Below are 125,666 nucleotides of genomic sequence, written 5' to 3'. Positions count from 1 at the left end.
GAATGATTTTAATGTATTGCAATACTTGATGTGAATGATTTGAATGTATTGTAATACTTGATGTGAATTATTTGAATGTATTGCAATACTTGATATGAATGATTTGAATGTATTGCAATACTTGATGTGAATGATTTGAATGTATTGCAATAATATGAATGATTTGCAGGTATTCCAATGATTTGAACGATTTGAATATATTGCAATACTTGATGTGAATTATTTGAATGTATTGCAATGATGTGAATGATTTGCAGGTATTCTAATGATTTGAATGATTTGAATGTATTGTAATACTTGATTTGAATTATTTGAATGTATTGCATTTATATGAATGATTTGAAACAGTTTGAATGTATTGCATGACATTTTTTATTTGTTAGAATATGATTCATTGAGCTTATAGTGGTCGTTCATCCAGTAGTAGCCTGGCTCAACCTTCATCTTCACGGGCTGCTTTGATAGGTATATCATTTAACTAATTGGATGCTTGATTAGTTGAAATGTGCATTCTGAAAATTTCTAATGTATTTTTTTATAGATGATGTTTCGCCTGTACATGACCCACCTACACCAATTGATCATACAAGTATGGAGTCAACACATGATGCACAGTCTTCTCAGTCTGACACAAGAAGACTCATTCGAATAGTATATATCGATAATCGACCGTAAGTATTTTGTTTTCACTTATTGCATATCTTATAAATATTGTATATTGATATTTACTATGTACCAATTCATGTGTAGCACAAGGTTTGAGTCCCAGGAAATAGTACGTGATATTAGAAATTCACTTCTTCAATATCTACTAGGACCGGTCGCTCAATGGAAAGAGTATCCAAAAGAGGTGATAGACAGATTGTGGTATTCATTCACGGTATACAGTCATCCATTATAGTTAATGTGTTTTATATTTAATTTTTTGTTATAGTCATGTCTACTAACTTTCTGAAAATATATATACGCTTCGAATTGCTTTGCAACTACAATGGAAGAACATGATGCAAGGAAGGTGTGGCAGAAGGTGATTGTCAATCGATTTGCAGACATGCTGCACAATATGAAGACTGCAAAAAAAAAAAACATCTGGCGGAATAGATGATCCACTACAGTGGAAGGGCCATGACCCTATTACTGTCAGGAGAGATTATTGGGAGGGAATGTGCGACAAGTGGGCGGGGGATGCATTTCGAAATCGCTCAGCGAATGATGCACAAAATCGAGCAAAAATGTCCGAAGCCCATCTACACACAGGTGGATCTAGGACTTTTGGGAGCCACCTGAAAAAATGGTAACTCATCTATATATATATTGTCAATTTTATAAGTATTGTTGCAAACCTGTTAACTAAATCTTTTATCATTTCACTTCGTAGGAAGCAAAAAAAGAAGGCATTGTACCATATAAGGATGTGTTTGTTGAAACACATAAACGTAAGACCACGAGAGAGTTCGTATCAGAGAAGGCAAGAACGACGACGGTATGTATTTATTGTATTATTAATCATTGTAATATAGAAGTTATCATAAACATTATAATTCTTAATTATTAATGCGTATTGTAAACATTATTTTGTATGAGGCATATGAACAACAGATGGTAGAGCGATATGACGATGACTCTACTTAGCATCCATCATTTGATACTGCAGCATGGGTGACTGCAGAAGGTAAACCCAAAAAGGGTCGTGTGTTCGGGTTTGAGAGTAATATGAACACCTCACCAGTCGTTGCTTCCTCCAGTCATGGCTCACATACTTCTCCCATCGACATCAGCTCCAAGCATCCTATTTTTTCCGGTGATGATGTACGTCAGACCATTAAGGACACAATGCGTGACTACTTCCATGAAACAATTGTCAACGTTCTCCGAGATGAGTTCAACAGTTTTTTGCAGAATAAGGGAACTTCAATTGCAGGTGCCTCTCATGTATGAAAGTTTCATGTGATATATTGCATGTCGTTAGATTTCATATCACTTTCATTGCCTTAACTTAGGTGTATTGAATATAATTTATTTTAGTATATTTTGTTTATTAATATTGACCTTTTATATAATATTTCAATATAATATTTTTACTGCCTTTGAACACATATGAGCATGATAAAATCACATATACAGTTTTTTTACTGCCTTAGAACACATACGAGCATGATAGAATCACATATACAGTTTTTTAACTGCCTTTGAACACATATGAGCATGATAGAATCACAAAAACAAATTTTTTACTGCCTTTATAATGTATATGAGCATGATTGAATCACATATAAAGTTTTTTAACTGCCTTAGAACACATATGAGCATGGTAGAATCACATATACATTTTTTTGCCTGCCTTAGAACACATATGAGCATGATAGAATCACATATACATTTTTTTACTGCCTTATTGCACATATGAGCATGATAAAGTCACATATACATTTTTTTGTCTGCCTTAGAACACATATGAGCATGATAGAATCACATATAAAGTTTTTTTACGGCCTTAGAGCATATATGAGCATGATAGAATCACATATACAACTTTTTTGACTGCCTTAGAACACATACGAGCATGATATAATCACATGTACAATTTTTTGCCTGCCTTAAAACACATATGAGCATGATAGAATCACATATAAAGTTTTTTGACTGCCTTAGAACATATATGAGCATGGTAGAATCACATATAGAGTTTTTTTGACTGCCTTAGAACACATATGAATATAATATAATCACATATATAGTTTTTTGTGTGCCTTAGAACACATATGAGCATGATAGAATCACATATAAAGTTTTTTGACTGCCTTAGAGCACATATGAGCATGATAGAATCAGATAGACAGTTTTTTTTTCTGCCTTACAAAATATATGAGCATGATATAATCGCATATACAGTTTTTTTTCTGCCTTATAACACATGAGTATGATAGAATCACATATAAAGTTTTTTTACTGCCTTAGAACACATATGAGCATGGTAGAATCACATATGGAGTTTTTTTGACTGCCTTAGAACACATATGAGCATGATATAATCACATATATAGTTTTTTGTCTGCATTAGAACATATATGAGCATGATAGAATCACATATAAAGTTTTTTGACTGCCTTAGAGCACATATGAGCATGATAGAATCACATATACAGTTTTTTTGACTGCCTTAGAGCACATATGAGCATGATTGAATCACATATAAGTTTTTTTTACTGTGTTAAGAACACATATGAGCATAATAGAATCACATATAGAGTTTTTTTACTGCCTTAGAACACATATGAGCATGATTGAATCACATATAAAGTTTTTTTACTGCCTTAGAACACATATGAGTATGGTAGAATCATATATGCAATTTTTTTGACTGCCTTAGAGCATATATTGATTGAATCACATATAAGTTTTTTTTACTGCCTTAAGAGCACATATGAGCATGATAGAATCATATATATAGTTTTTTTACTGTCTTAGAACACATATGAGCATGATAGAATCACATATACAGTTTTTTTACAGCCTTATAACATATATGAGGATGATAGAATCACATATAAAGTATAATTTATTTCAATATATTTTGTTTATCAATACTGACCTTTATTTTCTTGTGTAGGTTGCTGGTGATAATCAGTGTAGTGGAGCTGAAGGGACAGATCAAGACAATGAACAAAAGGATACACAAAATCTTGGCGATGATTAGATTCATGTGCTGAATTTGTTCTACCTTCTTTTTGTTTCAAAAATGTAAATGTCGAATTGTAAATAATTAGAACTTGCAAATTTTAAAGTGGATCAATTAATTGTTTTAGTTTCCTTTTATATGTATTTTGATGTGTACTTTGTTTTTTATTCACAGAAAATATAAATTGTATAGGAAATATAAATTGTATCACGAGAAATTTTTCTCGATATTTAATTTTTAAATACATTTTTAAAATTTTCCTTGTTTGCGATGGATTAGCGACGGATATATCCGTCGCTATTTAATATTACTGTTGAATGTAGTGATGGATTAGCGATGACTATGAATACGTCGTCAAACCAAAGTCGCTGTATAGTAATGACGACCTTGCGACAGATGTTGGCATTCGTTATTCCATTGCAACTTAGCGACATATACAGTCTGTCGCTACTTAGCGACGGAATGAGCGACAAATATATTCCGTCGCTATTTAGTGTCAAAAAAATCATGATGAAAGATATTCGTCGCTAATGCACCGCTAATCTGTCGCTAAGCTGTTTAGCGACGACTTAGCGTCAGATTAAGGACGGATTTAGGTTGTCGCTAATCCACAAGTTTCTTGTAGTGGGTGGAAGCAGACGATGACAAAGGGTGCATATAGAAAGGGAGTTCTTGTTACAACAGATGGTGCAAAAGTTTACTGCTTAGGGCAAAAAATGGAATGTTTGGACTTTGAATAGTTAACATCATTCTCGAACCGTCGTTTCACTTTTCTATATGAAGAATCTCGAACCGTCATTTCTCTTTTTTGAATGAAGTACATTTTTGTCATTTTCTTAAACCGTCGTTTCATGACAGAAATAGCGGGAAAGGGTACTTAATTCTTTGCAATCATACCGGACTCTGATGCTAAGTTATGCCAACACACACAAGAATACATGCCCCCACTTGCTTATATATGTGGCGCTCGGGTTGGGGGAAACATATAACCTGCCTAGGAAACTGTGACCTTACCCATTTAACAGTTGTAAAGGCATCATCAATTGCCGCAGGAAGCGGGTATTTGGGCGCATGGCCATGATCAGGAGCGACAACAACAACTTGAAGGCTAGAGGCAAGACGGAGGCAGAAGTTATGAAAAATGGGCCAGGTCCGAGACCCAAAACAAAATCCTCCACCATGAAAGTAGAAGAAAATCGGTAGCTACTCATGATCTGGCAGGGAAGAGGGTCTGTAGACCCGAAGAATTGGAGGGAGAAAGAGTGATCAAAGGTAAAGTCTTTCCAGGTAACGGAGCCATTATCTTAGATGGGGACTTTGAAACAAGGTTCGGATGAACGAACAACTATGCTTCCATCACTAAAAACTCGAACAATGCCTCTGCAGTTTTCCACTTTAAATGTGGCTTCTCCCATCTCTCTCCCTCTCACTGAAGTTCTTGTTAGCTCTATGGATTGGTGGGGTGCTGCTTTTGTAACAAGTTCTTGCTTGGTTAATCGTACGCTTGTTAAGTTGCTGCTTGGTTAATCTCACGTTTGGCAGGTAACAAGGATGGTATTACGAAGAGCAAGACGAGCGTCCTGTTTTGTTCTCAATTATTTCTTTGTCTGTCCTTGTGTGAAGTTACGTGTGGAACCCATTAGATGCAATTATCAACCGTTTTAAGAGCACGTTTGGGAGCAATAAAAACTCTCATACGAAAAGAAAAAAAATTCAAAAGTTTTGATATGACAAGTTTTTAAAAAGATTTTTTTCCCTGTTTTGTGTAGCATGAGAAAAAAAGGGCTGGAAATAAAGGAGGAAAAATATTGCTTGTTTATTTGTGGGTGGAAAAAATTTCCTTCTAGCTAACAAATGGTAGTTCTTCTCCTAAAATTGCACCTCCATACTGCTCTTTTAACTGAACAACTGAAATAATAATAATAAAGTGTTTAAAGTGAACATGTTGCAGCAAGTGGAAAACATAAAATCCAAGACCCACAATTTTTAGTTAACGAGAACGACCAATAAAACGATACAGATTAAACTCATAATCACCATCAACAAGATCAATCAACAAAGAATAAGGGATCCGATAATAAGAATCCCAAGTGTCAACCGATTCGATGAAATAAAATTCCCAGAAAAATCAGATAAATCACAAAAAATATTTAAATACTAAAAAATTCTCGGACAAACGCAACATAAAATCAAGATCTACAATTTAAATATAGAACCTGCATGTCTGAAAAACGCATCATGCCTTCTCCGACAGCGACTCAACGAAAAACCAAAAGAAAAGAGGAGAGGCATTGGAACCGTTTCCTTCTCGCGGCAGACCCTACACGTCCTCCAGTGGCAGAGCTTCTCGTTCTCCCTCGCCACCCTCCTCTCCTGCACGTTGTCGAGACCCTCAAAGCAGCACGATTGCTCGTCGTCGGCCACGACCGAAGACGGGATGACATCCTTGGTTGCAAACGAAAGTAAGAGGGGGGATGCCTTCCCTGGTTCCAAACGAAAGAGGAGGGGCGAGAGAGGCCACTACTGGAAAAATTAATTTTACTGGCGCAAAATATGCGCCAGTAAATGTCTCGCCGGTATTGCAGTGCAGCAATCAGCGAAAATCAGTTTTACGGGCGCAATTTTTGCGACAGTAAAAAAAAATCACTGGCCCAGATTTGCGTCAGTGAAGATTTTCTACTGACAGAAACGGTTTTCACAGGCGCATTAAATAAGTGCGCCAGTAAAGGCCTTAACAAAAAAAAAATTCAGAGCATCTGGTAATATTACATGTGCAATGACATCCAGAGCAGCTTATGTTTGCATTCATTCGGCTAGCTTTATCACAAAGTAAATGAGGTTGCCTCATTCAATGGCAGTAAGACAAATAAGGAACAGGAAGCTTGAAACAGTATGTAACAAAGAAATAAATCATAAAAATGAAAAGAAGAAGATGTGAAACAAAACCAGTTGGATGCACATTTCTAATCACCAACATGTGCACAATAAAAGAGGGTGCACACTGACAGAACCACATCAATAGAAATATGGTGAGGGGGCATAACAAGAGGTAAAGAAATAGAACTAGAAGCAACAGATATAAATATTCTACTATGAAAATTCCCAACTCCTAGAAGCACTATGAAAAATCTGAAGGCATAAATAATTCGCTATTAATAAAAATAACATGTTAAACCAAAATCTTCACTTCAAATTTCCCATCGTGTTAAATAATACTAAAATAGGCTAAGCACACCCGCTAGCTAGATGCTTGAGACCATTGGCATAATACAGTAAGAACATTTGAAGTAGTTTTTTGAAGAATTGATATGAGTCATAACTTAAAGTTAGCCTCATAAATATGGTTGACACAGGTCAGTAGAACTCAAACTTCCTAGAATAGCATGCAAGCTTGCCAAATTTGTGTGTTTATGCTCGTGTAAGTAGTCTGTTGAGAGAGAGAGAGAGCTGCAGTCTTGATAAAACCGCTGTTTTATGGTGGTTGCACAATAACCGAGAAAATATATATATATATATATATATATGATATGATTTGGGCGCTACTTACTTGCTCGAGTGACACTATTTATGTGAATGTGACAATTGACCGCTATCTTGTAAAACGTTCATAACTCCTTCGTTTTGAAGAGATTTTATGAATGGTTTGCGGCATAAGAAAGCTGACGAAAACTTGCATATTCTGTAAAAAAAAATTAACTCTATTATTTGTTTATGTACATAACAGCGATTATTGTAGCAGCAGGGCAAATCTTGTCTAATCGGGTTTCGAACTGAATATGGGTCGGTTAAGTTATGCGAAGTATAAATTATTGATGCTAATGCATGGATTTGAATGCTAAATTAACATGGAATTGTGACCTGAAATATTGTGTAAATGTGTTTTAAATTTCTAATAAGCATGACATCAAATGATTTGTTATTGCATGTCAATTAATGAATAAATACTACTATTGAATTGCATATGCATGTGCATTATATTGTGACATGTGACTATGTGTGGATGCATGTTTTTAATCATGTTTAATGCATATGAATGAATGAATGAAAAGTGAATGCGTTACAATTTTTATGTGTGGCATGAAAGCATTGTTGACATTAAATCATGTATCAAGTTGCCTAAATTGGAGACATAAAAATTAGTGATAGATTCATTATGTGTGTGCATTGAAAAATAATAGAATTAATGATATTAAAAAAATATGATGTGAACATTAATTCTAATGAAGCTTACAATGAAAAGATAAATGGTATTTTAGGCTCTGTGAAACAAGTTTTTTTTTATCACAAAAGGTTGCTCCTCCCTAAACACGGATATAGGGGGAAGCCTTCACATTACCTGCGGGATAACAGGTTAAGGAACTCATGAGTGAAGTCTGATGCATTAGGATTGAGGTATTAGGAGCACTCTCTCGACTAGGTTGTCCCTCACCCAGGACGGGTAAAAGATGCTTAGTCAGGGTTAAGACACAACTTGTTTAAAATACTCCTCCAGAACCATAGTCATCATCCATGTTAAGCCTCTGTAGTTTCCATAGTGCTATTAAGTAAAACCCCAAGTGTATGTGTATTTCTAATGCCATGACATGCATCATATAAAAAAACTTAATAAAGATAATTAAAATCGCTCATGCATGAAAGATCTCTTGTTTTGCAATAGTAAGTGTATACATTATCCATTTGCTCATGCATAAAGTTGGTATTTGCCTATGAATTGATTTGTGCTATGCAATTGTGATCATGCATCAATTTAGTATTTATTTATGATATGCAATGTGTGTTGAAAGCATGCGTAAAATGATTATTTGCCTAAATGATTGGTTGTAAAACGAATAAAACATGTTCATGCATATTGATTTGGTATACCTGTGTCGATATTCCCTACCACGCTTTCATGAGTTTGACCTATTTTATGGATTTTTAGGTGAGGTATGATGTATAGCTGTGGAGCGGATGTTGGATGTTGGAACAACGTTGAGAGTCTGTCTTTTCTTTTTTTTAGAGATAGTTTTGGAAAAACATTTATTGTTATTTTATACTGAAAATACTTTGGTATAATTTTTAAATTATTGAGATTGAATTAAATTTTAATAGCAAATGATATTAGCATTTTAATTTAGTTTTGACGATTGTTTGTTCTATAACATGCCCAGAATGTTTAACCTCAAGAAAAAGTTGTCTCCGCTTATTTTAAAAGAAAAAAAATATGATTTTTTTCGGGTTAAAATTTTGAGTTATTACAAATTTAATCTCCAAATCTAAAACCGACCTTGACTTACCACTCATGGACTTTGATTCAGCCTTAAACCACATTGGATCCATTTTGGAACTTGACAATAACCTTCACAAACATTCTTGCATGGGACAATTAATGGTCAAATGGTACATAACCACTCATTTCCTTTGACTACAACTTGATTTTGGATAGATTTTACCTTAATAAAATCATGTGTCTTCTGTTGACCAAGACCTTTTGCCCTTGTTTTTCTCGATTGTTTGGGTCGTCAAGCCTCTGTTTAGCTAGCCCAAGCTGATTATTGCTAGTTGTTTGGGCCTTTTAAATGCCCTTTGTAGTAATTTATTGGTAGTTGTTGGGTTGAGGCCTATATAAACCCTAACCCTAACTCATTTTCATCATTACTGACAATAAACTCTTATCTCCTCTCTCCTATTTCACTCTCCCATGAGCTAATGCTCTTTTTCTCTCTTGAGGTCCCTAGTTCACTCTAATCTCTCTCCCTGTATCTCTAGTCCTTCCTCTAGTGAGTTTAGACCTTGACTTAGTCAAGGCTTACCCAAGTCGAGCTCACGGTCCCTACTTAAAGTTGAATATAGGGTCCCTACTCAAACTGAGTCTAGGTTCTAGAATAAGTTAACCTACCTAACTAAAAGTTTTTTTCAAGTTGGTATATGTCGAGCTACTTTGTTTCACGACATTGTTGTATCATTGCAATAAAGCCAAAGCTCAATTGTATTCTAGCAGCGTAGTTGTACGAATAGTCATTGTACCAAGGACTTGATCATGAGTGGGGCATTTATCACTTGAAAGATAGTGTGTATAACGTGTATATACGAGCACACCTAGTTTAAGCTCGGTTGCCTTACCTACTGAGTAAAACAATTTCCCAACAATTTTCCTTTTTTTTCGTGATTTTTTTCTAAGTGGGTAAAGTTGGGTTCAGACTCTACCCAAACCACATCGTACCTAGTGTGCACCAATGTGATATAGGGTACTACCATTAGGGGTGGGCGTCGGGCCAGCCCAACCCAAGCCCATTTAGAGTTTGGGCCATACAGTTTTAAGTGCAGCCCAACCCATTTATTAACGGGCCTTGTTTTGACCCAGTTTGTACCAAGCTCCAGTTTGAAGAGCAGCCCATGACCTAGCCCTTAGGCCCAATGGGCCAATGTTCAATAGGTTGGTTCAACCTGACCCAAACCCATTTTGTAGATTATTTTCTTATGGAGGCCATAAATTAATTATTAGAATACAAAAAACAATGAATTAAATAAAAATTAAAGAACCAAACTAATTAATTTTTTATTTCTCATAAAATCAATGCAACTAATTAGGTAAATAATAATAGTTACCAACTTCTCATGTGCCAAAAAGCCATCGTTACAATTTTCATAAAACCAATTAAACTAATTAGATAAATAATAATAGTTATTAAGTTACTATGTAACCAACTATTAAAAAATTAATTAGGTAGCTCAAGCACCCCCTGTTGCCCACCCCTAACTACCATACATGTATCGTCTGAATACAACATAAATAAGATCCAGATCTGTACCTGAATCCAAACCCATTGTTCGCATATTGAATTGGGTTCTAACATGTTCCAACCAGTATCCGGTTTGTTTGCATTCCCCTATCAGCCAAGACCCAACCCAGATTCGGATCATCAACGTCGGCTCCTTGCATAAAAAAACCCGAGGGTTCTCTCTCTCTATCGTTATCCTCTTTCCCGCCACGCTCTCTCTCCCTCCCAGCGCTCCCCCGCGCCCCTCCCCCCCCCCCCCCCCCCCAAAAAAAAAAAAAACCCTCTACCTCATGCGTAGACGTTATCTTACTTCTGTCCATTGTTATTAGTGAGAGATCCTCACCTCCAAGATTCAATGGCGTTGCCCAAGCCTTCCTTCTTCAACCCTCTCGCCGTGCACCGCCTCAACCCCTTCATCTTCTCCGCCTGCCACCGCCCCTTCCATTCCCGTCTCTTGCCCTTTCCCTTTCTCTTCCGAAAGTCGTTCACCGGTAAGATCCCGTTCCCTTTAGCTATTCGAAACGTTCTCGACGTTTATTTCTCAGCGTCCTTCGCTCAATTCGTTTCGTGTCTTTGTCTTGCTCAGTTGCGGCGTGTGCGGATTCGGATGTGTTCACGTCCCCGTTGACGTCGAAATCCTTCGATTTCGCAGCCGAGGAGCGCATTTATAACTGGTAAAGTACTTTAGGTTTCTCTCGATGTAATGGATGTTTCGTTTGATAGAGTTTCTGGTAAAGTTTCGTGTGATCCACCAAATTCCACGTGCTGATCACTATCTAATGATTTGATAGTTGTACGACATGGGGGATTTGAATTATTTATCTTGAGGCTGGATTTCGTCATAAAATTGTTTGTAAATTAGCATACTGTTTTGCACCGATTTTAGAGTTTTTCAGTTCTGATAGTTGCGCGAGATGGTAGATTTGAATTATTTTTTCTCGCTGTTGCATTTCTTCACGAATTTTTACGTAGTTAACACGCATTCGGCGTTGATCTTAGGGTTTCTTTTGGTTGTAGAGATTTTAACTGTAGTTTGGGCGTTTCAATTTGTGACAACTTTTTAGCGTAAGCTCGTGAGGAATGGTAAGTTGTTTGGTTTACCCGGGTGAGCTTTGGTGTTGAGAAAGCAATCGTGCTTATATTTTGAGTCTGATTTATAACTATTTGAGAGTCGATAGAAGTAGCTTCAAGGTTCTCCCTTTATATTGAAAAGTGACCGAAAACTTCACGCGCTCATGTGAAGTACACACACACAAACATGAAACTTTTGGATCATAGGGATTTTAAGTGATATGTTGCAAACATACACATGCATCCAAAAGCATACAAACGATTTTTTTTTATTCAACAGATCTTTATTATAAATTAATAAGTATAGGAAAACGAGATTCAAAATTGCTATGAAATGAGACAAGCTTAATTCGCATAAGAACCTGTCCACCTTCAATGGGCATAAGAGAGCTACAGAGGAATTCCAGCACCTAAGTGTTCAGATCACGATATAGAAAGCGGAGAAAGAGTACTTATGTGCGTGGGTGCATGCATGCTGAATTGTCGATAAGAGTTAACCTTCATGATGTTGGTTTTTGCTAATCAAAACATCCTTTAAGAAAGTCTTGAGCTATCACCACTGCTTTCTTATGGAACTGTTGTTGATGAATTGACAAATGACAGTTACAGTTTTTATACAAATTCCATTCTGATTAAGTTAATCATTAAATGTATTTTATCACTATAGTCTTTCAACATTATACACCTCTATGCTTTTGTTTTATGCTATTTATTTTTAAATTCGCATGATCATAAAATTGTTGGAAGCTGAATGTTGTTCACAATTGAAAGAGATGAGCCTGTTGTTTTTTTAGTGGGCAAATTGTAGGAATATGTACGTCCACATGTTCATATCCAAGTTGAACATAAACAGTCTTTCTTGTTAATTGTTAATCTAAATAGGCACTTACATGTCAAACTGTGAAAATATGCACTCATAATGACTTGATCCATATTTTATAGAGATCTTAGTTTACTTTTGGCAAGAATTGAGATGGTTCATGGTTGTTTGTTGTTGATAGATGTGGATCTTGTGTGTGTGTGTGTGTGTTTTAAATGTTGTCTTGATTGATGTTTGTTTTTATAATGGTTTTTAGGTGGGAATGTCAGGGTTATTTCAGGCCAAGTCTGGACAATGTAGGAGAACCATTTGTTATTTCAATGCCACCACCTAATGTTACTGGGGCATTGCACATGGGACACGCAATGTTTGTTACCCTCGAGGTAGGTAAAATTAATGGGTGATTAGTTGTCCTCGAATCTTTTTGCTTCTCATTCTGTAAAGGATCATTAATATATAGAAAGTTGCAATCTTTCAGGATTTCCTCCATTAGTTGTTGCATGTTGGTTATGTTACAACTGCCACAAGTGTTTTTTTTTTTCTGTCCATAATATCATAGGATATATTAAAACATTCAAATTTGTTTTAGACACCTATTTGCATCATTACATAGGGAACACTTGCAATATTGATTCGACTAATCTCCCAGTGTGAAGCAATGGTATGCTCATGGATTGGATGCAACTAATTTTGCTTAAAACTTGATGATAAATTCACATGAAGCAATGTAGGACTTTGTTACGCTAACAGATGAATGCCATATCAAATATGCATTTTGGTCACTTGTAAGATAGTTGCGCACAGTAAGCTGTCTACAGGGTGTATGACTGGAAACAGCTCTTTATCAAGGTATATGTTCAATGTAAGCTGCTTTAGAGTATCAACCTTTTGATTGGCTGGGATAGAGACCTTTTTGTAATCAATACTTCACAAAATTCAAGTCCATTCAGACTATGCACTGAGTGCTCTTTTAGTGGACTGAGTAACATCAGCATAATCACCATCTTGTGATATTCCGTCGGATTTCAAACAAAAAAAAGGTTGTACTAGTTAGCTTCTAAACTTGAACGTGAAATTTAAAATTTCATACCAAGCAAGTTTTATTTAAGTCAACTCTTCATTCCGTGACTTTAAAGATAGCAATCAGCAACTCCAATTCTTAATCCAGAACTATTTTCATGGCATTATTCATATTCCCATTACCCCCATAAGCTTAGCAAAGATTGATGTTACAAGGCATGTCCAAGACTTCTAAACTCCTTTGGAAGTCTCTTGTTCATTTAAATTCATAACTTTTTTTGGTAGAGCTTCAAGAGGAAGTATTGTCTAACCTATTTCTCCCATCTGACAAAGTGAACCCCAACTTTGTGCAAAGAGTGTTTTATGTGTAAACCATAATTTCCCAAACTCATGATCCTTCATGTCAAAGTTCATGGTTAAGAAAATAATAAAAATATGATAATCTACCCTGTGGATATGGTATCTCTATACATACACAAACACTTCTTTCCTTGGAGGTGCAAAAAATGCTACTCTTGCATAGGCAAATAAATCAGCTCTAGTAGTTGTAGGATTGCAATGGGTTTCACTATCAGCTAGAGTTTCCTGTATTATCAGTGATTAGAGCTCACGGTGGCATGGGAAAGTCTTCCATTTTCCATTGAAATACCTGCTAATTTAGAAGATGAGGAAAATATTCATTCCCAAGGTCTTCTGACTGTACATTGTATGATCTTCATCTTATTCAGCACCTTTCAACTCTTCCCTATGGAGTTTGTGGCTCTAGATGGAGGTTAGACAAATTACTCTTGTCTCAATCAGTGGGATGATAGTATGATGCCAGCTAACATCCTTTCAATGATTGTGCCCATGCTAGCATAACTTTCAGCTTGTGCCTGTCAATTAGTTGGTGTTCCCCTCTGTTAGATTTAGGATTCCTGATATTTTTGCAGGGAGAGAAAGAAGACAAGAGAGTATTGGGTCTAAATGCACACGATTCCCAAACTGGAAAAATCGTGCCTCTTTCTTTTCTTTTATAACTGAAACTGTAGTAATAAGATACATTCCAAAAATACCCATGGTGACATATGATACAAAGGAATTTTAATAAGGGGTATTTAAGACAAAAGAAATAAATAATAATATACAATTAAAGATAGATCGATCCAGATCCAGATCCATCTATCCACCCGACTCACACTAATAGCCTCCCTCAAGTTGAACATGTTTATCGACCATGGACAACTTGCCTCTCAAATACCAAAATCTTCGCTTCGTGAGGCCCTTGGTAAACAAATCAGCCACTTGTTCTTCAATCTTCACATATCTTGTCTCTATCTCTTGATCTTCAACTTTCTGTCGGATGAAATGCTGATCAATTTCAAAATGTGTTGTTTTTCAATGTTGAATAGGATTTAACGAGATATTGATAGATCCTTGATTGTCACATAATAATAGGGATTTGGGTACGGTTTCTCCCAAATCGTATAACAAATGTCTAATTCAAGTCAATTCAGCAGTAACGACAACCATGGAACGATACTCTGCTTCTCTACTAGATCTCGCTATAGCTTTCTGCTTCTGATAACTCTATGAGAAAGAATTTTCTCAATAAAAATGCAGTATCCCGACACGAATCTTCTCTCATCAGGATCACCAGCCCATTCAACGTCTGAATATGCCATAACCATCATCAAAGCTTTATCTGCAATCATTTTTTCTGTAAATCAAACCATCTCTTGCAGTCCCCTTTAAATATCCTAGGATTCTTTTCATAGCCTCCATGTGTGGCAGCCTAGGCTGGTGCATGAACTGAGATACCTGATTGACAACAAATACAATGTCCGGACGAGTAAATGTGAGATACTGCAACATACCAACTATACTCCTATATTTGGTCGGATCGCAATATAGTTCTCCTTCTCTAATACTCAATCCTTGGTGGATAGGAACAAAGGTGGTAACTGATTTACATTTCTTCATCCCTGTCTTGTCAAGGAGATCCATAGTATATTTATGCCTTAAGAATAAGAGAATCATCTTTTCGGTCCACCTCTATATCATGAAAACACCTCAACAGTCCAAGGTCATTTATCTTAAACTGTTTATTTAAAAAGTCATTCACCTCTTTAATATGCTCATTACAACTGCCGATAACAATTATGTCATCAATGTAAATAAGAAGTAGAGTGACAAAGTTGTTACCTTTGTAGATGAAGAGTGAATGATCTAGCGGAGAACGAAGAAAACCATAACTTTGGATTGCAAGGAAAAAACTGTTAAACCAAGATCTTGAAGCTTGTTTCAACCCATAAATGGTTCTCTTTAACTTGTGAACATAAGCCTTCAGATTATTCACACTATATCCTGGTGGATGCTTCGTATAGACTTCTTCCTTCAGATGCCCATCCAAAAAAGCAATTTTCACATCCAATTGACTCAATTTTCACCCATGACCAACGACTAAGTACAAAATAATACAAATGATACCTATTTTAACCATGAGACTAAAAGTCTCATCATAATCATGTCCATACTCCTACGTGAATCCTTTTGCTACCAACCTCACTTTGTATCTCTCAATAGTACCATTAGGCTTATATTTTATTTTACACACCCATTTGAGCAAGCTACATTCTTATCAGGTGGTCTTTTCACTATCTCTCAAGTTTGACATTCATTTAAAGCCTCAATTTCTTCATTCATGGGCTCTATCCATCTATTGGATTGCATTGTATGCTGAAACGTTGTAGGTTCCTGCTGTCTTTCAATCTAAGTGAGGAATAATTGAAAATCTATGCTGAAGTTCACCCACCTTTCAATTGGGTGTCTTACTTTGCTTGACTTTCTCATCAGCTCGAGTTGATTCCTATGATCTGATTGTGGCTGTTGATCCTTGTTGGGCCTTGTGTAAACACAACCCTCTTTAAATCTGCCTGAGTTTACCTCTTCACTGTCAAAATCAACCTCTATGTTAACTCCGGGTGTTTCATTCTCTAATCCATTGTCATGGACTTGATAAAAAATGGAATTGGGCTGCTACATTTCGTGATTCTGAAAATAAATCATCATCTAGCCAGGGCTGATATACTTCAACATTAGTGTTATCTTGTAAAACATGATTGTTGCACATATCAACAGAAAAATTATACTCATCAAATACAACATTTCTGGAGATTTTGATCTTTCCTGACTTAGGATCGTAGCATCGATAATCCTTATAATCATTGGCATATCCAACAAAGCGACATATTCAAGCCTTATCCTGAAATTTATTTCTTAACTGGCTGTCCACGTGAACATAACATACACAACCAAATACCTTTAACTAATTATAATTTGGATGCTTCCCAAATAACGTGAAGTAAGGGGAGTTATTTTGCAAAGCTTCATGGGCAATATGTTTATGATGTGAACAACTGTATGAAATGCTTCGGTCCACAATTTTATGGAAATCTTACTTGCATGAATCATAGACAATGCACTCTTCACAACATGATAATGCTTTTTTTGGCAATACCATTTTGTTCAGGTGTATGCAGGCACTAAACCCTTCTATTAATCCCATTATTTCGTAAGAAATCAATAAATTCCTTTGATAAGTATTCACCATAATTGTCACACTGAAAATTTAGAATATTCAAGGAAAATTGTGTAGAAACATAGGTACAAAACTTTTGAAACACGCTAAACACTTCAAATTTATGTTTTAAGAAGAATATCCAAGTATAACGAGAATAATCATCAATGAATGAAACATAATATTTACTTCAAGAGAAAAAAATAAGTGGGGATGATCCCCAAACATCAGAGTGAATGATTTCAAATGGTCTCAAAGCTCTTTTATTATATGAATTAAATGGAAGAACATGACTTTTGCATACTTGACAACTAGAACATAAAACATCACTAGACTCTTAATCCAAGACTGATTTAGGCAATATTTTATTAGAAACTAATCTCTCAATAAAGACTTGACCATAATGACCTAACCTAGTATGCCAAACATTTGGCTGACCAGACTCTGAAATACTGAAGACACACGCAGAGGGCTCAGGCTTCGAACGACTATCCAGCTTAAGTCGGGCACTGAAGGGATCTTCTCTGAAGACGTACATGTTGTCACATCTTTCTCCTTCAGTGATTGTCTTCCTCGTTTGAAGATCCTTTACATACACAGAAGATGGGGTAAACTCAATGTAAGAATTGGTATCATCAACAAGTTTAGAAACAATGACTATATTCTTTTCAATGTTAGGATAACACAATACATTGGACAAGTGGATAGGACGGGATTTAGACAGAGAAATAAGGGCATTTCCAGAATGTGTGATGGGGTGACGACTACTATCTATTAAAATTATAATCTCATATGTAAATACCCCATTATATGTAATCTTTATTTTCAGTTTTTTTTATTTTCAGTTTAGTTACAATAGGATAGGATAGTTAGTTTTCAACTTTAGTTTCTTTTTATATATTTCTTTGGACTGCTATTATACCTTTTGCTTTTTGACCAAGTCAAAAAGCAAAGTCTAAAAGAGACGTTGGACACTCCAACGACTCTATTTAGAGCTGTTGGAGAGTCCAACATCTCTCCCTAGCTCTCACTTTATAAGTAGAAATATGGGGTAATGCCGCATTGTATTTTATCTTTTTTGGCTGTGGGTTTTATCCCACATGAATGGAATTTGTTCTTCACTTTTCCTTTTGTGATTTCTCTCTTGAGTGTTTTGTGTGTGAACTGTGAACCCTAGTGGTTCTTGAGTGCTTGCTTTGTGTGTGAACCTTTATGGTTCTTGAGAGAGTTTATTCGTGAAGAAGCATTTGAAGTTTGGTTGTGGATTCCATTTCCTTACATGGTATCAGAGTCGTTGGTTTGATCAATCACGTTCTTTTGGTACATTGGGAGGCATGCCATTGGAGTTTTTTTTGAAGAAGGCTATTTTTCTTTGAGGTTGTGATCGTGTGGAGGCTAGAAGGCTTGGAGGAATACTTGTACTCGCCATTTGTGGTAGAGTATTTTTTTCTCTACCTTCTCTTGTCAATTCTTTCTTCTTCTTCTCATATTGTAAAATGAATGACAATGCTAATGTCACCATTAAGCCCATCAAGCTCAATGATTCTAATTATGTTACATGGGCTTCAATCATGAAGCATTTAATATTGAGAAAAAGCTTATGGGGATTGGTAGATGGTACCGATGTGAAACCTACTTTAATCCTCACTAAAGATGAAGGGGAAAGAGAAATACTCTCACAGAGGTAGAAATAATCAAGGCCATCTCCACTTACGAAAAAAAGTGAAAGGAATGGAGAATGGGTCATGCCAAGATCATGTCTTGGCTTATTACCAGTGTCTACATAAATAAGTGCTCAAGTCTTGCAAAATTTGAGCATGCAAATGATGCATGAGACTACCTTAGGAGAATGTACTCTCTTAAGGATATTGCACATGTGTGCAATTTGCAAATTAAAGTTAGAAATATGGTTTAAGGCGATAAGAGCATCAGGGAGTACTATAATGGCTTGTCGGAACTATGGGAAGAGTTAGCTCTTCTTGAACCAAAGTGGCATTGTCCACAAGATATTGAACTCTGCCAAAACCAAATCAATGCAGAACATTTTTTCCAATTTATTAGTGGATTAAGATCAGAATTTGAATCCACTAAGTTTATTCTTCTTCATCGGGGAAAAGTGCTTTCGATTGAAGACATAATAGAGGAATTAAGTATGGAAGAAAATAGACTCAAAAGAATCTCCAAAAGTGACGACGACTCAGTTCTAGCCGTCTCAAAACCATGAAATTATGGTAGAACCTACAAACCCCCTAACTAGGAAGGGGAAATGATGAAAAACAAGGAAATGATTTTGAGAGAAGAAAAATCATTTGTTACTATTGTTGTGAACCTGAACATGTGAAAACTCATTGTCCAAAATTGAAGAAACCTTATTAGAAAAATGTTGCCTTCGTCGGACCACCACAAGAATCAAGCGAACCTTCCATTGGAAGTATGTCTCTTGCACAATTGGTGAAAGCACTTGGACCTCTACTCAAGAGAGCATCCTCATCTACGAGAGCTGCAGTCTCTTTAGTCAACACCTTAGATCCAGGTAAACCTCTATGGCTTCTTGACTCAGGTGCTTCCTTTCATATGATTTCAAATGCTGAAATATTATCCAAATGTCATAACTGAAACAGGTCTAAAGTTTTTACTATTGATGGAACACCACTAGAAATTGAGGCAATAGGGAATTTTGAAAAGCTTTCTCAAAACTCAAAAGGATTTTATATTCCACAAATCAGGTATATTCCCAAACTAAACCTCAATCTCTTGGCGGTTTCACAGTTATCTAACCATGTATATAACATTTTCTTCTCCTCTCGTGGTTGTCAAGTGCAGGATCACCAGTCAGGGAAGTTGATTGGGGAAGACCATAAAGGAGGAGGCCTATACTACAAGGATTTTTTTGAAATTCCCAAGAATACGTTTTGTTGTAATATTTAGAAAATAGACTTGGATCTATGGTACAAGAGACTTGGTCACCCAAGCATATCCAAGATTCATTTCCTTTCAAATATGGAAAACTTTTGTAATTCTGAGACATTTAAATGTGAAAAATGTATTCTTGGAAAAATGAAGAGATTACCCTTTCAAGAAATAAATTTTGTCTCTTCTCAGCCTCTTGAGTTAATACATTCAGATGTATGGGGTCTTGCACCTATCATATCAGAAGGAGGTTTTTCATACTATGTCATTTTTATAGATGATTTTACAAGGCATACTTGGATTTATTTTCTCAAACATAAATTCAAAGTATTTTTACATTTTCAAATATTTCATAAACTGGTTAAAAATCAATTTAAGAATGAAATCTTTATCTTTCGCACCGATTCAGGGGGAGAGTATCCGTCAAAAGAATTTAATGATTATTTGAATTTACATGGTATTTCACATCAAAGATCATGCCCATATACCACACAACAAAATGGTTTAGCAGAAAGAAAACATAGGCATATTATAGAAACAACAAGAACTTTACTCATTACACATCAAGTGCCAATTTTTTTTGGTCTGAGGCCACCCTAACCGCAATATATCTCATTAATAGAATGCCATTATCTTTGCTAAACAATATTTCACCCGTTGAAAAACTTTTTAAACAAACTCCATATTATTTAAGGTTAAGGGTATTTGGCTGCAAATGTTTTGTTTTCTTAAAAAAAAATGACAAACTCTCACCCCGTGCCATTCCATGTGCATTTCTTGGTTATGCTAGCAACCAAAAAGGTTATAAATGCCTTGATCTTAAAACTAGAAAGCTATATGTATCGCGAAATGTATTCTTTTTAGAAAATAAAAGTTTTTTTGAAATTAAAGACTCTAGAGAAATTGATGAATAATTTTTTTATTGGACTTAGTTTCAGAGATTAATAAAGAAGAAATTGATCAAGAATATCAAAATGATATAATAAGTATTGAATCCCATCCAGATTGCATTCAATACTTCAGACGAGGTAATCTAGAGCAACCTTGTGCTATAGAAAAATATACTAAAATTTAGGATCATACTGAAACAAGAAGATCATCTAGGGTATCAAAAGTGCCCGAAAAGTTTGTATCCTATGAGTCTTTTTCACCAAAGTATCCTATGAGCCTTATTACATTCCTACATAAAACCTTCTAATTATGATACTGCAAAAGAACATTCAGAATGTGTTGAAGCCATGACAACAGAATTGAGTGCCTTAGAAAAGGCAAATACGTGGACTATTCAAGATATTCCACCAGGAAAGAAACCAATAAGATGTCGTTGGGTATATAAGGTTAAAACCAAGAGTGACAACACTCTTGAACGATTTAAAGCTCGACTAGTTGCCAAAGGGTATTCCCAAGAATATGGAATAGAATATGAAGAAACTTTTGCTCTTGTTGCTCGTATGACACCAGTCAGAAACTTAATTGCCTTAACTTCCATAAAGAGGTGGTCCATATTTCAGATGGATGTCAAAAATGCATTTCTAAATGAAAGTCTAGCTGAAGAGGTCTATATGGAACCACCACCTGACATTAAGATTTCTCAAGGAAAAACTCTTCGCTTATATAAGGTTTTGTATGGACTTAAACAAGCTCCAAAGGCTTGGTATGATAAATTCAGTCAAGTTATGTTTGATTTTGGTTTTCAATTTTGTCTTACTCACACAACATTGTTTATTAAGAAATCTAATGTAGGTATTATTATTTTTCTGCTCTATGTGGACGACATGATCATTACTGGAAGTGATAAACAAGGAGTTGACAATATCAAAAAATTTCTCAAAAACAATTTTGAAATGAGTGACTTAGGTTTCTTAAATTTTTTTCTTGGAATCGAAATGGCCTACTCCCTTAAAGGTTATCTACTGACTCAAGCTAAATTTGCCCTTGATATTATTGACAGGTCAAGGATCACAAATGAAAAACGTGTTGACACTCCTGAAGTTGTAAATATCAAAATGAAGATTGATGATCTATGTCACATGGGTGCGGGTGAGAGGATGCGACACTTTAAAAAAACATGGGTGCGGGGGTGCTGCAAAAAAATAAAAATCGAACCCGGGTCGGATTCAGATTTGACCTGGATCCAAACCTGTGCTTATTTAAAGCACGCAGGGAGAAACCCTCCCCCACGCGGAAGCAGATCAGGTCAGGCTGAACATGAGCGTTTTTGCTCATGCACACATCATGGCCGTCTGTTTGCATTTTGGATGAATGCCATGTGGTTTGTTGACTTTTTAGCTTTTTAAAATGTAAATCGGATGGCAAGAGCAAAAATGCTCATGTTCACCTGATCTGCTTCCCCCTCCCCATGCTGCTCACTCTCTCTCCTCTCTCTCTTTCTCCCCCCGCCGCAGGCTCCCTCTCTCCCGTTCGTTTTTCGGCCACCTGACGCCGGCAAGCCCCACGTCTGACAAGCTACCCGATGCCGGTCCTTCCTGTGACGCCGACAAGCCCCTCCGACCCCCTTTTAGGTGAGCTCCCTCTCGCCTCTCTTCTTCTTCTTCAGGCGAGCCTCCCTCGATGTCATTTTTTTTTACATAAATGACCCTGTGTGCGTTGACCACACCCAGGGTCGGGTTGACCGCACCAGGTGCCGCACCCGCATGCACACCCGCATCGCATCGACACAGGTGCGTCACCTGGTTAGCCGAATCCCTGTGACATAGTTGATGATGAAGAACCATTTGAGAACCCAACACCCTATAGACAACTTGCTGGGGCATTGCCTTACCTTTCCATCACAAGACCTGACATTGCACATGATATTCATACTGCAAGTCAATTCCAGCATGCTCTTGCCATTGTTCATATGGGAGTTGTGTTACACATTATTAGATATATTAAAACTTCTATTTTTAGAGGATTGTTTTTGTCTGCTTCTTCCTCATTAGAACTAACTGCTTATAGTGATGCAGATTGGGGAGATGATCCAAATGATCGACACTCAACTACTGGGCTTTGTGTGTTTTTAAGAGAATCATTGGTCTCTTGGAGATGTAAGAAGTAACAAAATGTTTCTTTTTCGTCCACTGAAGTTGAATACAGAGTCTTGCTTACAACCACCATGAAAGTATTCTGGTTGAGGCGACTACTTCAAGATATGGGTGTTGGGAGTACAAGAGCATCACAACTATGTTGTGACAATAAAAGTTCTATTTACATTGCCAACAATCAGGCATTCTACGAACGGACCAAGCATATTGAAATGGATTGTCACTACGTGCGTGAGAAATTTCTACAAGGCACCATTGATCTTCCATATGTCTCTTCAGAATTTCAACTGGCGGATTTCTTTACCAAACCTCTCGTTGATCCTTGCTTCCACTTTCTCTTGGACAAACTTTCGGTTGTTCAACCGTAAGTTTGAGGGGGAGTGTTAAAATTATAATCTCATATGTAAATACCCCATCATATGTAATATTTATTTTCAGTTTAGTTACAATAGGATAGGATGGTTAGTTTTCAACTTTAGTTTCTTTTTATATATTTTTTTGGACTGTTATTAGACCTTAAGCAAAGTCTAAAAGAGACGTTGGACACTGCAACGGCTCTATTTAGAGTTGTTGTAGAGTCCAACGTCTCTCCCTGGCTCTCACATTGTATTTTATCTTTTTTGCTGTGGGTTTTATCCCACATGAATGGAATTTGTTCTTCACTTTTCCTTTTGTGATTTCTCTCTTGAGTGTTTTGTGTGTGAACCCTAGTGGTTCTTGAGTGCTTGCTTTGTGTGTGAACCTTTATGGTTATTGAGAGAGTTTATTCGTGAAGAATAATTTGAAGTTTGGTTGTGGACTCCATTTCCTTACACTATCTCCAGTAATAATATTTACTTCTACCAGAATAAGGAATTAATTTAGAGAATTTACCTGCATCACTTGTAACATGACTTGTAACATTGTTGCATGTGGTGATCAACATTATGATGCTCAAATGCTTCTTCTACCCTTAGGAAAATTGTACTCATCAGGTATTCCATCAGGCTAAGCTTGACACTGAGAAAGGTTAATCTTGTATCCGTTTATGTGGTGTGGGATGTTAACAGTATTTGTTCTTATACACTCTTTACAGAAAAACTAGTTATTTTTTCATTTTTTGATGTTGAATTGCATTTGCTTCTCTGTTGCAAGTGTAATCTTAAAGCATTGCTTATTTATAGACAGTTGATTGGGAGATTACTGAACTTAAATGTTTATTCAAGCTCGGTTTACTAGCAAGAATTTGCATCTTTATCTGACCAGTTTCTTCCCTTTGTTTTATTGCTTTTGAATACTAGGATATTATGGTTAGGTACAATCGAATGAAGGGGAGGCCTACACTTTGGGTTCCTGGCACTGACCATGCTGGTATTGCAACTCAGGTAGCTACTGGCTTCTGATTCATTGTTACACACACAAATCTCTCTCTCCCTCTTTATCTATCTATGTGTGTGTGTGTGTGTGTGTGTGTGTGTGTGTGTGTGTGTGTGTGTGTGTGTGTGTGTGTTGGGAACATGCAAAATGGATCGAATGGGTTTTCCGGCACATTTTTTGCAATCCTGACCCTATAGATGTGTTAGATATGGTCGATTTGCTAGGGATTGACTCCTGGATCATGTTTTCTTGATGGGAAATTGTTTTTTGTGCCTTGAAAATTTATGAAAGTTTTGGGATGTTGATTTTCAAACCCTACAAAAATCCTGCCACATTGGAATCAGATGATCCAAGAACCAATCCCTATGAAATCAAGCCCGTAGACCACATCTGTATGGCCATAATGAAAAAATGACCTTGAAAACCCATTTTGTATATTTTGTTTTGTAGGTTTCTATATATATATACATCCTTTCTACTACATGAATGTTATATGTATGTAACTGTGCATATAACAAAACATTCATAAATACATGCATAACATTTGCATATGCACATACACCACTATCTATTACTAGCTGCATTTGTTTTATCTTTCTATTTCTTTTGTTGGAATTATTTGTAAATCTTGGGCAGAAGTAGCCCGTATCTGATGTTGCAAAGTTTCTGCAAATTGTTAGAGATTTGAAAGAGAAAAGGATATTTTTATTGCTTGAAGTTCCTTTATCTGAGGTAGTAGGGGTCAGGTTTGGTGATACTCATTGTTTTCTCTTTTCTGTATCCAGATAATATGTAGTTGCCGTGGCATTCTGTTCCTTTTCTCATGTTTCTTAGATTTCTTTTGTGTACATAGTAACTTAATCTGTACAATAGTAGATTATTTTGCCATTGTTGCACTTTCGTGAGTTTGCTTTGCATGCAACATGTGCTATACCTCCTATTGAGGCCGATCCATTATTTTTTGCCCCCCTCTTTGAGTTTTTTTTCTTGCTCTTTTTTCTAGTGAAGCTCTCTCTCTCTCTCTCGCACAATATTCTATTTAAAATTTTCTCCCATTTTGACATTTATTCTTAGACGTTCTTACTTTCTGGGAGTTTACAAATGTTCTGCCATTTTTAGGGGTCATTAGAGCTTCTTCTCTTTCATGCATGTTTACAAGAATAAAAAGAGAACAATGGATAGGCACATATTGGTACCTGGTGCATTTCCTCCATTGTTGGTGGGAAAGGTGGAGAGGGTAAAACGAACATGGTTAAAGAAGAAAATGAGAAAAAAACCAAGAAAATAAAAAGAAAAATAAGAAACATGTATTTCCATTGCTAAAAAAAGTAAGAAACAACATGTATTTCCATTGCTACTGGGTAACATTGGCTTCCTCAGTTCCTTGTCTCATACCTTCTTTCATCATGGGATGATACACATACACATATATGCATTATGAATGTTTTCTCTTCACCAAGTATCACGTTTATCACTTGCTATTTGCTTGATAAATTATGGCCTTGTGCAGTCCTCTTCCTTACATCTGGCTTTTCAATATAAAATGATCAAAGTCTTTTCATATCTACCATTTTCCCACTCAGTCTAAAGTTGTGATGTAGGATAACTTCGGTCGCAACCCTTGCTGTTAGAACTTCTAAGTATCTTCGAGGCATCATAAAACAGGGTTTCCAGATTTGTTTATATTTATAGTTAAGACATTGGCATGCTACAATATGTTGGGCTTGTATCTTATATTTATACTGCTGACAATTTCAGTTGGTGGTTGAACGAATGCTGGCATCTGAAGGTATAAAAAGGACAGATCTAAGTAGAGAAGAGTTCACGAACAAGGTTTGGGAGTGGAAGAAAAAGTATGTTCTCTTTTTATGTTGCCAATACATTGTTTTCTTTTGGTCTTTGAAATTCAGGTTCCTGTCTTTGCCTCCTCAAAAAAAAATATTTTTTTTCAAATTCGAAAAAATTTAGCCCGCCCTTGCTATTGTTTCAGATCTTTCCCAAATATGACAACATTTGTATGATATGTTGTTGCAGTGAAACCTAGAAAAATGTGGATTCAATGGGTGATGTATTAGTGCTTCACTTGTTATTGGGTGTTTGATGGTGGTCAATATTGGATTTTCAGTTGCTAATACATACATACATATTCTATGCATAAAAATAGATTGGTAGCAGTTGTAATCTAGTGGAGTGTTATGTGATAAACAAATGGCTGTACGAGGAAAATATATTAGTTCATTACTGCTATAAAACTGGTGCTATTACATGGTGCTGAGTATCAGACAACCAAAAAGCAGTAGGAAGACAAGGTGCATGTTGCTGAAGTGCATAATTTAATATGGATGTTTGGAGTTAAAAGAATGATAATGAATATATGAGAATGTTAGAAGTACAGTGAACAAGTGGAAAAAAACAGAGAATGTCACTTACAATGATTTGGACTTTGGACATGTTTTATGGAGGCCTTTCACAAAGTCAATAAAAGACTGACACAGCATCAAGAAAAGATTAAGAAAATAAGAAAACTGTTGAAGATTTGCAGAGTGGCAGTTAGAGGTGATATGAAAAATTGTAAGGTGACTGAGGTTGCAGCTCTAAATAGGAGAAAATAGAGAAACAAGACTTACAAAACCAGCCTGATGTAGTTGGGAGAAAACTTCAGGATGATGAATGATGATGATATATGCATGCACAAGTGAGGGAGAGATTGGGTTTTCTGACACACATTAGGACTCTGACCTGTACCTATCGCTACTCAAATAAGTTTTGAAGTTGTTCCTTAATGGGATAAGATCATATCTGGGTCTGCCTTTAACCAAACCTTCCTTTCTAATATGTTCTGTGGTGCATTATGCTTGCGGTGCTATTTAATTGATCTCATGTATTATTTATAATTCGTCTCAGTTAATCTACATCTTTTATAGTATATCTTCAGTAGTTGTTTAATATTGTTGTTTCTTTCTTCCTTTATCTATACATGTGTGTGTTCTGTGCACGTGCGTGCGTAAATGTTTGTTTTCATTAGTTTCCTTTCCTGTGATGTTCTCATGTTTTATTATATGGATTCACTTTTCCTATTAATCTCTTACATATTATTGTCCCAGATTTTGTTGGTTTAACTCATGATTTTTCAATATTGATACAGTATCATCTGATATTTATGTACCTTGGATGATGGATTTCTTTTTTACAACATTACACAGCATATCCTTTCAAAGAGCATCACACAGCATATTGAATTCTGTTCTTTGTTGGATCACTATTGGAAAATCAGCATTTAGGAACTATAGATGACAGAGCCACTGAGGTGCCACACAACTAGTATGTGCTTGATTTGGGTACTTGGTTTTGATTTTTGACTGAGAAGTATACTTGCTGAATACTTTCCACTTGTAAGTCAATGGTGCTTCCATTATTCCATCTTCCATAAATGTGCTTTTTCTGGTCTCTTTGATAGGTATGGTGGAGCTATTACAAGTCAGATAAGAAGACTGGGTGCATCGTGTGACTGGACCCGGGAACACTTCACCCTGGATGATCAGCTAAGTCGTAAGACTGTTTTCTAACCAATTTTTTTCTATGAAGAATATTCATAATAGAGATGCCAAGTTTCTAGTCATACATAGATGCATTCGTGCTACTTGATGCCAAGAAAAGGTGGAAGGTTTATGGTGACATGATGAACCAGTGAGCTGCATGTTCTCTTCATGCAGAGAATTTTCTTTTGTTTACTTGTTGCCATGTCAAAATCATCTAATTGTTGAAAAATAATCATCATATTGCCAAGTACCCTGGATTACCTTTTCTTGAGTTTAAGTGGGAGGATCTGTGCTACTTCTAAGCAGCCATTAGACTTAAACAGATGGCTGAGGACGGGAGTATGCATTTGAGAGCACCTTGGCATTCATATCATGTATAACTGTATCTACCTATATGTATGTGGTCTGTCTATATTTTATATATTTAAGATCCATGATAGTTGTATCATGTTTTGAGACTCTTTTTTGATTGTTGCAGGGGCTGTGGTGGATGCATTCATTAGGCTGCACGAAAAGGGCTTAATCTATCAAGGTTGTGCATGTCACTCAGAACTTGAGTAAATCACCTTAGTTAACTTAAAAGTTTTCATTTATACAGGGGGTTTGGCATGATAGCTGCTTAGGTCAAGTCACACTATTTTAACCAGGGTTTTCAAGTCCGAGCTTAACTTGGCTATCAGGATGTAGGGATTGCAGATATGCAACAAAATGGATGCTTGTTACTCAGACGAACTTGTTATTCCAAATATGGTGGAATGCATCATATGATATTGCATTCTCTATATCAGAAAAACCAGTGATACTTTTTTCATTGAGCAAAGCTAGACTGTTTAGGCCGACTATGGCTTATTCGCCCCATATTGGGCTTGTTCTGCACTTTAATTAGGACAATGATGCTTTGACTCACAGTCAAGTCATAGCATTTTTTCAAGTGAAAGTTTCTTTTTGTAGTTAGTGAAGTCATATGTAGGTTTTTGTTGAGTGGGTGCATGGGTTGTTCGCCTATCATTTGAATATCTTCATCAGGTATGGTAAGACTAAAATAATGTTCTTTTTTTCTGTAAATATTTGGAAGTGCCCTTGTTGGTGCCACCGGCTACTACAAGGTACTTTTAGTGAATGTGTAACATGCTGCAAACCATAGGCAGTGACAAACTGTATGAAAACTCCATACAAGTTGTCTGTGTGAACAACATTTAGTGGATGCTAATGGGTTTATATTATTTTTTCCTTACGATTTTTAGAAATACAATGTTGGTCCCTTGTATTAGTTGGCAATGGTAAGGGCATTCAGAAAAATCAGAAGAGTTTATGTCACTTTTACTGATTTGCACTGTACATCACCAGAGACTATTAGAAAAACTTCCCCACATTTTTATGCTTCTTGTTCTCCATTTGGATTTGTTTTGGATAACAATGTCTGATTTGGAAGGACATTTGAGTTATGGTGATCATATAATGTTTCTTAAGTAACTTTTTCAATCACTGTATGCAACAAGTTATGCTGTGCATTTGTAACTCTAATTTTTTCTTTCATTTTAGGGTCATACATGGTCAACTGGTCCCCTAAACTTCAAACGGCTGTCTCTGATTTGGTATGTTTTGTAGTTATATTGATTTCTAATGGTTCGTTATTTGCTCTATTTATGTAACTGAATTTCATAGCTGAACTTCTCTAATAATGCAAATGGTTTTCTACTGAGTACATGTTTGGCCATACACAATGGAGAGCATAATGCTTGTTGATTGACCTCAGTGTTTTCGTGAATGGTGCCTGTGGCTTGCATTTCCTTGCTTTTAGTTCAGTTACATAACTTATGTTTGTGATGATTTGTTTGAAGATTAACAATTTTTGACTTCTCAAATATCAATTTGTATGTTATATTATCAATATATGAGCTTTTAGCATTTTTCTGTTTTCATTTGAAAGCTGTTTACTGATGTTGAGCATAAAGAAAAAGATTGTGGAAATCTTTGAAAATCTCAAATATGGTCCATGTTTCAGCCCCCCCCCTTTTGCTAGTATATAATTATGAGCTAGGGCATCTTTCTTGGAGGATTTTCTTTGTTCTGTTTTAAACATATTAAGTAAATAACATAATATTGATTTCACACTGTCTATTACTTGGAGGCTCTAACGGTTTGCTTTTCAGCTATCCTCTCTTTGTTCTTCTATATATTTTTTCTGTAACTCAGATATCCCTAGGTTCCTATGCTGGGAACTCTACATGATCTTGGGTCATATCATAACAGAGGTCAATTTTCTTTCTTTCTTGGATTTTTTCAATCAATTCATGCATTTCTTCTCAAGCCTCTCTTTTGATGTTCAAAATTTTATCTCAATTCCTATCTTATCCAAATTTCCAATGTCTCAAACCCTTTCAGAGTCTTGTGTGCAGTGCTTGTTTCCTCTAAAAAGTGGAAGCTAGTTGAATCAAGTCATTACTTGAATAATACCACTACGTTCATGTTATTTTGTGAACAATAAATAATGTCATTTCATTACCATTAACATAGTTAATGCATTTTGCAAAAGAAGGGGTGATGAAAAGGCATTGATCTGTGTTTCAAAACTCGTGTGCTTGACTTGGTGACTTGGCCAAATCAGCCTGAATCAGTTGTTTACTGGGTCATCCCAGTGAATGATCCGGAATTCACATGACTCAGCCAAGTTTGGGTATGACTTGGCTGAGTCATACATATATCTGACAGACACACGTGTGTGTACTATATAGATACAGCACATTATATGTACATAAATACATACATACATGCATAATAAATATACAATTATACATACACATTATATATTCTATATATAATTATATATGATATATAATATCATATTCATGTATATAGTATAGTCGCTCATTTTATGTATATTATGTATAAAAGGATGTATACATATATTAATGATTTAATATATAATGAACTATATATTATAATGCAAGTTATTTATAATATATAACAGGCATATTATATACATATGTTTACATATATTATATAAAACATAAAGTTGTCATGACTTGGCCGAGTCACCGAGTTCACCTGGTAAAGTCGTGAGTCATTAGGTTTTAAAACATAATTTGGTCTTCCACGTCTTTGATCAGTACTCTCTTTCCTCCTATACATGTATCCTGTTTTATTAAGGATGGTTCTGTTGTGAGTCATAATGTATGATGTGCTGTTGTACTAGTATTGGTGCTGCCCCCTTTCTGATGTAAATGTATTTATATATAGGGGCATTTATGTACATAGGAAATGGGGCAGAGGTCAAAGATTTTTGCCAACCCTTTATATTGTATCTAGATCTGACATCACTTTTGCAGTTCATGTGGTGAGTCACTTCATGAGTGCTCCTAGGTCTGGATCACCTGATTTCCGCTTGAAGTTTTTCATATCTTCCAAATTTGAAAATGTCGAACGTGGAGTGGACCCGCTAGCACTTGCAGAAGAAGCCCCTTCCATTGTTCTACAAAATGATAAGAATCTAAAAAAAAGAAACCTGTAAATTCGTCAAATAACATATCAGCAAAATATGAATTCAGCTTTTCACAAAATGACACATATATATAAATATATAATATATAATATATTACATAATAAGTAATAGTCTAAACATGCTTTTGGGCTTTTATAGAAAAATTCACAGAAGCAAATAAAAATTCAGAAAGTAATAACTATGCATATATCAACAAAATTAATCAACAAAAATTAACATGCTTTCGGACTGTAAAAGACAAAGAAAATCAACAAAATTAACTATGCATGCTTTCACAGAAAAATAGAATTCAGATTATATTGTAGAATATACATAATTACATATATATAATTGTATATACATATATATTTAATTACTCATAATGTATCAGTATAATCAACAAAATATTAATTCACAAAAACAAATATAATACTAATTCAGCATTTCACAGAAAATATAATACTAAATCAGTACATACTTGTTTAATAATTATAAGTGTGATGAATCTGTATTCTGTAGTCTCTGTCTTTTATACTTAGATACTCGTTACATAACTAGATGTTACTTAGTTGCCACTTAAATGTCAACTCTTTGATATCATAGTAACTGATGCCATTGTAATATTGTATACAAATTTTCTTTTATATATTTTTTCATTTCTATAAATAAATATAAGAAGTTAACAAAACCCAGCCAAGCCACTATGTGATTTCTGATCCTGGGTTGGATTTTCCTTGATGCCTTGTTGTGACCATAATGCCTACCTCATAAAGCTTCAACTGTGAAACTCATGTTTGGAACAAGTACGTACAGGATCCAGTTGACTGAGATGACGATAGCAAGGTCCTAAGTGAGGGTCTTGCATATCCATAAACTCATTTAGGATAACATTTAATGGGTTTTTGGTATTTTTTTGCATGCTTCTTGAGCAACTGGCAAAGGGAATGTTGTGGTCCGTCTTTCTGCTACCAATGGTTGCAGAGATTTTCCAGATCTTTTTTACCGTTTTCAAATCCTCTATTTTATCAACTATCAACAAAACAGTTTCCCTTCCTTTTAGAGATTGTCTTATTGCTTCTCTTTTTTTTGTGGATAGGTAAGATGCAGTAGGCATATCCCTACCAGTACATCAAGAATGCTGTTACAATTCCATTAAATCCAGAAACTACCCAGATGTTTTATCTTTCCAGATGCTAGTCTCCCCCAGGAAACCCAAATGTGGTACATTACAAGCAATCATGTAACAAGAGTGAGGAACCCATTCACCTTTAAATCTGGAAAAGGGTGATACCTTATTGACTGGATCCTGTTTTCCTTCTCCCTTCCAGTGAGCGATTCACAGCCCCAACAATGTCCTGTCTGGAAGGCTGAACGATTATTTGTTGATGATTTTTGAAGTAGGTCCAAAATATCAAATTATATATAAATTACATTACATAATACATGCACAGAATATTATTATATTAACTGAAATACAGTGTATAATATATATATATATATATATATATATATATATATATATATATATATATATATATATATATATATATATATATATAACTGAAACACAGAAAGAAGAATAAAAAAGGAAAAAACAAGAAAAAACAAGAAAAAACAAGAAGAAAAGAAACAAAGGAAGAAAAAACAGGAAAAAAGAAAGAAAAACAGGGAAAAAAGAAAAGAGAAGGAAAAAAGAAAAAACAGAGAGAGCGAGCAAGAGTGAGAGAGAGAGAGTGAGAAACAGGGAGAGAAGGCGAGAGAGAGAGGCGTACCTTTTTTTTCTTTTTCTTCTTATTCTTCTTGCTGCAGCAGAGAGAGAGAGAGAGAGAGAGAGAGAGAGAGAGAGAGAGAGAGAGAGAGAGAGAGAGAGAGAGGCACCGCCTTTCCCTTTTTTATATCACCTTTTTGGGAAAAAGGTTGACCAAGTGGTCAACCAAATTTAAAAAAATTAGTAAAAAAAAGCATTTCCGCCTAGGCGCTAAAAGAGGGCCCCACCACCCAAACCCAAAAGCCCAGGCGGTGACGGTGCACCTAGGTCGCTTAGGCACCGCCTTTGACAACTAAGTGTACTAGTATTGGTGCTGCCCCCCTTTCTAATGTAAATGTATTTATACTTAGGGGCATTTCTATAACATAGAAAATGAGGCAGATGTCAAAGCTTTTTGTCCTTTTATGCTCTTAGGGTTCCCGACCCTCTATGTCACATGAGTGCGGGTGCAGGTGCGGGGGTGCGGCACATTAAAAAAACTTGGGTGCAGGGGTCTGGCAAAAATCTAAATTTTTATATATATATATTATATATATATATATATATGTATAATTTTTTAGTTTTAACAGTCAACAACAGTAACACTAATGAAATAAAAAGCGATTATCATAATATCATCAAATCAATTCATCATGCATGCAATAAATCAAATTAACAATCTACAATTCTATTCTAAATCATAAAAACTAACACCACATTTAATTACCCTAAATATATTATAGAAACAATCAAATAAGTAAAGCAGAAAAGAAGTAAATTATATAGTATACTAACAAAAGAAACAAAAAATGCATAATTACATACCAAAAGTATATCCTACACAATGTATATGACGATGAGGTAATGGATCATAATAATTTTCTGCTTCATCATCAAATGTATCATAAGAAGGAAGACTGAGCTCAGATAAATCCATGTTTGTAATGTTGAAATCATGCCCTCCCTCTAAGTCACACTCTTCTGGGTTTAAATCCCAAAATTTGGATGATCCTTGTCTGCATTATTAAAAATTTTAAACAATTTGAAAATGTTAAATATAAGTATATTTAAATGAAAAAACTAAAAAATAGTCAAATAACTAAGAGAGCAAATTAATACCTGTATTTATCATTGGTTCGCAAAAGTAGTCGAAGATTTGAATAAACATATACTAAATCCTCTGCATGCTTGCTGGTGAGTTTGTTTCTCTTCATGTTGTGTATTTGAGAATATGTGCTCTAATTTCTTTCACAACATGATGAACTAGCAGACTGTGATAGCAATCTCAATGCAAGACGTTGGAGAAGAGGTGTTTCTGATCCAAATGTTGACCACCATATAATAAGATCTATATTATCCTCCTCTCTCACGAGTAATGCAACAACAACAACAACTACACCTTTATCCCAAAACAATTGGGGTCGGCGATATGAACCAAAAAAGAAAATCATTTTGGGTCTTCCACATGAATCCTTCTCCTTCAATCATTTCTATCCAACGCCATGTCCTCTGTGAGGTTCAAAGCATTCATATCCTTTCCTATCATCTCTATCCAAGTCTTCTTAGGCCTACCCCAACCTCTTTTAACTAATATATTTTCCCATTTCTCCATCCTTCTAACTGGAGCATCATTAGACCTTCGCCGAATATGTCTAAACCACCGTAAACGATTCTCTCTCATCTTATTTTCAATGGATGCAATGCCTACCTTCTTACGTATCTCCTCGTTTCAAATCTTATCTTTTATTGTATTTCCACACATCCATCTAAGCATACACATCTCAGCTACACTCATTTTTTGAATATGATGTCTCTTGGCAACCCAACATTCCGTACCATATAGTAAAGCGGGCCTAATTGTCGTCCTATAAAACTTTCCCTTCAACCGCAATGACATTCTACGATCACACAACACTCCAGTTGCACTTTTCCATTTCATCCACCCAACCTTTATCCTATGATTCACATCTCCATCAATTTCTTTATACTTTTGAATGATAGATCCCAAATATTTGAAACAGTCATCCACCAGTATTTCTTGCTCACCAAGCTTCACTAACTCCCATCACTACTTCGTTGCTTACTAAACTGACATTCCATATATTCTGTCTTACTCAATTTAAAACCTCTTGCTTCCAATGTCTGTCTCCATAATTCTAACTTAGTATTAACCCCAGCTCTAGACTCATCAATCAAAACAATATCACCAGCAAACAACATACACCACTACACATTTTCTTGAATTGATCTCGTAAGCTCATCCATCACTATAGCAAATAGGAAAGGGCTTAATGCAGATCCTTGAATTGATCTCTCACGAGTAATGCCTGTCCATATAATCTCGAAGATGCGAATTTTCCAAACTCTTGTGTGACTTGATTTAGATTATGTGATCCTGGATAAAGTCTTGTTATACACATATTTCTATGCCTTGATAGCTCTGGGTCTAAATTTGGAAGAACACGACCAATACCACACTCCTACCACTTTTTTGCATAATATTTTGGATTAAGAGAATGTGCCATGCAATGCAAATGAGTGTTGCTCTTATCTTATCTTTTAACTAAAACAAAATGAATATGGTTAAAAAATTCTGAATCATCCAATGCAGGATTTTTTCTTTCATGCTTAAAAAATATAACTTGTATTTTTTAATCATATTATCCCACATTTTATAAACTTTGTGAAGCATAGGCTCATCTTTATCAACTTCTCTCAATATTTCCCAAATAGGTTACGTAAATTGAAGGAAATATACGACTCTGTCCCAAAACTCATCATCAACATTGAATTTTTTAATTTATTTAGCCTTGACATCATCATCAGCATGATAGAATGTCCAATTTTCATTAGTCACCATGCTAACCAAAGCATTCTTCACTTTCTTAATCCTCTTCACCATCACAATGATGGACGCAAAACGTGTTTCATTGACCTTCAACAATTTTAGGTCAAAATGCCTATTAAATATAACATTAGCATGATGATGGTTGACAACAAAATTCCTTATGCTTTTGACATTTTTTTCTAATTTCTCAATCCATGAACATAGAGCATATGCTGATGAATTTTCTTCTTCTTTGGGGTTGCAGATGCTCTTGAAGGCCATATTCAAGCTTTGTGCTACACATAGAGTCCAAAAAATATGAGGATACTTACTCTCTAAAGTCAATGCTACACTTTTACAAACTAGAGCGTTGTCTGTGATGATTTGTACTACTTTCTAATCACCCATTTTTTTATTACTTCTATAAATAACCCCTTTAAATACTCAACATTTTTATATTCTCCAGATGCATCAACTGCTTTCAAGAATACTAGGTCACTAAGCGAAGAAGTGTTGAAATTGATTAGTGGATGCCTTTGAATATCTGTCCACCCATCAGAAACAATGAAAACTGTATTTTGCTCCCATGAATATTTTTTAATCTCTAGCAATCTCTCAATATTTGCCCTCTCTTCTGCAAGAAGTGTGGTTCGTAGTTTTTCTGAGCTTGGAGGTACATAGCCACTCAAATTATAATTTGCCAAAGAAGTAACTAAATCCTTCCAATAAAGATTTTTAGCTGCATTAAATGAGAATGAACTAGAATAAAAATACCTCCCTACTTTTCTATTCATCTCCTCCCTTTCATATGTATTGAATGCTGCTTGTATTGTTCATGTTCCTCTACCTCCTACATCCACTTTTCTTATTTTTGAGTATCTTCTTGGTGGCTTAAAAATGACACACTAATTGCACAAGAATCACTCATTGTTTTCTTCTTCTCATATTCTTCTTGTATTGTTTTCGCATTGCCTCATCAACTCTTCTGCATTCTGAAATGCCAAGTCCTGGTATCTTCAATAAATGAGCCTTAACTCTTGTGTAAGACCCAACAAAATTTCTTTCACAGAGCTTGCATCAAAATCTCTTGTTTCCACCACCTCCTCCAGTTTTTACAAGCTTATCTACGTGTACCCATAGTGGCCCTCCATCATCACTCCCACTACAACTATCAGCAACACTAGCAGCAGAACTCACATGTGGGGATAAGGATGACACAAGTCCTTTCCCTTTATCTTTCATTTTTGTCCTGAAAACAAAAAAAAATATTAAAATAAATTATGCACACAATCAAGATTTATAATATTGAGTGCGAGGTTAATAACATATATAATAAGTTCTAAAAACTCTAGTAGTAGTACATATAAATAAATACTGAAAGGTACGGGAAACATATATAACAATGACATTAATCATTAATGCAAAATGAACACTTCTAAGCATGGGATTATATATATATATATATATATATATATATATATATATATATATATATATATATATATATATATATAAAGTGTAGAGTCTGCACTCTGGAGACATATTTTTTTACTTAACATGCATTGAATTAGGTATCTTTAGTTTTATGTTTAAATGAGTTTCTAAAGAGATCCAATTAAAATTAAACTTTGTCATGAAAAATCAAAACTCGGGTGGATCTGATATAAAATTTCACAAACTATACTCGGATCTATGTATTAATCTGACCTTTGGGCCTGAAACTCGAGTCTTAACGGGGTCTTCTTACTTATCATCGTACCTGGACCCTTAATACGGGTTAGGTCCAAATAAACCAGACTCGTTGACCCCACCTTGCGCTAGAACCCTAAACCCCAAGGTCACCTGCAGCCTCGACCCCAAGGTCACCTGCAACCTCGACCCCAAGGTCACCGACAACCTCGACCCCAAGGTCACCGACAACCTTGACCCCAAGGTCACCGACAACCTCGTCGTTTGCATCGACCGCACCACCAACCTCGTCAAGTCCCAGTAGGAAAGAGAGACAGAGACAAAGGGAGTGAGATTAAGCGAGAGATGGAGAGATTGAGAGAACGAGTGAGAGTAAGTGAGAGATGGAGAGAGCGAGAGAAGAGAGAGCGATAGTGAGAGACAGAGAGATTGAGAGTGAGAGAGATACAAAGAGCGAGTGAGAGTAAGTGAAAGATGGAGAGAGCGAGAAAAGAGAGCGATAGTGAGAGACAGAGAGATTGAGAGTGAGAGATGGAGAAAAGAGAGACAGAGTGAGTGAGTGAGAGTACCTTAGGAGGAGAGGTCGGGCGGAGAGGTCGTTGTCGGCATCAGGAGGAGAGGTCATCGCCGACGTCGGGGTCGGGTCGCCGTCGGCGTCGACTTCAGGAGGAGAGGAAGGGAGGATTAGGGCAAAAAAAATTGCCCTAATCCTCCTCTCCTCAGCCCATTTCATCGAGCATTTTTTAAGGTCCAAAAATTGAACATAAATGACCCTGGGTGCATTGATCACACCCAGGGTCGGGTTGACCACACCGGGTTCCGCACGCGCACCCACGTTGCATCGACGCGGGTGCGGCACCTGGTTGGCCGAATCCCTATGACATAGCCGACCCTTTATATTGTTCTTCTTTTGTTTTTGCTCTCTAATGAAAGTGAAGTTCCTCTCCATTCTTGCCTCTTCTTATTTGGATTTCCATGTTGCAACTATGATTGAATAAGTTCCATAGGAGTTTCATAGCAACTACTCATTGAAACTGCCCATTAGCATATGGCCTCTGGGTGATAGTGTCCACCTTATTGGATATATCAATTTAACATTGTTTAGAGTGCTTATTCTTGATAAGCATTCTTAAAATAGCACTAATAATGTAAGGTAAGGATAATATAAGGAGAAATGCACATTCCTTATGTTCAACACAAACTCAACATATCTTTGAGTGTCGTCTTGCTCAGCTGTCTCCTCATATCTCGGCATGTATCTAATCCAGAAAGGATGCAACGAACATGTATGCAGGAAAATGGAAGACTGTATGGTAGCCAGTACTCGGTCGTGGACATCTCACCTTTCACTTGCTGGTGGAGTTACTGTATCAAGATATGTCATTACATACGACCTTTCCTGCTTGCCATTTTCAAATCCGTGCAAAGTGGCAAACAAGATTTCAAGACTTACGACAGAGTTCACCTGGAGAGGGAAGCTCAGCCATAAAGGGGGCAATTTGCAGAGTTTGGCATTGGTCACCATCTCATTGAGTGTGGGGGGCTGGGGTTAGAAGCTTGTTGATACATAATACAGTATTATTGGTCAAATGGTGGTGGAAGCATCATTGATAATACAGGCCATGGGCTAGGCTTGTCAGGTCCAAATATGATGTTAGCAGTAAGTGGAAGAGCGACATCTTGGTTTGGATGCACTGGATTTTAGACCTCAAGGAGTTCACAACCATGTTGGACGTAAAGCTGTGACGGCGAACTGATTCAGTTCTGGAATGATGGGCGATGTAGTTGGATTCTATTAGCTGAAATATTTGCTCATCTGCATCGAATGGCTAAGCAACAAAGCATATTGATCTAGGACGGTTGGAATCAGGTGGAGGATTGGTGATGCTGAGTAGACTTGGATCTCGTCCCTACAGAATGACCCAAGAGGTGGACTGAATTTGCACAAATGGAATCGATGATCGGATCCAAGTGGTGGATCCGATCCAGTTCACTAAACCGAGGCACGGAGATGTCCTTTTCGTACCTACCCCGGGCGAGCACGACAGGCACGAGTCAGACGCCTCAGATCCAATAGCAATCAACGTTTGGATTGAGTCCAAGGATTGGACCCGAGACCCAGATCCAACCAGGCATTATTAATACCCTGTCTAGGGTTTTGTGAAAAGGGGACATATTGGAATTTACGCAACCTCTCTTTTCTTTTTGTTGGTTCCCTGTAGCTTTTCTTTCTTTTCAGCAGCCTTTGTCATTCCTTTTCTGTTTTCTTTATTACTTTCCTGTCAGCCTTTTTTTTATTGCTTTAATGATCTGTCAGTTGGGATTGCAACAACCTTTACTTTCTGTTTCTTTTTCTGCACGACTGTCCCTTTGTTCCTGGCATCTAGTCCATTAGTTAACTGTTTGTTTATTATTTACTTTGATTCATTGTGATTTGCGTCAGTCAATTAAATAAATAGCCTTCTTTTCATAAATGTCTTCAGCCGCACAGTCATTGCTGGTGGCTTTGCATTCTTTCTGGCATTTTGGATGTTCCCTGTTACTTTTTCCATTAGTCATTGTTTGATGGTTCTTAGTATTATCAGTCGGTGAATATTCTTAATTCCTTCCGTTCGTTAATTTATTGTTGATTGGTGTCTCGAGGAGGATTCAGAATCAATGTGAAATAAGATAGCGGGTGGTATGAGAAAAGTAGCTAAGGAGGTATTGGGTGAGTCTAAAGGCGGTGCACCACTAGGTAAGGATACATCATGGTGGAACGAGGATGTCAAATTAGCTATTAAGGTTAAAAGAGAGTGTTATAGAAATCTAAGTAAGAGTCGTGATAATGAGAATTTGGAGAAGTATATGATAGCAAAGAAGGAAGCTAAAAAAGTTGTTCGAAACGCGAGGGCTAAGGTATATAAGGAGGTTTATGACAAGTTGGATACCAAAGAAGGCGAGAAGGATATTTATAGGCTTGCAAAGATGAGAGATAGGAAATCGAAGGATTTGGGTATGGTTAGATGTATCAAAGATGAAACGCAAAGGGTTTTAGTCAAAGATGAGGAGATTAAGGAGAGATGGAAAGATTATTTTGATAAGCTATTTAATGATAGTCATGCTCAAGATCTTGGAGACTTCTCCATTCCTTTTCATGAGATAAATCGTGACTTCATGCGCAAGATTCAAAAGAAAGAAATTGCAGAGGCTTTGAAGAAAATGAAATCAAGAAGGGCAGTTGGCCCAGATGGTATACCTATCGAGGCTTGGAAATGCTTGGGAGAGAAAGGTTTAGAATGGTTGACAAATCTTTTTAACTTGATTTGGCGAACAAATAAGATGCCTAATGAGTGGAGGAAGAGTACTTTGGTGCCTTTATATAAGAATAAGGGTGATATACAAGATTGCACAAACTATCGTGGTATAAAACTCATGAGTCATACTATGAAACTTTGGGAGAGGGTGATTGAGTCTAGGTTGAGGAAGGTTGTCATGATATCGGAGAATCAATTTGGTTTTATGCCTGGAAGATCAACTATGGAAGCTATACATCTTCTTAGACAACTTATTGAAAGATATAGAGAGAGGAACAAAGATTTGCATATGGTTTTTATTGATTTAGAGAAGGCATACGATAGAGTACCTAGGGACGTTCTCTGGTGGACAATGATGAAGAAAGGTGTTTCTCTCAAGTACATTAGTATAATTAAAGATATGTATGAAGGAGTAGTAACCAATGTCCGCACTTGTGGAGGGGTGACAACCAATTTTCCGATAACGGTTGGGTTACATCAAGGATCTGCTTTAAGCCCTTTCCTATTTGCGATAGTGATGGATGAGCTTACGAGATCAATTCAAGAAAATGTACCGTGGTGTATGTTGTTTGCTGATGATATTGTTTTGATTGATGAGTCTAGAGCTGGGGTTAATGCTAAGTTAGAATTATGGAGACAGACATTGGAAGCTAGAGGTTTTAAGTTGAGTAAGAGTAAGACTGAATATATGGAATGTCGGTTTAGTAAGCAACGGAGTAGTGATGGGAGTGTAGTGAAGCTTGGTGAGCAAGATATACCGGTGAATGATTATTTCAAATATTTGGGATCCATCATTCAAAAGTATGGAGAAATTGATGGAGATGTAAATCATAGGATAAAGGTTGGGTGGATGAAATGGAAAAGTGCTACTGGAGTGCTGTGTGATCGTAGAATGCCATTGCGGTTGAAGGGAAAGTTTTATAGGACGACTATTAGACCCGCTTTACTATATGGTACGGAATGTTGGGCTGCCAAGAGACATCATATTCAAAAAATGAGTGTAGCTGAGATGCGGATGCTTAGATGGATGTGTGGAAATACAATAAAAGATAAGATTCGGAACGAAGAGATACATAAGAAGGTAGGTGTTGCACCCATTGAAAATAAGATGCGAGGGAATCGTTTACGGTGGTTTGGACATATTCGGCGAAGGCCTAATGATGCTCCAGTTAGAAGGTTGGAGAAATGGGAAAATATATTAGTTAAAAGAGGTCGGGGTAGGCCTAGGAAGACTTGGATGGAGATGATAGGAAAGGATATGAATGCTTTGAACCTCACCGAGGACATGGCGTTGGATAGAAATGATTGGAGGAAAAGGATTCATGTGGAAGACCCAAAATGAATTTCTTTTTTGGTTCATATCGCTGACCCCAATTGTTTTGGGATGAAGGCGTAGTTGTTGTTGTTGTTGTTGTTTGTTGTTGTTGTTTGTTGTTGTTGTTGTATGGTTCTATCGAACTGAGTGTGTGCTGATTCAACGTGGCCATTGGGATTCTGTGTATTGCATCGCTGCACATTACAAGTGGCAACCCGCGACAGACCGTTAACAGAACAACCCTGACACTTCATCGTATTGATGACCCTCACGTTGATCCTCATCGACGTCAAAACTACGGTTCTCGCTGCATCAAATGGTATCAGAGCTCAGCCCCTCCTCCTTCGTCAACGGCATAACGCAAGGGGCGAGGGACGGTCCTACGAACGGAAAGGCGCGAGAGGAGATCATGAAGCAGATGCTCGACATGGTGACGGAGATGCAAGAAGATATGCTACACCTAGAAAATGAGGTAGCTGGTCTGTCGAAGCGTATGGATGGAGTCGAAGATCGACTTGCTGTCCTAGAATCGACGGTGGAGACGCACCCAATGTCCACGTTGAAAGCAAGTGGTGGATTGGGCATCGATGTGGTTGGCCACCCGAGTGCGGTGACAGTCGACCCATGCCCATTGAACCTCCAACTGTCGAGCGTGCCATCAGAGTTCATCGAAGCGAGCCTGCACAGGGATGCCATATGCACGATGCTCCAGCAAGAGGCATATGCAATGTTTGATAACCAGTTTGAGAGTCGCCTTTTGCATCAGAAATTGTTTCAACCATTCAGTGAACAACAACAACGACCATTGCAAGAGGACAATGAGCCATTTCATCATGCAAGTAGTCAACAACCACAATTGTCCTTTTTGTTTTCCTTATGCCAAAAGCCTCTGTCTGCATATTCAAGTGATCCTGCGATGACTGAGGGCCATGTTGACATGTTCGTCATGCAATTTACTACTTCTGGGTTCCAGAATCCTATGCTAAGTGGTTATGGTTGTCTTGTAGACTCACCAGGAATTCTCCAAAATTCGAGACTTGACCCACCTGACCAAACATTTATGAAGGTTTACAAATCTGGCTGTGTTGGTGATCACTAGACATTGCTCGGTTTAGCAACTACCATGAGCTTTTGACTCCGTTTGGGATTGCTTTTGGGAACAAGATCCTGGATGGGTATTCCTCTATGAACGGTGAGCAGAGCTACTATGCATCCGGGGCAGATATAGTGAAGTTTTCAGAAAGTGGTCCGGTTTTTGGTAAACATGCTTGTATTGTTGGTATTCTAGCCAAACCCTTAAGACTGCGTGCTGGAGGGACAAAAATTCAGCCTGTGCCTCCATGGGGTGACATAGCAGATGACACAGACGGTCAATTTCAAAACAAATCTACAGGCTTTGATTTGGAGTCGTCCAGGAATATAGATACATGTTGCCTATCATCAATGTGTCTGATTTATATGCATATCGTGGTGACAAGTCGTCATAGCCGACTTCTTCTCAACCAGGGGAGAATGATGCAGAGCAGACTCGGGTCCCGTCCCTACAGAATGACCTAAGAGGTGGACTGGATTTGCACAAATGGAATCGATGATCGGATCCAAGTGGTGGATCAGATCCAAGTGGTGGATCCGATCCAGTTCACAGAGATGTCCTTTTCGTACCTACCCCAGACGAGCACGAAGGGCACGAGTCTGACGCCCCAGATCCAGTAGCAATCAACGTTTGGATCGAGTCCAAGGATTGGACCCGAGACCCAGATCCAACCAGGCATTATTAATACCCTGTCTAGGGTTTCGTGGAAATGGGACAAATTGGAATTTACGCAACCTCTCTTTTCTTTTTGTTGGTTCCCTGTAGCTTTTCTTTCTTTTTAGCAGCCTTTGTCATTCCTTTTCTGTTTTCTTTATTACTTTCCTGTCAGCCTTTTTTTTTATTGCTTTAATGATCTGTCAGTTGAGATTGCAACAACTTTTACTTTCTGTTTCCTTTTCTGCATGACTGTCTCTTTGTTCCTGGCATCTAGTCCATTAGTTAACTGTTTGTTTATTATTTACTTTGATTCATTGTGATTTGCGTCAGTCAATTAAATAAATAGCCTTCTTTTCATAAATGTCTTCAGCCGCACAGTCATTGCTGGTGGCTTTGCATTCTTTCTGGCATTTTGGATGTTCCCTGTTACTTTTTCCATTAGTCATTGTTTGATGGTTCTTAGTATTATCAGTCGGTGAATATTCTTAATTCCTTCAGTTCGTTAATTTATTGTTGCTTGGTTCTATTGAACTGAGTGTGTGCTGATTCAACGTGGCCATTGGGATTCTGTGTATTGCATCGCTGCACATTACAAGTGGCAGCCCACGACAGACCGTTAACAGAACAACCCTGACCCTTCATCGTATTGACGGCCCTCACGTTGATCCTCATCGACGTCGAAACTACGGTTCTCGCTGCATCAATTGGGCTATTCAATTTGGGAGAGATTTTAAAGATTCTGATGTGGAAGACTGGTTTAACATGATGGAGCTACTTTCCAAATGGAAGCTGAATGAGGATTTGGATTTGATGGTATGAAGGGGCAGCTCTTCAAGATGCTTCTCGCCTGCCTCATTTTACCAACCTTTTATTAGGGGCTGGGGTGGGGTATTTCCTAAGCAAGCTATTTGGGGATTTGATCCTTCATCTAGAGCTATGTTATTTGCTTGGTTGGTATCTCTGGACAAAGCAAATACATAGATTCTGGCAAGCCTTTTCTTTTGTGTAAATCGGAGGAGGAATCATGGCCCACCTATGGCTCTGTCCTTTCTTTCAAGAACTGCTTACAACCGTATGGAAAATTTATCCATAGGCCTGGTTGCTGCTAGCTGCATTAGAGATCTTATATTAGGCCTGACAATCCTAAAAAAAGAATAAAAGATTGCAACTCATTTGAACATGGTCGCTGTTTTCTGTGTGGTTGTTTGTTTGGTTAGAAAAGAATCATAGGATTTTTAAAGGAAGCTGCTCTAAATTTTCTTATAAAAATTACTTAACTCAAGGGATGTAAGGTCATGTAATTTAGCTAAATGGCAAAAAACGTGACATTTTATGGATTGGTTGGAATAGGATTGTGCCTGACCCATAAGTTCTCTCTCGGGTCATAGGGCTGCACGATGTAGGTGACTACTCATCATGTCTTCCTTTTGCTAATAGAATTTTTGTTCTTCTTCTTCTTAAAAAATTCAAGTAAAGAGTGCTTGTTCTTAATAACATCATCCAATGTAAAGTTTAATATATATTCATTCTATTTTGTTGTCATCTTAATATCTAAGCTTCATTTTAATTATATTTCATGCGTCTTTTTTAAAAATTCTGATTTGGATTTTGTATATTCATGCACACATCTTTCTCATGCTTTATAATGTCATAGCTTGTAGAATATTGGAAAATATAACAAAGTTTGCATTATCCAGGAAGTAGAGTATTCAGAAGAAGTTGGCGCTCTATATTATATCAGGTATCGTGTTGCTGGTGGCACAAGGTATATGATTGTTAACCTTTGCCTGTTACATATATTTGTTCTAATAGTAACTGCCTTTGAAGCTATATTCCCCTTTTACCCCCACCCTGCCGGTTTCAATAACACCTGCTTGTTATTTTCATGTCTGTTACTGAAAATATATTGTAGCTAATACACCTGCCTGTCAGCCATTACTATCTTCAAAGTTCAAACACGGTGATATCAACACTGATATTTGCACTCCTTGGAATTTCCAATAAATGGTGGTTATTAGAGTTGGAAAGGATAATTGCTGCTTCCATGATATGTGTTGAGATTAAGAGGTTTTAAGTTTAAGTTTTCTTAAACTGTAGGTTATTTGATATTTCTTGTTTAATGAGGGACTTGTATGTAAAATTTTTACATTGGCCTCTCTCTATTTAACATAGAGATTAGCCCTAATCAAAATGAACGAGTTCTCCCTCTCTCTCTCTCTATCCTCTCCTCTCGTCTGCCTCGACTCTGGTGCTCCTTATTCAAGTCGCCACATGGTATCCGAGCAGTGGATCTCGGGAGCCTGAAAACGTGATCGTTCTACACCAAATCGTAAACATGTGTGGTTATTTTTTTTATCTAATTGCATAGATCTGATCACAGATCTGATGTGATGTCTGACTAACGTCATGACACAGATCTGTAATCTGGTCTATAGATCGATTGCAGCTGGGAGTTATGGAAGAGCAGGCGTGATTTTCTGTTTCGTGGAAGGGTTTTTTTTCCAGGCGTGATTTCTGTGCCATGGAAGCAACCTGTTAATCAGTTTTTTGTTGATTTCTGTGTAGTGGAAACAACAATCGTGATTCCTGTTTTCGTGGAAGTTTTTTTTTTCAGCAGGCGTAACCTGTGTGCCGTGGAAGCAACATGCTAATATTATTTTTTTTGTCGTGGAAGCAGCAGGCGTGATTCCCTATTTTGTGGATTTTTTTTGGCTGTCGTGGGATTTATGTGTTGAGTGCAGGTGCTAAAATAAGACCATGAACAAGTTGTCATGATGGATGCTGTTCTGGCTTTCTCAGATCTATATTTCTGAGCTGTTTTTCCTATTGTGTCTGACGAGGGTTAAATAGTTAGGTGCGGTCGTGGTATTGGCTGATGCGTGATTGTGAAACACGCTGCTTTCTATGTCAATCGTAGTCTGTCGTGAATTTATTTTTGGTGTGGCAACCTTTGTGTAGTCGTGGACTTGGCTGACGTGTGATTATAAAACACGCTGTTCAAGTGAGTGAATCTGGATTTTGTTTTGGCAGCTGCAATAGCATCAAATATTCAGCATGGGTGAAACTTCGAAATGTGATTCCAAAAATGAATATATTGGGGAGTATAAGGCTTTTGCAAATCACTTCTCGTATGGTTCTTCTGTGAGATTGAATGAAACTATGCCAGGTGGTCCAGAACTTTTATGATGTCGGTATCTGGACATCGTAGAAAACATATTTTGTTGGAAAATGAACCCAATGAAGAGGTGGGAAAATACGTTACTTGGGACGAAGATAATGACATCGTTATGTCATGGATCATGAATAGTGTCGAACCGCATATTGCAGATGGTCTAATTTACTATAATACAACCAAACAAATGTGGGACAATCTTCGAGATACGTACTCACAAGAGATTAATGTGAGTCGTATCCTGCAAGTCAAACAAGAGATATATAATTTGCATCTGGGAGATCAGACCTTGGCCCAGTACTATGTCTCCGTCAAAGCTGCGTTTGAAAGACTCAATGCTCACAGGCCTCTTTGTTGTTCGAAGCAAAATGATCATCAAGAACAGACTATGGTTGCTCGGTTTCTCAGAGGTTTATCTTCAGAATTCTCTGTTGCAAAAGTCTAAATGTTGACTGGATCAGATATACCTACTCTTGCTGATGCATACAATCGTCTGAGTAGACTTGCGATCTCTCTTCCACAATCTCACCCTGTGTCCCAGTCATTTGCTCTAGCTATCTCATCTGGTTATGGGCGTGTAAATATTCAGAATATCAGAGGACGAGGTCGTGGCAGAGGTATGGGAGGCAGAGAAAAACTTCAATATACATTCTGTGGAAAATCTGGACATTTATAAGATCGTTGCTGGGATAAGCATGGTCGGCCAACCTCTTCTTCATCAAAGTCAAATGCTCTAAAAGCAAATGTTACTACACTAGAGGCAACAAATGCACATGATAATATCTCTGCAAGTGACAGTATTACCCTCAGTCGAGCAGAATATGATGAGCTGATAGCTCTTTGCCTTTCGAGCTCCTCCTCTCCTGTAGCCGGTGTTGCCTACTCAACAGGGAATCATCTTCGTCTGAATGATAGTAAGTGGATTATTGACTCTGGTGCATCCAAACATTTGTGTGGAAATTCGCTTGCCTTTTCAGATCTAAAGGATATTATTGTTCATCGAGGAGTCTCATTAGCCGATGGGAGTTCCTCACCAGTTGTTGGTGAAGGAAATATTTCTATATCTTCCACCTTACAGTTGAAAAATGTTCTTCATGCTCCCAACTTTCCTCAAAGTTTACTCTATGTTAGTTGTCTTACAAAAGAACTAAACTGTAGAGTGATATTTGATCCGCTGGGTTGTCATTTTTAGGATTTGCTGACGGGGAAGAAGATTGGTGGAGGCTATGAAGAAAATGGAGTCTACTACCTACATCATCCAGTGGGTAATGTTTATGCTGCAGTGGAACACCCATCCAGTCCTGTTCAGTGGCGTCGTTGTCTTGGTCATCCTTTATTGTCAAAGCTTCGTTATGTCTTTCCTCAAATTCCTTCTACTACATCATTTCAGTGTGAAGCATGTCAGTTGGGCAAGCATCATCGAAGTTCATTCCCTTCGAGTCAGAGTCAGTCCAGTCATAAAGTTTTTGAACTTCTTCATGCAAATGTATGGGGTCCTAGTAAGATTCGTACTAGGACTCAGTGTCGATATTACCTTGTTATTGTTGATGATTTTTCTAAGTTGTCGTGGGTGTTTTTAATAAAAGAACGATTTGAAGTTCCAATTATTATCAAATCCTTAATTCTTGAAATAAAAACTCAGTTTGAATCTGTTGTCAAGATTGTTCGCACTGATAATGCTCTTGAGTTTAAATCAAAAGTCTTCTTACAATTTTATCAAGATCATGGCATTCAACCCCAAACTACCTGTGCCTATTCATCTCAATAAAATGGGGTGGCTGAGCGAAAACACAGGCACTTGCTTGATGTCGCACGGACCCTTATGATACAATCCAATGTTCCTGCGTTATATTGGGGTGATGCGATTATCACTGCTTGTTATCGTGATCAAATTTCATTACATATCCTAAAACCTAATGCCCCACTTTTCTCTTTCTCACCAAAAATATTTGGATGTGTTTGTTTTGTACACAAACTTGGCCCTGACCGTGATAAATTAGCTGCTCAAGCTACAAAATGCATATTTATAGGTTATCCAAAAAATCAAAAGGGATATCGATGTTATGATCCAATTTCTCGTCGAGAGTATGTCAGTGCGGATGTATCTTTCTTGGAATCCATTCAATATTACTCTAGTACCGGTTCCCTGTGATCATCGCAAAATTTTTCCTCTCGTGATATTCTCTCTCTTCCTTCTCTTTTCCTTTCCAACCTCTTATTTTCCTCCTTTTTGAAGGGAGAAAAGATAAAAGAACGGAAAAGAAAGAGAGGAGAAAAGAAAGAAGAGCAGAGAAGAGAAATTCTTTTGCGGGTCTCACTTGACCTTGATTTTGAAAATATTTGAAATAACTCGCCTCCGTTTTTGAAATATTTGCGGGAAAATCGGGAGACGGGATCCGCTCGTCAGTACGAGGTTCGACCGTTCCTGGCGCCTTTACCAGGGGTAATCGAACCAAGGGTCGAATTTTATGCCTTTTGCTTTGCAAAGAATTTATCAAGTTTTTATCCTAAGTCTAAATGCACAATGAATCATGCTTGTGCAATATGCAAAGATGTATGCTCTTTTTGAAAACATTTTGAAGAATTTCCAAGTGAATCTGATAAAGTGAAGAAATGATTCCTAACCTAGGACTTAAGATTAAAATTCTAAGTTTTTTTAGAATAATCAAGAGCTTGGGAATATGAATCTGGATTTGGAAAATTGATTTTTTGAAGTTTTGAGATAAAAGGAATTTTCGAAGTCATAAATGGACTTTGAATTAGAAGAAAAAATTGAATTGAATCAGAAGGAAAGATAGAATTGGGAATTTTGATCAAAATTTGAAAAATGGAATTGATTTAAAAGTTGGATTTTCAAGATGAAATTTGAGTCCAAGATAAGGTTCAAAGTTGAATTTTTGGATTTAGGATCCGAAATGGGAACTTGATCTTGAAATCTGAATGAAGTGGAATTGGTTTGAGAAGTTGATTTAAAATATGGGATTCAAGATGAGATTTGAATCTGGAATTTTTGGAATGGAATTGGATTCAAGGTTTTGAATCCAAGATGAAAATAGAGTTGGACTCTGGATCCTAATATGGAATTGGATCTGAAGTCTGAGATCCAAAGTGAATTTTGAGTCTGGATCCTAAGATAAATTTGGATCTGAAGTCTGAGATCCAATGTAGAGTTGGGCTCTGGATCCTAAGATGGATTTGGATCTGAAATCAGAGATCCAATGTAGAGTTGGGTCCTAGACCCTAAGATGGAATTTGGACCAGAAGTCTAAGATCCAAAGTGAAATCGGAATCTGGATCCCGAGGAGGAATTAGATCTGGAGTCTGAGATCTAACATGAGTGTTGAATCCTAGATCCTAAAATGGATTTGTAGTTAAATTCTGAAAATGAATCAAGAATCTCAAAGTTAATGTGAACTTTGATTTTGATTGAAAATGTGAATATAAAATGAGTTTGGAATTTCAAAGTCAATTTGAACTTTGAAATTTGATTTGAATTTGAATAAAATGACTTTGAAATCTCAAAGTTAAATTGAACTTTGAGATTGAAAATGAAATTGAATTTTGAAAATGAAAAGGATGAATTGGATTTGATAAGGATCGAAGATAGATTGAAGAAGATATTAACATCACTTGGAGTTTTTGAAAAAGGAAGTTTCTGAAAATATGATGCAATTCTATCCTATATGATGAATGAATTTGAATAATTTTGAATTTGGAATTTGAAAAGCTATTTCATTCTTTAAATGAATTAAAATAAGATTGAAAATATAATACATCCTTGACTATGGTCATTGAATGTATTATATAGTAATCTATATTAAAATTCTAGTGAAGAATGAAACACATTTTTGTGCTTTTATAGAGTTTAGAATGAAATTAACTCTCAATATACCCTGACTATGGCCATTGGTATATATATTGAATTAATTCTAAGTTAAACTCTGATAAAAGGTGAAATATTTGAAGAATATGATGATTTTTGAAAGAGGATCCAGTGTGGATCCAGTGTTATTTTATAAAAGATAAGAATACTAAGTCTTGTTTACACCCCGACTATGGCCGTTGATGTAAATCGTCAACTTAGAATTAACTTACCTCTTACGAAATGGTGCACGTGCCATTCGTGTTTCACCATTGTGAGAAATTTTGAGAAATAAAGAAAAATGTATGAAATCAAACAATTCATGATTTTCTACAATGCTCATTCATTCTACCTAAAGCAGAAAATGTAAATTTCTCATTTATACTTAGCTATTACAATTGAATTGAAATCATACTCTTGAGCTAAGAAAGAAAAAGCAATTTCTATCTAATTCCTGCAAAACAATATTAGTGTAAGGTGAAGCATTATATTGAATAAAAGAATGTAGATGGTAAAGAATTCATGTATATGCCTACTTATGAAGATGCCTTTATGATCCAAGGTATATGTCCAAAGGGTGCCTATAAATATGTATGTGAAAATTTTGATGTTGGGATGGCAGCCACGGGAGTGGTCAATGCAGTGGCAATATAGGCGAATGGAGCATAGTATCATAATGCTGTGAAGTAGTGAAAAAGCAGTGAAGTAGGGTCTTGCATGAGGTGGGCACACATGATTCATGGCTTCTATCAGTTGGAACAACTGTAGCTGCTTTCTTCAAGGGCAACACTCTAGCTGGACTTCAAAGACTGGAATCACCAGAGCCAATTTGTGCTCATCTGTTCTCAGTTTTGTGTTTCAGCACAAGATGCTCTCTTGTAGCACTTGTACTAGCCAGCGACAAGGCTGAAACTGCTGAGATCTGAACGCATGTCTGTTAATGAAAGAATGTAATGCATGTTGTATATTAACAGTGTATTACTGCAAGTAGTACTGGAACAATGGGATAACAGGGTGTGTTTGTGAAGTGGATTACTTCAGCAATGTGCTGATGTAACTGCAGATGTAGAAAGTAGGCATGTGGGCAGATATTTGTAGAGAATATAAAAAAAAATGATGACAGTTGTAGTGGAGACAAATGATGTACTGTACAGAAAGTAGAAATATATGCTTAATATACAGATGATGAACTAAAAGAAAATAATATTGATTCTTTAATGAACAAATATAATTGATAAACTATATGAAGTTGAGGAAATTGGATCAAGCTAACCATAATGAAGAGCATTTGAAATTGCGTTACCTGTAGGCATGGGTTTAGAAGGTGACATTACAAAGTAGCACCTCTAATTCATAATACTAAGCCAAGGGGATGGTGTATGATATTAATACAGGAATTTATAAGAAATTGCAATAGTTTTATCAAATGCTATGTTAAGAGGCCTAATGGGGTTAGTGCTACAGGTATGTATAAGTGGTGGGCTATGAATATGATTTAAACAATGGGCATTGGTATACTCTTGCTATTCTGCATTCTTAGAATAAAGAAAAAAATATCCTAACCAAGCAACAACATCCTGAATACGGAGGTCTTCAGCCCCTAATTTAGCTTTGAGCATCTGTAAGGTGTTTTGTCCATATGGAACATGCTTCCATCAAAGAGGCAATGGCTGTAGCAGAATAGCTTACAACACTGTTGGGAAGTAATGCTCTGCAAGTGAGATATAAAGAGGTACAAGGCCTGATTTACATATTTTAAAGCTACTTCAACATATTGCAGACAATAGTAGAAAACTGAAACATTTTGTAGCCTTTTGATGTACCAGGGTGACCCAACCCCAACAGGTGGAAATAGCGAGGAAATGATTGTGTGAGTGATATACAGGGAGGAGTGTCATAAAAATCAGATTACGAAAAACATAATAATAAAAAAAAAAAAAACGATGGAAGATATGAAACCTGGATGGTGCAATGGGGCTGTGAGCTAATATGCAGAGAAAGGGTAGTGCCTAAACACATAGGTTTTCAGTTGATATACAACGTGTGGGGAGGTGTGAATGATAAAAGCAAATTTATTAACACAGAAGATGGGGTTATGTTCAATGTTATGCATATGTAGAGAACGTATGTGCTAAGTGTGAAGTTGTGGTATGTGAGATTGCCATTATTGGCTACTTACCTGAGTCTGCCACTGTTGCAAGAGGTGAGAGGCGACTTCCCTCTGATGCAACCAAAATTAGCAAGGAATCAGCATGAGGATCGGCTGGTATGAGATAACCAAGCATTATGAATAAAAAAAAAGCATACTGATGAAAATATTGTAAGGTAATGCAATACACTAAGAGAATGGTAACAACGAGCATAATATTGAACTTTTATCAGCTTTTCCTCAGATCTCTCCATAGCAGTACGAGGGCTAAAAATTTTCTTTTCTGTGTTTTGGGATGCAGGCTAATTTTCCTTATAGCTTCATTATGAGAGTGCTGGATACCCAACTGGAGGAAATCTGAACCCCTTTGGAATTCACGGTGATTTTATTGCAGAATGGGGGGGGGGGGTCCGATTGGCTCTTCAAGCAGCCATACATATTGAGCCACCCATCGTTCAAATTTTACTCATGGGGCAAAACAGTATTCCCTTCTGATGATGGACAAAGGCAAGAGAGGTACATGTTACAAATGCTCTTCTGGGATCATCCAGAGTACTGGTCCTCTAAAAAAATGCTGCAGAAAAATTCAGACGTGAGAAAAAGAAAGAAAAAAAAAAAAATGAAGGTGAGCCTATTCGATGGGTGTCCTGTGTTGATTTCCTTGGCCACGATCACACCTCTCCTGAGGTTTCGCCTATGCCTGCATCATCTCACCATCTTTGTATGAGGTAATACATATATTACTTGCCTCCAAGATCCTTACAACATATAACAGTTTCAGATTATGGTGAAGGCAGAAAGGGCTGAGATGCACAGATCAATAATTGGAAAATCCACCAAACTCAAACAGAATCCGATGAAAATAATAAATTGGAAACAAAAGAGGAAATGACGATGTTAGAAGGTAAGATGTTGAATCTAATAGGCGATAGATAAACCGCGGGAATTTGACGATAAATGGAGAGAAAAGAAGAAATAAAGTAAGGTAAAATCAAGAAGAAACTGTAGGAACGTGAACGTTTCGTTTGATATTGCACATAAGTGTGGTTCGGTGCTTGCTATATGCAGTTCGATATCACAATGGTGCTTTAATGGGTTAACAAATAGAAGAGTTAACCGAAATCAGAAAATAACGGAAAAATGAGAAAAGAGGGGAAATAAAGAGGAAGAAAAACAAAGTGAAGGAAAAAAAAAATGGACGACAAATATTGCTGTTAAACAAAACTAGAATGAAGAGAAATAAACAGAGGAAATAGCCCATGCTTACCGTGAATTGATTTGAGGAGTGAGAGGGATGTTCCTTCTAAATACTGTTATTTCTATTATTCACTTGTATCCTTTCTGAGTGATACTTGATCTCCAAATGAAAACTGCCAGGAAATTGATCGATTGTAACCTTGATGCAATGGTCGGCTTCCTCTGACTGTCGTTTGAATCTCAAAGAAGGAGCACTCCTTTGGCTCCTGATTGTTTCGTGCAAAGGAGATTGGAAGGGGCGAGGCTTCTTCAGTGGCTTTAACTATTATCGTCGAGGCTGAGGGGAATAGCTCCTTAAATGGCGGATCGAGCCTAGGCTCCCCGTTGCATGATTAATTCGGATTGCTCAGTGGGGGCTACCAGTTGCTGAGACTAAGGTTTCTTCAATCGATCAAGAGGGGAGGAATCGATGGTTTAGAGGGAAAGGAAGAGTGCGGGATCCGATTCCTTCCGTTGACTGTGGTCCCACAGAGATTCAGATCTCCTTCGCTCGATCAGAGAAGAGAAGAGAATCAAGAGAAGATCAGGAGAAGAGAGGAGATGAAGGCGACGAAAGAGGATTGAATAGTATACACAGAAGGATGGAGAGGTGAAGACGGTCCCCGTAGGGTTTGCCTCTACTGATTCTTAAAGAAGAGGAAGAAGCCTCTCGAAGGGGGGGGGGTTTGTTGGAGATGAGAGGTGAATGGAGGATCCGGGCGATGGTTTCACGATGGAGGGTGCGCCATGGTGAGAGAGGCGAGAGTGAAGAGAGAATGGAGGGGGGCGGCTGTTTTCCTTTTCTTCCTTACGAAGGAAAACCCTAAAAGAGGGTTTTGCAAAAGACCTCCTTCGGTTTTCAAATTTTTACAAAAAGGGGCCTCCGAAGTCTCTAGCAAAAATTGATTTAAGAGTTCAAACTTATTTGCTTCTTCAAAAATTTTCCAATTTGTTTTGGTTTTTGGTGTTATCTTTCCATTTTTTTGCATTTTCAGAATAAAATCCTAAAGTTTTACGAGAAAACCAAGATTAAAACTAATTTTTTTGTGTTTTTGCAAAAATATTTACAAAAGAGAATTTTTTTGAGAATTTTAAAGCTATTTTGAGAAAAATTCTTCAGAAAATGGGTTTGGATCCGGATTTTGAAGAAATATGGACTTAAAGTACTGGATTCGGATCCGGGATTAATTTTGAATATAGTTTTATGGAATTTAATTCAAAGAATCCGAAGAAATGACTTATTTTCTCAGAAAACGGGATTAGGGGCAAAAGGGTCATTTTTACAAAACTTTGAAAAATTTGGGGTGTTCACATTCCCCGATGCAAGTTGATCCAGCTGAGTCTTTTCCATTACCTCTACCTCCTTTTCCTTTGGAATCTGTGCCCTCATTACCGAACCAAACTTCATCCTCTTCACGATTTAATAATCCTCCATTGGTATATGTGCGTAGAGCTTCACCTCCTCCAGTGCCTTCATCTTCTTCTTCTCCTGAGGTAAATACTACTGACAATAGTGATCTTCATGATGATGATAACAGGCCAATCGCTCTACGAAAGGGGACACGACAATGTACCTTATATCCCATATCTCATTTTGTCTCCGATGTCGGAATTGGAAATCAGATGAAAACTTTTATTTCAGCCTTATCTGCTGAAACTATTTCTCTGAACTATCAACAGGCAAAGCTAGATAACAGGTGGAAGCTGGCTATGCAAGAAGAAATGGATGCTTTATTGTCTCAGCACACATGGAATCTAGTTGATTCCCCAGTGGATGCTGACATTGTTGGATGCAAATGGGTATATACAATAAAGTACAAATCGGATGGTTCTATTGAAAGGTACAAGGCCAGATTAGTAGCAAAAGGGTATACTCAGACTTATGGTATTGATTTCTTTGAAACTTTTTCTCTTGTTGCACCGATGAGCACCATTTGTCTTGTTCTCTCAGTAGCTGCTCATCATGGTTGAAGATTGTGTCAATTAGATGTGAAAAATGCATTTCTATATGGGGATCTATCTGAAACAGTTTACATGCAACAACCTCCAGGATTCGAGGTTGAGGGGGCGTGTCAGAAGGTGTGTAAATTGAGAAAGGCGATTTATAACTTGAAACAAAGTCCACGTGCATGGTTTCAAAAGTTGTTTGAACTGATGTCATGCTTTGGATTTAATAGGTCAGTGACAGATCATACACTTTTTATCAAGAAAACTAACTCAGGCATAGTTGTTATGGTGGTATATGTGGATGACATCATTCTTACAGGAGATGATGTGAAAGATATTGAAGCCACAAAGGCTCATTTTCAAAAACACTTTATTACAAAAGACCTTGGTTCACTAAGATATTATCTGGGTATAGAAGTTGCCAGGGGCCATGAAAGGATGATTTTGTCTCAATGGAAGTATGTTCTTGACTTATTAAAGGAAACTGAAATGTTGGGAGCTAAACCAGCTAATATTCCCATGGATCATAAAGTTCAGTTGTTTGAAGAAAGGTCGAAACCGGTTGATAGCAAAAGCTATCGCTCACCAGTAGGGAAGCTACTATATGTAACTGTGACCAGGCCTGATATTGCTTTAGCAGTAAGCAAAGTTAGCCAATTTATGGTCAAACCAAGTGAGGTACACTGGAATGCAGCTATAATGATTCTCAGGTATTTAAAATCTTCTCCTGGAAAAAGGTTATTATTCAAGAAAGGTGAAACTCTGGAGATAGTGGCTTACTCTGATGCTGACTATGCAGGATCTGTAGTGGATAGAAAATCTACCACAAGATTTTGTGTGTTTTTGGGAGATAACTTAATTTCATGGGGAAGTAAGAAGCAAAATGTGGTTTCTAGGTCGAGTGCAAAATCAGAATATAGGGCTATGGCCCAAACAACTGCTGAATTAATGTGGGTTCGTACTGTTCTACATGATCTTCAGGTGAAGGTTTCCTCTCCTATGACCATGATGTGTGATAATAAGGCTGCCATATATATAGCGAACAATCCTGTCTTTCATGAGAGGACAAAGCATATTGAGGTTGATTGCCACTATATAAGAGATATGGTTCAAGCTGGTCATATCACTACAAAATATCTAAAGTTGGAGGACCAAGTTGCAGATATGTTTACAAAGCCTCTTGCTAGACCAAATTTCTCAAAATGCTGTGACAAGCTGAGCATGATTGATATCTATGCTCCAGCTTGAGGGGGAGTGTTGAGATTAAGAGGTTTTAAGTTTAAGTTTTCTTAAACTGTAGGTTATTTGATATTTCTTGTTTAATGAGGGACTTGTATGTAAATTTTTACATTGGCCTCTCTATTTAACATAGAGATTAGCCCTAATCAAAATGAACGAGTTCTCTCCTCGGCAAAGAACTTAGATATCATGCCTTTTGGCATGCTGGAAAAAGATCTGCTCCTCAACTTTAAATTGCAATTTTTTGGTTACTAATGCTTATTGCGATATATTTTCTGGTGGCGACTTCTTCCTGATACTTCTTGCTTTTCGTTTAATTTAATAAAGTTCATTTTTTTACTTGCCTGGAAAAAATATTTAAACCCATGGAACTTAGCTTATATAAGGACCTATGGAGGTGACAACTTCTTCCTGATGCTTCTTGCTTTTCGTTTAATTTAATAAAGTTCATTTTTTTACTTGCCTGGAAACAAATATTTAGACCCATGGAACTTAGCTTATATAGGGACCTATGGATCCATGAAAAGTATGTGTACAGGTTCATGCTATGAAGCATATTGTCATAGGGCGTTGGTTGTCCTTGCTATTCATCTTAAACAAGTTTACATCATCCATCAAGGTTATGGTAGCAATTACCTTCGCCAGCAATGCTTACGAGAAAAATAAGATCCTAATTTGACCACTATTACTTTGGAATCTTCTGCCTTTGCCTTTACACGCTTGAACAATGCTTCATGTTTCATTCGGGCATCAGCTAGGGATAGGAGACAGGGCTGAAGAGAGAGCCGAAAAAGGATCTTTCTTGTATAGTCGTGCATAATCTCGAACATCATTAGTTATAATACATGGACCCAATGATACAATGCATGCGGAAGTTCCTAGATTCGTGGAGATATAGAATGACATAAGTTATCATGCTTGCATATCTATCATTTGAGTCTCCAACAATTGTTCCAATTAATGGATATTAGAAACTCAATATTTTCATTCTTAGATTGCAGATCATTTGCACCATTGCTCATATTAATATGGTTTTTATTTATTTCTCTTGAAGGAATGATTTCTTGACTATAGCTACAACACGCCCAGAGACATTATTTGGTGATACTGCTATTGCTGTACATCCTGAGGTTAGTCTAATGAATTGGTACCAAATTTCTTTACTTTGGCCTTTTTGAATACCAGTCGGTTCTGTTTGAACTTCGCACTCCACACATCTAAATGTAGGTCTTTACTTTATGCCTCAGGAACAACTTTTTTATGCAGTCTTACCAACTGCATGTTGTTTTGTGTGTCCAGCCATCTGCCTGTTATCTGATTCCTTGATTCACAAATAATAACAGTTTTTCTGTTGTGTGGGCATTTTTGTACTTTGTTCTTGTGTCATGGGAGTTAGGGAGTTTTATGTAAGTTCTTAAAAGTATCTCGCTAAAAGCAGCAGCAGCGCAAGAAAGCCGGGGGTGCCTTTGAAAACCATAAATTGCTTAATGATTTTCTTAGTGCTGACCCATAAACACCAGCTGAAACTAAAGCCTGTCCCATAAATTTATATGGATATGGGCACTTATCCAAAATTCAAGAGTGTTGATTTTCACGTTCATTTGAAGTCCATAGGCAGTGTGGTTGTCTGCATGTATTGGCATGCACACTGATGGGAGTACTTCCATGTGATGTCTTTGCAATTCTACACATTGAGTGTGTACTGTTTTTTGTGTGTTGGAGCACCCAATGCATGCTACTTTGGCTATGTATGGCTTTTCATGGTCCAAGGGCGGGCAGAGTTCTTTGCGTTGTATGAACTACGTACGGAGGCACATGGTAAGGAAATGCTTTTGGGAGCTTCCTTTGCATGCTACTGATCACCAAACTGAGCCTTCAATGCGTGTCATAAGTCTCAGTAATGTCATTATAAATCATGTACTTCCAATCTGTCATGCCTGAGTTATTTTTAGTTTATGTATGCTTTCTGGAACATGTGATTAAACAAGTTGGACATGAAAGTAATTTCAACTGGGACTCGTGTATGATGGTGGTTAACTCCGCCAGTTGGTTCAACAGATTGTGCATTCATGCCCATAGTTCAATTTGTTACTAGAAATTTTCTTAAAAATAATTAAAATCATAGAATACACATCACATGGAAATAATAATTTCTTCTAACTTGTTTCCCTTCCCAAGGATACATATTCACGTTCTGTACATTACATTTTCTTGGACTGTATGCCTATTATATACTATTGTAGCAAGATTTCTGCATCAATTGTTTGGCTAGTTTCTTGCTTGTTCAGCCTATGACTGGTTTCTCCTACTCTATCTTGTAGGACGATCCCTATTCTATGTATGTGGGAGGACAAGCGATTGTCCCTAATGCATAATTTCTTCTTACTTGCTTCCCTTCCCAAGGATACATATTCACGTCTGTGCATGACATTTTCTTGGACTGTGTGCCTATTATATACTATTGTAGCAAGATTTCTACATCAATTGTTTGGCTAGTTTCTTGCTTGTTCAGCCTATGACTGGTTTTCCTTACTCTATCTTGTAGGATGATCGCTATTCTATGTATGTGGGAGGACAGGCGATTGTCCCTATGACATTTGGTCGTCATGTCCCAATAATCTCTGATCGAGTAAGTTGCCTTAGCATGACCATTTTGCTGTTGATTTAACTTTGTTATGTTCACCAAATTGATATGCATTTGACGATGGCTTTGTTAAATGTATTTATTTTTTCTCCTTGTTCTTATATATATATATTTATATTAATATGTACATACATTGTATATGTATTCAAGAGTATTCATGTGTTTTGAACCATGGAGATCACATCCATATGGTCAGATTTGCTAAAAAACATGTCTAACACACCGATTTTGAAGGAGAGGACAAGAGGTGGACCATCTCCCTTCTCATATATATATATATATATATATATATATATATATATATATATATATATATATATATATATATATGAGAGAGAGAGACAAAGAGAGATTTAAAGAATAATGCAAAGAAAAGCATAAAATATATAATTCACATTCCTTTCTCATTTGCAATATGATCCTTGATGATTTACACAAATGTCAATGATGTTGTAAGGTTTTAACTTTTAAGTACAAAAAGACAAAACAAATCATCAAAACTAATGGGAGCATAGGATGCTCGATGTTGGCATGATGAATACTTCCCCGGTAAATATCTTCCAATTATAAAATATTCAACACTTGTTTAACAAGGAAGTGTCTACAAAGCTGGAGACCCGTGTCTATAATACCGAATACTAGACACAGGAATGACACTTGCTGGACACGGCTGTAATGAAATAAGAACAAAAGCAAACAAGCACCTTTTATCGGCTTACAAGAATATAACCAACCCACAAAGAACACCTTATGGATCAATCCACACCACCCATACAAGGGTCAAGAGAGTAAAATAAATGCTTTTGTATTACACAAATGCTTAAGAAAGCCTTAAACGATAGAAGGGGAGAATCCCTATTTATAACAATTGAGGGAGAGTGGGGGCAGCCCAACTAGCTCTTTGGCTAGCCCCCCCAACGGTCACATTGTGATCGTTGGGGGCAACTTCAACATCTAGTTGGAGCTGTCCCATCAACACCTAATTTCAAGACAAAAATAAAATACAAAAAGAACAAAAATAAAAGGACAAAGTCAGCCCTTAATGGGTTAACTACTATTACAATGTGAAAAGACCAAAATACCCCTAATGGGTATTTCAGTTTACATACATTTAAACACACACACGCACATATATATATATATATTAATAATACATACATATATCTATATATACATATAAATACATATATATTTGGTACATTATTTTAACACCTCCTCAAACTCGTATTGTAACAACCAAGTGTTTGCCAAGTAGGAAGTCATTCAAGCGACTGGAGTAAATGTTTCATTATAGTCTATTCCATATTCTTGACTATATCCTTTGGCTACTAGATTAAGTTTATATCTTTCTAGTGTCCCATTACTTTTAGTCTTAATCTTATCGACCCATTTACATCCTATAGTTTTCTTCCCTTTAGGTAATGTTTGAATTTCTAAGTTTTTGCCTTTTCTAAAGTTTCTAATTCATCATTCATTGCCTTAATCCGTTCTTGATGATTTTTAGCATCATGGTAAGACGATGGTTCTACGTATGAGTGTATAGCCATTAAACATGTTCTATATTTGGGTTCAAAGAAATCATATGATACAAATCTACTAGGAGCCTTTGAAATTCGCATAGATCTTCTAACACTAGAGAAATCTATATCTTGATTTTGAGAATATCTTTCTAAAGCACATGGAGAATGGTCTTCGATATGTCGAATAAATTTAAATTTCACTATGAGGTTGGTCTATATTATCAAGACCCTCATTCACATTCTCATGTGCATCATGAGTGTCATCACTGACAAGGTGAAAAAAGAAATGAATAATTACAATGTTCTTACTTGGATTTTATCTTTACCAAATTTATTTTCGTTTTCAAGAAAAGTGATTGTTTCTTCAGCCATATAGTTTGTTCCTTTTAATTTCATATCATCTATACCCTTTTTGATTTTCGGCATAACCTAGAAAAACACAAAGAATAACTTTTGGTGCAAGTTTGTCATTTTTGTCAGAAAGGACAAAACATTTACAACCAAAGACTCAACCTTTTGTAATCGAGAGAAGTTTTAAATAAATTTTCAATAGGAGAAATGTTTTCGATAGTTTTTGAAGACATCCTATTTATCAAATAAACCATCGTAAGAGAGGCTTCAACCCAAAATACTTTTGGAACATTTCTTGATATAAGAAGTGTTCTAGTAGTCTCAATGTAACGACCTCAACAGACCCTCGAAAATAGTGGATTTTTTTTAAAACAATTGCGGAAAACACTCCCAAGGATTGGGGGTACATCACATTTAATATACCAAACCACAAACCAGTCCATGCATTGAATCAACTTTGAAGTAATAAATCAAGCTTTATTTATGAAATTAATAAGTCAAATAGTCTAAGAACATAAGAGTTGACTATATCAATATCCATGCTATCTGTCAGAACTCAGACACCAGTCACAAGTCTCGCAGTCTCCAGCTAGTCGATCCAAGACATCATTGAGCATCTGTACCTGTAAAACAGTTTTTAAGAAAACGGGTAAGAATCAAAGTCCTCGTACGAATTCTTCTAAAATCCAAACAGTAAAGGAAATAGTATAAACAAATTCATGTATAAATTTCAGAGGAATATCACAAGCGATAACTTAACACAACTATTTTATCATTCAAGCATTCAACCAAATATCATGCAAAATCAAATATTATGCAAAGCCAAATATGCATAAATGCATGAACTAATGCTGAACAGTAAAATATGCATGAATAACCTATTAAGTTATTTATCAGAGTTGTTTTTTAATGCATGTCCCTATTAAATGCAAAAAAGTTTAATTTTCACTTTTCCTTAAACCCGCGAATACTCAAAACAACAACAATTCTCGAAGTTCAAGTTAGGTTTCCAGTCGTAGCTTAATACACAATTTCTATTTTATTAATAAGATACACACTTGTTCTTCAATCGATGTAAGGAATCAACATCATCAATCACAACATTAGAAATCAACATTTAATGCCGAGACATCAGAAAAATCAACATCTACTAACACCACTTTCTTGGTATACCAATAACTACAACTAAGTCAACAACACCATCTCCAGGCAAAGTGAATGAAATCTCCATAAAACCGTGGCTAGGAGGTGAACCACCATATCGGGTTCTATGGTACAATCACACATGAAGTTTTAGTATCCTCACGGTCTGCCATGACCGCCATCCAAGATTCCCACACTGAGGAATGAACATTCAGGAAGAGATTAATTACACTGTTTGGTCTCTTTTACTATTTCAAATCATTTTCAAGTTCTTTACATAAAAACTGTTTTTCAAAGCAACATGCAAAAACAATTTCGGGCCTTGGCCCTCACAATTTAACAGTATAATTAAATTTAAAAAACCAATAAATTTCTAAAAATAGATTTTGCAATGCATAAATAAAATCAACATTGAAGCAACACATTCTCCTGGCCTACACGACCCGCAATGGTTCACATTTGACTACTAACATATCTCAAAGTGATTTATGTAAATTGCAAATTTTCAGTGAACATGCAATACACACGCTATTTTCAAACATGTTCACAATGCATATTCAAAACACAAAATATGAATGCACATTAAGCCAAATACTTAATCATGCAAATACGATGCTCACATACCACACCATTTATGATCAATTTCATGCATGTAATCAACCAAATATGCATATGTTCACGGTCATGCAAACATCAAATTATTTTTAGATTCATGCGTATGATATGCACATTTGCAAACTAATCAATTTAGGATCAGATTTATGTATCAACTCGGACAATACATATTCCAATCATAATCATGTACATGACCATCTTCATATACGCAAATCGGCTATGCAGAAAATTTTCAAGAGCCGATAAAATTTATGTACATGCTCAAATCATATACATAAATAGACAAAAACAAAAAATATCATTGTGCTGGTCTGATTCATGTATATGTATCGACCATCAGAAAACTAGCCACAACTCATCCGATTCAGGTACATAATCAGAATTATGTACTTTTATCGACCATATCAAGAAATGTGCAATCTCCGAATCAAATTCGTGTACATGAATCGACCACTCAAAAAACAAACATATCACAGCTAGTCTGATCCATGTACATGATTAAAGCCAAACAAAAAATATACATGTATACAACCTGCCCGATCATGGGTTGGCTAAACCTGTACATCTATGTCACATGGGTGCGGGTGCGGGTGGGGGGATTCGGCACTTCCAAAAAACCCGGGTGCGGGGGTGCAGCAGGGGCAAAAATGTAAATATATATATATATATATATATATATATATATATATATATAAGGGGGGTCCGGGGGTTATCCTATTGCATCCAATTTTGAAAAAAAAAAGCAGTTTGCAATTGAGCCAGCTGAGTGTGGTTCATTCAACTCATGCTTGTCATGAGCTCAATCTTGATCGGATTGCTGGAGTTATAAGCCGAGTTTGAACACCCCCAAGCTGAGTTGTTTATGAACACTGGTTGCTGATAATAGTGACGTTATGTGGGCTATCAGCTTGGGTCCTTTGCACAATAAATGGTGGTGATTAGGGCTGTTAAGGGGAGTAATATGCAGGCGGGATTTGGGTCATGATTTTTGTCATGTACCTGACCCGATCCAAGTATAAAATGCATTATTTATAATAAAAAATCTGAAATTATGCAGGTCTGAATCTGGAATTCCACTTTTGTAACCCGATAAAACCCGAACCTGAACTCGAGCCTGTGATTTGTTATTTGGGGGGGGGTCAGATATACCCTAATGGGTCGTGTACTAGACCCGTTGACAGCCCTAGATGAAGAGAACGAACGGGTGATGATCTCATAACACCGATTTGGCAAATCAACGATCTACTCAATCACAGTTAAATGCAAATAATTAAAGTTTAAGTTGCTTTTGTAAATGTTAGATAAGTTTTGGGTTTATTGAATTTACTTTAGAAAACCCCGATAAATTTACTGAAAAAAAAAATAAAACTGGAATAAATAAAGAACGAAATATCCGCTCCCGTCTTCCCGCATTTTTTCCTCTCTCTCTCTCTCTCATCGATGCATCCCCAAACCCTAAGATTTCCGATCGCGGAGAGCCCCATTCCGGTCGACAATCATCTCCGCTTCTACCCATCTTCCCGATTTCGCGTTTTTCTCGGTTTTTTCAGGACCGATTTCGCGAAATCCCCCGGTTTCCCATGCATCAAGCATGGGCTTCCCGCGATCAGGAGCTGCAAAGATCTTGGCTCCGCCACCTTGAAGAGGATCGACTCCGACCGCCAGCAATCGACGGGAGCTCGCGAAGCAAACGACATCGAGGCGAAGAACGTCGACATCGCGACGCTCGGGAACCTCTGCGTCGACATCGTCCTCGGTGTGCCCAGCTTGCCACCTGCTTCCGCCATGAATGGACCAAAATGACCCTGGGTGCGGTCAACGCACCCAGGGTCGGGTTGACCGCACCCGGTGCCGCACCCACACCCGAACCCGCGTCGACGCGGGTGCGACACCCTGCTAGCCGAATCCCTGTGACATAGCTGTACATACATGTACAACATGCTGGTTGATCCATGTACATGATCAAAATCATGTACATGGGTCGGCCAGACCTGTACAAACATGTACAACATGCTGGCTGATCCATGTATAGGATCATAATCATGTACATGGGTCGACTAGACCTGTACAGACATGTCCATGTGCATGATCGAAATTATGTACATGGGTCGGCCAAACCCAAAAATAATTATGTGTACGTCATGCTGGCTGCATATATACATGAGTACAAACTTGATAAGCCTGAAAATTTCAAATATATGTTCAGATGCATGAGTACTAAACTAGATATTTCTGAAAACAACAAATACTTGTTCAGATTAATGAGTACTAAACCCGATGTGTCCGAAAACAATAAATATATGTTTAGATGCATGAACAATAGACAAATCTGAACCAGGTATGTATATTTAGATGCATGAACAGGAAAATAAACAGATTTGAAACATATATACATGAATACATATTCTGATTGCATAAGCATGAAACTCGATAACCTGGAATATATATATATATATATATATATATATATATATATATATTCAGATTACGTGAGCATGAAAACTCAAAAAAATTGATCTGCATATATATGTATATATCATTCAATATGCGTGAGCAAGAGGGATTCTTCAAATTTGAACCACACGACTCTTTCAAATGCATGATCAAGAAAGTTGAAAATTTTGAGTACATATATATATATATATTCAGTATGTATGAATAAGGAAAATCAACAAAAACTGATCTAGATGCATATTTTTACAAGCATGAACAAGCAAAAAGACATCAGAATCACACACATATTTTTTTTTATGCATGAACAAAGAAAATCAACAATCATGAAATAAATCATTATATATATATATTTGAAAATTGGATTTTCCCTTTTCCCTTCTAAACTCATGCCTAAATCAGTTTATACTTTATACATATTCCTTCCTGTGTGAATTGAGAGAGAAACCTGTACCTTGATTCGAATATCGAAAAAAAAGCAAGAAAAAATTGATGGATGCTGGATTATTTTTCTCTCCTCTTATCTTTTCCCTCTTCTTTCTTTTCTCTCTCCACACTATTTTTGCTCTCTCACTCACTATCTCTCTCTATGCATATTTTTATTTTCAATATGAGTGAGCAAGAGGGATTCGTCAAATTTGAACCACACGACTCTTTCAGATGCATGATCAAGAAAGTCAAATTTTTTGAGTACATATATATATATATTCAGTATGTATGAATAAGGAAAATCAACAAAAACCGATCTAGATGCATATTTTTTACAAGCATGAACAAGCAAAAAGACATCTGAATCACACACATATTTTTTTATGCATGAACAAAGAAAATCGACAATCATGAAATAAATCATTATATATATATATTTGAAAATTGGATTTTCTCTTTTTCCCTTCTAAACTCATGCCTAAATCAGTTTATACATATTCCTTCCAGTGCAAATTGAGAGAGAAATCCGTACCTTGATTCGAATATCGAAAAAAAGCAAGGAAAAATCGATGGATGCTGGACTATTTTTCTCTTCCTCTTCTCTTTTCCCTCTTCTTTCTTTTCTTTCTCCACACGATTTTTGCTCTCTCTCTCTCTCACTATCTCTCTCTCTCTCTAGAACTCGAGTTCTAGAGAGAGGCTCTTAGTCTTTCTTTTTATATCATGTGAATAAGTCTAGAAGGGGGGTGACGTCCCCTCTAGATTGCTCTCATATGGGTAGAGTTCGACCTAATGTAGAACTCTACTCCCCTTATCTCTCTATCTTTTAGATATTTACCATATTTTATTTTTATTTTTAATTAATATTCTAAAAGAATATTCTAGAAGGGGATGCCCCCTTCTGGAAATCCTCATGAGATAGAGTTCTACCCGAGGTAGAACTCTACCTCATCCTTACTTTAATTTAAAAGTTGTTTACATTTAAAACTTTAAATTCAATTCAGTTTTAAAATTGCCATAGATGGATTATGGGTCCAGATTTGGATGATCCAAATCCAAATGGATCCATTTGGACTAGATCCTAGTCAATATGGATTTTGGACTGGGTCCAGATCCATACTAACTTGGATCAAACAAAACGGATCCAATCCAATCCAATCCAGAAAAAGTTTCAAAATAGAGGTCGATCATTTTTGAAAAATGCATTTTTTGGGCCAACTGTAATCCAATTTCGGAAAAACAAGTCGCCTACGCGATATACATTCCGAGGCGAATCTAACAGTGGCATACTTGAATTTTGCTTTCGAGTTTCAGCTGAATTTAACCTTAATTTTGCTCAAATTTAAAGGTTAAAAACTGAAAAGTTCTCAAATTATAACTAACTCAATAGCTCATGTCAGTGGGCTCTGGGCCACGCCCAGACTCGGCTGATGTCACCTATATTTTAAATATTTTTTCATGATTTTATCAATTAAATATAAATATATAATTTAAAAATTATATTTTTGGACTTTAAAAATCATGGAAAATATGAAATATTACACTCAACAATACGCCTATGCTTTCTTTGGGCTAGTCTATTTTTGTTGAAGAGTGTAAGGACATGATTTTTGGTGAATAATCTTGTGTAAGTTAAGATAGTTTTTGAAATCCTTTGATACAAACTCTCCTTCCGAAATTGTTCTAAAGATTTTAATATTGGTTTTAAATTGAGTCTTTATATAACAATGAAATTTTTGGAAACAATCAAATACTTTGGATTTATGCTTAAAAAAATATATCCAAGAGTGTCTACTATAATCATCCATAAAAACAATATAATAAGATTCTCTTCCTTTAATTATAACCGAAGCTGGTCCTCATACATTCAAATGTATCAACTCAAATTATTTCTTTGATATAAAATGACTAGGTCTAAAAGGTAAAGATTTCATTTTACTAAAGATGCAATCTTCGTAAACAAAATCTCTTTCTTTATAACTTGTAAGAAATGAAAACAAATATAATTTTGACACACTAGGATGTCTTAGTTTCTTGTGCCAATTTTCTATATCTTTTTTTTCTCAAAATTACAAAAAGTATGTTTTGATAATTTAAGATTGTCCATAACATACAGATCTCATCTTCTATGGCCTCGCCTAATCGGATTCCCAGACTGGAGATCCTGTATCAAACAATTATTAGATGAAAACAAGATTTTGCATCCATGATCCACAATTTGGAAAACAGATAAGAGGTTTAAATTTAATTTTGGTACTACTATAATATTTGGTAAAAAAAGGTTTGATATTTTTGTAAAGACCCAAAACCTTGATTTTTAAAGAAGTTCCATCGGCGGTTGAGACATAAGAATCATTTGAGTTAGTATGACATTCGGATAGTGTGGACTCATTTGGGGTCATATGAAAAGAAGCACCGAAATAAAAAATTCAAGAAGTCTTATCGGGGTTAATGCATTTGGATACAACCGTGCCCGAGAAGAAAAAAGTTTGACTTTTGAACATTGATTGTAGTACCTTCATGAGTTGTGCCAAGGATAATGAACCGATGCAATTGGAGTCATCTACACCATTTCTTTCAAGAGATGGTCTCATCGAAGTCGCCTTCTTATCATCTATTTGATCTTCTTTCTTTCTTTTAGGGCAGAAAGACAATATAGAATATTAGTTTGTCATTCTTCTTGTATTCATGATCACCTCTTTTATCGTTTTGACTCCTTCCATAATCATTGAAATTTCTTTCATTCTCTTCTTCCAAAGTGAAGGGGCTTATAAGCCCTTATGTGATTTTCAGGCCGTGACATAGCAAGCACGAATTCTTTCTCTTTTGAAGATGATGGTTTTTTAACCTATTTTCCTCCATAGTTAATTCTTTAAGTGTTTCAACTATGGTAGGTACACCTCCTCTATGAAGAAGGAGCGATTTGGTCCCTTCAAATTCGAGTCTAAGCCCATTAGTAAATTGGTAGAAATGCTCCGTTCTAATTTATTTTTTACGGAGTTCTACATCTTGGGGGCAGTGCCAATTCATCTAAAAGAAGAGAGAGGGCATTGTAATATTCCCTAATGCTCTTCTCTCCTTGGGTCATAGTTCTCACCTTATTTTGCATATTGCTGAAAACCAGATCACGTCACTTGAAACACTAGAGAAAAAATCAAAGAGAAGACGAGACAAAGGGGCTGCAATGAAAATTTTCTCACACGTACGATATGGTTGTGGGTTTCCTTTTAATCAACATAATCATATTTTTATATTTCAAATATGCCCTTAATTCACATACACAAGCAACAACAATTAATAAGGGTAAAATAGATAAAAGAATATAAAACGCTGAAATATAACATGCTGGGTTGCGATGTAGATTTGTGATCTGGATCCAATATTGGATTTGGATCCAAACCCGTCACGTATCAATACCCTCCCTCAAGTTGTGCATGGTAAAAATGATAAAAACTTGCTCTTCATGTACCAAAACTCTCTTTGTGAACAAATTTGCAACTTGATCCTGTGTCCCAACAAATTGTATAGAGATCTCTCCACTTTCAATTTTGCTTCTAATGAGGTGCTGATCTATCTCTATATGTTTTGTTCTTCCATGCTGAATAGGATTGAGGGATATTTTGATCACACTTTGATTATCACAAAACAAGATGGAACTTGACATTTGTTGATGTAGATCAGACAATAAATATCTAATCCAAGTAATTTCGGATGATGTTGCTGTAATGGACCTGTATTTAGTTTCGGATGATATTGTTTTGATTGATGAGTCTAGAGCTGGGGTTAATGCTAAGTTAGAATTATGGAGACAAACATTGGAAGCTAGAGGTTTTAAGTTGAGTAAGAGTAAGACTGAATATATGGAATGTCGGTTTAGTAAGCAACGAAGTAGTGATGGGAGTGTAGTGAAGCGTGGTGAGCAAGAAATACCGGTGAATGATTATTTCAAATATTTGGGATCCATCATTCAAAAGTATGGAGAAATTGATGGAGATGTAAATCATAGGATAAAGGTTGGGTGGATGAAATGGAAAAGTGCAACTGGAGTGCTGTGCGATCGTAGAATGCCATTGCGGTTGAAGGGAAAGTTTTATAGGACGACTATTAGACCCGCTTTACTATATGGTACGGAATGTTGGGCTGCCAAGAGACATCATATTAAAAAAATGAGTGTAGCTGAGATGCGGATGCTTAGATGGATGTGTGGAAATACAATAAAAGATAAGATTCAGAACGAGGAGATACGTAAGAAGGTAGGTGTTGCACCCATTGAAAATAAGATACGAGAGAATCGTTTACGGTGGTTTGGACATATTCGGCGAAGGCCTAATGATGCTCCAGTTAGAAGGTTGGAGAAATGGGAAAATATATTAGTTAAAAGAGGTCGGGGTAGGCCTAGGAAGACTTGGATGGAGATGATAGGAAAGGATATGAATGCTTTGAACCTCACCGAGGACATGGCATTGGATAGAAATGATTGGAGGAAAAGGATTCATGTGGAAGACCCAAAATGAATTTCTTTTTTGGTTCATATCGCTGACCCCAATTGTTTTGGGATGAAGGCGTAGTTGTTGTTGTTGTTTTGTTGTACTTGACCGAGCCACTACTTTTTACTTCTTGCTGTTCCATAAAACCAAGTTATTACCAATAAAAGTAAACCTTCTTTAGACCTTCTTTCATCTGGATCCCCTGCCCAATTAGTATCTGAAAATGCCATGATTGTTAAATCACGTTCTCCACAATCACCCTTCTGTTCTGATAACATAACCCATCTTCAAGGGTACCTTTTAGATATCTAAAAATTCTTTTGACATCTTCAACATGAGTCACACGGGGGCATGAGAAACTTGATTGACAAGATAAGCAATGTCAGGTCAAGTAAAGGTGAGGTATTGAAGCATACCCTCGATGCTTCTATAACTTGTAAGATCTCTAAAAACATCCCCTTCGTCAAGTCTAAGTTTTTCCTGGAAGACACTTGGAATAAATATTGGTTTGCAATCCCTCGTTCCAGCTCGATTGAGTAAATCAATAGTGTATTTGTGCTGGGTCAACACCAATGAGTCTTGTTTTTAATCAACCTTAACAACCAAGAAATATTTGAGTTCTCCCAAGTCTTTCATCTTGAATATGCTATTCAACATTCTTTTAACGTCATTAATATGATTTTCAGAGTTCCCTGCAATGATGATATCATCAACATAAATAAGCAATACTGTAATCCAATTATCAGTTTTGCAAATGAACAAAGAATGGTCTAAAGAAGACCGTCATCTAACCATGGTTGATAAAACTGTTTTTCCTGCAATTGAACACTTTTTATCTTGCTGCCTTTTAAATCAAAATCAGATTCATCAAAAACAACATTTTTGGAAATACGAATGCATTTATGTTCAACATCATAACACCTATACCCTTTATAATCATCCACATATCCAACAAGCTGCAGACATAGGCTCTTTTGTCAAATTTATTTCACAGAGGCGTCAATATGCACATAACATGTGCAACCATATGCTTATAGAAAGCCATAATCAGGATGTTTTCCAAACAATTCATAATATGGGGATTTATATTTCAGCAGTTTATAGGCAGCATATTTATAGCATATACTACTTTATGAAAAGCTTCTCTCCAAAGGAACAAGGGAGCTGATCCTGCATTCATCATGGCCAATACACTCTCAACAATGTGTCTTTGTTTCCTTTCGGCAAGTCCATTTTGCTAAGATGTCTAGGGACAAGATACCCTTCTATTAATTCCCTTCTCCTTAAGGTATTGAATAAAATCATTTGAAGAGTACTCACCCCCACCATCACATTGAAATTTGAGAATAGATAAAGACAATTGATTTTGAACCATGGCATGAAAATTTTAAAAAATTGAAAAGACTTCATGCTTATGTTTCATAAAGAATATCCAAGTGTATCGAGAATTGTTGTCAATAAAGATTACATAATAGCGGCTCCCAAAAGGAGAATTGATTGGGGCCGATCCCATACATAAGAATGAATGATTTCAAAAAATCTAGAAACTCTTTCATTATTCGAAACAAAAGGAAGTACACGACTCTTTGACACTTGACAAATAGGACAAATTTTATCTATTTTATGACTCAAACCGGAAGCTGGAATCAACTCACTAGAAACGAGCTTCTCAATAAAGGCTTTATTACAATGGGCTAAACGATTATGCCAGACATTTGACTTATTTGACTCTAATTGATTGACCAAACAACGTGACTTTTCAGCATCTTGGACAGGAATACGCCCCAATGGATTCTCCCTAAAGAGATACATGTTGCCTCACCTTTCTCTTTCAGCGAACGTCCTCTTCAAGTGAAGATCCTTCACATAAACATGAGTAAAAACAATAAAGGAATTGGTGTTATCAACAAGCTTAGAGACTGACACAGGATTTTTCTTAATGTTTGGAACAAAAAAGATATTTGACAATTGAAGACTCGAATTGGACAAGGGAATGGAAGCTTTTCCAATGTGCGTGATGGGTTGACAAGTGTCATCTCCAGTAATGACTATCTCTACCAAAATAAGGAGATAAGTTTTTAAGCTTATCTTCATCCCCAGTGATATGATTTGCCACCCCGGAATCAATATACCAAACTCTCTAATCATTCTATTTTAGATTCAATCCTGCTAACGCTGCTAATAAAAGTTATTCATCAACTGGTTATGTCCCTGACCACTGGTTCTGTCCCTGATTTTCCAGCCGCATTTGGTGCACTTTTATTTTGGTAACTCTGTTCTCCAACATATCTTTGATCGTTCTTATACCAACAATTTGGCTTAACATGCTCTGGTTTCTTGCAAATGTAGCACATGTGTATTTTCTTGCCCTGATAAGGAATGGGAGGAGTATTAGGCAGTGGAAGCAACCCACAACCTCCTTGGTTACCTCCTCATCCTCTTTCCTGTCCTCCGCATATGCCTCCTCTGCCTCTTTCATACTGAGTATTCAACATAAGCACATTATAACTATCCGCTGTGGTTAATGATAATGTTCGGTCCATCCTGTCGGATTCATCTCAAACTGAAGCAATTTTGGGTGCAAAGCCTCAAGGGTAGGCATCTCATCAAAGCATGATAGGCTAGTGTAGAAAACATTATAATCAGGTCCTAATCCATTGAGAGTTTGTTACACCTTGTCTGTATCAGGAACCTCATATCCAACCATGGCTAACTGATCTGTAATTTTCTTTCATCTTATTAAGGTACTCCATGATTGACAGTGCTTTTTTTAAGATTCAAGAATTCATTCTTTAAAAACATAATCTTTGCCTCTAAAACCAGTGCATAGGTTTGCACCAGCCTAGCCCATAGCTCTATAGACGTGCAATCATCGGGAATGCTCACTAAAACCTCTTGTGACAGATTGGACATGATATAAGCCACCAGTGATTGATCACGCTTCATCCAGGAAACATAATCTGGATTTCGAATAGATACTGTAGTGATGACAACCCCTTTTTCGTCTTTTTCTTCCCGCAAAATGAATTCTGGTGGGATCTTAATCAACCCATCCAGGTGCCCAGAAAGATCATGACTACGGATGAAAGGTAGAATTTGCCATTTTAGAAAACTAGCTGGAATAGTTGAAGAAGACTGGAAATCCTTATCAAATGAGAACACAAAAGTAGGTGTGCACACAAATTGTTGCAGTCAACCCAAATACTTCAAGCGTAAATTTGTCTGCCTTTCTTTTTTTCAGAATAGATAATGTCACGACAATAATATGCAATATGCAGTCAGCAGGACTTGAAATCAATATAAAATATTACACGCAAATAGAACTGAAATTTGATGAGAACCCAAAATTTCAATGATGATTGCATTTAAACCTAGGAGAAACATGAATCAAGAGACAAAATAACAAATTTGAGAACAACAATAATCAGATCTGATTTAAGTTTGAATCAGATCTGAGCCAAGAGAAACAATAAGTAGGATCGATAGCTAAAACCCAAATCGATTTTTAGAAATTAGGGAAAGGAAGTAAATTGATTTTTTTTCGTAAAACAAAAAAGAGACTGATATTGATTGGAACAAGAAACACAAAGAGAAATCGATGTTGGTTTTCTGGGACCCAAATCGACAAGGAGAAAACAATAAGAATGAAAAGGGAATAAAAGATCAGAAACAAGAAAACACTAAGAATTAGAAGGGAATAAAATATCAAGGAGAGAGGAAGTAAATCAGATATTTCCAGACGTACCTGAGCGAGAAGATTGGGTTCCAACCGTGCTCTGGGACATGATGTAGAGCTGTGATCTGGATCTAGTATTGAATCTGGATTCAAACCCATCACATATCAATAATTGCATATGTAAGCTATATCTTTGATACTATACATATCTTTAAGATACTTTCATGCATTACTAGCAAAATAAATTTTTGCTAAGCTAGATCTTTTTTTTTATGTCAACACTATTGATGAACCATCCAATTATCTTGGAATGACCCATCCTCCGTTCTTTCCATTTTTTCTTGCATTCAACAACGGCCTTAGACATCTCTTTTCCTTGAAGAGTCACTTCCTTTTCATCTTCCATCTTGGTAAGTATAAGTTTAGGCTCTTTTTCGATGCCATCAACCAAACCTCATAGACCATTTCCCCATATTTTATGTTTTACTATGGATGCCTACATCACATAGTTAGAGTATCATTGAGTCTCACGGGAATGAAGACAATCACTTCTCTTTTATCCTCCATTTTTACAATAATGAGAGATAGAGATAGAGATAGAGATAGAAGAGAAGAAAAAAGAAGATATCAAGAAATTTGTTGAAGAGAACTTTGGTCGTGCGCTTCCCGATGCAACGATCCCACGAACCGATGCTCCACCAATCTCATGATCCTCCTCTTGGCCTTTCTGAATAAATCATAACCCAAGAGCACCAAGGCTTTGATACCATGTAATGAAATAAGAACAAAAGCTAACAAGATTCTCTTATGGGCTTACAAGAACGACGTGTCGAGATACCTTTAAGGTTTCAGACACTCGACACGCATGTCCAAATTTTTGGACACTCCTAATTTTGAAAGCAGTGTCGGTGCCGTGTCTCGGAGTGTCAGTGTCGGGAAGTGTCCGACACCAACACTTCAGCCTAGGTGAAGTGTCCATGTAACATAGGTTCTGGTGCTCCAGGTTAGGTGAATTGTGCACCAGAAATTCGATTCTTGAGAGAAGCGTTTGCCTTCATTGGCAATGGTTATATCTTAGGAATGGAACATATAGCTACCTTTATCCATAGACATGCGTGCACTGATGCACAAACGTTTGTGTAACTGCCCCCATGTGGATGCGATGGTCAATTACATGTCTATATCTGTACTTTGTTGTTTTAGCCAGTACGGTCTGTTTTTGCATCTCTATCTGGTCTGATTTTGGACTCAGCCTTTTGTGTCATTTTTGGATCTAAAACTTATATCTTATATTTCTCTCTATGTTAATTACAAAATCAATCTGTTTCAATTTATGTTTTTTTATCCCAGTTACGCATACTCTGAGTTCTAGAATGCCATCATATATCATGGTAATCCATGAGGCACACACTCCCATCTTGACTTACCAGAAGAAGAGGAAACTATGTGCTGTCACAAACCTATGCATGTCATTTTGTATATAGTAAGACTGCATCATTTGCTGACTGTTTTATAATTACCAATACTGATGCTATAAAGTGATTAAAATGATATTTTACTGACATTATTGATTGATTTCATATCTATGGATAGCATGTTCAGTGTATTTCTTGCCCACAATTAGCAGTCTTGTTTTTTCAAATTTCTTTAACTGGAGTCACCTTTTCTTTTTCCCTTTCTAGGCACAATGTACTTCCATGAGATACTAGTTTTGAATTCATGCTGAAGTAAATAGATCTTCCTTATGTCTCTCGCTGCATATCATGTAGTTGAATGTTATATTGTACATCTTTATCCTTTGTTTGTAGGATGGTTTTAAAATATTCTTATAGAAAAGCTAATTCATTGAAGTTCTATTAAGCAGTATGTTGACAAAGAGTTTGGAACTGGAGTATTAAAGATAAGCCCTGGACATGATCATAATGACTATATTCTCGCAAGAAAGCTTGGTCTGCCAATACTTAATGTAATGAACAAGGATGGAACTTTAAATGAGGTTGCAGGACTTTACAGGTAACAGCTTTTGGCTTGAGCATTTCAAACATAAGAGTGCCAATTCTCTAGCATGGTATTGTTGTTCTTGTACTATGGTTGACTTTTCTATATTTTAATGTTAGTGGACTTGATCGGTTTGAAGCTCGCAAAAAGTTATGGTCAGATCTTGAAGCAACAGGTCTTGCTGTCAAGAAGGAATCATATACATCACGAGTGCCAAGATCTCAGCGTGGTGGGGAGGTGAGAAAATTTTTCTCCGTAGATGATAAGATGTGAAGATTAGTTCCTTGACAAAAAATTTCTAGTCAAATTCAGTGGAAATACTTGTATATTGTAGGTGATAGAGCCACTTGTCAGTAAGCAGTGGTTTGTAGTCATGGAGCCAATGGCTGACAAGGCCCTTAATGCACTAGAGAAGGGAGATTTATCCATCATCCCTGAAAGGTTTGAAAAAGTATGTACATTGTTTGCAGAACTTTTTGCTGTCGTCTAGACTTATGTTGTATTTCTTCCTATTAGTGTAATATTTTGCCAAGGTCTTATAGTGTTCATGCCTTTCTTAGGCTGTAGTTGCATTGCTTGGAGAACCAAGTTTAACTTATCTGAGTCATTGTAAAATAATTATTCACAGATGTTTTTGGTAGTTTCCATGTGTAAGCTTTTTGTTATAACAGTTATTTCTTTTCAATGCTTGAAAATATTGTTGCTTATTTTGAAACATCTAAAGAAAAGTACTTTTTTCTTTTCATCATTGCTTCTTATTATCGTCTATAAATCTCTTGTGGAGTTAAAATCTAAAGCTATGGCTTCCATTCTATAATTAGATTGCCATCTCTTACAACTGTTTTAGGTAGTTGTCAGGTGTTATCTTTTGGCTGTAGTAGTAGTTTGTCTTTTCAAAGCTGGAAAACGTTGTTGCTTATTTTGTAACAAGAATTCAAAAACAAGTAATCTGTTTCCTTTTGCTCAGTGCATCTTATTATCATCCATATAACTAGCACAGCAGTTAGTATTAAAATATATGGTCTTTTCTCATTGCTTTTAGATATACAAGCATTGGCTGTCAAATATTAAGGACTGGTGCATAAGTAGGCAGTTGTGGTGGGGACATCGGATACCTGTTTGGTATATTAAAGGTAAAGACTGTGAGGAAGATTATATTGTTGCAAGGAATGCGAAGGAAGCACTTGAAAAGGCATGTGAAAAATATGGACATGATGTGGAAATATACCAAGATCCAGATGTTCTCGATACCTGGTTTTCAAGGTTAGTATATGCCTTTCGCTCTCCTTTTCAGGAACCTTGAGACTTTTCAGTCAATCTAAGAAAGCTGATTAGGGTTAGATCTTTTTATGAGCACTCAAAAACATCAATTGTGCTTATTTTTGTGTTCTGATATGCTTCAGAATACCATTCTGCTTGTTTGTGTTCTTTCACAAAATTATAGCAATAGCAGTCAATAAAGAATTTAAATAAATTAATGAATTGAGAAAGGATATTGACCTACCATTGATCACACCAGTAGTGAATCTAGTGATGATAAATACGATAAAGAAATACTATATGCAAATATCACCTTTCTTGAACTTGTACAATTACTGTAGAGACACTTCATTTTCATTGTGAATGGGCTGAACTTTTTGGGACCTTCAATTAATCAGTTTGAGAGGGAAGAACTTTTTGAGATCCACAGCTTTAGGTTTCTAATGAGCATTGAACTTGAGGGCTCAAAGGAAGGAGGCCACGAAGACTTCACGAGGGTTGAGAGGATGGAGGTCCTGGGGCCGAGGGGAGGAAACATTCTGGAGGGTCTGGTGGAGTTTTTGGATGAATCATGAGAACCCATAATGGAGGTAGGGCAGAGAACATTCCCTTTATGCTGGAAGTGAGGCAAACTCGTGGGGCACACACACGCATGCACACACTGTGTAAACTGCGATTTTCATGGATTTGTTGTTCTGTTCTCTTCAATCTAACCATATATATGTAATCTACATGCTTGGTTTTATAAGGGCCAGCTCTTGAATCATCCGATTATGATGCATAAACAAGAATTTTTAAGACTTTAAAATCAACGACTCATAATCTTCATAAATATTCAAGCACCCAAAAAATTGTATTTTTTTTCATCGAAAATACACGATCTGACAGTTGATTCCTAGCAAATTCACCATACCAAACACATCTACATGGGTTGGATTTGCAAAAAAGTGTTGGAAATACCCAGCTTACACTGTAGTTCTCATTCATATTCTAGTGACTCTCTCTCTTTCTCTCCCCCCTCTCTCTCTATATATAATCACAATTTTTATATTTTATTTGTAGATTAAACCTTACAAATGTAATCAACATTGTTTGCTTAGTAGGAAGTGACTTTTGACTTTTGAATCATGTAACCGTAACATCTATGTAACATGGACATTTCTAAAAGAGCAACTCACCCGTGTCGCACCCGCACCGATGTTGGTGCGACACTTGGACACAACTTCTATTGTGTCAGGTGAAGTCAACAATACTGATGCCCATTTTTATTCGAAAGTCAAGTCCAGTATTATCTATATTTAATACATAAATACACACACACGCACATGAAAACTATATATATATGTATATATTGATATATTTTTCACCCCGCATCCAAGTTTTTCAACATTGCCGTGTCGCACTTTCTGCACCTGCACCTATGTGACATAGCCTAACATGTAGGCAGGCTTTTCAAGGGATCAAAAAATCAATGGCCCAACAATGTACCAAAATGTGATGACTCAAAAAATTGTATTCTTATGCCAGAAGCCATGATGTAAAGTCTGATTGTCATGAAAAAAAGTTATGCTTAATTATGTAGTCAGATTGAGTCTAGACAACTTGCACCTATGTTTCCTTCTCAATAGTTCCGTACCTTCATTAGTACCAAGCAATGTTGTGAAAAGCATTGAGGCGTATCGTAGCGCTCCACCAAAAACTAAAGCGAGGCGTAAAGCGTAAGCCTTAAAAAAAACTAAAAAAACATTTAAAAATATCTACAAATACAAAAAAATAAAAGAAATGCTTTATTGATGAAGCAACAACCAATAAAAATAGAAAATCTCAAATAATTACCAAAAAATATGAGATTAACATGTAAAAGTAATATTAATGCAACAACTTGATCAATGTAAGCATCTAAGAAATAAAATTTGAACATTCAATAAAAAATTAAGTAACAAAATCACTAACAATCAAAATTTTCAACATCATATCATCATCATAAAATGCATATTAGCATTAATTGTATACATGATTACATATATATAACTGTATATACCTATGCCACAAGGACACTCCATTTTGCCCTTCGTACCCATGTCGACACGTGTGTCCCCGTGTCTACCTGCATCGACACTTGGACACACCATTTTACATAATTACAATTTTTTATTCAATTTATAATTTATAATTATATTTTCAGTTTATAACTTTATATTTTTAATATAGCATATATATGTAGATTATATTCAGTTTATTTTGAATTTATTTTGTATTTATGTGATATTAAATATATATAGCTGTCCCCATACTCACATTTTTTGTAATTGCCATGTCGTACCTTTTGTACCCATACCCGCACCTGCACCCGTACCCGAGTGACATAGGTATATACATATAATTATATATTCAATTACTAAAGAACAGTAACACACAAACATGCTTTTGGGATTTTATAGAAAAATTCATAGAAACAAATAAAATTCAGCAAGTAATAACTATGCATACATCAACAAAATTAACATGCTTTTGGGCTTTTATAGAAAAAATTAATCAACAAAATTAAATATGCATGCTTTCGAGATTTTATATAAAAATTCACATAAACAAATAAAATTCAGAGACCTATGTCACACGGACTCGGCTAGGGGGTCGACGCACCTGCGTCGACACGCCCCGATGCGAGGCAGACTCAGTCAACACACCTGGGCCGAGTCTGTCCACTTTATAGACTCGGTCAACTTTGACCGAGTCTATATTCATCCATTTTTAGAGCAAAAAATAAAATATTTTTTATATATTTTTAATATATATATATATATATATATATATATATATATATATATATATATATATATATATAGCCAGATTGTGTGCACAGTCTGTGACTATGCAGAGAGTCACATGGCCAGTGCTATCTTATTACTTTGATCGTTCCCAGTGCTATTTTATTAATTTATTGTTATATATATATATATATAGCCAAGTCCCCATGTCCAAAATTTTTTGAAATTGCGTTGCACTCGTGTCGCACCCGCACCCGCACCCATGTGACGTAGTCAGAAACTAATAACTATGCATATATCAACAAAATTAACATGCTTTTGGGCTTTTATAGAAAAAAATAATCAACAAAATTAACTGTATGCTTTCACAGGAAAATAAAAATCCAACTAATAAAAATTCGAAAAAATAAAACATACAAATAACAATAAAAAAGGGGTAGAGGCGAGCAAAAGGAGGAAGAACAGCGGAAAAGAAGAAGAACATGCGAGAAGAACAAGGGACAACATGAAGAAACAATGGGGTATGAAGAGGAAGAAACAATGGGGGAAGAGGAGGCAGAGGAAGCAGAAGAGAAAAATGAAGAGGGGGAGGTACCTATAGGTCTTCTTCTTCTGCTTAGAGACGAGACACGAGAGAGGGGGAGTCGAGATGCAGAGAGAGAGAGAGAGAGAGAGAGAGAGAGAGAGAGAGAGAGAGAGAGAGAGAGAGAGAGAGAGAGAGAGAGAGGCCCGACCCTACCCCCCCAAAATACTTGGATTAAATGAGGCACGCCTTGCCCTAAGGCGTATGCTTTAGGGATTTTATGTTATATGCCTACGCCTCAAGGCACAAAGGGCGCACACTTTTTGCGCCTTGAGGCACGTTTTTAATAATACTGGTACCAAGTATTTACCACTAGCTTTACATATTGGACTCATTTTATATCTCATGTCAATCCAAAATCCCTAGTAAGATTATGTAATGTTATTTGCTTTTGTGCCTATCATGAAATGGCAACTGCAGGTATGATAAGGAAATTCATTTTTTCAAATTTAACCCGTGTTTTTAAAACTTTTAATACCATCCTTTTGTGCTTGTTATTCTGTTTTAAGTTATGACATCTTTTTCTTTAGCTATGTTGCAAATTAAGCTCCTGTTTTGAGAACTGCAGCTTCTTCTCCATTTGTTAACTTTTTCAGCTTTATGCTTTTGCTATTTCATGAGCATTACAGGTTATTTGCTTTGTTCACCAAAGAGAATAAGAGCATGCTTGGACACTCTGGAAGAGAATTTTCATAGCACAGTGAATTCTCATTCATGGAGATATTTGACAATGAGAATTCTCGATCTCTAGAGATCCATTGTTTGGGTAAGTCAAGTGTACCAGGCAATGTTGTGAATAGCGTTAAGGTGTAGCGAGGCGTACGACCCGCTCATGAAGCGAGGCGTAAGACCCGCTCGTGAAGTGAGGCGTAAGGCGTAAGCTTCACAAAAAATATTAAAAAATCGACCAAATAAAAAACAAAAATAAAGATGCATCATTTATGTACTATTAATAAATAATTGGATATTAAGTGGAGAATCTAAACTAAATTATAAAGCGAATTCCAAGCAATGACCACAACACAATAATTTAACTGATCCAACAAAGAAGATATGATTATTTAACCAAGGAACAAGAGACAATTAATATAAATACAACATAAAGAAATAAATGTGTGAATTGTGAACTAAAAATTAATAAAATATCAACAACTAGAGTTATTAAACATAACCGTTAACACACTTTTACAAATCAAATATATACAATTAATTAGTTAGTTAATTAACAAGAACAAAGTAATTTTCTAATTAACAGGCTCGATTGTTCAAAGGTAGGGAAGAAGTGAAGAGGAAGAACATTGGAAGAGAAGAAGAAAACGGAGGGAAGAAGAAGACAGAGGAAGGGAAGAAGAAAAATGAGGAGGGAAGAAGGGGGGAAGAAGGAGAAGAAAAAGTAGGAGGGAAGACACTATATGTCCACCTACACACACAACACATAATTACATATAAAAAATACAATTACACAATACACACAACATGCCACTCACCTTCATAAGCACTGTATGTTCACCTACACACATATATATATATATATATATATATATATATATATATCACACACTCAACTACATTTACATATACACTTAAGTAATACACACGCAATCACTCATCCACATACAAATGCATAAACAATGCTTACAAAAAGAGCACACACACACACACACCACATGTTCACCTACACACATCATATGCCCTCATCATAAAGCACACATATGCGTATATGCATGGCATTCATCACACACAACGACAAAAAAGAAAAAAAATGAAGAAGAAAGATAGAAAAAAAGAACATATAAGAAGAAAAGAAAGAAAGAAAGAAAGAAAGAAAGAAAAGAAACGAAAAGAAAAGAAAACAGAAAAAGAAGGGGAAAAAAGAAAAGAAAGAAAGGGAAAAGATGGGTAAAAATAGAAGAAGAAAAGGAAGAAGAAGACGAAGACGAAGACGAAGACGAAGACGAAGACGAAGACGAAGACGAAGAATGAAATAAAGAAAAGAAGAAGAACAAAGGACTCAATAGAAGAAAAAAATTGAAAGAGAAGAAGAAGAAGGTGGAGAGAGAGAGAGAGTACCATTTGTCAATTGCCTGAATGTTGCTGTTGGTTGAAGGGAGGTGGAGGAAGAAAAAGATGGGTTTGCCCTAATCAATCGGAACCCCCATTCCCTTTCACGTTGCTTTTGTTTTTTTTTTCTAATGACTTACAAAGGTCAAATGGGGCCTTTAACCCCATTTAACCAGAGTATAAGGTGTGTGCCTTATGTTTAAGGCACGCCTCTGTAATGAAACAAAGTGTGCGCAAATATAATGCCACAAAATGGCTACAAGGTGCACAATCACAAAAGCCACTAATGGGTGTTAAAATGTAACATATATATAATAATATAATATAATAATAATAATATTATATGTTATATTTTTTTCTATTTTTTATTTTTATTTTTGTTTCATTTTTATGTTATTTATATTATCTAGTTCATATTGAACTAGATAATATAGTTTGGTTAAGTTCCAACCGGAACCTAACCAAACTATCTAGTCATTGGAACTAGTCCAACGGCTAGATTTCTAGCCGTTGGACTAGTCCAACGACTAGAAGGGAGAGCTCCTTATGAGCTCTCCCCTTTGCTCTTGTATAAATAGGGGTTCAGCTCCCTCTTGTAAACGCACTTCTTGTAATGCTTTTCAAGCATTCTTTTTACATAAATAAAATTATTTATTTATGTGTGTGTTGTTCTCATTTTACCCTTTTTAAGGACTTTGCTTAAAGTGTCTTTTAGACACTTTGTTCGATCATTCCAAGGGCGTTCGTGGAAGGCCACCATTTCATTAGATGGTATTAGAGCTACGAGAATATTAGATCTTGGAGAAAAGCAGCCTCGGTTTTTGTTCCCTTTGCAAAAGCATTTCACCACTTGAAGAGAAGTGTTTTATCACTTCATTGGAAGAGTTTCTACATCTGTATCTCCTTCTTTTTCATTCTTTTATTGTTCTTCTCTTCTATCCCTATTCTTTCTCTTCCTTTGTAATCGATGGATGACAATGATAAAGTCACCATCATTCCCATGAAACTAAGTGATACGAACTATGTAACATGAGCTTCAATCATGAAGCACCATATATGGGGAAAAGGTCTTTGGGAGATTGTGGATGGTTCCGAGTCGGAACCTAAACTATCTCTTACCAAAAAAGAGGGAGATAAAGAGGTTCCTCTATCGGAAGAGGAGAAAATCAAGGCCCTAGCCTATTATGAGAAAAAATAGGAGTGGAGAATGACTCATGCAAAAATAATGTCATGTCTTATCAATAGCGTTAACATTAAAAAGTGCTAAAGTCTTGCCAAGTTTGATCATGCCGATAAGGCATGGGAATACCTTAAAAATATGTATTCCCTTAAAGATATTGCACATGTGTGCAACCTCCAAAAAAATGTTCGAATAATGACCCAAGGAGATAAAATGATTCGTAAATACTACAATGGGTTGTCAGAACTTTGGGAGGAACTTTCTCTCTTAGAACCAAAGTGGCATTTTGTCGAAGACATCGAGCTTCGTCAAAAGCAACTAGATGCTGAACACTTTTACCAGTTTATAACTGGATTAAGGCCGGAATTCGAAACCACCAAATCGGCCCTTCTTCACCGGCAAAAAATTTCGTCTGTTGTTGAAACTATTAAAGAATTAACAATGGAGGAAAATCGTCTCCGGAAAGGTTTCTCTAAAGTTGATGATTCTGTCCTAGCTGTGTCTAGGCCTGAGAATCATACTTGCACTTACAGGCCACCTCATTTTGGGAGGCAAAATGACGAGTTTGATAAAAGAAAAGTGATTTGTCATCACTGTCATGAACCGGGGCACTATAGGCCTCAATGTCCAAAATTAAAGAAAAGAGATGAAAAGAAGGTTGCATCATTTGAATAATCAAAAGACCAAGATGTATCTGTTTCTATGGCTCAACTTTTAGAGATTCTTCAGCCTCTTCTTCAAAAGGCCTTTTCTTCCCCTGAAGCCTCAACTGGAGCGGCAGTTGCATCTGTTTCCGGTCCAGGTAACTTTCCTTGGCTTTTAGATTTTGGTGCCTCATTTCATATGACCCCGCATTATAAATGCTTATCTGAATGTTTTAAAAATAATTCAAGTATTTCAAAAGTCTTTACAACAGATGAAACATCTCTTGAAATAAAGGGAATTGGGTGTTTTGAAAAAACCAAAACTTTTTGTGTTCCAGAAGTTAGATATATCCCAAAACTTAATTTGAATATCTTATCTGTTTCTCAAATTTCTAATTATGGATGTAATATATCCTTCTTCTCTGATGGTTGCTGGATACATGATCGTCAGTCAGGGAAGTTGATTGGGGAAGGCCATAGAGAAGGAGGACTGTATTACATGGACTTTTTGGAACTACCCAAGGATGTTTTTTGTTTAAATGTTCAGAAATTGGAAACATGCTTATGTCACAAAAGACTTGGCCATCCTCATATGTCTAAATCTAATATTTTTTAAGTTTGGGAAAGTTTTGTAAATATGAAAATTTTGCTTGTAAAGACTGCATTCTGGGAAAAATGAAAAGATTGTTAAAATGTAAAACTGTACATATATGTATATATAATAATATTATATTATTATATATATATATAAATACATTTTTAATTTCTTTCTTTTCTGTATTTTTTTCCTTTATTTTTATTTTTTGTCTTTATGTCATCTAGTTCAGTTTGAACTAGAATGACTGTTGCTAGTCAAGTCCTGTCCAGACTTGACTAGCAATAGAGCTGTTGGACTGACACAGTCCAACAGCTCTTAATAGAGTTGTTGGACTGACACATTCCAACAGCTCTAAATAGAGCTGTTGGACTGTGCCCAACAGCTCTATTGAGTCCTCTTTCAGCTGTGTATATAAAGGGGTGCAGCCCCTCTTGTATTTCACTCCAATGCTTCTTAAGCAATTGGTTTTTCATATCAATAAAGAATACATTTTTATTTTTATTTTGTTTCCAGTTATACCCTTTTTAAGGGTTATGCTTTCGTGTCATTCTTGACACTTGCTCTTGTTAATCAAAGCTCGTGTTTCGAAGATCCCCATTTCATTTCATGGTATCAGAGCCGCGGAAGTACTAAATCTTAAGGAAAAGCTGCCTCGGTTTCCGTGCCCGTTTGCAAAAGTGTTCGCCACTTGAAGAGAAGTGTTTTATCACTTCATTGGAGAAGATTTCACATCTTGTTGTATTGTTTTTTTTTTTCTTTCTTTCTCATTTTCCTTCTTAGGATAAAGGTTGGGTGGATGAAATGGAAAAGTGCTACTGGAGTGCTGTGCGATCGTAGAATGCCATTGCGGTTGAAGGGAAAGTTTTATAGGACGACTATTAGACCCGCTTTACTATATGGTACGGAATGTTGGGCTGCCAAGAGACATCATATTCAAAAAATGAGTGTAGCTGAGATGCGGATGCTTAGATGGATGTGTGGAAATACAATAAAAGATAAGATTCGGAACGAAGAGATACGTAAGAAGGTAGGTGTTGCACCCATTGAAAATAAGATGCGAGAGAATCGTTTACGGTGGTTTGGACATATTCGGCGAAGGCCTAATGATGCTCCAGTTAGAAGGTTGGAGAAATGGGAAAATATATTAGTTAAAAGAGGTCGGGGTAGGCCTAGGAAGACTTGGATGGAGATGATAGGAAAGGATATGAATGCTTTGAACCTCACCGAGGACATGGCGTTGGATAGAAATGATTGGAGGAAAAGGATTCATGTGGAAGACCCAAAATGAATTTCTTTTTTGGTTCATATCGCTGACCCCAATTGTTTTGGGATGAAGGCGTAGTAGTTGTTGTTTCTCATTTTCCTTCTTGTTTCTCTTCTATCCCTATTCTTTCTCTCCTTGTAATCGATGGATGACAATGATAAAGTCACCATCATGCCTATGAAACTAAGCGATACGAACTATGTAACATGGGCTTCAATCATGAAGCACCATATATGGGGAAAAGGCTTATGGGGGATTGTGAATGGTTTCGATTCGGAACCTAAGCTATCTCTTACTAAAAAGGAGGGAGATAAAGACGTCCCTCTATCGGAAGAAGAGAAAATCAAGGCTATTGCCTCATACGAGAAGAAATGGAAAGAATGGAGAATATCTCATGCGAAGATAATGTCATGGCTTATCAATAGCGTTGACATTAAAAAATGCTCAAGTCTTGCCAAATTTGATCATGCCGATAAGGCATGGGAATACCTTAAGAATATGTATTCCCTTAAAGATATTGCACACGTGTGCAACCTCCAAGAAAAAGTTCGAATGATGACACAAGGAGACAAAACTATTCGTGAATATTACAATGGGTTGTCCGAACTTTGGGAAGAACTTTCCCTTTTAGAACCAAAGTGGCATTGTGCCGAAGACATCGAGCTTCGTCAGAAACAACTCGATGTTGAACATTTTTACCAGTTTATCACTGGATTAAGGCCGGAATTTGAAACCACTAAATCGGCCCTACTTCACCGGGGAAAAATTCCTTCTATTGTTGAAACTATTGAAGAGTTAACAATGGAAGAAAATCGTCTCCGGAAAGGTTCTTTAAAAATTGAAGATGATTCCGTTTTAGCCGTGTCTAGACCAGGGAATCATGTTCGATCATATAGGCCTCCTTACTTTAACCGACAAAATGGTGACTATGATAAGAAGAAAGTTATTTGTCATCACTGTCATGAACCGGGACACTACAGGCCACAATGTCCCAAACTTAAGGAGCTGAGAGAAAAAAGAGCTGCAATTGCTGGATCGGAGCCTAAAGATCAGGATGCACCAGTTTCCCTGGCCCAACTAATGGAGATCCTTCAGCCTCTCATCAAAGGTGCCTCTTCCTCATCTGAAGCTTCAACCGGCGCAGCAGCCTCATCTTTTTCTGATTTAGGTAAAATTTCTTGGCTTCTTGACTCTGGTGCATCTTTTCATATGACCCCAAATAATCAAAGTCTATCCAAATGTGTTAAAAATAAAACAAGTGTGTCAAAGGTCTTTACTGCTGATGGGACTTCTCTTGAAATAGAAGGAATAGGAGATTTTGAAAAAATTTATAAAACAAAAAATTTTTTTATTCCAGAAATTAGACATGTTCCCAAATTAAATTTAAATCTTTTATCTGTATCTCAAATTTCTGATTATGGGTGTAATATTTCTTTTTCTTCTCATGGTTGTTGGGTACAGGATCGCCAGTCAGGCAAGCTGATTGGGGAAGGCCATAGAGAAGGAGGACTCTATTACATGGATTTTTTGGAAATGCCGAAGAAAGCTTTTTGTTATAATATTCAAAAAATAGAGTTGGAACTGTGGCATAAGAGACTTGGTCACCCACATATAGCCAAAATCCAACATTTTCCAAATCTAGGGAAATTTTGTAACTCTGAATCATTTGATTGTAAAGATTGTATTCTCGGCAAAATGAAAAGATTACCATTTCAGAACAGAACCTTTTTCTCTTCAAGACCACTTGAATTAATACACTCGGATGTTTGGGGTCCTGCACCAGTAATTTCTAAAGGAGGATTTGTTTACTATGTTATTTTTGTCGATGATTTCTCCCGACATACGTGGATGTACTTTCTCAAACATAAGTCTGAAGTATTTTCATACTTTCAAACTTTTCATAATATGGTTAAAAACAAATTTCAAAATGATATTACTATTTTTCGCACAGATTCAGGGGGAGAGTTTTTATCCACAGATTTTCAAAATTATCTTAAATTGCATGGCATCACACATCAAAGATCTTGTCCTTATACACCTCAACAAAATGGACTGGCAGAACGAAAACATCGCCATATTATAGAAACCACTAGAACTTTATTAATAGCAAATCAAGTCCCTAAAGACTTTTGGGCAGAAGCTGCCTTAACTGCCACCTATCTCATTAATAGGATGCCATCTTCTTCGTTACAAAATATCACTCCCATTGAAAAACTTATGAACATTTCTCCAGACTACTCTAGATTAAGAATATTTGGGTGCAAATGTTTCATATTTACTGACAAAAATGATAAACTTTCCCCTCGTGCGATTCCCTGTGCCTTTTTAGGATATGCTGAAAACCAGAAAGGTTATAGATGTTTTGACTTCAAAAATAATAAACTATATGTGTCTAGAAATGTTTCCTTTCTTGAAAAGGAGAGCTTCTTTGATTTTAGAAAATTAAAAGACGTCACTGAGTACTCCTTTTTGCTAGATCTAACATCAACATCTGATGAATATGACCTTGATTGTAACTTTGATGATGATCCAAGAATTATTGATCTTAATGTTGAAAATGAAGAAGTTCATAGAGATACTAGTATTCAATATTCCAGGCGACAAGAGTCTAATACTCCATGTGCACTTGAGAAATATTCTAACATTCCAACTAGACAATCATCCCGAATCTCGAGGCCTCCAGAAAAGTTTGTATCATACGAGTCTTTCTCACCCACATATAGGGCAGTTATTGCATTAATTCACTCATATGAAGAACCATCCACATATTTTCAAGCAAAAAATGATATCAAATGGATAGAAGCCATAAAAGTTGAATTAGATGCACTTGAAAAGGCTTCTACATGGAATATTCAAGATCTTCCTCCAGGGAAGAAAACTATAGGATGTCGATGGGTTTATAAAATTAAAACCAAGAGTGATGGTACTCTTGAAAGATATAAAGCCCGTTTAGTAGCCAAAGGTTATGCTCAAGAATATGGGATTGATTATGAAGAAACCTTTGCTCCGGTGGCTCGTATGACTACTGTCCGAACCTTAATTGCCTTAGCTTCTATCAAAAAATGGTCTATTTTTCAAATGGATGTCAAAAATGCTTTTTTAAATGGAAAGCTAGTTGAAGAAGTATATATGGAACCCCCTCCTGGTCTAAGTATTCCTAAGGGTAAAGTCCTTCGCTTAGAAAAAGCTCTTTATGGACTTAAACAAGCACCAAAAGCTTGGTATGATAGGTTTAGTCGTGTTATGATTGATATTGGTTTTCAATTCTGTTTAACTGACACTGCTTTGTTTATTAAGAATTCTGATGCAGGGATCATTGTGCTTCTTCTCTATGTGGATGATATGATCATCACCGGAAGCGATAAACAGGGAGTTGAAACAATCAAAACACTTCTTAAATCTCATTTTGAAATGACTGATTTGGGCTTGTTGAGATATTTTTTAGGCATTGAAGTTGCTTATTCTCCTTGAGGATATTTATTATCTCAGACTAAATTTGCTTTTGATATTGTTTTCAGGTCTGGTATTACTGATGATAAGAAAGTTGACACTCCAGAAGTTGTTAATGTTAAAATGAAGATTGATGATGGAGAACTTCTTGCAGACCCTACTCCTTACAGACAACTTGTCGGGGCACTTTCCTATCTATCCATTACCAGACCAGATATAGCACATGCTGTTCATACAACAAGTCAATTTCAACATGCTCCTACTTCTGTTCATATGGGAGCAGTCATGCGTATTATCAGATACATCAAGTCCTCTCTTTCACGAGGACTTTTCTTATCTTCCTCCTCTTCTCTTGATTTAATTGCATATACTGATGCTGATTGGGGAGGTGATCCCAATAACAGACACTCAACCACTGGCTTTTGTGTCTTTTTAGGGGAATAATTAATCTCGTGGAGGTGTAAAAAGCAGCAGAAGGTATCTCTCTCATCCACCGAAGCTGAATACAGAGCCATGGCAACCACGACCATGGAAGTAGTTTGGCTCCGACGACTGCTTGCTGACATGGGAGTTGAAGCAACAAAGGCTTCACAAATGTGTTGTGACAACAAAAGTGCGATCTACATTGCCAGTACCAGAACATTCCACGAACGCACCAAACACATCGAAATGGATTGTCACTACGTCAGAGAGGAATATCTACACATAATTGATCTGCCATATGTCACTTCAGAATATCAGTTAGCAGACCTCTTTACAAAGCCTCTCGCTGCTCCCCGATTTCACTTTCTCTTAGACAAACTTTCGCTCATTGTACCGTAAGTTTGAGGGGGAGTGTTAAAATGTAAAACTGTACATATATGTATATATAATAATATTATATTATTATATATATATATATATATAAATACATTTTTAATTTCTTTCTTTTCTGTATTTTTTTTCCTTTATTTTTATTTTTTGTCTTTATGTCATCTAGTTCAGTTTGAACTAGAATGACTGTTGCTAGTCAAGTCCTGTCCAGACTTGACTAGCAATAGAGCTGTTGGACTGACACAGTCCAACAGCTCTTAATAGAGCTGTTGGACTGACACATTCCAACAGCTCTAAATAGAGCTGTTGGACTGTGCCCAACAGCTCTATTGAGTCCTCTTTCAGCTGTGTATATAAAGGGGTGCAGCCCCTCTTGTATTTCACTCCAATGCTTCTTAAGCAATTGGTTTTTCATATCAATAAAGAATACATTTTTATTTTTATTTTGTTTCCAGTTATACCCTTTTTAAGGGTTATGCTTTAGTGTCATTCTTGACACTTGCTCTTGTTAATCAAAGCTCGTGTTTCGAAGATCCCCATTTCATTTCAAAGATTACCTTTCTCTAATAGAACTTTTGTCTCTTCAAAACCTCTTGAGTTAATACATTCGGACGTTTGGGGACCCGCACCAGTGATTTCTAAAGGTGATTTCGCATATTATGTCATTTTTATAGATGATTTTACTAGACATACTTGGATTTATTTTCTTCAACATAAATCCGAAGTTTTTACTCACTTTCAAATATTTCATAAAATGGTCACAAACAAATTTCAACTAATGTCTCCATTTTTTGCACTGATTCAGGGGGAGAATTTATGTCTGGAGAGTTTAAAAACTATCTTAATTCATATGGCATTATTCATTAATGATCCTGCTCAAATACCCCGCAACAGAATGGTCTTGCAGAACGCAAACATCGTCACATTATGGAGACCACTCAGATCTTGCTAATAGCAAGTCAAGTGCCCAAAAGATTTTGGGCTGAAGCAACTTTAACTGCTACTTATCTTATAAATCAAATGCCATCTTCTTCTTTAGAAAACATATCTCCGATTGAAAAACTTTATACCTTAGCTCTAGACTACTCCACGTTAAGAGTATTTGGTTGCAAATGTTTTGTATTTACAGACAAAAATGATAAGTTCTCTCCTCGTGCTATTCCATGTGCCTTTTTATGATATGCCGAAAATAAAAAAGGGTACAAATGTTACGATGTTCAAAATAATAAGCTATATGTGTCAAGGAATGTGACCGTCTTTGAAAAAGATTTTTTTTAAAGTGAAAAACCCAAGGATATTACTGAATATTCCTTTTTAATTGACTTAACTTCCAAATCCGATGAAGTGGATTTTGAATGTATTTTTGACAATGCCCAAAGCCCTACTAGCTATGAACATGATATTGAAGATCAAACTAGTAGGGATGTTAGTCTTCAGTATTCAAGACGAAGAATTTGAGAGCAACACCCTCCATGTACGTTAGAAAGATTTTCTGAAGTTCCTCCTTGTAGGACTTCTAGAATCTCTAGACCCATCGGGAAGTTTGTGTCTTATGAGTCATTTTCACCCTCATATAGGGCAGCTCTTGCCTTATTTCAATCCTATGTTTAACCTTCCTCATATCTTGAAGCCAAAAATCATGCAGAATGTATTAAAGCTATGAAATTAGAGCTAGATGCTTTAGAAAAGGCCAATACTTGGTCCATCTAAGATCTACCTCTTGGAAAGAAACTTATAGGTTGTCGATGGGTCTATAAAGTCAAAACCAAAAGTGATGGGACTCTAGAAAGATATAAGGCACGACTTGTAGCCAAAGGCTATGCTCTAGAGTATAGCATTGATGACGAAAAAACCTTTGCTCCTGTGGCTCGAATGACCACAATTCGAACTTTAATTGCCTTAGCCTCTATTAAGAAATGACCTATATTTCAAATGGACGTTAAAAATGCTTTCTTAAATGGGAGTCTTGTTGAAGAAGTGTACATGAAAGCTCCTCTTGGTATTAGTCTTCCTAAGGGTAAAATTCTTTGTCTTGAAAAAGCGCTTTATGGTCTTAAACATACACCAAAATCCTGGTATGACAGGTTTAGTCATGTTATGACTGATATTGGTTTTCGTTCTTGTTTGACTGACACTGCCTTGTTTATTCAGCAATCTGATGCAGGTATCATCATTTTTCTTCTTTATGTGAATGATATGATCATCACCGGAGGTGAAAAACAGGGAGTTGCTAATATCAAAACTCTTCTTAAAACTCATTTTGAGATGTCTGATCTAGGACTATTACAATATTTCTTAGGAATAAAAGTTGCTTATTCCCCAGGAGGGTATTTGATACCTCAATCTAAATTTGCTTCTGACATTGTTTGCAGGTCTGGCATCTCAGATGAAAAGAAAGTAGATACTCCAGAAGTAGTTAATGTTAAGATGAAAATTGATGATGGAGAACGACTTGAAGATCCTACTCCATTTAGACAACTTGTTGGAGCTCTTTCCTACCTTTCTATCACTCGGCCATACATTGCATATGCCGTCCACACGGCTAGTCAATTTCAACATGCCCCTACCTTTGTTCACATGGGAGCAGTCTTACATATTATTAGATATTTAAAGAGTTGTCTTTCACGAGGACTCTTCTTGTCCACATCATCCTCTTTAGATTTAATTGCTTATACTGATGCTGATTGGGGGGTGATCCTAATAATAGGCACTCAACCACTAGGTTTTGTGTGTTTTTAGGTGAATCTCTCATATCATGGAGGTTCAAGAAGCAACAGAAGGTTTATCTTTCCTCCACTAAAGCCGAATATAGAGCCATGACAACTACCACATTGGAGGTTGTTTGACTCCGAAGACTGTTAGCTGACATGGGAGCTGAAGCAACACAGGCCTCGCGCATGTGCTGTGACAATAAGAGTGCAATCTACATCGCAAGCAACCGGACCTTTCATGAACGCACCAAACACATAGAGATAGATTGTCACTATGTCTGAGAGGAGCTCCTGCATGGCACCATTGATCTGTCGTATGTTACATCAGAATACCAATTAGCAGATTTCTTCACTAAACCTCTTGCAACTCCCAGATTCCACTTCCTTTTAGACAAACTTTCGCTCATTGTACCGTAAGTTTGAGGGGGAGTGTTAAAATGTAACATATATATATATACATATATAATAATAATAATAATAATAATAATATATATTATATATTTTTTCTATTTTCTATATTTATTTTTCTTTCATTTTTTATGTTATTTATATTATCTAGTTCATATTGAACTAGATAATATAGTTTGGTTAAGTTCCAACCGGAACTTAACCAAACTATCTAGTCGTTGGAACTAGTCCAACGACTAGAATGAGCTCTCCCCTTTGCTCTTGTATAAATAGGGGTTCAGCCCCCTCTTGTAAAAGCACTTCTTGTAATGCTTTTCAAGCATCCTTTTTACATAAATAAAATTATTTATTTATGTGTGTGTTATTCCCATTTTACCCTTTTTAAGGGCTTTGCTTAAAGTGTCTTTTAGACACTTTGTTCGATCATTCCAAGGGCGTTCGTGGAAGACCACCATTTCATTACAATGGGCACACTCACAAATGCCACAAAGAGCAAACACAATATGTAAAAATAATAATTTATTGAAATCTCACAAAAATACAAGAAGCATTCTTGAATATAATGAGAGGGGATCACCCCTATTTATATACAAATACAAGGGAGAGGAGGAGAGCTCAAAAAAGTTGTTGAAGCAAGCTCCAACCGTCATAAAGACAAAGAATAGAAAAAGTATATATATATATATAACACTCCCCTCAAACTTACGGTGTAACAACCGAAAGTTTGTCTAAAAGGAAGTGAAACCTGAGAGCAACAAGAGGTTTTGTTGAAAGGACCCCAACTCATTCTCGTGAAAAGTGATTTTTTTAAACAATTGCGGAAACCAAAACCAAAGGATCTGGGGCTTCACAGACTTAACAACTTTCAAACCACAAGTGATCTTTACATTGAACCAACCAATCAAAAAACTAACTTTATTAATCAATAAATCAATATCTGAGAACAACATTAAATTAAAATGTGAAATCACTGAGACACACTGTCCAGAAATAACAGAAGTGAGTCACGCGATCTTGCAGGCTCCTTGTGGCAGTCATCCCCATCACTGAGTTCCAAGTCCTGAGAAAAACATTTGAAATACTGGGTAAAAATCAAAGATTCTTTGTACGAATTTCGCTAAAAATCTAAATGGGCAAGAAAGAGCGTAAATCAAATTCATGTAAGACATTCAAAAGAATATAAGAATAACAATCTCGTAATTCATTTACCATTCAAGCATCTAAAAGAAAGTATCATGCAATAACATTTTTTCACATAAAACAGAACACGTAATAATGCATAAAGTAATGTAAAACAATAAATATGCATGATTTAATGCACATGCATGAATAATTTATTAAGTTATTATCAGAGTTCTCTTTTACAATCATGTCCTTATTAAATGTATACAAGTTTAGTTTCACTTTTTATTAAACCTGCAGATACTCAAAACGAAAACAACAATTCTCGTAGTCCATGTTAGGTTCCTAGTTATAGCTTAACACACAATTTGTATTTTATTGCTGGGTTTCGCACTTGTTTCTCGATCGATATCAAGAATCAACACCATCCATCAGAACATTAGAAATCAACATATGATGTCGGGACATCAGGGAAATCAACATCCACTGATGCCACTTTCTTGGTATACCAATAACAATAGTTGTGTCTATAACACCACCTCTAGGCAAAGTGACAGAAAACTTTCTAAAATCGTGGTCGAGAGATGAACCACCATATGGGGTTAAGGGGCACAAATACACACGAAGTTTTAGTATCCTCGCGGTTTTCCTAAAACCGTCATCCAGGATTCTCATACTGTGGAAATGACATCCAGAAAGAAAATTAATTACACTGTTTATCTCTTATCTTTTTAACAAAAGTCAAGTTTTTTACCCAAGAACCATTTTGCAAATCAACATGCAAAACCCAACACGGGACCTGGCCCGCTATAATTTTAACAGTATAATTAAATTTGAAAGCCAATAATTTCAAGAGTGAATTTTGCAATGCATAAATACGGATCTTGGAGCAACACATGCTCCTGGCCCACATGGCCTACAGTGGTTCACATCTGACAACTGATGCATCTTATGCAAAATCCTCAGTGATCATTCAAACATACAATTATTCAAACATGTTCACAATGCACATTCATTCATACACAACAAGAATGTACATATAAAACAAATTACATATGCATACGAACAAATGCTTGCTAACATTCATTTTTCATGATCCATCGTATGTATAAACTCTCAAATAAGCACATGATCATATTCATGCATGTTATAAATTTCATGAGTTTCCTTGCATAAAACATGAGCATAATAATCTAATGCATGTCATAACCAATAACCACTTTTGCCATTCACATGCAATACAACTGGGCATGCTCGGGATACATAACATGACCACCGAGACATAACTATGCTGCCACAATGCACATGACAACATTAGCGTGTGTTTGGCAGCATGTTTCTCATGCAAAAACATGCAGCCAAAAGCAGTGGACAACGGACAATGCTGCACATAAATGTGCAGTTCTGCCCTACAACAACCCACCGAAAACAATTAAATCACCAGTATAGAGATGCGGGGCAAACCTTACACGAGTCAGACCAAAGGCCAAGAATCCAAAAAGTTGATTGAGCAGTCGGCCAACACACTTAAAGTGGCCTGGATAGATCTGAACCAAATCTGTCCACACTATTTGCATTGGCAGATCGGTTTAGATCTGTAGGTGCACATAGCCGATCCTGCCCCATGTGTATATATATATATATATATATATATATATATATATATATATATATATATATATATATATATATATATATATATATATATATATATACACACAATCTGCCCTCAAAAGCTGTTGTACGACCAACAAAATTTCAGCATAATGGTTATGAATGTTAGTTGCTCAATGATAACTTTGACAGCATCCAATTGTAGGAGACAACGTGCTGAAAATGCACGACCGATGCATATATATATACCAACAATCAAATGCAAAAAAATAACATGCTGGAAATACATGGCTATGCATGTTTATGCAGAAAAATCACATGCTAAAAATACAATATATTGCACAGTCATAACAGTTTGGGAATGTCTAGAATCAAAACATAATTTTAACGGATCGTGTCGATGTCCATGCCAGTTTTGAACAGCCTATCACGGTCCAATACAACTGTAATAAATTACAGCCATGGCAGCCTCACAACCACATTACTGTGAGACTTACGAGAATGCTGGACATATAAGTCTGCTATATATATGTTACCAAAAATTGGACCTTCTATTATTTTTAACAGTGACCAATTTCAGCATATATATAGACACCTCTTACTGACGGTCTTAAAAACACATTCAACATGGCAGTCTTAAAACACATTCAATATGACATTAATGACAGCATGCTGGAAATCGGTGACAGGTCTGGTTTGGATCAGATCTGATCCAAATCAGACTACATTACATTAGCCAATGCATGGTCAATCCCATCTATATATATATATATATATATATAATGTAGGTTCCTGCGGCAGGCTTGTTTGAATGTTTTAAAACATGCAAACACTCAGACCAGGTTTGGGGTTTCTAACACGAAGACACACAAATTCAGATTTGTTGTTTTAACATATCACACAAATTTAATTTGCTGTGTTTTAAAATATCAACCACGCCAAACCAGATTTGCTGTTTCAAACATGAATACATGCAAATCTGATTTGCTGTTTTAACATGCCACGCGGATCTGATTTGCTGTGGTTAAAATGTGCATAACATATTTATAACTGAGAAACATGCACAATATAACATGCATATCAGATTTTATAGTTTTTAAAATGTGCAGAACATATTTATAACTGAGAAACATGCACAATATAACATGCATATCAGATTTTATAGTTTTTAAAATGTGCAGAACATATTTATAACTGAGAAACATGCAGAAAATAACACGCAGGTCAGATTTTATAGTTTTTTTTAAACACGAAAACTATAATCACGCAATCAGAAATCATGTTCATGCCAAAACAAATCAATGGTAATCTAACAACATATATATATAAGTACATATATACAGACCGAAAGAAAGAGAAATCGACCCATATATATATATATGTATATATTTGCATTCAAGTACAGATTTTTCTTTTTCCACTAAAAATCTTACATAAACTTGATTTATACTGTTTCTCCCCATTCGAATCAAGAGAGAAACCCGTACCTTCGATCGAAGACGAAAAAAGATCGGAAAATCTACGTTGGGCGATCGGAACGGAAAGGGATCCTCCTTTCCTTCTTCTTTCCTTTTTCTCTCTTCTCTCTTTTTTTCTTTTCCCTTCCTCCTCTCTCTCCCTTGCTCTCTCTCTCTAGAAAATGAAATCTAGAGAGAGTGACGAATTAGACCTTTTATTTTATTTTTAAAATTTTTGATCTTCTAGAGAGAGGATGATGTCCGCTCTAGAGTCCTTCTATAGAGGATAGAGTTCTACAAAATGTAGAACTCTATCTCTCTCTAACTACTATTTATCCTCTTATTATCTCTTATTTTATTTTATTTCTTTTTTAACTAATTTGGGATCTATCTAGAACTATTTAGGTAGAGTTCTACCAAACGTGGAATTTCTCCCTTATCTCGATAATTAAAATTCATAATTTATTAATTAATATAATTTATTAATTATTAAATAATAAATTTTTAAGAATGTTCCAAAGGGTATCTCACCCCTCTGAGAGTCTTCTTAACATGGAATTTACTCAATTTAACTTCTTAATTGAATTTAAAACTTTAAATTGGTTAGACTTAGATTTCATATTTGGATTTGGATTCAAGATCCAAATAAAAATTCAAAATTCATATGGATCTCAACCTGGACCAGATCTTAATTAATATGGGTCTTGGACTGGGTCCAGATCCATATCAACTTGGATCAAACGGATCAAATCCGATCTGATCGAGAACTCATCACATCGAAGCAGGTCATTTTTGAAAAAATGCAATTTTCAGGTCAACTGTAGCCCAAATTCAGAAAAATAAAATATCAATGTTTTCAGAATTACAAGACGCATCTAATGACATACTACCTCATTTTCGCCTCCGAATTTTGCCTGAATTTAACCCAAATTTTACTTGATTTTAAAGGTAAAAAACAAAAAATTTTACCAAATCTTATTTGCTTCGTTTAGGTCTTGTCAATGGGTCCTGGGACACGCCTAGACCCAACTGACGTCACCTAAAAATTGAAGATATTATCAACTTTACAAAATTCTTAGACAAATTTTCAAAAATTTCAAAATTTAAAATTATAGAAAAATACACGATATTACATTTGTGAATAAATCTCTTATTTGGTATTCTGAAGTAATATAAGGCAGATCAATAGTCCCATGTAGATACTCCTCTCGAACATTGTGACAATCCATTTCTATGTGCTTTGTGTGTTGGTGAAAATTCTAATTGCTGACAATGTAAATTGCACTTTTGTTGTCACAGCACATCCTTGATGCTTTGGTCACTTGAACTCTCATATCTGCCAGCAATCTCCTGAGCCAGACCACATCCATCGTGGTGGTTGCCATGACCTTATACTCAGCTTCAGATGACAAAAGTGAAACCTTCTGCTGCTTCTTGTATCGCCATAAAATTAAAGATTCACCTAGAAAAACACAAAAACCAGTGGTTGAGTGTCTGTTATTTGGATCATCTCTCTTGTCAGCATCAGTATAAATAATTAAATTTAATATAGAAGAAGCAGACAGAAAGCGGCCTCGAGAAAGAGAGGTCTTAATATATATATAATAATACGCAAGAATGCTCCTATGTGAACAGAAGTGAGAGCGTGCTGAAATTGACTAACTGTGTATACAACGTGTGCTATATCAGGTCTACTAATTAAAAGGTAAGAGAGAGTTCCAATAAGTTGTTTGTAAAGAGTAGGATCTTCAAGAGATTCTTCATTGTCAATTCGCATCTTGGTGTTGACAATTTCAAGGGTGTCAACTTTTTTATCATCCGTGATGCTAGACCTGAAAACAATATCAAAAGCAAATTTAGACTGATATAACAGATACCCTTTAGGAGAGTAAGCAACTTCAATTCCTAAGAAATGTTTTAAAAACCCCAAATCAGTCATTTCAAAATGTTTTATCTAGACAAAGAACTTTACCTTTAGGGATATTTATACCAGGTGGTGCCTCCATATAAATTTCTTCAACTAGGTTTCCATTAAGAAAAGCATTTTTAACATCCATTTGAAAAATAGGCCATTTTCTAATTGAGGCTTAGACAATTAGGGTCCTAACAATGGTCATTCTAGCAACAGGGGCGAAGGTTTCTTCGCAGTCTATGCCGTATTCTTTGGAATATCCTTTGGCAATTAATCTGACTGTATATCTTTAAAGCGTTTCATCACCCTTGGTTTTAATCTTATATTACCCACCTACATAGGTTTTTTTCCTTATGGTATAGCTTGAATGGTCCAATATCTAGCCTTCTGTAAAGCTTTCAATTCTACTCTTATGGCTTAAACCCACTCAGAATGTTCTTTGGCTTGAGCATAGGTTGATGGTTTTATATATGAATGAATTAATGCAATGAATGTCTTGTATTTGAGAGAAAAGGAGTCAAAAGACACAAACTTCTAAGGTGGTTTAAAAATCATAGACGATATTCTGGTTTGTTCTTGAGACTGATCAAAATATTTTTCTAGTGCACATGGGTGATTTGAATCTCTACGCCTAGCGTATTGCAAATAGTTATTATCCCTATGGGTTTGCTCTTCATCAATCACATCATCATGACCATTGTCAAGGTCGCCTTTTGTTATATTTCGACCATTATACGACCATTATCAAGGTCACATTCATGATCATTGTCATTATGTTCTGAAACTAAGCCAAATAAAAAAAAATACTCAATTACTTTCTTAGTATTTTCAACATCAAAGAATTTTTCATTTTCTAGGACAGATATATTTCTCGAAATATATAATTTTTTATGTTTAAAATCAAAGCACCTATAGCTTTTTTGGTTATATGCATAACCTAAGAAGGCACAAGGGATGGCACAAGAAGAAAGTTTATCATTTTTATCAGTAAAAACAAAATATTTGCATCCAAACACTTTTAGTCTAAAATAATCAAGAACTAATTAAAAAAAAATTCAATTGGTATTGTGTTTTGCAAGGAAGAAGATGGCATTCTATTAATGAGATATACAACAATTAATGCAACTTCAACCCACAAATCTTTAGGTACTTTATTTGCTACTAGCAAGGTTTTGTGTTTTCGTTCAGCGAGACTATGTTGTTATGATGTGTGTGGACAAGATCTTTGATATATGATGCCATGCAAATTTAAATAATCCTTAAATTCTTTTGATAAAAATTCTCCCCTTGAATCAGTACGAAAGATAAAAATCTCATTTCCAAACTTATTTGTAACTAGGTTATGAAGTATTTAGAAACGTGTAAAAACTTTAGATTTATATTTAAGGAAGTAAATCCAAGTAAAATGTGCCGTGGTGTATGCTGTTTGCTGATGATATTGTTTTGATTGATGAATCTAAAGCTGGGGTAAATGCTAAGTTAGAATTATGGAGACAAACATTGGAAGCAAGACGTTTTAAGTTGAGTAAGAGTAAGACAGAATACATGGAATGTCGGTTTAGTAAGTAACGAAGTAGTGATGGGAGTGTAGTGAAGCTTGGTGAGCAAGAAATACCGGTGGATGATTGTTTCAAATATTTGGGATCTATTATTCAAAAGTATGGAGAAATTGATGGGGATGTAAATCATAGGATAAAGGTTGGGTGGATGAAATGGAAGAGTGCAATTGGAGTGTTGTGCGATCGTAGAATGCCATTGCGGTTGAAGGGAAAGTTTTATAGTACGACTATTAGGCCCACTTTACTATATGGTACAAAATGTTGGGCTGCCAAGAGACATTATATTCAAAAAATGAGTATAGCTGAGATGTGTATGCTGAGATGGATGTGTGGAAATATAATAAAAGATAAGATTCAGAACGAGGAGATACGTAAGAAGGTAGGCGTTGCACCCATTGAAAATAAGATGAGAGAGAATCGTTTACGGTGGTTTGGCCATATTCGACGAAGGCCTAATGATGCTCCAGTTAGAAGGTTGGAGAAATGGGAAAATATATTAGTTAAAAGAGGTCGGGGTAGGCCTAGGAAGACATGGATGGAGGTGATAGGAAAAGATATGAATGCTTTGAACCTCACTGAGGACATGACATTGGATAGAAATGATTGGAGGAGAAGGATTCATGTGGAAGACCCAGAATGATTTTTATTTTTTGTTCATATTGCCAACCCCAATTGTTTTGGGATGAAGGCGTAGTTGTTGTTGTTGAAGTAAATCCAAGTATGCCTAGAGAAATCGTCAACAAAAATCACATAGTATGCATAATCACCTTTTGATAAGACTGGCCCCGTACATTCGAATGTATTAACTCAAGCGGTTTAGAAGAAACAAATGTTCTTTCATGAAATGATAATCTCTCATTTTACCAAGAATACAATCCTTATAAGTAAAATTTTCAGAATTACAAAATTTTCTCAAACTTGGAAAATATTGGATTTTAGATACATGAAGGTGACCAAGTCTTTTGTGCCATAAATCCAAATTTAATTTCTTAACATTATAACAAAAAATATCCTTGGGTATTTCCAAAAAATCCATATAGTAGAGACTTCATTCTCTATGGCCTTCCCTAATAAGCTTTCTTGACTGGCGATTCTGCACCCAACAATCATTAGAAGAGGAGACCTTACATCCATGGTCAACAATTTGAGAAACTGATAAGAGATTTAAACTTAATTTGGGAATATATCCAACTTTTGGAATAATAAACCTTTTGAAATTTTACAAAATATTTTCAAAATTTTCTACTCTTTTTATTTCAAGAGATGTACCATGAGTTGTAAAAACATTTGACATGCTTGAGTGAATATGATATTTAGATAAAATATTACTATTGGGGGTCATATGAAAAAAAAACACCAAAGTCAAGAAGCCAAAGAATTTTACTAGGGTTGGTGAAGGATGAGACTGTGGCACCAATTGATGCTTCATTTGAAGAAAATGCCCCTTTGAGTAGTGGTTGGAGAATTTTCATTAGTTGAGACATAGATACAGGTGCATCATGAGCCTTGCCATTGGATTCTTGAGGAGAGCCAAGCGAAGCCACCTTCTTTTATTCCCTTCTTCTATACTTTAGATATTGAGGTCTAATGTGACCCCCTTCATGGCAATGGTGACATATAATCTTTTTCTTGTCATACTCATTGCTTTATTTCCAATAAGGCATATTTTCATACTCATTTACTTGTTTCCATTGAGGTGGTTTATAGGTGCGCATATAATTGTCTGGTATAGAGGTGCCAAGAACAGAGTCATCTTTATTTTTCAAAGTATGCCCTTTAAGTTTATTCTCCTTCATAGTTAACTCTTCAATAATGTCAACAATAGAAGAAAATTTTCTTCTATGTAGGAGTGCCAATTTGTACTTTCAAATTCCAGTCTCAATCAATTTATGAATTGATAGAAATGCTCCACATCAGTGTTATCAAAAAACGCGCCTTGAGGAGTGGCCCTCTGTGCCTCAAGGCGCAAGCCTGAGGTGTGATTTTTTTTTTTACAACAAGACTTCCGAGACATAATCAAAAAGATTTTTGTAGGTTAATCTCATATATTTTCCAGTTATTTCAGTTATGTAATAAGTTTTTTAGTATATTACTATATTTTAACTTTTGTTGGTTAATCTCGTATATTTTTCAGTTATTTCAGTCATGTAATTAGTTTCTTAATATATTTTAACTTTTGTTGGTTAATTTTATAAAATTTTCAGTTATGTAATCAGTTTTTTAGTTACTTTTATATGTTAATTTCATATTTTTTAGAATAATCTCATATATTTTAACTTTTGTAGGTTAATCTCAAATATTTTTCAGTTATTTCAGTTATGTAATCAGTTTCTTAGTATATTTTAACTTTTGTTGGTTAATCTCATATATTTTCCAGTTATGTAATCAGTTTTTAGTTACTTTTATATGTTAATCTCATATTTTTAAGAATAATCTCATATATTTTAACTTTTGTAGGTTAATCTCATATATTTTCCAGTTATGTCAGTTATGTAATTAGTTTTTTAGTATATTTTAACTTTGGTTGGTTAATCTCATATAATTTTCAGTTATGTAATCAGTTTTTAGTTACTTTTATATGCTAATCTCATATAGTTTTAACTTTTGTAGGTTAATCTCATATATTTTTCAGTTATGTAATAAGTTTCTTAGTATATTTTAACTTTTTTTGGTTAATTGCATATATTTTCCAATTATAAAATCAGTTTTTAGTTACTTTTATATGTTAATCTCATATTTTTTAGTACTTTTTTGAGATTTTCTATTTCTTATTGGTTGTTATTTCATCAATAAAGCATTTCTTTATTTATTTGTATTTTTAGATATTTTTTTATAATTTTTTAAAAGTTTTCAAATTTTTTTTTTAGGCTTACGCTTTACGCCTCGCCTCGGTTTTTGGTTGAGCGCCTCACTATGCCTCGACGCTTTTCACAACACTGCTTCACATAAATTTGTTTTTGGCGGAGCTCAATGTCTTTGGGAGAATACCACTTAGGCTCAAGAAGAGATGACTCTTCCCCTATGTCACATGGGTGCGGGTGCGGGTGCGGGAGCGGGTGCGGGTGCGGGTGCGGGAGCGGGTGCGGGTGCGGGTGCGGGGATTCGGCACTTCCAAAAAACCCGGGTGCGGGGGTGCGGCAGGGGAAAAAATGTAAAAAACAATTATATATATATATAATTTTGAAGTTTTAACAGTTTAACAACAACAACAACAACAACTACGCCTTCATCCCAAAACAATTGGGGTCAGCGATATGAACCAAAAAAGAAATTCATTTTGGGTCTTCCACATGAATCCTTTTCCTCCAATCATTTCTATCCAACGCCATGTCCTCGGTGAGGTTCAAAGCATTCATATCCTTTCCTATCATCTCCATCCAAGTCTTCCTAGGCCTACCCCTACCTCTTTTAACTAATATATTTTCCCATTTCTCCAACCTTCTAACTGGAGCATCATTAGGCCTTCGCCGAATATGTCCAAACCACCGTAAACGATTCTCTCGCATCTTATTCTCAATGGGTGCAACACCTACCTTCTTACGTATCTCTTCGTTCCGAATCTTATCTTTTATTGTATTTCCACACATCCATCTAAGCATCCGCATCTCAGCTACACTCATTTTTTGAATATGATGTCTCTTGGCAGCCCAACATTCCGTATCATATAGTAAAGCGGGTCTAATAGTCGTCCTATAAAACTTTCCCTTCAACCGCAATGGCATTCTACGATCGCACAGCACTCCAGTAGCACTTTTCCATTTCATCCACCCAACCTTTATCCTATGATTTACATCTCCATCAATTTCTCCATACTTTTGAATGATAGATCCCAAATATTTGAAATAATCATTCACCGGTATATCTTGCTCACCAAGCTTCACTACACTCCCATCACTACTTCGTTGCTTACTAAACCGACATTCCATATATTCAGTCTTACTCTTACTCAACTTAAAACCTCTAGCTTCCAATGTCTGTCTCCATAATTCTAACTTAGCATTAACCCCAGCTCTAGACTCATCAATCAAAACAATATCATCAGCAAACAACATACACCACGGTACATTTTCTTGAATTGATCTCGTAAGCTCATCCATCACTATCGCAAATAGGAAAGGGCTTAAAGCAGATCCTTGATGTAACCCAACCGTTATCGGAAAATTGGTTGTCACCCCTCCACAAGTGCGGACATTGGTTACTACTCCTTCATACATATCTTTAATTATACTAATGTACTTGAGAGAAACACCTTTCTTCATCATTGTCCACCAGAGAACGTCCCTAGGTACTCTATCGTATGCCTTCTCTAAATCAATAAAAACCATATGCAAATCTTTGTTCCTCTCTCTATATCTTTCAATAAGTTGTCTAAGAAGATGTATAGCTTCCATAGTTGATCTTCCAGGCATAAAACCAAATTGATTCTCCGATATCATGACAACCTTCCTCAACCTAGACTCAATCACCCTCTCCCAAAGTTTCATAGTATGACTCATGAGTTTTATACCACGATAGTTTGTGCAATCTTGTATATCACCCTTATTCTTATATAAAGGCACCAAAGTACTCTTCCTCCACTCATTAGGCATCTTATTTGTTCGCCAAATCAAGTTAAAAAGATTTGTCAACCATTCTAAACCTTTCTCTCCCAAGCATTTCCAAGCCTCGATAGGTATACCATCTGGGCCAACTGCCCTTCTTGACTTCATTTTCTTCAAAGCCTCTGCAATTTCTTTCTTTTGAATCTTGCGCATGAAGTCACGATTTATCTCATGAAAAGGAATGGAGAAGTCTCCAAGATCTTGAGCATGACTATCATTAAATAGCTTATCAAAATAATCTTTCCATCTCTCCTTAATCTCCTCATCTTTGACTAAAACCCTTTGCGTTTCATCTTTGATACATCTAACCATACCCAAATCCTTCGATTTCCTATCTCTCATCTTTGCAAGCCTATAAATATCCTTCTCGCCTTCTTTGGTATCCAACTTGTCATAAACCTCCTTATATACCTTAGCCCTCGCGTTTCGAACAACTTTTTTAGCTTCCTTCTTTGCTATCATATACTTCTCCAAATTCTCATTATCACGACTCTTACTTAGATTTCTATAACACTCTCTTTTAACCTTAATAGCTAATTTGACATCCTCGTTCCACCATGATGTATCCTTACCTAGTGGTGCACCGCCTTTAGACTCACCCAATACCTCCTTAGCTACTTTTCTCATACCACCCGCTATCTTATTCCACATTGATTCTGAATCCTCCTCGAGACACCAATCAACTTCCTTAACTACCTGCTCTACAAACATTCCTTGTTTAGCTCCTTTCAGTGCCCACCACTGTCATAAACTCATAATATGATTCATCATGCATGCAGTATATCAACCTAAATATCAAATTATCAATCAAATAAGTAAAGCAATTACATAAATCGACCCAAAAAAGAGAAATCGGAAATCTCAGATTGACTCCAATGAACAGATGATTATGCCTAAATTGTGATGGAAATATATCTATACATGAAAACATAGTTTATAAAGTGTGATTGGAATACACATGAGAATGCCTGAATGCAATGCTTCAATTAAATGAAAATTTGCCTTTTCTCTTAATGCATGAGAATAGGTATATTTAAATACATATACATCTATCTAAGGTAATGTATATATTCAATGAAGAGAGGTCGTGCCCATGTTTAATGAGGAGATATGCGGGGATATATATAAATAACACTAACACAAAAGTGGAAATGGCTATAACATGGACTAAATGTAGACACCTAAGATTGCCTAATAGGTTATATATGAGTAATCTAGGAATGCCTAAGTAACCTAAGTAAATGTATACCCTATTGAAATGGAGAATGCACACAAAATTCTCCAAAAGTTTGATCAGATCACTTTTAGGACCAGGTATTAGTTAAACTAATCTAAGATTTTAGAACAGCAACACAAACTTTCATGTTTTGGATGACCCGAATGAAATCAGTGATAGCTCAGGTTATTATATTTCATATAGTAAATCAATTGCAGACACCGGTCCTTCAAACCCAGTGTAATAAACTGATTAGCAGATATCAGATTTTCAAAATTCAAACAATAGATTGATCAGCGAATCAGACTCTGACATCAGACTTTCGGAATTTAAGCAGTAAAATTGACTTCTGCGGCTCCTATACACAGAAGAGGGGGTATGACCATATCGGTCATGTTGCTGAGCTGAATCTGATATGAATCAGATCATCTTTAGTTCCTGAAGGTGATTTAAATCAACAGGAAAATCCTGAGCTTACTCATTACGGGAGAGACTCAGAGAAACCAACTGAATCAGTTTGGTGAGACACGATCAACTCCTCATTCTACGAGTTAGAGATGGAAGCAGATGGGTCGTTCTTTACTTCTCTCTTACATTGGAGAAATTGAGGGGATGTGGAGATGGAACGAGAGATTAGTAAATCGAATGGCAGCGGAAGTGATGACTTGAGAGAAACTCGAGAAATGTAGGCCATGATCAGGGTATACTGATCTGATGATACACTGCAGATAGCTTGCAGGCGTCATTCAAGAAGGGCTCAGCCCCTCCCTTGTCGACCCAAAAAAGAAAAACATAAAGGGGAGGGGCTCGGCCCCTCCCCTGTCGACCCAAATAAAGAGCTAGATGGGGGAGGGGCTCGGCCCCTCCTGTGCCAAAAAACGAGGGAGCAGGGGAGGCTCAGCCCCTCCCCTGCCGACCCAACAAGAGACCGAGAGAGGGGGGGGGGGGGGGGTGCTCGGCCCCTCCCCAGCCGACCCAAGAAGACATACCTGCGAAAAGAGAGGAGGGGCCGAGAGGAGGAGCCTGGGAGGCGGAGCTGGGGCGGCGATGGGAGAGCTCGAGCTCAGGGGGAGAGAGAGGAGAGATTAGGGCAAAAAAATTTTTTTTGCCCTAATCCTCCTCCTTTTCATCAGGGGATTTTTTTACGCCCAAATTATGGACAAAAATGACCATGGGTGCGTTGACCGCACCCGGTGCCGCACCCGCACGCGAACCCGCGTCGCGTCGACGCGGGTGCAGCATCTATTTTGCCGAGTCCCTGTGACATAGCTCTTCCCAAAGTTCGGACAATGCATTATAGTATTCTATAATACTCTTTATCTTTTTTGGTCATAGTACGAACTTTGTTTTGTAAATTACACATGTGCAATATCTTTAAGGGAATACATATTCTTAAGGTATTCCCAAGCCTTATCCGCGTGCTCAAATTTGACAAGGCTAGAGCATTTATTAAGATCCACGCTATTGACTAGGCAAGCCATAATCTTTCCATGTCCTATTCTCCATTCTTTCTACTTTCTCTCATAAGTGGCTAAAGCCTTGGTTTTTTCATCATCCATGAGAGATATTCTTTTTTCGCTTTTTACCTTGGTGAGAACTAGTTTGGACATCCGCTAGTCCTCACAACCCCTTTCCCCAAAGATGGTGCTTTACAATTGAAGACCACGTTACAAATTAGTATCGTTGAGTTTTATGGGTATGATGATGACTTTTTCATTGTCATCCATTCTTACAAGGGATTAAAGAGATAGAGAGATATAGAGGAGATGAGAAAAGAGAAGAGAATAGAGGAAAGGAGCACAAACACATGCACTACACCACAAACAAGAACCATGAACCACTCTTGTCTTCAAATGCACGATCACACGATCACTTAAATCACCAAAGAGTAAGAGATACTTTCTTGTTCTCATAAACACGGAAAACAGGACAGCAATCTTCAAGGATTCAAGAGCATCCAAGCTCTGATACCATGTAATAAAATGAAGTGTGCACAAAATACAATGCCACTAAAGGGTTACAAGGTGCACAATCACAAAAGCCACTAATGGGCACATTCCCAAATGCCACAAGGGACAAACACAATATGTAAAAATAATAATTTATTGAAACCTCACAAAAATGCAAGAAACATTCTTGAATACAATGAGAGGGGATCACCCCTATTTATATTACAAATACAAGGGAGAGGAGGAGAGCTCAAAAGAGTTGTTGGAGCAATCTCCAATGTCTCTTTTAACTAGTCAACCTTGTGTTGACTAGTCAAACTCTAGTTCAAAAAAAGAAATAGAAAAATGTTCTAGTTCAAAGTGAATCAGATAAAATAAAATAAAAAGAAAGAAAGATAAAGAATAGAAAAAGTATACACACACACACACACACACAATTTAACAGCCTCGAGGCAAAAGCGTGCCTTAATGCACATGAGTTGCACACCTCAGCCCCTCTTGCGCTTTCTAGGTGGGCCTCAAGGCAAATATACCCGCGCCTCGCTTCGAGGCATGATTTTTCTGCCTCAAAGCGATTTTTTAACACTGGTACCAGCGGAATTCTTTGGTACACTTTTCAGGTGGTTAACATCAAACTTCACTCTCTGTTCTAGCTAGAAAACCAAATGAGGGATAATGTTTTCCGGTCAACTTTGAGCCAGAATTTGGCAGAAAATTAACCGGATCTTCTGAACTCTTAATCTTGCTTGCTGAAACAAAATCCAAACCCCCATCAGAACAATGAAATCACCACAAAAAATGACAAGAACATCATCCCCATGGCACAAATGATCTCATAAACAGAATCTATAATTATTCAAAATCTGAACACTAGTTATAAGATTAAACATCATTCTTTACAAATTTCTGGATCAGAGAAGAAATCCTCGCTGATTCAACTTCAAGAATCAGAATCAGAGCATGTTCCCATGATTCGACCAAATATTTCAACAAAAAAGCCCAAGTAGCTACAGAAAAAGCAGAAAATAGACAAGTTAGGTTTTTGCTTGCTAAAAGAGAGGCTGAGAGAAGAAGAAGAAGAAGAAGAAGAAGAAGAAGAAGAAGAAGAAGAAGAAGAAAGAGGAGTAGGTACTCGAGTCACACGATGAGAGAGCCCTCAATGTCCCGACTAAGGAGAGAATTTGAGTTCCCACTTTAGAAATCTAATTATCAATCCTAAAAACAGATCCAAACAAATGAATCTGATGTGTCAGGTAGGAATAAGTAATTAGAATTCTCTTTCTTCAGAATTCCTTTGTATTCAAATGTACCCTAAGTTGATCCTCGGCTCCCACTGTCAAATAGTTAACTTTGTATATCACTAAATTGTAGAATATTTTCCCTCAATTCCCACTGTCTGCAAATACTTTCTCCATTCAGATATAGATGATCAGCAAGTGCTTATGTATTCAGTCACTGCTTACATATACAACGTGTCTAGTTGTCTACTTTACAAAAGGAGCTTCTATTTTTTAAATTGCCCTTGCTTATGGTAAATTACTTATTTCTATACCTTTTTCTTTCATTGTAGTTCACTATGGCCCTTCAGCACCCTTGGGTGGCCCAATGTATTGGCAGATGATTTTCGGCGTTTTTATCCAACTACCGTCCTTGAGACTGGGTATGTTTTTGTTTTAGTGCGTGATGCATAATGGAACTGCTTATTTTTTCTTTATAAGCTCACTGAAATGCATAGAAAATTTGGACTTGATTCACAGGATAGGATGATTTGGTGCTAACAATGTGGGCCATTCAGTTTCTCTTGAACGTGTTTGTGCATGCAAGCATGGACATGTGTGCATGTGTCTATTTTTATTGTTATAGGACCTCAACACCTCAACTAGTTTATTTTTCTCTTGCAATGCAGGCACGATATTTTGTTCTTTTGGGTGGCTCGGATGGTTATGATGGGGATTGAGTTTACAGGCAAAGTTCCCTTCTCTTATGTATACCTTCATGGTCTGATTCGTGACTCTGAGGTATGTGTATTGACCAGGTGAAACGTTCAACCAACAGTTTAATGATCTTAATGTACTTAAATCAAGTTCCTGCCTTATTTATGAACTGTATTTTCTCCAAGTTGATACAGAAGCTTCAGTTCATTACTTTCTCCTAAGGATTTGTGCTATTGAGACACATTGAAGGGTGCAATTGCATATGCTCCAACGAGTTCAACCCATTTTGTATTTCTGTGGTAGTGTATCCTGGCAGCCACTTGCAAAAGGAATCTTGGAACTTTCCATCTTTAGAAGTCCATGATGATTTTTCCTTAAAGCATATATGCAAAGAATGAACTTTTTTGTTAAATATATTCTGAGAGATAAATATATAAATTATTTGTCACTTGTCAGATATGCTCTGTTTGTCAGTGTTGCTTCTTGCTACTGTTCTAAACTATTACTGTGTATATGTTCTGCCAATACACATAGGTGCTACCTTTTATTTCGTTTAAATATGCATTTTCAATGTTTTATTTGTCATCTAGGTTTTATTGCATTTTTTTTTCTTTTTTGGGGGATAGACGTGCAATTTTTTATTATCTATATGGATGTCTCAGGGGCGTAAAATGTCCAAAACTTTGGGAAATGTCATAGATCCAATTGACAGTATCAAGGAGTATGGTGCAGATGCTTTACGGTTCACTCTAGCATCTGGAACTTCTGGTCAGGTGAGTTATGATTCAGGAATTTAGTAATTGCAACTGCAGTGCAGGAATCTTGTTCTGCTATGTAAAAATTGTTTCTACCATTTCAGGACCTTAATCTATCAGTTGAAAGGTTGACTTCAAACAAGGCATTCACAAACAAACTCTGGAATGCTGGAAAGTTTGTTCTTCAGAATTTACCCTCAGAAAGTGACCTTTCTGCTTGGCAAAATTTGTGGGGCTTCAAGGTTCTATTTTTGTTTAGTTGCATGAAAATTTACTTCTAGTTAAATTTGCATTAGACTAGATATATGAAAAGATATTTGGTTTCTCTGAATTTTTTGATAACATGATTCATTGGTAAAATGGATATTGACCTATGCATATACCTTGAAGTGCTACCATCTTTAATGAATGACATAAGGTACCCTTGGCATTTGAAATCATTATCACTATGTTGCTATTTTCTTGATTTGCTATTAAATCAATGAAAACTTGAATGCTTGGGTCAAGCGGCAAGCCCTAAGGATATGATTTCCATGGAGATTTTCATTTTCCAAAAAATAGTAACAAGACTACTCGAATTTGCTTGAAATCCTGTTACATATATTCATATGCTTGTCTCATAATGTTATGTAGACCTAGGAACCATAGGCACATTCAGTCCTTGCTTTATGGAACAGTGCTGTTGTTTTGGGCTTCTGTGAGAATCAACTGAACTTGGGGTCATTTGCCAGATTGTGATGCACCTTTTAAACCTAAAACAAAAAAACTTTTGCCAGATATTTCTTCTTCTTGTCTCCGTAATTACATAAAGGATGTGTTTTTCTTCTTGAATTCTTTGATCAGAAATGCTTGGAAGTGTTCCTTATTTCTTTTCCTTTCATGATTTTAATTGTTTATTAATTTTCAAATTTACGAGTTATTATCATTACTTTTACTGTTACTAATATAATCCTTAACATTGGCATCATCATCATCATCATAATTGTCAGCATTATCATTGTTCTTGTTGCTATGTGGGAGGTACTAAATAGATTACTTGGTACTAAATAGATTACTTTCTTATGTTTAACTGCTCCACATATGTAGATTTTATTTCTCCAGGTGTATGTATTCTCAATTACTTATAGCATGAGCTGTTGTGATTGTTGAATGTGTAACATTGGAAGCTTCATGGTACTGTTATATATCAGCTCACTGCCTTTTTGCTTACATGGTTGAATGTTTTGCACTGTTCATTGTTGGATTTCAATATATGTTCCTTTTGCATAGTTCTCACTTCTTTTGTCCTTGAAGTTCATCAAAATGTTTGTCATTTAGGTCTGTTATAGTTGCTTGAGTTAGCATTGCTCAAGACGGTCTTACGTTCTACTTTTGGACCTGTGGTTTCTGTAGCTGTTCACATTTAAGGTTCATGATGTTTAATGAGTTTCTTTGGAGGGTACTCCTCCAACTGTTTCCTAATGCAATGACCCTCGGTAGAGTATGTCCAGGCATATGTTCTATTGTAGTTTTTGTCATAAATGTTGAAGTCTAAATACTCGAATCTTAGTTCATTATATGATCTTTCAGTTTGATGTGGAGGATGTCTTCACCCGACTGCCTTTACCGGAACGTTGGGTGGTAAGTCTAATTTGTGATGAAATATATCAATTTATGTCTTACTCTATACAAACAGCCTGATTCTGGGATGTGCATAATCAACAGGTTTCGAATCTTCATGAGCTAATTGACACTGTAACCTCAAGTTACGACCGCTTTTTCTTTGGAGATGTTGGAAGATCAATATACGATTTCTTTTGGAGTGACTTTGCAGACTGGTATGTCTATGTGTCTATATATATTGTAATACCCACTAGGGGTAAATTGGTCTTTTCACTTGTAAATACGCATATCCATTAGGGATATGTTTTTCTCTTTCTTCTTATTTTCGTATTTTTTTTATTTCTTTCTTCTTTTTTTGTAAAATGGGGTGCACCATAGAGTCGTTGGACCCCTCCAACGGTCATAAATATGACGGTTGGAGGGGCTCCCACCAACTCTATGGGAGCTCCTTTTGGTTCCTTTTTGTGTATAAATAAGGTGCTTTCCCCCACCTTATTGTAAGCTTGTTTAAGCTTTTCTCAATAATATTTCTATCTATTTTTTAGAGCTCTTTTGTCAATTGCCACTTTGGGGCCTATTGTATTTTTGCCCATTAGTGGCCTTTTGCTTGTATGCTTGTGCATCTCTTAGTCACTTAGTGACATTGCCTCTTTTCATTAGTGTTTCATTACACACGAGATGTTACCAGTCAAGGAATTTTTTTTTTCCTAAACTGGCTTACATCTTTCTCCATTTTTTCGCAGAGTTTTGAAAGTTCTCATTCCAAATTTCCAATACCTATAGGGGTGTCCACCTCTACAAATGGGTTTTGTAGATCAGCTTCATGCTGGCTTCTTTCACAGATGCATGGAGGCTATGCTGAACTAGTTGTGCCTTTCTTTTAGTTTTGGTTGGTTACTTGCAGTTTGAGGGTGCAAGCTGTTAGTTTCTCTACTAGTAGCCCTAAATGCATCTCTATATTTTTTCTATATTGTTTAACTGACTCATTTTAAATGGATTGTCTGCACCACTCAATGAAGTTATCTCCCGTTATCTTCATGTGGATCTTTATACCCTGAATCTCTTCAACATCTTATTTATTTTTTTGCTTTGATTAAAGATTGAAAAATTGCTGTGCTAAATTGTAATGAAACTCAAGTGCACAAGAAAGATGCCTCAAGGGGCTATAAAGAGTGCACAACCACACAAGTAAGAAGCCACTAATGGGCAAGATATAAAGAGCCACAAAGGGCTAAGCACAATACTCACAAAGAAGAACAAGAAACACATAAAAAAATAATCAATAATGTATCGAGAAAATGCTTAGAAAAACATTAATACAAAAGAGGGGATCAATCCCTATTTATACACTTTAGAGAGTATTGAGCTCCATTGGGGAGCTCCCTACGACTCTATGGTATTTTGACTATAGAGCCCATGCTCTATTACAACAAAGACAAATCCAAATAGGTGAGTTCATATCAAATATCTAATTTGAAAAAGCAAGTTTCAAATCAAGTCCAATAAAGTTAAGTAAAAACCTTGTGTAATCATATGCATGACAATATGTCTTTTGACAAAATTATATGCAGTACATGATGTCTCATGCCCATTTCACAAATTTGAACAAGCATGCAATCAACACGGATCATTTCTCAATTTATGCAGTAGAGAAGATGAAATTTTTAGATTACCTTTCATAAATTCACCAATCAAAGAACACGTGCACCAATGCACAAAGATCCAATCAATGGAGACAAAAATAATAGTTTTAAAAAGCTAATCGAAATCATGGATCTACTATGAGACAATTAAGGCATACATGTACTGATTCATGAAGATCTTTCATATAGATGTTTAATACAGAATTATCTCTAATCATGAACTCACATATGTCATACAAGAAATTTTATCACAATGCAACAAGTATAAAATCTCTAAGAATCATGATATGAAATATCAAAGAAATAAACCACTAAGAGTTGCAAGAGGACATAAGTACCAAAGTCAATAAATCATCAATGGGCAAAACATATAAAGTCACTAAAGACTCAACGGCAAAAAATTTTCAAAAACAAGTTTTAACATGAAAAGAAACAAGAAAATGAGTTCCTTCAAAGATGTTCACTAAATCACCCAACGTGGACACTCAAGAGAGTTCCACCAAAATACCAAAATGAACACTCAAGGAACCACAAATGGGTTCACTCACAAACACCCACAAAAAGGGGATAACAACAAGGGATAAAAAATAATATTTTTATTTATCTCAATACATGCAAGAGGCATTTGATACATGATATAAGTATTTGTCAAGAGATGATCACAAAGGCCTCTAGGGATACATGAAAATCACTAAGAGTGCATACCAAAGAGGGTACAATAAAGTAATTTATAATTAATAAGAATGCAATAAATCAAGAGCCTTTAATCAAGAACAAAAATGTCCACCAATGCTCTAAATGAACAAACACAACAAGTGTTGAAGGACACACCAACAAAGCCCACAAAAGGGCATACACAACTAGGCTCAATTACAAAAATATTTTATTCATTCATTAAAGTGCAAGAAATATGAAAAACATGTAATCATAATTTTAAGATCCTTAAGAAATCACATATTTACTTAGTACATAATTTTTAATATACTTTGATAAAACAAAAGTACTAGCATGCTCAAAATATACTTTGAATCAACATGCTCACACGAGTCAACAAAACAATAATATATTTAAAAAGCGATTTAAAAGGAAGCCTTAGTTTTAATTAATTTGAAAAACACGTTCAATTTTTTAACATAAAATACCAAAAAAACATTTTTTGGATTTTTACCAGACACTTTACCAAAATATGCAACTCATACCGGAATGTGAGATCATCAAGTCCAAGCCATATATCAATTATGAGTTTTCTTTGAAAGAACAAACACAAACAAGATTCCAAGACCAAGATGCCAAGCTCTGATACCATGTCACGAAATAGCGCGAGTGTTGAAACATAATGCATTTGAACAAGGCCATAACAACAAAGGTGATGCACATTGAACATGAATGAATATCTTCATTAATAAAGAACATAAATAAGATAAAAAAAAGAAATTACATAAATTCCTCACTACATAACTTTCAAAACACACATAAAATACCTAATGCTACCCATCACTCTCTCGCCTTACAAAGCACACACCCATCCCAATTTATAGAGAAAAGAAGAGGAAAAAATATAGGAAAAAGAGGATAGAGAGAGTAATGGCTAGCAACGACTAGAAATGCTAGCCGTTGGGCTTAGTTCCCAACAATTAGAAGTCAACTTTAGTTGACTTACTTTATATATATATTATATAATATATTTTATGTATATTTAAATATATACATATATACAAAGGGTACATTAATCTTAACAAGGAGAAGAGGAAGAGACGGTGGCACCGGATCTAGAAAGAGCCATGTCCTTTTGAATGAACATGCTCTTTAGGAATACCCATGCATTACATGCCTTTTTGAATTTGATAATATTGGTGGCAATTTTGAATTCCATGGTATTCATAATCCATGAGAGTATTTGGGCATTATTAACCTTCCAATCCTCCATTTTTTCTTGTTATTATTGCATAGCTTTCTCATTTTCTTGTTCGTAAAGAGCTTTGATTTGGTCTCCTCTTCTTGCTAGCTTTAGTTGGGGCTCATTAGTGTTTCCACCAACGAGACCCCATAACTTTTTTCCCTTGATGTGATTTTCTATTGAGGTAGCCCACATCAAATGATTTTTCATGGCGGTAGCGCACATCAAATAGTTGCTTTCGTTGAGCTTGTAGGAGATAACAAAAGAGGATTCTCTTTCGCCCATGATGATAATCACGTTGAGGAGGAGGACTAGAAGATGATCACCACCACACAAAGATCACATCAAGATGCTTTTCAAATACAAGAGCCATAGGCTCTGATACCATGTAATGAAACAAGATGTGTACAATCACAATGCCAACAAAGGGCTACATAAGTGCACAAACACAATAGGGTCTCTAATGGACCAATTACAATCTCATAAAAGAGATCACAACTCATAAGAGAACATAAAATATAAAGTGTGTTTATTCACCTGAAATGCTTGTAAAAAGCATTGAGAAATACAAGGGGAAACCCCCTCTTTATAAGCAAGGAGAGTGGGGGCAGCCCAACTAGTTGTTGGGCTACTATATGAAATTACTGAAATACCCCATAGACATAAATGATTATATATATATATATATGTGTGTGTGTGTGTGTGTGTGTTTTCTTTCTGCTAACCCATTTGGTTGAGGTGTTCTAGCGTAAGACTTTTGATGATAAATGCCATTTTGTTTCAAATATTTTTTAAAATCATGACATATTTTCCTTACTGAATTAGATCTGAGAATAGACATGTTGCTAAGAAATTGATTTTTAATCATTATATGAAATTCCCTAAAAAAGAGAACACTTCAGATTCAAAATTTAGAAAATAAACCCATGTATATTTAGTGAAATCATTAACAAAAATAGCGTAATAAGAGTAATTTCCTTTTGATATGACCGGTGAAGGGTCCCATACATCTGAATGCACTAATTCGACGAGTAGAAACAAATGATCTATGGGGAAAAGTAATAGCTTTTATTTTTCAAAAATGCAATTTTTACAAGATATATCCTTTTCATTACAAATATTTTTCAAAAAAGAAAAGAGATGCATCTTTGAAAAATTAGGATGCCCAAGTCTCTTATACCAAGTATCAATATTTTTGTTTTTAACATAATTACAAAATGAGTTAGGTGGAAGAGTCAAAAAGTTCATGAAGTAAAGATCGCCCCTCCTATGGCCTTGCCCAATCAGCTTCCCTGACTGGAGATCCCGCATGGTGCAATCTTTAGATGAGAAGAAGACTTTACATCCGTGGTTGAAAATTTGAGAGACGGAGAAAAGATTTAAATTTAATTTTGGAATAACCCTTATTTTTGGAACAAAAATTCTTTTAGAAGATTTTGAATCAAGAGTTTCTATACTATTTATTTTTAAAGAGGTTTCATTGACGATTGAGACATAAGATGAAATAAAATTATTGCAAACTTTGAAAAGGGAAATTCTTAAGGGGTCATATGAAAGAAAGCACCACTGTCAAGAATCCGCATACCTGTTGGAGATGAAGATGCAATGGTGCCACCCGAAGTAGAAGATGATTTGAGGAGTTGATGTAGTGCCTCCGGTATTTGACTAAGAGTGTCTTTAATATTTCCTCCATCCATGCTAGATTCTTCCTTTTTTGTTGTAATTTCTTCAATGAAAGTAACTTTGCCTTTAAGCTTTGGGCAAACCGGTTTAATATGTTCGGGTTCATTACAAAAATGACAAATAACACCTTTCCTATATCCACTATTATAGTTATTTTGCCTTACAAAGTGCAGGGGCTTATAAGCCCTTACATTGTTACCCAACTTAGTAACTGCCAAAACATCTTCACCCTTAATAGTCATACCAAGACGAGTCTCCTCTTGGCATATCTCGGTAAAAGCATCTTCTAGAGGCATAACCGAAGTCCTATGAAGAAGAGATGACCTAATTTGTTCAAATTTTGGTCTTAGGCCATGAAGAAATTGAAAGAAGTGTCTTCTCAACTTGCTCTCTTTTAAGATCAATATCTTCGGTGACCGCCTATTTTGGCTTAAGGAGTGCTAATTTGTCGCAAAGAAGAGACAAATTACTAAAATAATCACGGACATTCATGTCCCCTTGTTTAGTGGTTCTAATTTTGTCTTGTAAAAAATATTGTTGAGCAAAGGTTTTTTTGGGGTATACATACCCTTAAGAAAGAACCATGTCTTATTGACTTTTCTAAACTTAGCAATATTGACACATATTTTTATGTCAACATTGTTCATAAATCATGCTAAAATCTTAGCACGATTGTTTTTTCAATCTTCTACCTTTAATTGATGTTCATGGATAGCTTTAATATGATCATCTCCTTCAAGGGTCTTTTCAACACCTTCTGCCGATGACCACATCATATAGTTGGATTCATTGAGTTTGAAGGCGAGCTTGACTCTTGATTCATGCTCCATGACGAACAAGAGAAATGAATAAATAAAAAGAGAGAGAGAGAGAGAGCACCAAAAGCTTTAACTACAAACACATGATTCACGATCACCACGAACAAAGCCTCCAAGATCAAAAGAACCTAATGAGCTCTGATACCATGTAATGAAAGTCAAGTGCACTAGAGAGATGCCACGGGGGGCTATAAAGAGTGCACAACCACACAAGTAAGAAGCCACTAATGAGTAAGATACAAAGAGCCATAAAGGGCTAAGCAAAATGCTCAGAAAGAAGAACAGGAACACATAAAATTAATTAATAATGTATTGAGAAAATGCTTAGAAAAGCATTGAATACACGAGAGGGGATCAACCCATATATATACACTTTAGTGATCATTGGGCTCTATTGGGGAGCTCCCAATAGAGTCGTTGGGTATGGTCTTTTGACCATAGAGCCCATGCTCTATTACAACAGACAAAAAAGACAAAAAAGGAAAAAAATAATAAAAAACAGAAAATTGTTCTTAGTGATCAGTAACTATTACATGCAGTAAATGACCAAAATGCCCCTAGTGGATGTGACAAATTACAAAACTGCAAAACTGTACATATATATATTATATATATTAACATAACTCGAGTTTCATACACATTTTTCTTCGGGGAATAGTTGGATCGTCTTGCATTTGTGAACACATTGATTTTGTTTACTTCCTCTCTAGGTATATTGAAGCCAGTAAGGCTCGTGTTTACAATGCTGAGGATCCTTCGGTTGCTGCTGTAGCAAGAGCAGTGCTTCTCTATGCTTTTGAAAATGTACTGAAGTTGCTACATCCTTTTATGCCATACGTCACTGAACAACTATGGCAGGTAAAAACTGATGTTATTTGCAGAGTAGAAACATTTAACGATGGTTGGTTTGATTTTTATCGTTGGTTCAATTGGTTTAAGATGATATCTGGACTTTTACTTGGTTGCATGGTGGTTCTGTGACAAATTTTAGAGCGCATGGCCTTGCCTGGGAGTTACTGCATAAACTTTGACTCTTGAGTTCTAAGAAAACATGACAGACCCTGTACAAAACTCCTATTTTATGCTTTTGGGAATTTTGAGAAAATTTCATGCTTCTGGTGATTGTATTAGGCCTGTCAACGGATCAGGTTGACTCGATTCTGACCCAGATGAGATTCAATATGCTTCAAGCTTGGTAATCATGAAATAGCCCTGATTAGCTATTTGGTTCAGACCCACAGGGTCCATCTAGTTTCTGGACCTAGGTATGGTTTTTGAAATTCCATACCAGACCCAGGTTCGTCTGCAATTTTTCTATGTAAAAACATATAGAAGATATGATTTTACCAGGTCTGGTTTATGTGATCCATGCCCGGACCCAGGTATGATTCCTTTCCATGCTAGGTCCATCTGAACCTGGACCTGGTATCAGCACCTCAGGGTTTGATTCTTTCTGGTACCACCCAGTTCCTGTAAAGGTCCGACCTGTTGACATCCCTAACTTTCACATTAGCCTGTCTGGGCATCATGGCATCGATGATGTAATCAATACAATAAACTTGTATTATTTTTTGAAGTGCTGGAAAATGTCAGTGTGGTGATTGTGTTCTGTCTTTTTTAATGTCTTAATATTTTGCTTGGGTGACTATGCTATTCTTTATGTAGGCATTACCTCATCGGAAAGCATCACTTATGGTGTCACCATGGCCCTGCACATCACTTCCAAGGGATATCAAATCCGTGAAAAGTTTTGAGACTTTGCAGTCTTTGGTTAGTTTTGGACATCCTTCTGCCTCTTTTTCATTCCTCTGCCCTTCAAGATTTGATCTCCTGTAATTATCTTATTATTGCGTCAATATTGTGCCACCTATGCTATGCTGTTGGATAGACAAAAGCAATTAGGAATGTTCGAGCTGAGTATTCTGTTGAACCTGCAAAGAGAATATCTGCAACTGTTCTTGCTAGTCCTGAGGTCCTCCATAGCATCTCTGTAAGCTTCTTCCCTGGAATATTTTGACTTCCCATATATATAATTTGAAATTTTGAATGTGTCCACTCTGAAGAAGTTATGTGCCAATTTTCATTTTCTCCTCTTTCAAAGAATTTTCAAGAGCAACTAAAGCAACCGAGTATTCCGTTCAAAATGTGTGTGTGTGTAGAGAGAGAGAGAGAGAGAGAGAGAGAGAGAGAGAGAGCGAGTTTGTTCTTCTTTCTACTCTCAAGTTTCTAGTCGTTTTGGATAGCCTGGAATCACTCTTGATGAGATGAACTCAACATTCCTAATTTAAGATATTATGACCATCAAGCCACCTGCCATATTCAATGGACATGTCTTGATTGGTAACAGATAGGGCACTTATAAATAAATTCTCTAAAAAGTTTCACATTTTATTTTTTTAAACTAAAAGTTTCACCCCTTATTTTTTTCTTTTTTCTTTTGAATTCTTACCATTACAAATTTTCAAGTGATTTGATTTTATGGAACCACTAGATACCCTTGGTGATGCCAAGTTCATATGCTCCAAGTGACACATAATTTTTTAGAGCTGATATATTACATCATTGCTCATTCCATTGCTTATGGTAGATATCGACTCATTGAGGAATTCATGAAGTTTTTCACTCACAAATTTAAAATGCCACACTGCTGCTTAAATTTGGCATGATTATGCATAACCAAGTAATTTTACATGTAATGCAAACCATAGTGACAAAAGCTAAAATGGCAAAATGTCCGCAGCAAAACCCTCATGAGAAATTGAAAATGTTTTGAAAAGTTCATGTTTTTTTCGGGAAAATCTTGGCAATAAGAAATATTAAAATATATAAAATATTTTGTAATTAAATATAATTAAATTTATTTGAAAATAAAAAAAAAAATTTCATGAAAATAGCCGTTAAAATCATAAACATCACGTTTAAAACACACCATTTATGTTTTTGACGAAAAACTTGCGAGAAATTACCATTTTAACTTTCGGGTAATTTCTCTCGAGATTTGTCACTATGGTGCAAACAAAGTCTCCCTCAATTGTATCATTTGGTTCTGTTTTTTGTTTCCCCTTTTTCATTTTTTATACTCTACTTTTATGAATCATACAATGATACTTAAAGTTTATTAGGGGAGCAACAAGCTTGTTATATTGTTTTTAAAAGCCATTGATGATAACAACTCTCTCTCTCTCACGACGTGCGTGGTGCAATCAAATATCATTTACATTACAACATTTCCCTCAAAAAATTACTTTTAAATTTCTCTATTGTTCAAACAACCACTTATTTTAAAATTATCCTTAGAAAAACTCACCTATATTGTCGCGAGGGAGAGAGAGAATAGTCTTAAGGATAAGTTTATTTATTTATTTATAAGGTTTTAATGACAATCTATTCTTTTGCAGATGGAGAAAGAAGTATTGGCACTTTTGTCCAGGCTTGATATTCAAAATGTTCAATTCACAAATACCCTTCCTGGTATGTGTATTCAGTTTAATCCAGTGCTAAACATGCGAGTGAGTTGACAACTCAACTTGATTCGGTTGTCACACAAATATAAAACTAGACTAGACTTTGAGATTCTGATTGGCTTTCTCTCATTGCCCAATTCACCTTTATCCTTAGGTTACTTAGGAAATGCCTAAAGGTTCTGGTCCTAATCATAAGGTGGGAGTTCTTATTCCAAATGTCTTTTGAAGAAAAACCATCGGTTCTTTGTATTTTATATTTGCACAGCTTTTGGGCTTGGAGGTGAATGGAGATACTTTTTTTTTCTTCAGAATTAACATGCTCTTGTATTTGGCATGGTGTATTTATTATGCTCTAATTTACCTGTTTATTTTCTCCACTGATCATTCAGAATATGTAAATCAATCAGTTCATGTCGTTGCTGGGGAAGGCTTGGAGGCTTACCTCCCTCTTGCAGATATGGTCGATATCGCCACTGAAGTTCAGCGTCTTTCTAAGCGCCTTTCCAAGATGCAATCTGAATATGACTCACTTGTTGCTCGCCTCAACTCTCCTCAGGTCGTCTCTCTCTCTCTCTCTCTCTCTCTCTCTCTCTCTCTCTCTCTCTCTCTCTCTCTCTCTCTCTTGCTTGTATGTGGTTGGTTAGGGTGATTGCCTGTGATCGTCTAGTAAGTTCATAGTTGATTATTTGGGTGGACTTGCCCCATTAACAGTCTCGACTTTTGCAGTTTGTGGAGAAAGCTCCAGAGGCGGTTGTTCGTGGGGTGAAGGAAAAGGCAGTTGAGGCAGAAGAGAAGATCACACTGACGAAAAACAGGTTAGTGCTTCTCAAATCAACAGTTTTGGTTTCGGAATAAAACCTTCAAGTTTGAAAATTTATTCTTTTCTCATGTATTTTTTTATTAAATTATTGACATAAAAGAGGTCAAATTTTTTGTATAGTAAAACAGCATGCTGACTTTTGAATTTACCATGTGTTGCCTCAACTTGGATCAGTCTATGAAATTACACGGTACTGCACACCTGCATCAACTAAGTTCAATCCGTTATATTTAGGCACAAAAGATCCTTCCAATGAAAAAGACTGAAACAATGGAGCTTTTCTAAGGAATAGCAGTTGATTTTCAATCTCGGCTGCAAGAGTACAAGCTCCTCTGCAATTCTAAAGTTAAATGCATAATATAATTGGATGAGAAAACTTTTGGTTATATATATATATATATATATATATATATATATATATAGAGAGAGAGAGAGAGAGCTGCTAACCACTTTTCTAGCTAAACGCTCAGCTAACCGGGCTTTCGAAGGTTTTTTTCATGTTTAACTTAAATCTGACCGTACAGATGTGTTCAGCATAGTCAATTTACTAGGAAACGATATTTGGATCATATTTTTCAATAAAAAGCATGATTTTTAAGCTTTGAATATTTAGAAAAATCTTAGACCATCAATTTTTTAAACCTTATAAAAACCTACCTGCATATTGGAATCAGATGATCAAAGTATTGATTCTTATAAAGTCAAGCATCTAGAACACATCTGTACGGTCAGATTTAAGTAAAACATGAAAAAACTCTTCGAAAGCTCAGTTAGTTAGAATAGTGGTTAGCAGCTACCACCTTCTCTCTTCCTCTCTCCCTCTCTCTCTCTATATATGTGTGTTAATGTTTGCTACCCTCTTGGGTAAGAAACCTCCTAGTAAAAAACTGCAATATTTATAAATTTTTAATGTTTTCTGCGCATCCGATCCTCCAGATGTGTATATAGAAATCGGTTCTTAGATCATGTCATTCTATCGTGTATGTAAGATTTTACAGCCATTGAAAAATCAGCTTACAATGTACCAAAATTTCAACTCACAAATCATATTTTTATGTTGAAAAGTACGCCCAAAGAGTCAATTCCTACTATTTTTT

General features: G+C 36.2%; 1 protein-coding gene across 2 annotated transcripts; it reads left to right on the top strand.

The window, feature by feature from the left end:
- Window positions 1-10,715: 10,715 nt before the first annotated feature.
- On the top strand, window positions 10,716-124,713 carry EMB2247 (protein EMBRYO DEFECTIVE 2247). 2 transcript variants are annotated; one of them, XM_090016737.1, is made up of 27 exons: window positions 10,716-10,931; window positions 11,027-11,114; window positions 12,588-12,714; window positions 24,145-24,228; window positions 25,979-26,073; window positions 27,678-27,769; window positions 28,238-28,291; window positions 29,302-29,354; window positions 45,562-45,629; window positions 58,524-58,599; window positions 60,015-60,098; window positions 76,650-76,798; window positions 76,903-77,020; window positions 77,118-77,234; window positions 77,826-78,046; window positions 111,524-111,613; window positions 111,860-111,971; window positions 112,550-112,660; window positions 112,747-112,884; window positions 114,212-114,262; window positions 114,347-114,459; window positions 120,996-121,143; window positions 121,951-122,055; window positions 122,174-122,275; window positions 123,684-123,756; window positions 124,157-124,305; window positions 124,476-124,713. In XM_090016737.1, exons 1-27 carry the CDS (start codon window positions 10,796-10,798, stop codon window positions 124,602-124,604), a joined length of 2,883 nt encoding a protein of 960 aa, XP_089872863.1. In that variant the 5' UTR covers window positions 10,716-10,795; the 3' UTR covers window positions 124,605-124,713. The 2 variants fall into 2 exon arrangements, with proteins under 2 accessions (XP_089872863.1, XP_089872862.1); XM_090016736.1 differs by having other exon boundaries at window positions 124,139-124,305.
- The last annotated feature ends 953 nt before the right edge of the window (window positions 124,714-125,666 follow it).

The sequence above is a fragment of the Nuphar pumila genome, chromosome 8 (genome assembly GCF_984573655.1).
Source record: "Nuphar pumila chromosome 8, dmNupPumi1.hap1.1, whole genome shotgun sequence".
Taxonomy (NCBI): domain Eukaryota; kingdom Viridiplantae; phylum Streptophyta; class Magnoliopsida; order Nymphaeales; family Nymphaeaceae; genus Nuphar; species Nuphar pumila.
The sequence above is the reverse complement of the archived record's forward strand: the minus strand, read 5'-3'. Positions and strand labels throughout refer to the sequence as shown.

What these genes read in the sequence shown, in the direction of transcription:
- EMB2247 (XM_090016736.1), top strand. Translation starts at nt 10,796, where the DNA reads ATGGCGTTGCCCAAGCCTTCCTTCTTCAACCCTCTCGCCGTGCACCGC. An exon ending in GAGGAGCGCATTTATAACTG is followed by an intron (nt 11,115 to 12,587) that starts GTAAAGTACTTT and finishes AATGGTTTTTAG; the next exon opens with GTGGGAATGTCAGGGTTATT. An exon ending in CATCTGGAACTTCTGGTCAG is followed by an intron (nt 112,661 to 112,746) that starts GTGAGTTATGAT and finishes CTACCATTTCAG; the next exon opens with GACCTTAATCTATCAGTTGA.